The sequence below is a fragment of the Melospiza melodia genome, chromosome 9 (assembly GCF_035770615.1).
Source record: "Melospiza melodia melodia isolate bMelMel2 chromosome 9, bMelMel2.pri, whole genome shotgun sequence".
NCBI lineage: Eukaryota > Metazoa > Chordata > Aves > Passeriformes > Passerellidae > Melospiza > Melospiza melodia.
This window is the reverse complement of record NC_086202.1, coordinates 20,652,623-20,795,723: the sequence shown is the minus strand read 5'-3', so window position 1 is coordinate 20,795,723 and position 143,101 is coordinate 20,652,623. Positions and strand designations below refer to the sequence as shown.

Here is a 143,101-nt window from a genome sequence, read left to right as displayed (position 1 = left end):
TCCAACAGGATGGTCTTACTTTCCTTCATTGTATTTATTAATAATTACAGACATCCTTTATAGGATGGCTTATCTCCTTCCTCCCTTGAATAATGTTTAACCTTCAAGGAGCTGGTTTCTTGGAAATTGGGAAGTACGCTCCTTTTCAGGACATCATGAATGTAGAGTAGCAGTATATCATAATGTTCTGAATACCTTGGGGTTCCCATTCTGTTCTGTGGATGGAAAACAACCAGAAGAGCAGTACTACTCCCACCTGCTGGAAAGAATGTTGGTGGGGCATATAATTGATTCTATTCCTGCAAATTGTTGATGGAGAAATTCAAGCACATCACCACTCTGTTCTTTAGCATGTGTGAAACTGAAATTTGAGCCAGAATGTTATAAAGGACAGATATCTCTGGTGAGAAAAGCAATGAATGATTTCTTTTCTTCTGCGGAGACTAAGAAGCTCTGGCTGCAGGCTGGCACCTTTGTGCACCAGTGTCAGTGTAAAGGTGAGCACGTTTGAAGGTGCTGATTCACATGCTATGTGATATTGCATTACGGTTTTGTTCCTGACAATGGCTTGGGTAAGTGATTCCAGAGAAACCACAATCCCCTGTGCTCAATGGATCAGCTACTTAAAGCTTTATTTGCTTAATTAATTTATCCTTACACTCGTTTTCAGGCCTTGTGTTTGTGGTGAGGGTTAGTGCATTCCTATAGAACTAATGAAAGGCTATGGGTTGCTGAAAAAAAGTTGCATTTAGAAGCCACTTTGGTGTGATCAAGTAATTTTTCATACCATAACAGCCTTTGAGAAAGAATCCCTACTTATTTGACCCACCACATGTGGATCATATTCTTAAAACAAGTGAATAATTGAAATTCTTTCATTTGTAGTGAATTGTGTGTGGGGTTTTTCAGTTATATTTTCTTTTCCTAAGGCAGAAGTGCCTTACAGCATAGGTATGTGAAGAATATGTTCACTGCATTCAATCACGTTGAATTTGTGGTGCTTCACTTTATTGCAGGGTATCTGTATTGGAGAAGGTTGGTAACCAGAGAGGTACAATTAGCTTACCTTAATGATGAACCCATTGAATAAAGCTGCTCCAGATGCAAGTGTAAATGGATTAAGCTACTTTAAATCTGACTTATACAAAGTTAGCTTACAAGTAGCAGTTTAGCCTATAGTTAGACAAAACACAGGGACATGAATCCTATTGGAAACCTCAGAGTGGACATTAAAAATTATCCTTCAAGCTTCCTACTTGATGTATTCCTTGCTTACTTGGTACATGGTGATTGGAAAAGCAAGCCAAGTGCACACTCCCTACGTGATGTTGGGGGAAGGACCTTGTATGCAAAAAGCTACAAGACAAATATTCTCATTCCTTTCCCAATTCATTAAGCAATGCTGTGCTTTTTGTTGTGTCTGCTTTCTTGCTTTCTCATGCATCAGTGAGGGGTTTTCTTTCTCTTCAAGCTAAGACAAGACTGAGAGAATGTGGAGGAGCTCAAATAAGTATTGCTTTTCATCAACTGAGAAATTCACCGATACGTAATTATAAATGATCACCTACTCAAGTTGCCTGGGTAACAAGAGGTCTAGTCCACAACAGAATCTGTTAATGCAGTTCTATATTTCACATGCTTTTAGCAATGTCAGCATAGATAGATATTTGATCTATCTAATTTGGCCTCCTGCCTTTTGACCTGGCTGCTAACTGCTAACCTAACTGAGAGTTAGGTGAGCAGCACAGTTTCCAGTCTCTTATCTCACCCTGAAAATACACATAAGCTGCTTTACTGTAGTAGCTGTAGTACTGTAGTGCCTTAGAAGGACCCCGGATTCATGAGTTGCAAAGCTAAGTTTTAGAACCAGTTCTGTCCCTGACTCACACATTGGATCTAAGAATCTTCATTCCTGTTGGATTATTTAAAATGTCCAGCCCACTTATTTAAAGCTTGTCTTTTCTTAGGATTCTTAGGATCTTTTGTAGAGTTATTTCTTTTCAGTTCCAATCAAATCTGTTCAAATACGTTCAGATTAATTCCCTGAACCAACATCTTAAAATATGTTCTTTAACTGCAAGTGCCTAAAATTCTGTTGATAGTCAGAAAAGTTAGCTGTCTGTCAGGCTCGGCAAGTATCAGTCTGTTGGGTTGAAGGTCTGCCCCCTGGCTGACCTCTGCATGTGCCATGTCATCTGCAGCTTCACCTCTAGGAGATGAGGATGAAGGCCTAGTGCACTGGGGAAGGCTGGAAGGAGGCTTTTCTCCTTCCCTTGCACATGGCTGATGAATCTGCTAACACTGTATGTTACACAGACAAAAAGCTAAAAAATACAGACACAAGAGCAGAGAGTCCAAGGAAACAAAAAGCAGTAAGCAATAGGTACCTGTAGGTGAGTCTGTAGGAAGCTGGACACCCAGGGAGTGTAGGGTACAATATCTGAAGAGATTTGGAGAATTACTGTGGGCACAAAGATGTCTGGAAGAAAGAGATGTATGTTTCCATTGGCCTTTACATGACAGAAATTACTTATGAAAAAAGTGTCACTTAGGGGAATCCCTGGAACAGACTGTTCGGATTGTGTCCACTGGTTGTAAGTATGTTTAGACTGGAAATTGAAATTTTCTGACCATCACTGCTATTGGTCTGAGGCATCTTCCTAAATGAGGCATGTTGCTGTTTCACAGATAAGATCAGTAATTTTAAGAAACAGGATGTTTTGAAGTGGCTTCCTTCAAAATTCAAGGCTCAGCATTCCCCTAATCCGATATTCTTAATATTTGTTCTCTAGCAAATTAAAGCATTAGTTTTCTAAGGATCCTTGTACTGGGGTTCTTATATGTTTGCTTTTGAGCATCTGTGTTTGGATAATTTAATCTTTGTTTTCATCTCTGTCACTGGACTTCTTCAAGGAAACCAAAATATTTTGTGGAAAGAAAAACAGTGCTATTAGGCACAGGCTGAAGACATAATGGAAATACACCATGCAGTGTAATCTGCTTTTAATTGGTCATATCATTCTACTATTGCTAGTTACAGAAGACACTGGAAACAAAATGTTGGCCTTAGAAAAACTAAAATATGTTACAAAAAAATAAATATAGAAAATTGATAAACCAGAGTGAAACTAATCAAATGAAAAATCTCAGCAAACAATCATCATGCAATGGCTGGGATAATTTCAAGTATATTAGAGGCACAAATGGTCTTGAAATAATATGGGCTTTTTGCTTTGAGTTACAGCATTAATATGATAAAATTTTGATTCTTTACTGCTACATTTACCCAAAAGAAAGACTAGCTTTTTTTAAAGTTAAACTACTTGGAAAAAGTAATTCTGGATTCCATCATTCTCCCTTTACCTTAATGTAGTAATTAATATCTGTACAACTTTCTTTTTTCATTCAGATTATCTAGTGTGTAGCCACAGCGCAAAACTATCCTACCATTTTATTTCTACTTTTCTTTTGAAGTTGTTTTCTTTGTCCTGGCCTTAGTTTGTCCTGTGACAACCAGCTAGGCTACCTGCCAGTTGTACTGGGCAGTTTTCTGATATCCCTTAAATGCCTCAACTATTGAATAGCTGTAGGAATATCAGTTACAGACCAAAGCCCCATTATGCTAAGGAACTGTACAAACACAAGGAGAGGACCTAATGCTTTGCCTTAAAAAGCACAGGCTAACTGGAGTAACATTCTAAGTGCCTGTGTCTAATTGGTCAGCTGGTAGCACATTTGTTTTGAATCTTACCTGTGTACAGGATGGTGACAATGTGTATCTCTTTAATGAGCCAGTGAAGAGGCTTTTCTGCCTTTTTTTCTTTAGATAATACATAATGCATTGCTACAACATTGAGCTACACTTTTGCTTTCTCCCCCAAGCATGTTTACTGGGGTTGTATGACACATGGTGAATTTTGTTGGTGTTTGCTACCGTGCCCCTCAGCAAAGGCAGGCCAGTGTGGCTGACATGCCAAGGTGGTGTGTTCATCAACCTGAGCCCTGCCAGTGTCACAGGCAAGGCAGGTTTGTTTCAGACTGAGTTGGGCTCTCTGGGTGAGTCAGGGTTGTTCACACTGCACCTCCATAGGCCTCTGCAGAATGGCAGCCACCTGTGTGTATGGTGAGGACTGGTGATGTGTGCATGTGCTGAAAGCATTCAGCAGTTTCCATTTTAGATTATAGGAAGTTTTGGCGTGAATTTTCCAGGTATAGTTCGTTCATTTGTGAGTCCCAGCTGGGCACTTGTCCTGTAAGAGCAGAGTTTCCAGGAAAGCTTTCCATCCAAACAGATTTTTTTTATCAATTCACAATGAAGACTAAAGCTAAGTCACCATAGGCACAGAAGTATGAAGGGGCCTCTATGAGCTTTGAAGCCTTGTGAGGTCTCCCTGCTTTGGCTTTGCTGGGAAGAGCTGGCCAATAAAGACAAGCACAGCCAGGTATTGGACACAGGCCCAATCAGAAAAGTGAACTTAGAACATGACCTTATAAGAAAAATGTCTTGACCAACAGTGAAGGAAGACTGGAAACTTGACCAAATATAGGAAGGTTCTATTAGCATACTGGCTCCCAAGAACCTATGGTTCCTACTGTGTCCTGGTCAGGTGTCCCCTCCCCTCAGTGCCCTGCCTGCCATGGGTTATGGTCAAATTCCACTGTAAAAGCATCTGAGGTAAAAACCTCAGTAGGGCAAGATTCCACAGGCCTCTGGTTACCCAAAGCAATCAAAGAAATCATAATTTTTCATCCAGAATAAAGGAATATAATAAGGAGACCTTTTTTTTTCCACCTTTGATCCCTTTGTGAGAAGGGGGAAGGGGTGTCAGCGAGCAGCAGGGGCAGGTGCTCGGGCCAGGAGGGCAGTGGGGCAGGGAGGGAGAGACCAGGCATGGGCACACCCTGGACACAGCCTGGGCAAGGTTGGGGCTGAGGGGCTTCGCTTCAGCACCACTCCTCCTCCTCCTTTTATTCCTGTTGCCTGGAATAAAAGGGCAGGTCCCAGTTTCCTAATCTGAATCCACATTACAGTCAAACGCTATCAGGACAGACCTGGAGTGCAGACACAGAAACCCTGGGGCAGGGGAGGTGCAGGCAGGGCTCTGGCAGGTACAACTTGCTCAGTCCCGTGTTGCCCTGGCTCCAGGGACTGGGTGGTGAAGGTATGGACTTGCCTCCATTTGCTCAGACCTGTTTCCAGTTGTTTATGCAAGAAAATCTGAAGTGCCTGTTTATTTGCAGGCATTGTTCAAATCAGTAAGGTATGGCTTTGGCTTTGATTTTAACAAGGTATGTAAGTGCAAGTGTTTGGGGTTTTCACTTACTTGTCAAATTAACAGTTCAAAAGCCAAAATCTTTAGAAAAGGTTAAATTACCAATTTGCCTATTCCTTATGTGTGAGGTGGACAGTAATTAATCAAATCTATTATTTGCATAGCATTATTCAGACAAATTATAGGGAGAGATATCATTATTATGTATATAATCCAGAGGAGGAAAACAGGTCTCAGTGAGGTCAAACAAGAAGTGAGCCAGCATGTGTGTGGTCAGTCTTCCAAGAATTAATATTTAGCACAAGAAAACAACTGAGGGTCTCTTAATTTTATTTTTTCCCAGAGATACTGAACATCTACAGCTTTCTTTGAAATTACCAGGACCTCAAGCATTTCTAAAAATCAGTTCATATTTGTTACCCACTTCTAAATAGACATGGTAACTTCTGGTGCTGCAGTTTGAGCCAAGCAACTTGCATACAGAGAATTTACACCTAGCTCTTCTGAAGGATTAGAAACTGAGATCCATGATTGAAAATCATGTTTACAACCAGGTTTATTTTGAAGTTTCTGGGTATCTGGGTGTGACAGGATGAGAGCAATAGCTTTGCTCTATTACTGTGTTTTAATCTGCCAGTTTATACTAGTTGCCTGGCTGATGTTTTTTTCCTCATTTTCTGATTTTTCCAGTTCACAGCTGAAAAAAAAAAAAAGCTGTCTGTGGAGTCTATACAATACAGCTTTGCTGAAGTAAGTCTTAACTGTCTGACATGTCATTCTCATTTGGCTCATGTCTTGCTAGTGAAAAACACTCTGCATTTGGGGTTGAGACCACACAAGCCCCAGGAAGAAGCCACACTCTTGGACTAGAAGGGGCTGGATGAAGCAAACTGCACCATTTCCCATCACAAGAGCACCCACCTGTAACCAGCACCCACACTGCACCTCCAACACACTTCTAGGTGAGTCAATGTCACAGAATACCAATTGCCTAGTGGAGTGAAGCAAAGAATTTCCTTTATACATCACCAGCTGAGACCAAGGGCTGAAACCTTTTGGAAACAGCCTCCAGATGGTCATTAGCCTGGAGCTGGAGTGTGCCCAAATCTTTGAGGAACCCCTCTGAGCCCTCAACCAAGGTGCCTTGCTGGCTACCCATTTCTAACCCAAGGACTATGTTACTAATTTCCAAGACAGTTCTTGCTGGACCAAATAACTTGTGTAAATCTGATGGCCAGTGTTGCTTTTACAATAAGAATTAATTACTAGTATCACCATAGCTATAGCTGGCTGCTTTCTGTAGGGTCTTCTAAGGAAGGGCTTAGTTTTCTGTGGATACAGACCCAGGAGAAGCAGTGAATCAGGCTCACTTCTTTGCCTGGGTAGGGCATGTCTAAGATCCTTCCTTTCCTTCCTCACTCCCCAGGATACTGTCAAGATTTTGCAGAGAAGCCTGCAGAGCACATAGTGAACTAGATCTGCTGCACAACAGAGCTTATTAGTGCAGCTTGCCAGTCTCTTCCAAATATCACAGTTGTCTTCACATTTTGAAAAGCAATTAAAATCAACAGCACATAACAGATTACAGCTGTAGTAAACATTTCTCTTGGCCACGGCAAACAGCCCTGGGAACCTAAACTGCAAACAACAGCCCCTCCTCCTGTTTGCAATGGGGATGCACATTTAGGTTCAACTGCAAAACCTGTTTCTCTCCTGAATTTTTGTTTGTCCTTTGTAAGTCACCTGGGGAGCCATAGCCTCCAGAGTATTACATTTAGAAAAATTAAGTTCCCCAAGCAAACTGGGGCTCATTATTCTGGAATTTATGAAGAGCATAGACTCTAGTAGAATCTATTAATCATGGATTGCTGAGAGGGATGCACACCCTATTCATTTCTCACTGGCTACAGGTTTATCTGGTTAATCCCACACACTGATATTCATTAGCTAAATGAATACACCCACGGTCAAACAGCGTGAACTTGCGGGGTTGTTAGTTGGCATAACTTCAGTGACTGTTAATAAGGCTTCATTCTTTATATACTAGTTGTCAGCCAGAGCCCTGTTTGTGATTTATGGGAGAGATAACTGCTATCACATCTTGCAAATAAAAAGATAAAAGGAAAAAGCATAGGGCTTGCTGAGGCTACTGTGGAGCCAGTACTTAAAATATGACAGCTCCAGGTCTATATTTACAAATGTAAAGTGTCTGGTGGCATTGACCTTTTCCTACTGGTCTCAACTCCTATGAAGTGCCTTAGGCCACAGAGCCTATATTTGAAAATAATTTTTCAACAATAATGAGCTCTCAGAGCCTGTTAATTTTAAGCTACATGTTGCCATAGAAATGTTTCATGGTGTATTATCCTTTTGCTCTTTGATCAATTCCTTCTTCTTGTTGTGTTTACAATTAAGTGTCTTGCAGGAGAGTCCCAATTTTGACTGGGTTTGCTGATTACTTGTCGGGGCATTGCAGGAATTAGACTGCAGGAGGGTGATTTGTTCAGGGAGGGCGAGCACCACACCCAGCCATTCCCTCCCAAACCTCAGAGCCACAGCAGCCCTTACAGTGGGTAAGTGCTGAATTTCATCACCTGCACTACAGCCTGTGCTTGGGGCTGAGCTGGGCACAGCTTCAATTGTACATTTTCAGCAATCTTGAGTTGCTGTTCAGATAGCCAAAAATCCAGACAAGGCACTTCCTACAGCCTGCATAAACCCATTGATTTATTTGAAATTTTTCTGTCAGTGTAAATTTTTGAAGAATTTTGAACAAGTCCTGTCTTTAAAATCTTTAAGTCAAATTTAAGAGACTACTAAGGACACAAAGTACGACTCAAAAAAAAAAAAAAAAAAATCTCATCCGAGTCACACTTTGAACCCCTCACGGGTAAAACTAAAACTAAGTGCTGCTGTGTCTCGGGCCGCAGCCGAGCAGCAGGCAGTGAGTCTGCAGCCAGTGCAGGCCAGTGCCTGCACCCGGCCACGCGGCCCGGTGGCGGCTTCCCGGCCGTGCCCCTCCGGGACCAGGCTATACCGGGATGCCTCGGGATACTCTGGGACATCTCGGGATGTCCCGGGATACTCTGGCACACCCCGGGATGTCCCGGGACAGCCCGGGCCCAGGGAGGGGCCGCGGCGCTGTCCGGGGGCGCCCCCTGGCGTCCGCAGCCGCCCGTCCCCGCAGGCCCCGCCGCGTTGTCCTCCCCGGTGTCAGGCGGGCTCCGCATTCGCAAGCGAGGGTTTCCATCACTCTGTCCAGGTACGTGGAATGTTCTCGCTGTCGTAAGTTGCAATATCCTCCGATTGCTTTAGTCTTCATCTCACCCGGCTGGCCTGGGCCAGGCCTCCCTCTGGATCGCTCCCCTCTGCAGTTCCAGGAGTGCTGCTTGTGCTGTCACTGAACAGTTGACTTATGAAAGCATAAATTTCACTTTGTTTACAGCAAAGTATCTTGTGGGGTCAGAATTTAATATTTTAACCCTGTTAGGAAATGATAAAGGGAATTCTATTACTGTAGTTGTGCGTGTGTGTTGTTCTGCAAAGTGGAAGTTTGGAAAACGCTTTAAAGCTCTTCCAGGCATTGGAGGAAAAGAGTATCTCAATAAATATAAACAAAGTGAGAAGACCATGCAAAAAATTTCTCTGAAGGTGGCAGCCACTTAAATATCCGTGACTTTCTCAAGGTCTGCATACCTCTGCTCAGGGTTGTGATCTATTTGTGCAGGCCCAGATGACAGCTGGAGGGAGCATTCAGAACCTTGCTTGAGATTGAGAGATCTTACCCGATTCCTTCAGAAAGTACCAGCTCAGTTCTGTCCAGTCCATTCAAGGCTCAAGCTGTGTGGTTGGAGGGTGTTTCTGTCTGCTCTGATGTACTTTTGGGGAGCCCAGGGTGGCAGCAGCAATGTGAGGAACTCTGGAGGACCATGTCACCCCATTGTTCTGAGGCCTGCTAGCCTGATACTCACCTAGCAAGCCTGAGGCGTGCTGATTTCCAGGGGACAATACCAGAACCAGCTACTTAAAGAACAGGATATGTTTATGGCACTTATCTGCTTCTTTCTCTTTTTTCTCTCTTTCTCTGAATCCCCTTGTTATTTTATATGCAAGTTTCACATCACTTTAATTTGTTATCTATCTAATTTGAAGAGTCCTAGTTTACTTAATGTTCTCTGTAAGAGTGGTGTTCCATGTATTTAACTATCCTTGTTGCAGGCAAGCGAGAGGGAGCAGAAAAAGGCAGCATAAGTGGGAAAGTGTGGGATGCTGCCTTCTGGGGGCAGTGTGCGCTTGTGTAATTACAGGAACTGTGATGATTTCTCAAGCGCAAACTCACGGTGGTTGTTTCAAGAATTCCTCTTATGCTGGAACTACCTCCCCATAGGGTCTAGTCTCACTCTTTACACCTCCTCTACTCATTAATGGTGGGGCCATTACTTGAGTAGTTGAGTAAATCCTTCCCCTTCCTGCAACCTCCTCTTCCCAAAGTTTTATCTCTTTTTACTTCAACTATCTTTGGAGTAATTTTTTTCTCAATAGCTAGGCATGTTGATTTTTCCCGTATTACCTACTCCTAGTAGAGGGCTATTTAAGGGGTTCTGCTGGGATACCCTGTGTAGAGGCCAGACTTTCAGTAAAGATTGTCTCAGCAAGCTGCCAAATCCAGTGATCAGAGGTTCTCCTGCCTGTTGTGTGGCAGAAGCAAGTGGCATCTTCAGCCTGAAAAACTTTATTCACATTAAACTGGGTGCTGAAATGTAGCCTTTGGGGTCTTTCATATCTCCTGCTGCTGTATATATACAATATATTGCATCATTAATTTCTGAAAAGCACAAGAAATTGCTAATTGACATTGGTTTGATTGTTGTAGTGCAATGCTTAGAAATGTCTTTCAGTAGGTGCTCTCTGAGGTAAATACAAAAGGAAGAAGTACCTCATAGCTGGCCCAGACTGATGTTAAATTTGCAGTAATTTTCAGGGAAAATTACTTAAGTGAATTGTGATGGCATCATGGGGTATGCTTCTGCATTTGTTCTTGTGCTTTTTCCACTCCTTTTTATATGTAGTATTAAGACTGTTTAAAATAGGTTCTTAGAAATTAAATTTGAATATGCATGCTTGGCTATCTTGTATAAATCAGGTATTCTCCTCAAATATATTAGTGAATATTTGTAATTTCTCCTCTAAATAGTTAAAAATACCAAGTGATAAAGATAATTTCCTAAGCGCCAAAAATCTTTTTAACCTGGTAAACGGAATCTAAATAATGGTTTCTGCTTTCACCATTGATGTAAATGAGACAGGAAAGGAAGAGAGAATTTTCTTCTGAGTCCCTTCTCTAAACACTTTTTTGCCTTGATTAGGAGTTCTGCCTCTGTAATGATGTCGTCATGACTTATTAATGTAACTCACTAATTATCTCATTGCATCGTTGTACATCTCTGTGTAAATACTTGCTGACCTGTGCAAATAAGAAGCCCATCTCCAAAGAGCTCTGTTTGCTACCAAGAAGGCACAAAATCTGTTTAGTAGAGGAAATTGTTTATGCTAAGAAGGCAGGATCATCTGTTTCAAGATCCTATTGGTAAGGTTTGATTTTAACAAGGGAACACTGGCAAATGAGCACAAAGAGTTTTAGAGGAGCAGAGGACAGCAAAAGCAGAAGTTGTGTAGAAAGCTGGACACACAGAGCTGAAGCTGATTGAAAGGAATGTAGTTTTGCCATGTGGGTAATTCATAGTTCTTAAACTGGAAGTATTTTCTTAGCGCATGAAAGCGCAGGATTGAAGTGGCTGTTGTAGGCGGGTTCAGTGCCGGGCAGGCTGGGGGCATTGCCAGCTGGGGGCTTTGCCCCGGGCGGGGCCGTGTGTCGGGAGCCGCAGGCCGGGTCCCTCTGCCGCGCCCGGGCCGGGCTCCGCTCCGCGCGGCGCCTCCCGGCGCTGTTCCCTGAGGGCGCCCGAGCATCTCGGGCTCTGCCCAGCATCAGAGAGAGCCCTTCCAGCGCGGCACGCAGCTCTGCCGCCGCGCTCCTTTTCTACTGATCTTTTTCACTGCTAAGGAAGAAATGTGAAGCTATTTGGTTTGGACTGTCTTTCATGGTATTATGTACTGTGATCTCCTGATGACCTTCATTGTCTGTAGGTCTTGAGATCTTGCCATGCTTAAGCACGTTCTATAAATGCTAAATTGCATTGGCAATAGATTGCAGTTTTTCCCACAGTGGCCTCTTTTTGCTTATGACGCAGTAGTAGCAGGACTGTTCCAGTAGTCACTGATACTTTTCTTCTTCCTCACCCTTCACTCAGATGTCCTACATCTGTTTTGGCTGTATGCAGCTTGCATCTTTTCCCCTGCTGCTTCTTAAATATTTACTGCTAGGAAATGTCCCTATACAACACATATGGAGTAAGTACTCAGCAGTGCTTCCCTTCCCTCTCCCTTGTGCTGGTGGACTTAGGTGAGGATGGGTCCCCAAAAGCACCATTCCCAAAGGGCATGCCTGCTTCCAAGGTGGAGCTGAAAGCTGCAGATTAGTCCTGAATGTCACTTGTCCTGTGCTCCTGTTCCTAAAACAGTTTCAGAAGCAAAAATAGTCCCAGAAGTAACACACATTGACAGGGTGGCACACAAGCCCAGCATGTGCAGCATGTTATTGACTGAGCCAGTGCTGGCATTTGGAGAAGTTATGCTGCAAACTTGAATTGTGAATGTTGCTGTTGCTGGGCCTTGTCTTTGTACCAGCCTAAGGCCAGAACAACCACATGTTGTGTGTTTGAGCAAATCTTTATGCTGATGTGCTGTGAAGGTAGACTTGAGGCGACCAAAAACCACTCATAATATATATACTTTTCACTTAATACAACAATTGTTGTTCTGGCTGTATACTTTATAACTAACTAAGTCCTAGTTTGAGAAAGGTGTTGGAAATATAGGAGGCTAGATTCTAATCTCCAGCATTGAGATGATTTCTGTAAGGTTCGGTCTGTTAGCAGGTGGACAGAGAGAAATAAATAATAAATTTAATGCTCAAAGTGTGCATGGTGTCCATAAGAAGATCTCATCTCTAAATCAGCTGGGTGGTAATCATAGCTCAAAACTGTCCATCACAATGTTTCACGTACAGAAAAGAACTGCTGATCTAGGCAGTTGTCTTTGTGATATCAGTGTTGGTAAATATGCTTTAGAAAATAATAAAGAAAGTTTTAGTTACCAAGAAATGCATACTATCCCAAGAAAACAAGAGGATTAGACCCTTGAGACAAAAGGATGAAGGTATAGATTTAAATAAATAGGCAATATTTAGCTTTAGAAAGCATTTAAGTTGTTGACAGAAAAATATGAATATGATACGAAGCTCTTCTAAAGCAAGAGAAATTAAATCACATGAGAGTTCCAAACATTTTGTGTGTGCCTGTGAAACTCTTGAATTTCACTCTGAAATGGTATTTCTAGTGACATGCAATACAACTGAGTTTTTAACTCCCCCATTCTCTCTTGCCAGAGGGAAGTGTGGGCTAGGAATAGGAATTTCAAATCCTCAAACGGCATTATTCATTCCTCAAATGAACTACCCCAGCTCCTGGACTTGAGGACCATCCAGTGGAGTCAGGAACAGTCCAGACTGTGCTTTCAGCTACTCCAGTGCATATCAAGGAATAGAGACAGATGCCAAAGCTGAGGCAGATGTTAGTTCTGTGAATTTTAGTTATAGCCAGCAGGTGTGATTTCCACAGGGAGCTTGCTTTTCCCGTAAGAATGACAGCCAAATGTTCCAGCTGCATGGGATCACAGAGTGCACATCCTCTTCCATACTCAATCAGAAGTAAAAGCTAAATGGAGTTTGGCTCTTAATTGTATTGACAGCATTTATTTTCTCATGTAAACATAAAATGCTTTGTCACTCTCTTTCTGACACACCCTGGCCTATTCTTGTTTGCTGCATGGAGCTCACTCTAAGTCAGTTCCTCCCTATTGTTTCTGGGTCCTTGGCTTTTGCACGCATTGTGTGTCTTGGAATATATATTTAAAAACACCTTTCATCTTTCCTTGCAGTTTATGGTGTCTCTGCTTTTGTTCCCATTTGTGGGACTGCAGTGCCTACATCTACCTGGCCTGTGCACCATGCAGTCACACGTGCACATGCACACCTCAGCATGAGTCGCCTTATCCACATCTTCGTGACCAGAAGCACGGTTCTGCTCCATGCACTCGCACACACTTCTGTGATTTGCAAGTATTCAAGAAACAAGGAGCCACGAGCTAGCATCTTATTTTCTTGCTGGGATATATTTTTTCCACTGGTACTTCTCAAATGTAACATAAGGTCATTAAACATGGAAATAACACCCTTCTCTGCAGTATAGAAATTAGATACTTGAGGGCTTCTGAATGTGCAAATATTTGTGTTTCCGCACAGTCAGGTGTGTTTGCCTAGTGCCCTTCAAAGGCAGGAAGTCTGTGTCACTACAGACTCACAGTGGTGGATTCTTAATGGGGATCCCAACCCAAACTGACAGATGTTGGGTGTAATTTTTTTAACCTGTCAAGAATCATCTTTTTTCCTTTGCATTTTATTTTTATTAACAAGATACAAGGAACAAAGAGCACTCAGAAGGAGGCGTAGAATGCAGTGGCAGTCACAGCCATTCCATAAAAAAAAGACGCAGGAACATAAGAAAGGTTTAGTGAGTTTTTGATTGTGGGTGGCACTCCATGCATAATTTTGGGGAGAAAGCTGATGAGAGCTGCAAATTTAATTCAGAGTGGCACTACTGCATTACCTTCACCCAAAATTAAGATCCACAGGAAAGTGTCTGCATCTGTTCATGTTGGAGGAGCAACCTGAATTCTGCCTTCCATGACAGATGCACTCCCATGAAGTCATGAGAGAGTCACTGTCCCACTGTCTGGCTCATTTCTCTCATTGTAAAACATTATTTACTTCACTTATTCCCACAGGTTTTGTGGCCCCATTTGAAATGGGGAGTTTAAATCATTATTTTACTATTGCTCTGGCTGGGAAATCAGGCCTGTCTTTCTCACTGTGTTCCCTGTTTGTTACACACAGGCAGAACTGAAACCTGGAGAAGCCAGAGTCCAGCTGCTGGGTGGAGGTTTTGCTGTGGTTCCCAAATACCCTCTTGCTGCTCTTGTTGGCTCAGGCTGTTTTTGTAAACATTCACAGGCCCTCTCCTTTGGATTGTTCCTTGGAGCCAGATTTTCTTTTGATGTGAAACAGGATGTGTGTGTTAATTAATTTATTTTACTCAAGGTAGAAAATTACAGCCAATGCTCTTTGAGGAGTCCTGTGAGCCGTCTGTCCCGTCGTGTAAACATTCAGGCAATTTTGGTGAAAATGTTTATTTTTTTTAAATGATGCATAAATGTTAAACTGGCTGGTTTACAGTGAGAGGTTTTACAGGCTCTTTTAAAAATATCAAGGTCATCTTTAAACAGTTACTATTTAAACTGAGGAGTTGAAACACTGGACCAAGACAATGCAAAGATGAAAAAATAAAAACCAGTGTTTTCTGCTAACAGGTGTTATTTGAGAGTTTTGTGCTGGTGAAAGTGATGGTGAAATACTCTGGAGATATTGCTTCTGCATCTACTCCTTTGTACTTGTACCGTGGACATTGTTAGTGAAAATACACCCTTCCTGCCTTAGTCCTAAATTTGAAAGGACTTCTGCCTGGTGATGACAGGAAAGCACAGGCTCTGTAAATGTTGATTTCCTGACACTGCCAGGAGGGGCCAGTTCATGCCAATTTTGGCAGTGACGTTTGTGCTGTGGAAGTACACTACTTCATGGCTATAATGGACCAGGAGCTTTGATGATTAAATGTTGCTTGTAATGTCTCCCAGATTCAGAGTAATCTCTCAGGATAAAAAGGTTTGAGAATCCCAGTGCTGGATGATTCTGTCACGTTACTTATTCAGCACTCCCATGAGGGCAAGGAGCACAGGGTGTTCTTTGTGAAAACCAAAAACTTTCAAACTGCAAGCTTAACAAAATTAATAATAAACCCCTGTATTTTTTAAATAGCTTTCTATTATGTTGTGCTAACATTAAATAACTCCACTCATGGTTTGATGTTTAATTGGTAGGGTGCTATGATTTCAGAGTTTAAAACTGATCAGTCAATGACATGCTACCAGATATGCACAGCATTTGACCAAACAAGACAGATGCCTTGTTCTGAACAGCCTGCAGTTTGAGATTGATCCATCAATATATTATATGACAGCAAGTTTCCCAAGGGAATGATTTGGTCTCTTTGTAATCTCAAGAGTCTGCACACACTTTAGGGTTTCTTTGGTGTTAAGCACTTTTATTCTGGGGCAATAATCCACAATCATTTAAATCAAGAACTAACAGAAAACTCAATGGAAGTTTAGTATCTCCCCAAGGACTGTGCCATAAATTCAACTGAGATGACAAGATGACAAAATGGACAGTGTGAGATACATTAGTTTATCTTAATTTGGATTTAATTCAATTAGAACTAGTAATAGCCAAATGTTTTGATGACTTTTGTTGAGAGTTAAACTGGAGGTTTTCTCAGTGATCTGTGCTCCATTTTGAACAGCAAAGAAACAAAATTTGTTGCAGCTGGCATAAATGGAAGTCTTTTCTTTCAGCAGTAGCAATAGATCACATTGACTGATCAGTGGAAACCAAATGCTCATTTCTCATTCCTTTTGGTTATGGGTGAACCCCAGTAATGAGGGAGTTACTTGTTCATATTCTTCTCAACCCTCTGAAAGGCAGCATTCAGCTCTTTTAGCCTATTCATCCATCATCTTTTTTGCAATATTAGCCTTTCCTTTGACAGGGACCTTAACTTAAAAAGAGGGAGTCTCCATTCCAGGATGTGGCATTAATTTTTAGTATTCATTCAGTAATCAATACCATTCAGCATGGAATATATATAATTCCATACAATATTTTAAGTTGGTAGAGATATTTGGGATATAGGGAGAAATCTGTGTTCATCCTTTACGTAACAGTCATTGAGTCATGCCATCTTGTTTAAACAAACAGTGTGAATCTTAAAATAGCCCTGAACATTCCACTGCGATGGCCATATTCAAATGAATGTTCAAGATGTTTCCCCACTATCGTATACCCACAGAGTAACCCTTCAGTGACAGCAGAGCTGCCTGGAGTCACTATTCAGCTAAACTGGGCACTGATCATATGGATCTGTCCACTTCCTCTGGTGAAGCTGGAAAATCTGTTTCTCTGTCATCCATCCACCAAAGGACGCAACAGAAATTAAATGTTTTGAGGCTAAGCTCATCTGATAGTGATTTTAGCGTTCCAGTTACTGTTACTGGAAGTTATTAAAGGAGTTTGTGGAACATGACCTTGTTGCCATAAAACTGGTGGGAAACCCTGCTCTTCACCCGGTTAACAGTTGACACTGGCCAGTTTCAAGAAGACAGAAGTGAAAACTTGGGGTTTTTTTAATGCAACATTATTAATATTCTTACAGATACAAAACTAGAGGAAGTTCTTACTGCTCACATTATTTGTCCGGCTTTTATAATCCTTACTGTTTTCTATAGGGTCCTATGGATAAATTTCAAAGGGTAATTTAGATGTGTTAAAAGCATAATATGTTGTAAAACTGATCAGTTAAGAGAGCAGCCAGCAGACACTGTAGCTCAGCATTCAAAAAATGCTTAGTGATGTCTCTCTAGCAAAAAAAGTTCCCAAGAAGAATCTGTAAAGGTGAGTGTTCTGGAGCTCACTCAGTTTCTAACCTGGAGCTCATGCTATTATTGAAGGGACTTGGATTTTCATGAGATGAAAAACATAAAATCAGGCTGTTGCAGCCCATTCTGTATTGCTCTGTGGGTGAAGTACTTGGGTCTTCCAGACTATCCACATGTTGTCTTCCACTAGGCTTTGCCTATATTATATGTAGTTGTGCAGGAATCCATAACAGCTTGTGAAATCAGTCAATAAACCTGATACTGATCTCTTATTAAGGTAAGATAGGGTTCTAGAGAAAAGATAGTGCGGAGTGAGCTTTTGCCAGTTAAATATGCAAAATGTAGACCAAATGCTTCCCCTTCCTAGCTGAGGACCTAGCCCGTGCTTCTGAAATCCAAAGCTGCAAGCTCTTCAAGCTGAGAGGAAAATACCTTGTGTCTAGGTGACTTGGAAAGATCCCAGGGAAAGGCATGTGCCCCCTTGGCTCACTAGGGGGGCTGGGGAAGCAGGCAGGCTGCCAGCAGGTACACAGAGCCTGATCAGAGGCACCCAGGCACTGAGACCCTGCCAGACACAGCTGCCCCCTCCTTGGTCTGGGTTCCTGGGGCAGTGACCCACAGCACTGCAGAGTTGAGATGTACAGAACAGGGCTGGCCACTTGGTCACACTACCTATACTGACCCTGTCTCGTAACAGTAGAAAGCACTCAGAGACATTAAAATAGAACAAATTTGCAATGAGATCAGGTTATATGTTTTATGAGCCATATAATTAACATGCGACACTCAGAGCCGTGGGATATTATTGACTTAAATAGCTTAGGAACTATCAAAAAGGATTAGGCGTTGACATGAAACAGAATAGCATGTGCACTGACACAAGCTAGGATCAAAATTACAGGGACTACCAATCCTGGTGCTTCAGGGCATATTTTGATCATCAGCTTGGGGTCAGGAGGAAAGCCAGCCTCTAATCAAGAAGGCTGCAATATGCACATGGGTCATAGTTACATGGATTTCTTTATTGGCCTGCTTTGATTCCTTTCCCTTTTTCTTCTGTCTTCCTTTCATACCCTTCTCTTCCCCCTCTCTTACATTTATCATCTGGAATAGGTCACTACTGAAGACAAGACACTAAACTAGATGGATGGCTGAATAGTCCCTACTAATAGGGTAATTTAATATTTGCTTCTCTCCAGAACTCTATCGTTTATTTCAAATATAAATTTTATATTCATTCACTAAAAAGTTCCTCTCTTTCCAATCTTCTTTCTATGCATGCTACTTTTTATTTTTATCAGCCTCACTTATAAATCCTCAGAGGTAGCAAATGAATGTCAGTTTGGGAGAAGGAAGAAAACAACCAGACATATTAAAGAAAATTGATTTTCTTGGTAGATACTCCACAATGGCGTAAATAAAAAAAAAAGAGATTTTTTAATAGCCAACATGAATGATCACCTTTGAAAATAAGGGGGCTTTCTTCTGTGAGCATGAATGTGAGTCCATGAACAGTATGATAAAATGGTGCTTCATTTAGGTAACTCTGTTTTTTTTTTTTTTTTTTGTGGATTCAGAAGCAAGATAATAGTTAAGAATTTCAAAGCCTTTCTCCTCACCTGCTAAAAAATCTCTCATTTTAAGATTATGGAATATTTCACACAATTTTAGATGTTTGGATGTTTTCTTTTGCATTTTCATTTGTTATTATACTGAAGTAGTGTCAGGAAGCCCCACACAATAGCAGGGCAGGTTGAATTTTATGCCCTGTACTGTGTGAGAGATAAGAGCTACCTGGACCTACTCACTTTAAAGAGACAAGCTGGAGAGCAGAGACAGAGAGAGAAAAATTGGCTGATTCTTTGTGGGACCCCAGGTTAATAGCAGAAATCCAGAAAATATCTGTTTAAAAATATGCCTACTCATTTTCTTTATTACATGTTTCTTTTTTGGTACTTGCTTTCAACCTCCCCAACTGATTTCTAACTCCACCCATTCTTACCCTTCCCAAGTCCTTTACTTTTGCTAACACTCTTTTCTTCCTATCTGGTACTAGCCAGCACTGCTGCACTGAGCACATGGATACATGCTGCCCATGGGCTTGTTCAACCTTGCTGGAAAGATGCTATCATGCATCTTCTCCAGCATCCTTCCCATTTTCCACAGTGGTCTGAATTCCAGTTAGTTTCTGTGAAATATTTTTTTTAGTCCTTCACTCTGCTTCCCTAAAGACCAACGCTTTTGTGTAATTGCCTTCCCACAGACATTCTTCAACATACCAAAGCTGACCTTAGGCTCCATGGACAGATGGGGCCTGATCCGAAGTCCATTAACATCAGAGGAAATGTCCATTTACGCCCATAGGCTTTGCATTAAATCCTTTGCATTTTACTTACTTTCTTTAGTGCCTCTTACTCAGCTCCAGTTATTAAAATCAGATTATTACCTCACAGATCCCTGACAGTTTAGAGCACTGTATAAGCCAAACTGTGCTACTTCAAAGGTAGAGACCAAAACTGCCACTCTGCTAATGTGAAATCTGCAGCTGACTAGTACTAAAGCAAAGCTTTACTTCGATTTCAATCCTGCATATAACTCAGGTCAAGGAGCTCACTGTTCATTAGCTCAATTTCCCATTACTAGTGCACAGGCTCTCAAAACCACTTCTTACTGTTCAGATGTTTTCTGGTCCCTGCAACACTATTCTGACCAGGCACCATCCAGATTCACCTCTGTTTGCAGTTTTGCTCTCAGTACAAGTAGACTGGAATGTCAGCCAGAACATCAATATTTCTTTCTGTTGACACAATACTCTCTTATCCATATTGCCACCCCTCCTCCTGCTTCATTTTGTCTACATTCCTTTTAAAAACTCTACTCCCATAATTTAGTCTCCCACTCAGTACTTGGTTTAATCAAGTCTGTCACTCAATTTATATCCCACTTCTCACTTAACACAAGTTTCTCAGTTAGCAATCTGTTTCTGTAGCACTTGCTATGCAGAACACATGGTTAGCTTTTCTTTACGCGCTTGCTCCTCTGCTCCCTTTCCGATTTCCAGACCTCACTTTTCCTTGTAGCACTTGAAGATGAGAAATGTCCTCTTCTGTCTCCCTCTTTTTACGTTCCTTGCGTATTTTCATAAGACCATTGCTATCAGAGCTTTTTAAATACCATGGGGTGCTTTGTGTAGAGCATAGAACACTCTGTGAGTCCAGTTAAAACTTCAGAATAGCTCTCAGTTTAATACATAGCTTTAGATAAACCTCTCCTGTTGCTATACTTTTTGGTCATGGCTCAGCTGCTTTCCTCTGCATAAAAGTAAGATTCACTCCCTCTGGCTGCTTATTCACTACAGCATGCTAAAATTTAGTCCTAATCCTCCACTCTCAATTTTGTATTGTTGGAACAGAGCCCTGTTCCAGTTGCTCTGTGCATCTTAACGTTGGGGAATGAGTTGCATGTTTACTGATGACATCGCCTAGCTCAACCACAGCACAAACTTAACAGCTCACTTTTCCTGCACAAAGGACATCTAATGTCATTTTGGGTGGTGGAAATGCAGTGCTGGTTGTGTATCAGCAACATTGCCCACCTCTGTATATATAATCTCCCACTTGAATTTCATGTTATCAGCCAATTCCCCTGGTAAGGACCATGGGTTGTCAAACTGCTTTCCTCCTTGGCTGCAACTGTTCTGTTAAAGAAACTGGTGGACCACCAAATGAGGTTGTTGGAACAGTTGTATCTTGGCAGGAGCCTGATCAACTGATACCTGTTGGATGGATCATTTGTTGGTTCTCTGAATTATACAGCTGTGTCAGCAGGTTTCCAGGTTTAAATGCTGGCATGGTGTAAGACGCAGAATGCTGTTGTTTCATAATCACCTTCTAGAGGTATTGCTTTGTTGTAATGCTACTGTTATGTTGTCCTACTTTTGCTATCTACTTTCTGCATAGGAGGAGGGAATTTTTGCCCACTGCATCACTTCAGTGTAGTCTTTGCAGCACTGGGCTGGCTGCATTTAACTTGGAGATAGGGAGCAGGGGGGTTTTTGCAGGTGGCTGCTGTCACTGCTTTTCATATGATTGAATAACATGATGATTTAATAGTCCAGACATGGCGCAGAAATATATGGTACTTATACAGTACTCTTAATTTTCAGATCAGTTTAATGCTACTCCTGGCTTATGGTACACTCATCTGTCTCTCTGAATGTTCTTAACACAGCTTGCACTCCCAGTCACGCAGGAGAGGCCAGTGCAGCCCTTCCCTCTCTGGCTGGATCAGTGACTGCCCTATATAAATCTGCATATTAAGCAGATTTGGCAATTGTTCAGACAGAGACAGGCTCACTTAAGTAAAAGGAGAAAACAAACTTGCTTATGAAGGCACTGCAGCAGCATTCTCAGATGCTGTGCTAGTAGAGACAGCACACAGGCTGGTTTGTTTTCTTTTGTAGTTGGGAGACTGATGATTTCTGTTTGTCTTCTGCGTCCAAGTCCCATCACCATAAACCACGCGTGTGTGCGAATGCCGGTTCACACTCTCTTTAACAGTTTCAAGCCATTTCGCGTGTTACCGCTTTACCTCTGCACCAGATGGTTCATTTCCTCGGGGACTTCCACACGCGTCCCCAAGGTCGGGCAGCCTGACAGCGCTCGGGAGCACAGGGCCCAACTTTGAGGGGGATCCGCAGAAAGGCTTGAGGCCCCGCTTCCCCGGGTCGCGGGCGGCAGCGCAGCGTGCCGGGCTCCGTGCGCCGGGCTCTGACTGCGGTCGGGACGGGCGGCGGCGGCCGGGAGCTGCCGCTTCTCCCTCCCCGCGCGCGGAGCGGCCGGAGCGAGCCGGGCGGCTGCTGCCGGCGGGCCGCGACACGCAGGGGCCGGGTGGCCCGGTGTTAGCCCCGCTGACGTGCGCCCGGGGGAGGGCGGCGGCGGCTCCCTCTTCCCTCCCCTCCCGCCGCACGCAGGAAGCTTATCCGGCCGCGGCTGGCCCGGCGCCCCTCGCGCGGGGAATTAAGAGAAATACCCGCGGTGCCCCCGGCCGGGGTCTGCTCCCGGCCGCCTGCGGAGCGCGTGGGGAGGGGGCGCGCCCGCCCGCCGCAGTCCGCCCGCCCTTGGCGCGGGGCGGGGGCGCTCACTGCAGTGCCCGCTCCGCGCCCGCGGGCGGGGGGAGCGGCCGCGCCCCGGCTGCAGCCCCCGGCGGGCGACGGCGCTGCGGGCGCCCCGGGAGCGCCCCCGGCGGCCACACCCCGCGGCGGGCCGGGGCCGGCGGAGGGAGGGGGCCGGCGCGGGGTGTCTCCGAGCCAGTTCTCGCGGTGCTGGCCAGGCTCAGCCTCCTTCCCCTCCCCGGCGAGCGGTGACTGTGCACGGCGGAGCGGGGAGCGCCGAGCCGGGCGCCGCGGGAGCCCGCGCCGCCCCGCCGAGCCAGGAGGAAGGCCGCCGAGCAGCGCGCCGCCCGGCCCGTCCCCGCCGCCCTGCCTCATGCCCCAGCGACGCTGAGCCTCCCGCAGCCCGAACATGGCCACCACGGCAACGTGCACCCGCTTCACCGACGAGTACCAGCTCTACGAGGAGCTTGGCAAGTACGGAGCCTGCTGTGCGCCCCGCGCCGCGCCCCGCCGCCCGCCCCGGCCCCGGGACCCACCGGCGCTGCTGGGAGCACTGTGCCGGCGACCCGGCTCTCCCGGGAGCCGGAGAAGGATTAGCTGTCGCGCTGTAATCCTGTTCTCCAGCCCCCCGTCTACCCCAGCGGCGTAGCCGCCGGAGGGGAAGGTGTTCCTGCCCTGCTGGGTCGCCCCGCCGCAGCGGGTGTCCCTGCAGCCTGTCTCGGGCTGCGCGCTCCTGTTGCACCCCGAGATTTTCTCTCTTCCCTCCTTTCCTTCCTCAGGACCCGGCTGCCCCGTTCTCCTTCCCGCACCGTCTCCCAGCTGCACGTTGCCGTTCCCTGCAACTGTTTCTGCGCTGGGACGCGGCACTGTTACAGCCACTCCGCGATGCTTCAGTCCTCACTTCCTTGTCCCTGTGAAAGGACCAGGTGCTGCTGCACCGCGCTTCTCTTCCCTCCCCGCTTCCTCACTTCTTCCCTCCCTCTCTCCGCACTTGTCTCCGCATTGGCAGACTTGCTGCTGCACCCTAGGACAGGGCTTTGCAGGGGAGCGCAGTTGGGCAGGAAAGCAGTGCAGAAAGGGCTAGAGTAGGATTATGGGGACAGTGCTTTCGTGGGTGCTACTGCTCGCTCCCTCCCTTCCTGCACCAACTGCTGGGCTCTGCTGCATCTCTTCTCTCCAGCCCGGTGTCCCTGTCCCTCCCAAGGCTGCTGCAGCTGTGTGTCACCAAGCCTGGGCCCCAGTGCTGGTGCTCACCTTGATGCTCATTGGTTTGTATGTAGAGGTTGAGGAAGGGGATAAAAAGGCAGGACTCCGCAGTATTGGAAGGATTCAAGCTATTTTAGGACTGACTGTCTGTGGGGCCCTTGTGCAGCTTCTGTTCCCCTCTCATAGTTGAAATGTGGACATTTGTCCCTAGACATGGGTTTGCATTCCTGATCTGAAGGACTTGGAATTTTCTGCTAGTTTTCTCATATTTGTCCTTTCCTCTTTTCAGATCTTTCCTGTAAAGCTAGTAGTTCTTTACCTGCCATGGTGGTTTTTGTTTTGTTTTGTTTTTAAAAAATAAGGGGCTGTTTCCAAGTGCTAATTGTGTAGTCGTGTAGATTTTCAGTCTCTGTCTTTTCACCTTGGTCTCTTGTATTCACTCTTTTTCCTCACAGAAATCCTTTTCCCCCCTCTCTCACACCTCTTCTCCAAGAGTAATTATCTTTGGAATAGTTATAATAATGTCAGTAGTTCCAGCTTGAGGAAATGTAGAAAGCCTTGTAGTTTTCTCCTCACTTCATTAATAGGTACATGTGTATCCCCATTTTGCAAGTGGGTTGAGGAATATAAGAGAACTAGTAACTTCTGCAAAGTGTTGTGATGATTTTGTGACTGAGCTTGCGCTTGAGCATGGGAGACACGAGTCCTGGGTTTGTGCTGTGGTTGCTGGGGTTGCTGTCTCTGGGAGATGGCCTTACCCCAGCTAGTGTTTGCAGCACTGTTCAGGGCTGTTGGTCTCTTGTTCATCAATCCCTTCATGTCCTGTTTCTGTGCCCATAAGGTCTCTCTCTCCCCACACAATGTGCTCTTCCTACTGCACTGTCTGTGAGGAGTGGAGCCCTGGATTGAGGAGTCTTCAGGAGACTTGAGTACCATATAAACTTAAGTTTTATGTTGATCAGACAGCATACATTGTTCATCAGATTCTCAAGTGTTGTGTCCCTCCTCAGTATGTCTTCTGCCCTCTCCTTAATCTGGTCCACTCTGAGAACAGGAATTGTTGCTATTATAGTTTCATTTTCAGTTTCATAGCACCTATCCTCTTTATTTTTTTCCAGGGGAGCCTTCTCTGTGGTCCGCAGATGTGTAAAGAAAAACTCTTCCCAGGAATATGCTGCAAAAATCATCAACACCAAAAAACTGTCAGCCAGAGGTTAGTGTCTCTATCTACCTTTCTTCCCTGTATTTGTAGGAAAATACTTCACTGGAGTTGAGGCTGTAATAAATTTAAGGGATCTGGAGTTGCTTGTTTCTGTCATTATTTTTAGGCATTTCAAAATAATTGAGTTGTGTGGCAAAGAGGAGCCTGAAAGAAGGTAGTGTGGGATGATAGAAAAATCCCTGTGTCTGGAAATGGATACTCTGTAAAGTGATGTTGTCTTTTTTCTTCTTGAGATCTTTCTTCTTCAACCTGAGCTAGAGGTAGATTCATCTATGTGTGTATCTGTACCAATCACTCATAATAAAGAGAAGTGTTGCAGACTTATTTTGCTGAATGTCTTTTTTACCTAGGAGATCTGTCTTACCAGAACAGATGTGATTGTTTTTTTGAAAGATAAATGTTATATGCCTTGCTCCTTTTGTGCTGTAGTTAAAGGTGGTGTGTTTGGAAGCTAAAAAGTCTGCATTCAAAGGCAGAAATAGGATGGAGAAATCTTGCCAATTTGACTTCTCAGCATATTAGAACAAGGGGCTTGTGCTTTCATTACTCGTGGAGAGTTACAAAACCTGAAGCTAGACTGTAGTGTTATGTAAAGAGAAAAAAATCTAACTCTTCCAAGCTGAGAGTCTTTTGCTTTCCAGGGACACAGGTATGCATAAAGGGTAGTAGGCCATACAGAATGAGGAGAATGTGCATCCTCCAGTGTGTAGGGAATCACTACAGGGATTGCGTGGGTGGGGTGGAGGGGTGAGGGGGAGAATGAGGGAAATTGACCTGCAATGAAAGATGCTGAAAACAGGGAGTGCGACAAGTTGAGATGCCAGAGGCAACTCTTTCTAGAAAAGGTGAGCAAGGAGAGTTGTAAGTCTTTAGAGGCCTTTCAGATTTCACAAAATTAATGTATGAAGCCCTTGACTATCTTGCTAGTTGAGTGGAGGCCTTAGTAGGGGGGTTGACTGAGAAATGGAAGGGAAAAGCATGAGGAGAAAGCAAATGATTTTGAGAAATGGTTTAGAAGTGAATAATGTTTTACCTAATCCTTACAAAAAAGAAAAATAGAATATGTATTCTCCTTTTTGCCAGAATATGAAATGTGATGATAAGAGCAGGAGACAGCTTGAAGAATAGTGAAAAATTTCCATTTACTGTCGTTTGTGTGGTTTGTATGAAGAAGTAGTGTCAGTGGTAGTGTGCTGTGAAGCAGTGATTTTTTTCTTTAGTTTTTTTGTTGTTGTTGGTTTTGTTGGTTTTTTGTGGAGTTTTTTTTGGTTTTTTTTTTTTTGTTTTGTTTTTTTTACTTCTGGAAGCAAGCATATCTGCTAAGGTGTTTATTATTTAGCCTGAGTGAGGTGGTTTTGGAGGCCAACCAGTGGAGCCCTGGATTGTTAATGAAGTGGCTGCAGATCTTCTGAGAATCAGTGTCCTCTCAATGGTCATGTGACAGTGCCTGCTGATGTAGGTGGGATATTCAATCTCTGGAGTTCAAAATTAGTTCAACTTAATATGGGAGAGGTCTGAGGTCTGAAGAGTGGCTTTGCTTTGCTGACGACCATTAATGCCTTGTGTGCTCCCCAGACTTCCCTGTCCATCCTGTGGTGAGGACTAAAGCTCAGGACACTAGTGGACACCAGGCTGCTTGGAGAAGGGTAGGGCAGTTTGATAAACTGATCATGAAGGTTAAACCTTTATCGTACAAGGGACAGGGTATTGAAGTTAGCTGTGGAGATAAGAAAAATGGGAAAAAAATGCATGCTGAACATAGTTGAAAATTCAAAAATATGTTAGCTGAAGGCCAAAACTCTCGGAAAACCTGACTGAGTCAGTTTTTAAGTGTTTGGTCATTTAATGAGTTACAGAGGGAGAAATGCATAGATTCTAATTGTTTTTTGTAGTAAGGTGATGACAGTTTAATGACCCAACAAGTAGGAAAAGTAAGTATGGGTGAATATCGGCTATGTTTTGATCTATACTTACTATTTAGATTTCATACCCTCCTATAAATAAAATACATTGAGGCTGCTAGCCTGGTCCTTAGCTGCTCAACTTGAGGCAGCTGACAATGATATACTTTAAAAGGTACTGGTTAGGTAAGGGTAAATGTGAGGAGAACCGAGAATGAAAATGTGTTTCTGCTACTACAGAGGAGTATCAGAAACAAGGTACTGGTCAGGTTATGTTGAAGTTTTAACTGAGAACTGAAGAATCTGTGAAAAGTGGATGGTGACTTTAGCTGAGTATGTGGGTTCCTCAGTTATTTCAGCTGTGTTTGCTGAGAGCTCAAGGGGTAAGAACAAAAAGTACTTATAGTAAAAGACTTTAGTATTTTGATAGGAAGTTAGTGAATTCACCTTGGAATAGGTCTTTAAAACATCGAAGGAGAAATGTGTGCTATTTAGACATTGCAGCTGTAGATCAGTGATTAGGGAGATTCAATTCAGCAACCTGAAAAGAAAAGTCTTGGGAAAAGGTGTTTTAGAAAGCTGTCTCCCTGAGGAGCAGAATTATGGTGTTAATTCTGCAGCATCTTGGATATGTGTTGTCTGATGTGTCCTTTCCCAAGCTGGCACTTCTCCTGGGCTGTCCATGTCTCTGCCCATCAGTACCTCTGTCCAGGGCTCTCCTGTGCACCCAGCTGCACACTGTCCATTGTGCAGGGTAACCCACCCTTCTGACCTTCCTCCCACACTGCTGGTTTTCTTCTGGCTTCTCTAGAGAGCCAGAATATTGCCTTATTGTGGGGATAGCCAGCCCCTGTCCAATTTAAGCATAGGTATATTTAACATTTTATACTATCTGTAGCAGAATTTGAACCAGTATGGACACCTGATGCAGTAACTGCTACTTGAAGTGTCAGCATCTTGCTGCTGCTGCAAGGTATAGCCCATTGCTGCTTCACAGAAGTTTTGCCTGCTGTAGTGCTTTCCTTGAATCTGTTCAAGGCAATGGTAACAGAGCCTTGCTCTCCTCCTGCAGTACTTCTTGTTACCTTTGTTTTTCAAGACTTGTGATGAAGAAATACTAGATAACTAACTGGGAGGTGCTGAAAAGCTTACTGTATGTGGCTGAAAAGGAGGAAGAGAAATGCTTCAGGGGGAATTATATGCAATGAAAGACTTGAAGAGGCATGGTGTTTCTCTGTGAAAGCAAGGAGGATGGACAGAGTGCTGGTCTTAGCAGCTTCAGTCTAGTAAATGTCACTCACCAAAAAATGCCAAGTCAGCAGTTGAGAGGAGTCTCTTTTATATTGTCTGTGATTTTTGGATGCCTATTCTCTCTTTTAATAAGTTTTGTCAGTAAGAGCTGGTCTAAATTAAAATTCATATTTTGGCTTTAGTGACGTATTTGCTATTATTCATGTTGTGTTGATGCTAAAGTCTGCCCAGGGAAGACCATGCCAAGAAGTGTAATGTTAAATAGGGTCCAAATGCTTGTGGAAAGGGAGAGGAACTTCACCTTAGTCAGCATTCAGCTGATACATAAGAGCAGTTGTTACTACACACGGAGGAAATACAATGCTTCAGTCATCTGAAATTCCTGTGGGATTGAATGCACAGACTTTTACCGGCACTACGGGTTGAGAGAAGTAATAACTGTAATTTTTTGAAAGTTGTCTTGTGGCTTTCACCAGAATACTTTCTGAACATGAAATTCATAGCAAGTAGTGCTACAGTGAAGTTCAAATAAAGTAAAATTACTTGCAGTCATCAAAAGATCAAGAGAGAAGCAGCAGCTTCAGTAGCAGTAGGGAGATATCCCCAATTTAACTTGCTAGCATATACTTCAAGAGAGAGTCTGGCTTTTGAAAGGGGTAGGCAGAGCTTTAGGATTTGATAATTTTTAGGATGTATTTTATACCAAATAGTATTTAGTGATCTTGCCACCACCTGTAGTATTTCTGCCCTTTTTTTTAGGTGCGGAAGGAAAATCTCTGTGTATTACCTCTATTGCTAAATTTAATTTACTGTTGAAAATCTCTATCTTTTAACTCTGGCAAGTGACATCTCTTGATGAATGAATTAAAAACAGCTGTCTTGTAAGTTAGTCCACTTCACTGTCCTTACTGTGGCTTTGCTTTTGACTGTGAAATAGAGGTGTTTTCTCTCCCTGTTTTTCATCTTTCCAAATTTGTAAACCAGATAAAAATTTGCAGTCTACCGAGTTATTTTGTTATTGTTCCTGTAGGAGATTATATGGATTGTGGGAGGAGCAGGGAATTACTTCTGTGTATCAAACCCCAACAGGAAAAAACCACTCTTTATACTTCCAACTCTGCTATTTTCCTACACCACTATTGTCAGGGCTTTTGGTTCTGTAGTGGTTGCAGATTTGGGCTTTACAATATGTTTTGTTGAAATTGTCAGCAGTAGATCCCCTGGACGCTAAAACCTTGAGCTTGAATGCTGCAGAGGAAGTCTAGCAGCATCAGTCCCTAACATCTCTCTTGATCTGGCCTGCATGTGTTCCTAGCTGCTGCTTGCATTAAAACTCCCTTGGGCTGCTCTTGGGGCTGCCAGGTTTCCAGTGTCCGTGGGGCAGGCAGGCTGCTGGAATTGCTGTGTGCAGGTGTGCAGGCTGCTGCACTGCAGCGGGGCCGCCGGCTCTGCCGGGGCAGCCGAGCCCAGCGCCCGCTCACCGGGGGCTCAAGCGCAAAGCCAGACCGCAGAGAAATGTCCTGTCATGGGTGTCCTCTATGTGCTCCTGCGTTTGCAGGCTGAGGACAAATGTCCTGTCTTGCAGAGGATGGCAAATCAAACTGTCTGCTCAGCCGTCCTTGCTGAGCAGCCAAATCAGGTCCAGTCATTTGGTTTGGGAGAGAAGCTTTCCTTCCTGCAGCATGGGCTGAGTGAAGAGCTTCCCTGCGCCCCAGCTCCACCCCGTGCCTCCCCTTTGCTGTGTGCAGAAGTCTCAGAGATGCTGGGAGCATATATAGCAGACCAGCTGCAATGGGTTGGAAATTTTTAGGAGGTCTTTGCACGCATGGAGAGAAGCAGAGAGCAGAGTGCTGCACACCCCCAGAGCAGTGTATGAGGCAGGGAGCTGCCTGGTGAAGCAACTGTAAGAGTCTGGGTGCTTGGGATGGGGGCGGCAGGGGAGGAACCAGTTGGTGGAGTGGGCTTGCAGGTAACAAGCAGCTGAACTCTTCACTCTGCACCACTGCACACAAGTGTGGCAGGGGCTGGTGGTGAGGCTGCTCAGCTGATGTTAGAAGCAGCAGCCCTCTACCTCCCACCAGCTGCCTGCCTCCCCCAGCAGACTGCCTCTGCTTGCAGTCCCCTGCACAGGGGAATAGGAGTTCAAATGGCATATATACACCAGTATGGGAAATTTCATTGGAAGAGGTGTTTGGAGAAGAGGAGGGCTTGTGCCAAAGAGGAGGCCCTGACCTTGGAGGAGAGGCTGGACCTGGGAAATTAGTGGGGGCTGCTGAGGGTCGGCTTGGCTTTTTGCCTGCCCTAACATATCAGTACAGGCAGGAAAATGCCCTGGTGTGAGAGCCAGCAGAGATTGTCGGGGTGGTGAGTGGTGGAAGCCTTGCTTTACTGTGGCTCACTATGGCTAGAAGCTGGCTTCCTCCCACTGTGGATGTTAGTGATGGTTGGGGTTACCCCAGGTTGCCTCTCAGTTTACGCTGTATATTTTATAAAGGAGCTGGAACAGAGCAGACAGGATTTCAGCTTGTGTCTGTCTTCTCAGTGGTCACATTGAGTATTAAATTTCCGGCATTAACAATGAGGGGGGGGGAAGTGGGCACACAGATTGGGCAGGAATTCCTACTGCCTCTGCACGAGGTTAGAGAAAGGAGCTTGGTGAGAGAGTCAGGTTTCTTGTTTTCCCAATATAAACTGGATTTGTGTATGGCAGAAATGTGATTAGACTAACTCCTGCACGTGTCCCAAAGCCCTTGGCTCTAGAGCATTTACTCTGATCAGCCAGCCGTGGTTGAAATATTTGTAGGTGTCCCTACGGTGAAGAGCAGGGTATTGAGCAGCCTGTAGATATTTTGCGTAAGGAGAGCTACTTTGGGTTCTTGTAAGAAGGGTCCAGTGAAAAAACTATTTGCTTTGTTTGCAGTGTATCACAGAGATTTCACTGTCTCCAACTTTAATCCTCTCTGGACAGTAGCAAAATCATCATTAGCAGAGGGGGATTCATCTGTGGATCAGAAAGAAATTTTTAGAGTGCCCTCCTTCCTAACAGTGGGTTAGCACCACTGTTCCACTGCTTTAAGGGAGGACTATAACAATATTTTTGTTCCTTTCCACGCCCTGCAAGTATTCTAGTTGTTCTTGCCCTCCAGATTGGGTGAAGACAGTTTTTAAAAGGGAAGCATGCTAATGCAAAAATTTCTCTCCACTGTGCTGTTTGTGAGCACAACCCTGACAATGAAGGCGTCACCTCCCACTTTTTCTGACCTGTCACCTGTTTTGGTATTTCGGATGTTTCTTTTTGTGTCCTTTGTTCTTGAAATCCCCTGATTTTTACTAACATAACAGATGTAAAAAAACCTCACATTCACTTGCCGGTGTTTGACTATAAAGTGAACTATTGCTGTTGGCTTGGTTGGGCGAAGAGGGCAATATTGCCTGGCACCAGGGTCACCAGCACAGGAAAGAAGCCTTGAATGCTGTAAAAAGGAAATGTGAAGTATCTCACATCATTGTGTGTTTGCCTGCAACTGAAGTGATGTCAGTGCTCAGAATAGTTATCTTCGAGACAACAGAGGTGCAGTGATTTCTGATGGGCAAATGCATCCTTAAAATTTTGAGTTGCTTACTAGATGTTTTGGGGTTTGTTTTAGTGTGTGGAGGAAATGTGACCCTGTAACTTCAACCGCAGTAGCTGCCGCTGATCCTTATGACAATAAGCTTAAAAAATTGAGGCCCTATGAATTAGGCTGACATAATGTTCCTTTTTATACCTTATTAAATTTAAATACCACTTTATACTTTGGTAACATCTCCCCAAACATTCTGGTATTGCTGCCTGCATGATTTTTGGGGAACAGTTGCAGAATACCTCTGAACAAATGGGCTGGCAGTATCTTAGAAGTAAGCTTTCTGAACACTAAGGGTAGCCAAAGATAGGTGGAGCATGGATTTAACTTTCTGCTGAAACTAAGTCTATAGTTGTTAGATTTTATTTCCTTGTAGCTTTTTTCACTTTTTACACTTCATCTGCCTTTCTTTCCTTTTTAATTTTGAGTTCAGTTTGAATGTTCATTTGTTTCTCATGGATCAGTTACTTTAACCTATAATTATATTAATTTATAATGCTTTGATTGAAAATAGCCCTTTAGTAATGCTGCTTTCTTCTCTTTCCCTCCCAGAGAATATTGTACAATTTCTTTTGCTCCCACAATTTAGATGACCAGACTGGGAAGTGTGGATGTTGGTGCAAACGGCTGATTACTCATGTCTGCGACTAATACAGAGATGCCAGGAGAGCTAGTCAATGTTGTACCTTGCCTTTTTCTGATGGAATCAGGAGAGGAGGAGATGACCATGTGGCTTTACTTCTGGTGTCAGGATCTGTCTCTGCTCCTGGCAGAGCCAGAGAGAGAATTCCCCATCTCTGAGATGTGAGTTGAGTAAATGCGATGACATTTCAGAGAATGTGTGCACGTATAACTTTCGCGTTCTGTTCCTGAGAGCACGAGTTACACGTCTTTCTGGTGACCCCCTGTCCTGCTGCTCCGTCCAAAGTTCCTGGCCTGACTTTGCTGTTGTCCAGGCCTCCACAGCCATGAGCCCTTGTCCTCCCTGTGCCTGGAGTGTGCTTACCGGTGATGCTGGGACAAGTCCAGGTTAGTGTGGTGCTTCAGAGAAGGTTGCTAGCTAATCTTGTCTTTTTGCTAGAAGCCACAGGTGATTTCACTGTTAAACACAAAACTTTTCTTTCTGGGACAGTAAAGGGAGCATCTCTTTTAGCAAAGCTATTATTTGTGTGATTCTGTCAGAGTCCCAAAAATTGAGCAGAGAATTGTCTCAGGCATTGTGGGAATGAAGACACAGTTAATTTTAAAGAAAAACAAAGGCCGTGTAAACTTATCTCTAAAGGAAGGATTGTGCTTGCGAGGATGAGCCTGGGAGCGGCCACAGCTCTTTGAAGGCCTAGGAGCCAAAGGCTAAATGGCAGATCAGGCAGGGAGTGGCAGCCTGCCTGCAGTGGCAGGGCTGCTGGGTTATCTCTGGGGGCTGTTGCCATGATGACAGTGGCAAACAGGGACTGAAAAATTTACCAGATGCATGTGAGCCAAAGGATTAAACTTTCTCATAGGAGAGAAGGAAGGGGAGGAGGGTGAGTGATGAATTAACGTACAGTATCCTAGTGAGAAATACCAGGCTCACTTTCCTATACTACTGGGATGGCAGGGGGGAATGCAGACTGGCATTCCTCCTCCAGTCTAAACTCTGAGCAACACTGCCCTGATAGATTTCCTCTTTGAAGAGAGGGTGAATGCACCCTCCTTTCACTGCATAAGTCATTGGGTTTTGCATTGCTTTGGCAGGTGGAAAGTAAGAAGTGGAAAAAGATGGTCTCTCTTTTTTAGTCTTTTTTCGTCCTATTCCCTATACTTACAAGTAAGTCTAGTTCTTTACTTTGTGCTTAGAGATTTTCTGCACTAGAGTTCATGGAAATCAAGTTTCAGTGTTGCCTGCAGGTTGCAGACTATCAAACATGGTTCTAAGCAGCCTGCACTATTGTTATCAATGGCACAAGACTGTTGTCATTGAAAATGTCTGATGCAAAACCATACCAGCCAGTAGTGGTCTTGACCCTGCATATGCTTTTGTTCCTTTCCCAGAGCTGGGGCAGTGTCCCTGCATAGCAGAGTTGATAGCATGGTGGGCAGGCAGTGCATGAGAGAGGCTAAGCTTGGCAGTTTTCCCTCCTGGAGTCTGAGGAAGTCCTGCTACAACCCTGTGCCGCAGCCTCCTTTGTGGAGGCTGACAGCAATAAGGACTGGTTCTAGAAGAATTAGTGATTTGCAGCTGGCTGGGGAGCACAGAGCTGGTGAGGGGGTCTCTGCACTCAGTGGCCAAAATCTCAATGCTCTTATTTTGCTTAGCAAAATGTGGTATCACTTCGTTGTTTGCAGTACTGCAAATTATTATGATACCTACTTGCAGGCAGCTTCAGGCTACTTGGCTGTGCCTGGAAAACTTCTGAACAGCAATATACTAGTATAAAATGTTTGTCTGAAGGCTTAGTAAGATAGAATTGTGGTAATAAAAACTAGTTTCATTCTAGAAGAGCTTCTTCAACTTCAAACATTTATTTATGGAATGAAACACTAATATCTATGGAAATTATTGATATAGGTCTTTCCCACCCAGCCAAATCCCAGTGGACTTTTTAAGCTCCTGTGAATACAGGCCATATGTGAGGACAAGGATTTTAAGCCTCCAAAGCCAGTTCCTGAAAGCCTATGGAAAGGATTCTTTTCTTTCCTTCACTTCTACTCCTCTTCTAGGCACTTGAGTTAGCTGGTGTAGGCTGCAGCTTGTCTTATGAAGCAACTCAGTGTTTGGATGTGCTTTGTCTTCTGCAGTTACTGTGTCATCCTCGGTAAGTCAGTTGGTGTAGACTGTGGTAAGTGATAGCTGTGAAGACAGAGATGTCATTTCTTGATGTCAAAGACTACTCTTTTTTGAAAGAGGTTTTCTCAATCCCAGGGGACCAGTGAGAAAGGGAGAAGCAGTCTGACATAGCCTCACGTTTGAGGTGAAAAAAAGGAGACTGAAGAGCTAAATCCTTAAACTTTAGTGTACTTCCTCTGTTCCCTGTTCTTTTACAGGCACCTCTCTTTCACAAGGGGTCTCCTTGCCTGTGCAACAGAATTTAGTCTGTAAAGTTTCCTGCAGCTCTGGAGATGGGTGAGATATGTGTGTTTATCCAGCTCTGTTTGCTGCTAGAGACCTGATCTCATACACCTGACTTGAAATGTGACTTCATAGGGGACAGTCCAGTGCTCTCTCTGCAATGCAATTTCTATATGCACATTTCAAATTACATGGGTACCCTGGAATCTTTTTCAGGGAAAACAGCTGGTTAAAACTCATCCTATATTGGTCTCCAGTGCCAAATAAACTTTGTGTTTCTACTGTATTAGGACAGCTGCCATTGTGAAAATGTCCATGTGTATCTTGGTTCGTTTTTTCATTTTTTAAAAAACTTTATTATTTCCTCATATTCCTTTATGTCAAAGCATATAACATTTCATGAGTAATGGGCCAAGAAATTGCCCATTGACTGGAGGGAAAAAATAGATGTAAAAGGAGGAAGTTGTCTTTACTGGCCCCTGGAACGTTTTTCTTGAAGGCTGCTAGAGAGAATGGCCTGGTGATGCCAAGCAGGACTTTTCTGTTGTTTGCCAAAAGAATTGGTGTGCTGTTAAGTTTAATTTTGTCTGCCTCAGGGCCTGTCCATGTAAGCTTTGGGTATCAAATGTCCTCTGTTGAGATTGTGTCAGAGAGATTAGGAGCACTGAAGTTGCACAGCTTTATGTTATAACTGGTGCCTGTGCAGAGACAAAGCTTGTGATTATGTGTTTCTTCACTACAAGTTAAAGTAGTGATTCATAGCTCCTGTGTTACTTTAAATATTCCTGATTTTTGGATTGCAGATTGAAAAGTGGCTTTCAGCTCTGCCCATTTTTGTTTGACTTGTGTGTCATCTGGCCTAGAATCTGCCAGCTCTGCAGATTAGGATATTGTGTTGTGTCTGCCGCTTGTTATGAAGTTGCCTGGATTAAAATTTTCAATGCAGAGCAATGATCCACAGCCTTCTCTGTCTGTCTGAATTGCTCTTGCACTTAAGGATGATGTAGAGGACTTAAGTGTTGGTCAGCTTGTTCTTTGTGTGGATGCACTTCTGCAGTAGTAGGCTGGGAGTTGAGCTCTCATTTGTCTTCTCCAGACAGCCAAGTTCAGCAAGAAGATATGAAAAAAGAGATGCAAGGCAGTTGGCTATTTTGATAATCTTTATCAAATATTGCTAACAAGTTCAGGTGACTCTGGTTGCTGCTTGCAGTTTATGTTGCTGCAGACCTGGTTACAGTTTTAAGGAAGTACATTACGCCTTCTTAACTCTTTGTGGCTATGTACATTTAGTTTCTTCAGTAGTCCTGAAGCTGAGCTTAAAAAGCTTTCCCTCCCACCACTTCACAAATAGTCAAGAAATTTCTTATCTCCCTGATGAATTATGAAATGTTAATTGCTGAAGTTTTTTCTCAGCTAAATGAAAGCACAGCTAAAATTTCTTCCCTGTCTGGAAAACAAAACTTGGGTCTCACGGTTGCAGTTACCTTATCTTAAAGGGTGGCAGGGGTTGGCTCAGGAACAAGGCAACATGCAGCTCGATTGAGCCAGAGGAACTTAAATTCTTCCTTCTGCATCTTTGAATTCCTGGATCCTGCATTGCAGTGACTTGACACTGCTGAGATCAGCCTCCCTGTCGCGCTGTTACCTTGTCTGCTCACCAGCTGTAGTCTGATACTTACTGAGCTGCTTCATCCAAAACCACAACACCTGATGTGGTCAGCTGATGGGGAGAAGAAGGGAACTTATGTCCAGAAATAAGCTCACTTGGTGTGGTTTCCCTTTGTTAGGCTGTGTTGTTCAGGACCCTCTGTGCCTAGTAAGGCAGAGCTGCTGGAGCTCTTGCACACGCACAGTTGCTGTGAATGCAGCAGAGAAGGTGCTGATATGGCTGTGTTGCCTTTGGAGCAGCTCTGTGTCCTACTGTCTCACTGCGTGTCCACTTTAAGAGAGTTCATCTGCAATGCAGCTGTTAGCAGGGAACTTCTGTAAATCAAGAGGGAGTGAGTGCAACTGAGCCCAGTGTCTGCAGTTGTGGCTGGGTCCTCCCCAAAGCACAGGGAAACTTGTTCAGAAAGGACTTTTTGCAGGAGGAGAAAGGGATGGCAGCACAGTGCTGATGGTAGGAGCCCCTCCCTTCTGTGCCTGTGTCTGCATCAGCTGCTCAGGAGCAGGAAAACATGCCAAAGCACAACGGGAAGCAATCCTAGAACTGGAAAAGCCTGTCATGCTTTTCCCCTCCTCACTCTGCCACAGTCTAACCAGGTGTTTGCTTAGGGCCAGTCCTGTCAGGATGTCTTTACAGCACACTCCCTTCTTACACAGGATGTCCTGTTAGAATTTGGAGCTGGTTGTGAGCTTCTGCATGCCAGTCAGAAGTGCACAGAGGCCCCATGGGTTGCAGGTTTACAACTGTGTTGTGTTTTATTGCGTGGCTGTCAGAGAGACCGTGTGCTGGTGCAAAGGGACCATGGCAGGGAGAGAGCCCACAGGGGCAGTCAGCTGGAGCGCCCTGGCTGTTCAGGTGCTGCACCTGGCAGGCTGGCTCTGCTGCTGAGTGACTTGCTGTGAGGGGAAGGAGGAGGAGAGCCATGTGTGCAGTAGCCCTGCTACAAGGGGGGTAGATGAGCTGTCTGAGGGGAACTCTGAGAGGATTGCAGCCCCTCCAGCACATGTCAGGAAGGCTGGCTGGGGAGCTTGTGGCTTTAAGCGTGTGGCTGAGGAGTGGACCACTTGTTGTTCTGCTCTTCCCCTGCCTCTCCTCTGCTTCCCCAGGAAGTAGAAGCTCCTCAAAAGACTGCCTGGCTATCAGCTATGATAGGAGCACTTGTACAATTGCTTCCTGGTTCCCCATCCACAAGTTTCTGAGGATTTTCTGGTGAAGAAATTCCCCTGTAGCTCACAGGGATTCCTAGGGCCCCTTAGGCCATTGCTGGAGAGGGCTCTAAAGGACCTTCCTCCAAGGTGGCTGCAGCTTATGGGGAGTGCATAATGCTTTTCATTCTGGTGCATTCTGGCAAGGCTTCCTCCTTCACTGTATTTAAAAGTATTCTGGGAAGACTTTGTTCTATATTTCTATTTCAATTTCTTTATTTCCACTTGGGAAAGCATTTCCAATTGACAGTCATTGATGATGCAGAAAAAAATTGATGTATAATTCAACACCCACTTTCCCTCCTCTGCTTCCTCTCTGCCTCTCCTGTTTTCTGGACATTTGTTGTCCCTCTCGTAATAACCAAATTGCTAACTGTGTGCAAGCAATGTTCCCTCCCCTTTTGCTGAGGGACTGTCTGACTTGTTGTAAGAAGTTATTTTTAGGGTTTGCTTCCTGGGATATTCTACCCGTGGCCAGTTATGGTGATGAAAATGTCACTGAGATGCAGAAAGGACTCCCAATTCATTGATAGCATGCCTGATCTTTCTTTTGTAAGGGTGCCCATGGAGATCATGAGTTCCTTACAAATACATTGCCAGCACTCAGGGACACAGCCCCAGTGACTGTACAGCATAACTCCCTGTTAAAAGTATAATGGGCTTCTGAATTAGCCCAGGGGGGAAGAAGAAAACAAGAAAAAAGAAATTAAAAATAAGTAAAGCCTTTCTTTGGTTGCAGTGGAGTTTGTTTCTGTCCTTTTTATTTTTTCTATATAGGGATGTCAGTGCTGCAGAGCTGTGTGTCAGTGTACAGGCCAGTCCCTCACAGGCAATTTGCTCCTTGTACTGGATGTATTATGTTGCACTGAGTTGCTGCCAAATGGCTGGTCTAGGCTAGAGGAGAAGGTGTGTGCTTATTCTTTTGAAACACCTCTCCCACCCCTCAGGTCTGTGGCTTGCAACGCCCAAAAAAGTTGATCTTTATGGCAGCTATAACTAACAAAGCATGAATGTAATAGAGGCAGATTATAAAGCTCAACTGACCAAGGCTGTGTGCTGACAAATACTTGGCTCAAGGAGCACCTGTGTCTTCCTCTGAAGATGTCTGTTCCCTCTGTATTGCAGCACATTTCTTCTCCTTTTCAGTCTTATGCCTTGAATCGGGAAAACACGTTCATAAGAACCATTCAGTAAGGAATTATTGAAGTGGTGGGGATGGGCAGTTATTTGGTCCCTGGGTAGACTGGAGATCTGTTTAGATCTTCATATTTCTTGGAGCAACCGTAGAAGGGGCTGCTTTAGTGTAGCTCTGGAAACCAGGATCTTCTGCAGCTGGGTCTGAGAAAAATGCATGTGGAGTGTTATGTTGGTGATGTTGAGATGTGGAAATACCTTTTGTGTGCCTGTATTGTGCTCCTGGAAGAGAGCATAGGAAGCAGAGCCCCTTGAGTGGCTTGGGATCGAGGTAACAGAGAAGTTAAACTTGGTTTTCAGGCCTGATGCTGTTGGGATCAGGCAGCTGTGTGTCTGCAGCACAGGGATGGTGGCAGCAGTCTCAAGTGGGTGGGTGCTGTGCCTGTGCAACACAGACACTTGTGAGCTGCCTGCAAGAAAAACCAGTTACAGAAAGATTGGGGGAGACTCCTCCCTGATTAGATAGCATCTTCAAAGTTATCAGTGCTTAGAAACTCCTCTTTATGCTTTTACATACAAAGAGTTTCTTTCTATGTGTGTAACATACATGCATTACCCTGTGTATGTTTTTAAGTAACCCTGACATTTGAAGTTGTTTTAGTGAGTGGTAGCTTTTATTATGGCGTCTTGCTTCCATACAATACCTTGAAGAGCCTGAGCACTTTAAATGAACAGGATGAAGTTCTTGGACTCTTCAGGAGTCAGAGGCAACCACGCTGTCTCTTTCCCTGCTGCCACACGGATTTACTGAGACATGGTGAGCTTTGCTCTTTGGTACAGAAGTATTTGGTGGCTCTGCTACTACAGGTGGTATCTGCTGTGGCACATGTGTGCATTTTAAGTCTTCTCTCATTGAAATGTCTGGTTAGCTGCTCTGTATTTACTGCTTGCTCTGCTTAATTTAAAGTTCTCCTAGCATTGCTAGGGGAACTTAGCCTTAAAATAGAAGGTTTGACCTTTTTTTTTTTTAATTATTCTAATCCCCTGAGGCTTGATGTTCCTTCTTGTCGGAAGAGCGTATTTTAGCAGAGGTATTATCTCTTTTGGAGAGAAGTCATTCAGCACTGGGGTGCAGTGCCATTCATCTGTGCCTTTAAGAAGATTTTCTTTTTAGTTTACTTCTCTCATTCATGTCTCTCAAATATCAAATCAAGGCAGCATTTCCAGCATCCTTCCTTCTCCCAGCTGGCTGAAATAGCTAAAAAGAAGCAAAGGATGTAAACGTGGTGTTGCATGGACACAGGCCCCCCAGCATCTCCTGCAGTGAAGGATGGCATTATGCATTGAGCAATGATGCTCTGCTGAATACCAGTACTAGGAGTATGCAGAAATTCTGAGGTTTTGTTTCCCTCCTGAGTGTCTGTCATTTTCATCCAAGCATAAATTTCCTTGGTTCATTCAAAATAAATCCAGCTGTTTGGTGACCAGTGGCTGCATTATCATGTAGCATTTTATTCAAGAGCCACATTGTACAGCTGTGTCATGGGAAAACTGGGACTGGATGCAGCAGTCTAGGATAGCTGTGACAGTGATGGCAGAATTGGAGCACATTGGGTTTGAGAAGGAGCTTTTGTAGCCCCTTGTGCACAGGGGGAGCATTATGGTTTCTGTTCATATGTTGGTAAAGGTGGAGTCAGTGACAGAACTTCCTCCTCCAAGTAGGGTTTCTCTCAGGGCGCTTTCACCTGTGGGTGTTTAGTCTTGTTTTCCAGGAGCTTGGTTCTCTTTGCCCCCACTGTTTTGTCCTTCTAAAATTTGTATTCCCCTACCTTTAGGAATGTCATCATTCCACTGCAATGTGCTCCTCTGCACCACCAGGAAAGAGTTCCCTCAACTTTTCTTAACCATGTACCCTCAGTCTTATTTTGTTGTTCTCCCTGTCAACTATGTAATACATCAACAGGTTTCATTAAGTATCCTTGATCCTCCTGGTACTACTACTGGGCAGGGAAGTATTAGCCCTGCTTTACACTTGGGAATACTGAGAAAGATGCACATTTTCAAGTGCTTTCCAGAACACTTGGCAATGAGCCATGATGAGTTAGGAAAAGAGTCCAAGTCATATTCTTTGCTGTAACAGTGACAGGAAGAGTGTAGGTAGAAAAAAATTTGTGGGCATTTGGCAGAAAATAACGTGGGCTAAAGCATGTAGTAGTATGAGGAGTTGTGGTATAGTTTGCTGGTTACAGGAATAATATTTTGATGTATTTTCTGTACTACTTTTCACTCTGATTTGCTTACTGTTTGTGTAATACAGCTTCAAAATATATTTGGTATGCCTTTGGACTCTCTCCCTTTCTGTAATTTTTCCAGGTGAAGAGGATTGAAAACTCAATCAGAACTAACTACTGTTGGTACAGAAGGCTCTTACATGACAATAAACACACAATGGTTTTGTGTATCCATGTGTGTGTGTGTGAGTTTGAAGACCAATCAGAAAAATTAAAGGAAGTCACTTAGATGTAAAATTATTACCTGGTATTAGTCATAACTACAGGGACAGTGCCATCTGCAATAGTTTATTTTCTGAAGTGTGTTAAAGTAAGGTGGCAGAAATGAAAACTTAAAGCTCTAAGATAAGCAACTGTACCTAAGAGTTAAGAAAACCCCAATTTCATGACAAGAATTCAGGTAAACTCTAAAATTGTCTGCGTTTTGAGATCTAAGTAATTGATTTAGTTGTGAAAATTTGGATTATGGGGTGCTGTCAGGAAACTCTTCCTGCCCTGCTCTTGCTGTGTCTTTTGCTAATAATCTGTCTGTTAGTGCAGAGGTTTCTGCCTTCCTGGGGAATTTAGAAGCCTCCATATTAATGCATGGTTTAGGCATTTGAAGTCTTTCCCCAGGAAACAGCTGTAGCTGCACAAGGTATACTACTGCAAGCCCTCTTGACCATATGATAATGTCAAACTAATATGAAGTCTTCAAGAGCAGAACATGCTTTACCACCCAGGGAGGAGTAAAATCTTGTGTGTGTTTAAGAAGATTACTGTTAGCTCATTGGAAGGAATAATGAGAAGTTGTGGGACAGAGCTGAAGACCTGTCATTAACTGAAAGCTAGGCCAGGGGAAGAAATAAAAACCATGAGGGAATGACCAGAAAGCAATTCTACACTTAATAATGTGTGTGCTGGGGATACTGCTTACTTTTCAAATAGGGTGATTCACGTTTTGTTTAGAAGACAGTTAGAAACCATACCGGGGCAGTGCTGCAAGGAATAGCCATATAAGAGTAGAGGGAAAAGGAAAATAGTAGGGAGAGGTGGAATGTGATTAAGGTTAATTAAAGTGTAGTGTGAAAACTAGTTAGAGGCTCTGGTCTGCCCTTTCTGTAATAAAAACAAACGTAGTTATGCAATGCATGGAAAATTTATCTTTTCAATAATTGATTTCAAACTTGTTGCCTTTAGACAAATATTGTAGATTAGAAAAAAAGAATGAAAAACTTGTGTGTAATTTAAGTCAGCATATTAGAAGAGGAATGCTTTTAAAAAAGGAAAGGGTTTACAGACTTATTTCTTCAGGTTGTGTTTTGCACTGTGAGATTCATCCGTTCTTTCCATTGTACAGGATGACTACCATCATCCTGAAACATGGATACTTGTCTTTTTTTTTCTTTTAATTGACAGTTGTTTTCATCATAACTTCAGCAAAGAATACAGGCTTCCCTTTGGAGAGAAAGGTGCTCTCCTAACACAAGAGCAGGAGAGTGAAAGATAGAGGAAGGGGTGGATGTTTGACTCCAGTGCTGGGAATGATTCATCCTATGTCTTTATACAAAAAAGCCCAAACAAACAAGCAAGAAAAACTGTGAAAACAAAACAAAACAACAACAGCAGAAAAAAAGCAGCAATGTACATCCAGACACTATCCCTTTTCAGTATGTCCTTTCTGCCATCTGGCTGTCCTAATGTTCCGGCATGTTGCAAGTTGTATTGTTGCTATTGTACCTGAATTAGCAGGTTTCAGACACCATTGGTTACTGAACACAAGGGAAAATGAATTAGAGGTCTGGCAATGAGTGTATATTAAATTTAGGTACTGCCTGTCATGACTTGACTTTCTCCACTTTTGGAAATTGTATTTGTCTTTTTGTGCTTGAGCTTTGTTTTCATCTTTAGCAGGTTTGCATGGTGTGTTATGCTGCTGAGGACTAATGCTCATGCATGGACCTGTGTTAGCACTATTGCACATAATGTTTTGGCCTACAGGTTGCAAAGAATTTTTCTGCTAGTTTGTTGGGTTTTTTGATGGAGGACAGAGGAGAAAAGAAAAGCCTCAAGAAAATGTAGCATTCCATGATGCTGTTTTTAGAAATTCTGTGTGGTGCAGGTTTATATAAAAGACGCTTAAGAAGCATTTCCCTGCCACCCCCAGTTTTTTACCTCCTATGAATAAAAGAATGTTAATACTGTGAAGGAGGATGTGAAGCACTATTCTTCCAGGCTCAATCCTGTGAACAACCTCGATGTGGTGCATGGTTGGAATTAACTTTTTACACTGGAGCTATAAAATTGTTTGTTCTGCTTCTCTATGTGGATGATGTGTTGATCACCTCCAAACAGGGTGTCTGTTCATGATTAGAAATTCACTTTGAGTTAAGCATTATTTGAATTTAAAGTGTGAAGAGCATGATGTCAAGCAGTCTCCGTGGAAAATGATATTAAAAGTTGCTAGCTGTTTCAATGCACGAGTTGTAGTGGTGTCAGTTATATTACTAACTGAAAGTCCTGGTGATTCTAAAGTTTTGTGAAGCTCTGAAACACTACAACAAGTAGGGAAGGTACTTCTCTGACTCTTGAGTGGGTTTCAACTTTCATGCAATCACAGAGTCATAGAATGGCCTGGATTGGAAAGGACCCTAAAGATCATCTAGTTCTAGTCCTCCCCTGCCATGAACAGACACATCCATCAGAAGTCCAGGCTGTTCAGAATCCCATCACACCTGGCCTCAAGCGCTCCCAGGGATGGGGCAGGCACAGCTTCTCTGGGCAACCTGTGCCAATGCCTCACCACCCTTACAGGGAAGAATTTCTTCTTAATATCTTTCAGTTTGAAGACATTCCCCCTTGTCCTGTCACTACATGCCCTTGTAAATAGTCCCTCTCCATCTTTCTTGTATGAGCTCCCTTCAGATGCTGGAGGGCTGCAGTTAGGTCACCCTGAAGCCTTCCCTTTTCCAGACTGAACAATCTCAGTTCTCTCAGCCTTTCCTCATAGGAGAAGTTGATTAGATCCCTCTAATCAACTTGCTGGCCCTCCTATGGACTGGTTCCAACCAATCAATGTCGTCCTTGTGCTGGGCGCTCCAGAGCTGAAGGCGGCACTCCAGGTGCGTGCTGTTGGCTCATGTCCAGTGTCTCATCCACCAGCACCCCCAAGCTCTCGCCAGGGCTGCTCTGGATTGGTTCATACCCCAGCCTGGATTGATGCCTGGGTTGCCTCTGCCAGTGCAGCACCTTGCACTTGGTCTTGTTAAACATAATGAGATTCCCATGGGCACACTTCTTGAACTTGTCCACGTCCCTCTGAAGGCCAGCCTAGGCTGACTCTTCTAGGAAGAAGCCAACTTTCCCTGTCCTCAGTAGTTCTGTAGCTTCATAAAAGGGAAATTCTTATTCAGGCCTCTCTTTGGGCTTCCAAATACACATATTATTCCAGACTTTCAGCAGAAGTGAGAGTTCACTGTTCTGTCTGTATGTGAGATGGGGGCAGTGGGGAAATGTGTATTTCTTTCTTTAGGTTGCTTATATGCCTGAAATTTAAGGGTGTGGTTGCATATCTTTATAATCCTTGATGTGATCATTAACCCCAGAAAGGTGTGAAAGTTTGGCTTGAGTAAAGCTTCTGTTTTAAAATGAAGTATTGTTCATCTTTAAGTCATGAGGTATAGCTTAAAAAAAAATCGCAAACTGGAGATCCTTAAAACCATCCTCTTAACTGTCTACTAATTTGAAGTAACTGTGAACTTAAATGAAGAAAAAATAGTGCTTGGGTTTGAATTATTGGTATTTATGGAAAGGCAAACTGTTTCCTTCCCTCCTGCCCTTGCTACAATAAGGGCATTGCTTTTGTGCAGTGTAAACTGCATTTAGTAATGGTCTTGTGCTTAAGAGCTTCTAGTTAATGAGACCTATTAACAATAATGAAAAATGGCATCCTTAAAGTGCAGAGCTAGTCAGAAAAATAATTCTTCAAGAATGACTGGATGGCTGTGTACTCTTTCTTGGCTTATTTAATTTAAGGGGTGGGGGAGGAGCACAGTCTTGGCTCTGAAACTAATTATTCTTCTACATATGTGCCCATGATCTGCGGTTCCTGCTGGGGATTTGCCGAGCTGGGGCTTCTAGAGCTGAAGAGCTTCCCAGACTGAGCCTAGCTGAGACTGGGGCATGTAGGCTTGGCTTTGCTTTCCCAAAAGCTCCCAGTGTGAGCAGCAGTAGTAAAACGCTTTTTTTTGTCTGCTCAAATGAACACATCTGAGTCAACAACACAGAGCAGTTGCATGGAGTAGAAAAGTGATTTTTTTACATAATTATTCATCTGGCTATATTTGTATTGTAGTGTGTTGCCACCTCCTCATCATGTGCTGTTTTAGTTAGACAGGATACACACTGCTTTTCAATATGTGAATAATCCTGCTTAAGGAAAGGGAAGGATTGGCAATGATTTTATTGGATTTGAGATACAAAAAGCCCTACATTCCTGCTTAGGAAAGGACACAAGGAGACTGCCTGCATGATGGCTGTTCGTATGAATAAATAGTAAGGCATTACAGGGAAAGTCTAGAGAAGTGAAAGCTACCTGTATCTCTGCCCTGGTGTCCTCCCACTCAGTATTGCACTCCCATGTGCATTTCAGTAATTCCCTTTTCAGCCAGGACAGCCTGTCATGCCAGCCAGCAGACTTGGAATAGCTTCATTTAGTGTTGGACCACCTTGTCCATCTTTGCTGAAGAGGATTTCTCTGGTTCTGTTACTGCTTTGTTTGGGCTAAGAATTACAGCTTTTTGTGGTTATAGCTTCTGTATATTGGGAGAACTTCCATGCTGTGGTACAAAGTGGGCACATTTTAGGACAAAGGAGAGATTTTCATGTAAAAGGGATGTTTCTTCTCCGCTTTGGGGTAGCGCTGATTAGTTTAGACAGACTTAATTTCTTGGTTCTGTACCCTGGCTGCCAACTAAAGCTAATGGTACCACACCCCTCAGGGTTTTAATTGAACATCTTCTAAGAAGGCACCATCCTATTAACTGCCATCTGTGGCAGGATCGGATGCTCAAAACAGTCCTAGATGGATAGACAGTGTCCAGCTCAGTGGCATTTCTTCTGTCTCTTTATCCTCTGGTACTAAGCAGAAAGGTGTCAGTGTCTGCTTACAGAGGAGCTGTTTCTGTGCTATAAAGAAAGCATTTCAAACCATTTTGTCCTTGCTTCTAGCAGGTTTTGAGAGGTTCATGTAATTTTCCGGGAAATTTTATATGCTAATGTATGTGTCCTTTGTGGAAGAGAGGAGTTGGAGTGTTTGCCATAGAGCACTCAACCCCTACTGTAGAGACTGTTGAGCCATCTGGGGGAGACAATCACCTTCTTGAAAACAGGCTTCTGAAGCTGTTTCTGTGTGGAAATTGGAATCCAGTGGATACCTAGGGCATGTAGGAGCATTGGCTAGGAGCTTCCTTTAAAATGGAGCCAACAAATATGCTGTATGGTGAGCTGCTGCTTCCCCAGTGAAGCTGCAAGATTGTTAGACAGGAAGCAGGCCAGTGCATGGAGAAGGAGGTGGCTGGCAGTGAAGTGGGGAGCAGAGCACTGATGGAGGTGTGCAGAGTGCTGCTCTGTAGGTGAGAGGAGAAATTAGTTCTTGGTGAAAAGTGTTCTGTGGCCTGATGGCCAAGGCCACTCACCAGTGCCAGCTTTGCATGCACATTTGGCCAGATTTTCTTTTCCAGATCTTGCTCTCTCCTGCTGTACACTGCCACAAGTCCAAGATTTGTGAGTTTGACCCAGAATTGCAAGGATAAGTCTCTGCTCTGTTTTCTTAGACTGGTGTGTTTTAAAAGATTGAGATTTCCTTACAGAAAAATCAAAACAAAGATGATTTCCCCTGAAATTTCATATCTTCTAATAAGGTGTTAACAGAAGGAAGGGAAAAAGTAATTCAGCAAACTTGAATACCCTTATTTAAACTTGTGCTAAAACTTGGACTTTATTAATTGCCTCTTGCTCTCCTCAGCTTGTCTGTTTTTGAGGTGGAAGCACTGAGCACCCATGCTTCTACTGGGCATAATTTATCTTGACATTCCCATTGTCAAGCATTCCTTGGGATCAAACATCTATTCATGCATTCTCTAATCACATCTATGATGTGGCATCGCGACCAATTTGCATAGACAATGTTAATTCTGCTATTTTTTTAATTTCTATGTATTTTGGAATAGAACTTAGGTATTCCATTTTTAAAAATGTGTGTTTTGCCTACTGGATCTATGTAAATATTCTTCCTCTTTCTCTTAGTTGACTTGGTCATTCAGTGCTGCAATCCAGTGTTTTATTATTCCCACTCCTGGGTTAACTGTTGGCTGGTAGGGAAAGAAGACTTTTACATCTATGAATCCTTTGCTGGGAGATCATGTCTTCTGCAGTAGCTGCCACTTCTCCTTCTATCTCCCTTTCTATAGAGAGCAAAAGAGCATGGTGAACAAAGATGCAGTTTAACACAATCTGCCATCATTTCCAAGATGTCAGGAATGTCTTTTGACTACAGTGAATTGGGATAAATGGTTGGGTGCCACTTCAAAGTGCATTTAATGTTTGGATGTTAGAGCATAGTTTCTGTGTAGCTGGTATGAAAGAGGAGACACCAAGAAGTGCCCTTTATTAGAAGCACCTATAGCAAATGGGTATCTCTGGGGCAATATTGTCCTTTTCCTTAGAAACCTTACTCATAGCTTGTGTAATAAAGTGATAAGGCAGTCATTGCATTTTGGTGTCTGCTGAGGTTTGGTATTCAATTCAGACAGAAAGCCCAATACCTCCTCTTTTTTTTCATCCTTTTCTCTCCTGTCTCCATTCTTTCAGAAGTAGCTAATGTCTGGTCAAAGCAAGTCAGATTGTTGGGCAGGCATCATCTGTGGAAAAGCCGAGAGTCATACTGGGCCTCAACCTTTTAGAATGCAGACAGTTTTGAGTCTTGGATTATGTTTCTGTAAAATGGTGTAGTCTGTTATGGCTGGAGCTATTAGGTTAAGTTAATTGCTGTTCAAAGCATCTGAAAAACTAGTGCTAGAAGTTGTCATAGGAAATGCTGAGTGTTCTTTGTGCAGCCAGTATGAAATGCTAGATCTGTATTTTGTTTGAAGGGTGTTTCAAATTCTTCTTGATGCTTTATCATCACCTGTCTATATGTTAACATCCATTTCCTACATAGTAAATACAGACTTAAACAGTTTACGTGCTGAGCAGAAGGATCTTTCCTATAACATGAAATATTTGCTAATAAGCTGTCATGTTTTGGGTCACTCTGGTCTACTGAGGTAGATGATTAGAGCTCTTCTAGTGATGCCCTTAGAGCTTTGCTAATCAGAATCTTATGAACTGAACCAGGAGCAAATATTTTGTTGTTGTAATAAAATTTCATAAGCTGAGGGATCTCAAAGTTGACAGTGGTAGTGGGACCACTGAATTGCTCATAGGCTGGGGAATCACAGAACAAAGCTGTATCTTAAATGGGTGCTGAATCTGAATTCTCCTATTGCATAATTCAGATGTGGTGAAGACAGTTAACATGTTGGAAATATGATGGTTCAGCATAAAATCAGAATAAATAATAAAGCTTTTTTCTTGGATGGGGGGCAGTGGTGATAGATATTGCTCTTTTAAAAGTACGAGGAGCAGAGGGAAGCAGCCTTGCACTGACGAACACAGGAAGATGCAAAATAGAGATCTGGTGTATTTTTGCCAAAATATGACTCATTGTTTCTCTTCTGTGACTTATATTCCTGGGAGCATCTGATCACAGAGTTGCAAACTGATTTTGCCCGGTGGTTAAGACTAAAGGATGCATTTTGTTATTATGAAGGCAATCAAAAGTTCCTAAGGACTGTCTTTTGTCGGAATAGCTGGATGTGCCAAAATATATTTACTCAGCAGGAGGCAGAGAAGACTGGAAAAGCACCTTAGAAGAGCAGACATCTGGTTTTCTGAGATATGTTGCTCTTTTCACCTCTGGTGGCAGGAAGCAAACTGCCCCAAGTTCTCCTATATGAGGACCTGCTTATTTGATAAACAAAGCAAACTCTTCAAAATCCCCTCTTTTCCTGGTAAAATGGGTGTTTTCCCTCTCTGGACTCTGCTTATCTTGTTTTCTGTGTGCTGCAGATCAGAGAGGCCAAGACAGGTTTATCTTAGCCCACAGCAGTGCAGCCTGCCATCAGTGAGTCTGGCACAGCACTTCCTGCCAGCCACGGCTCTTGGTGGTGTCACCTGGCTCTTCCTTCTGAAATGCCTTTCTCCCACATCTGCCTGGGCTGTTTGGTACCTGCTTTCCCCAGACATGCCTTCCTTTGTTCCTGTGGAGCCATCTTAATGATTTTTCTCTTAGTGTGCAGATTTATGTATAGGCTGTAGTAAAGAAGAGCTTCTCACAAAAGCAGTCACTGATGTGCTTTTCTGGATAAGTTGCTGTTTCCTTGAAGCTTCCATTTCTTTTAGTTATGGAGTCAAGTGTCCTATTTCTCTAATATTTGAATAATTCTTGATGTGTGCCTCTGTTGTTGTCAGGCAAACTGGGAAGATTTAGCTGTCTCCAGTTTTAACTTTGGGTGCTGTAAATGCCTCAGTGCTCTGACCTGGTGGTTTCCTGACCATCTAGAGCTAGAGAGAGAATTGCTTTTTATGCTTATGGGCATAGGAGGAGATGCTGCTCCTTGCAAGCCTTCCAGTATATTTAATGAATGAGAGGGGGCTAAATGCAGATTCAGGAGTTGGTACACTGTAGTTTTGGCTGCTCTTGTTAAAGAGCAGTAGGCAATCTGAGAGATATCATGCAGTGTCTGTTCTCATGGGAGAGGTCCTTGGTTCTGACAGTAAGTACCCAACTGCATAATTACTTCTTAGGAAATCACTGTGTTTCACTGACTGCTGAACAGCCCATCTCTAAGCACTGCTGTCTCAATAGCAATGTCCTATTTGCCTTGACACAATCCAGATTGCTTGTGATATCCTGGTATTCTATGGGGTTTTATTTCTTTCTTTTAGGCACAGGATCTGACTCCTTGCAAATTTCAAATAAATTGCTATATTCTCACTCTACTTTTTTGATCTCCAGAACTGAGTATGTTTCTTCACTACATGAAGTAGGGATGGTAAACATAGATATTCCCTTTGTACTTATAAAAATGATGGCCTCTTTATGAGTGGCAGAAGTTATGAAGGGTGAATATTAGGGGAGGTCTGAACAATTTTCTGTTATGATGGGTCAGAAACTAGGGGTAATTCAGTCAGGAGACTAGAACATCTCATGGTCTGATGTGAACTGTATGTGAGCAGTATCTTGGAGTATCACAGCAAAGGGTAGTTGAACTGTCCCTCAGCAAAATGAGCAGTCTCAGCCAGCATATCTATTGCTGCTGAAAGAGGCAGCCTTTCTTCTGGCTGTTCCCTCCTTGCACTAGCACAAATTCTTTATATAGGTGTGTGGTGAACCAGGTTAATGATAGATCAGTTCAGTTATCCAGTTCAGTGCACTGCTGCACAAGTGCTTGCGTCAGCATCAAAAGTAAAGAGGATACAGGGCCATTAGCAAGAGGCAGGGGAAGGATGTGACTGCTGTGAGTGCCAGCTTTGCAACAAGGGGATCTCCTTTACCTGCTCTTGGACAAATCTGCACCACAGACAGTGCCAGAAGAGTGATCTCTTTTTTTTCCTAGAGAGATTAAAAAAAGTCTGGCTTTATCTTAGCTGTGGCCTTTCAGGGGAGGAAGTTGGGGTACTGCATCAGTGCTGTAGTGGGATGTTAACTACTACAGCTGTACCATTGAAACACTTCATTCCAGTAGCTTACATAAAGAATCTGAAATAGCTGAATTACTAAAATACTATCTAATGGGCTTTTTTGGAGGAAGTTTGAGGTTCTTTAGGGTAAGCACTGTCTTGCTGTGGTGCTAGCTTTGCTGATATGCACTAGCCTTTGCTGAAGGAACTCTTCTAATGCAACATCCTGGAATTGCTTATGCCTATGAAATTTATTTACTGGTAGACATGATCCAGACAGAAAGGAAGACCAGCAGTGGTTAGTATCACCTCTAGCAGGGAATTTTAATGTTCTGGAAGCATAGTCTTGATGGTGCTTTCTATCCCCTCAAGCCTTTGTGTCAGGTGCCGAACCCAACATTTGGGTCTGAGATTGGTCTGATTATCTACTTAAAGCTACTGGTGGTTGAAGAGAATGTCATACAGTCTAAAGATCACTTGAATGAAGAGATCTCTGTGCAGCGTGTCCTTTGTCCCTGTGGCGAGCCATTTCACACGGCAGAGGAGCTGGGCTGCGGGAGGGTTATCTGCGTGATCCCTCGCGGTGTCATTGCCCACACGGTGAGTCACTGGTAATGCCCGAGTTCTTATTTTTAGTCCTGTTGCTGCCATCGTGCTGAAACCATTGGCCGGTAAGAGACTTAAGCGAGGAGATAAACATGTTAATCTCCCTAGACCTTCCCCCTCAGCTGCTGCCTCTCTGCCTTTGTGCATCTCAAGATGTAGCCTTTCCTGGACTATTGGGCAGAACGATGTCCCCTGTCCCCTGGTGGGATGCCACTCAAATATTTTCACAATTAAGTGCTGGAGCTGGGAGGAATGCTTTCCATGCGCGTGGGTTTGCATGTGCAGGCAGGCCACTGTGCTGTGTCAGCAAGCAAAGCAAGCTGGGCAGGCTATCACTGTTCACCCAAGCACCTTTGCCATCAGGGCTTTACAGGGAGCATCCACTTTTTCCTTGGATTCTGTCACCCAAGTGCCTTTCCCTCAGTTCCTTCAGAAGAATTCTGAAACAAACTTAACAGGATTCTTTTGTATAAGCTTGCTGTAACAATTAAGCAAGTCTGTACCTTTTGGTGAGTTTTTAAAGTATCCTGTTGAATTCTTGGGCAAGGCCACTGGTCTCTCTGATATATTATTTTACTCTAATAACTGTTTTTGTGTTTATTCTTAGGCTTCCTATTTTACTTGCTTTCTTGACATGACAAGATAGAGGATATGGGAGTACGAGTGACTGCTTCTTTGCCCAGCAGTTCGCTGGTAGTGATGCAGACTGAATAGAATGTTTTCTTCTGTCCTGTCCTTCTTGTGCTCCCTTTCCTAGATAGGTCTGATCCTGCAAAATTAACTAGTTTGCAGATCCCTAGGGGTCCAGCTAGTTGTTTTTTGTGGTTAATTTTGTTAGCATGTGTGTCTCCAATTCGAGGACTCTTAAACAGATTTACACCATGTGAATTTTAAGGGAAGAAAGGAGTGTGTTCAGCCATTCTACAGTTTTGTTAGCAGGGTTGATTATTTCTTGAAATTATGTATTTTGAGAGTTTTGCTTGGTGAAGAGAAGTGGAGGAAATACAATCAACTGGTGGGAGCTTGCTCTTGTTCCAGCAATAACCTGAGCCCTTGTGGACCTCATTGTTCCAGAAGTCCCCAAACACACATCCATAGTTAGTAGCACTGTGTGGTTTTGGATGATCTGCTTCTCAGTTTCTTTAACTCAGTGGCCTTGGGTAGCCAGCTGCAGCTCGTAATTTGAGTATGGCTCAGACTCCTGAGCTCCTGGCAGCATGTTGGTGGTACAACAAGCACATGCTTAACTGGGATGGAGTTCAGTCCTGTTGATGATGGCTCTGTTGGTGTCATTCTTCTGACCTTCCTGGTCCAAAGCCTCTTTGAGTTCTGTACTCTCATTTTTGTTCCTGTCCGTGTGCCTTTGAGGGTGGCCCGATCTTTTTAAAATTCAGAATGATAATTTTGAAAACCTTTTTCTTTCTGATGCCTGCCTTTTGGAAGGAAAATAATGCAGTGCTGGGTGATTGAGGCCTGGCCTCTTTTATGTTTGTTTGTTTGTTTGCAATTTTTTCTGTCAAACCTGGGAGAACATTAACTCAACCTAGGAAAAGCGCACTCAAGTATAGAGTTGAACCATAAATTGAACACAGTAACTACCAGTGCTGTCCCATCCTGCTGGGTGATGTGATGTAGAAAGGCAAGTGAAGGGAGCGATCACAGTGAATGAGGAAGTAGTGCTGCCAGCATGCTGAGAGGGGGAACCAGTCCTGTGTGTGACTGAACTCACCTGCAGCTCCTCTGGAGGCTGCTCATTGCACTGAAAATGAAATTGACCATGGACAGTGGAGTTGAGAGACAGGAAGTGTAATCACTTCACCCACATGTGCCGTGAGTTCCTGGAGCTGCTCTTCATGTGTCTCTCCCTTTTGGTGTGTTTTTATGTTATTGTTATTATTTATTTATTTATACAATCACTATTCTTGTATAATTTTGTTTCTGGATGTGCTCAGTGTTTTGAGAGTGAAAATGCACCGGACTGGACAAGCAAAGCACAATTATTAATACCTCGGTGTCTGTATTTTCTCTCTGTCTCTTCCTCTGTCCATTTCTTTTACTGTGCTACTCCTAGTCTAAACACAAGAACTAAACATCTGAAGCTGATGAAGAGAGAGCTGAGTTTCTGCTGGTAGTGTAGCAGAAGGTGTGACTGCAGCATGAAGGACGTAGTTCACTAACTTTATTCCCAGTGTTGTAGAGATAACAGCATTGCAGCCCCAGTGATATAGGTTTCAGTGGAGGCTAGCAGCTTAGGCACATATGTAAGTCCCCAGCAGGCCTTACAATTTGTGTTCAAGTTTATGAATTCCACTATTACTAGTCCTGCTAGTGAGGTGTAGTGCTAACATGGATATGTATGCTCATGCTGTGATTAAACCTTTGATTGTGGAGTAGACATCTCCATAAAGATTGGAGCTCTTTTGCAAGGACAGAAGGTGCCCAGCAGGAACAATATCAGAAGCTGGGTGTCTGTCTCTTGCTCATGAGTGCCAGTTCCAGAGGAAATTGTTATGCAATTTGCTTATCACTTCAGTTTTACACCATCTCTCTCTCTGCTGCTGCTGTACTTTTAAAGTGAAGGCCTTGGCTTCTCAGAGGACAGCTGCTCATGATATCCCCTTGCACAGGGTCTCGTTCACTGAAGCCCAGCCTCCTGGAACTTCTCTTCTCTCTAACCCTATGGAGAAAAATCTGCATGATCACTGGAGTCCTTATAGGCAACAGCTTGTCCACGATGCTGGATTAATCATCATCATGGGATCCACGGGACGGCTGATTTCTGTCCCCTTAGTTGAGGTGAGGGAGCAGATGGATGGAAGACACTTCAAGAGCCATCCATCTGTCCTTTCATGGCACAGTAGCAGAGAGGGTTCTAGAAAGCCAAAGGATTTTGATAGCCTGTGTCTGTGCTAGCTGTGGTGTGGTAGGGATGCTGGAGACCATGAAAGTTAGTACTAAGGCTGTAGTGTGTATGGAGAATTACCATGACTCTCATGGCTTATGAAATGTGAAAAAGGGATCTAAAAACTAGGAAAGTGACCACAATGCCTAGTAACCCATGTGTGCTGCAGTATACCTTACTTTGCCTCTCCACTCACCTTTCCTGCCAAAGGAATGAAAATGCAACCATGGGAATTATTAGCTATGTTGGTGTCTAAGTTTCAGCAGTGGGATTGTTGGGTTGTGGTTTGAAGAGGTCTTAGTTTTTGTTGTTTGTTTGGGAGTTTTTCTCCCTCCTCCCAAAGCTCCAGAGAAAACTGTGTTCTTGGAAAGGTGACTCAACTCCGCCCTGTGGAGTGGCCGTGTCAGCCCTAGAGCTCCCCAGGGCAGATGCCTCGAGCGCTGCAGTAAATAGGGGAGAACTGTGGGGACGGCAAGGCTGAAACCAAGATTACCTGATTCTTGAAATCAAAATAAGAGATACCTGCTGCTTCCTTGCATGCTCTGGGTGATCTGTCAGATCTGGTGACAGGTTCTGTGAATTTCATTTTTCTGGTGCTTGGCTCTTGACAGAAAGTTCAGCAGCAGTATTGACTGTGATCATTGCAGTCATGTCCATGCAGAAGTTACCCTCTTGTCCCTGCCAGAGACCTTTCCCTGCCACCTGGTCCTGTGTCTGTTATATGCTTCCTCCAGTTTGCCAAGCAATTTTCAGAATCTTTCCTCCTGTTCACTTGGAATCTCCCCAGCTGTAGATATATCAAGATGCTCTTCTGAATCAAGGTTGTTTCCCCACTCTAGATATCACCATGGATTCATGGAAATATTCAAGGCTGCTGTTAGCATCTCAGGCTCTGTGGAGCAGGAAATGGACAGTGACGGTCATTTATCATTGCTGGATGGGATGCAAATTTCCTGTGTCCCTAAGTGTGGTCAAGTAATCGCTGTGAAAATCCTTGCTGACCTGTTCTTCAAGACTTGTGCAGCCTCTTTTTCTGGATTAGACAGAGACTCACCCAGCTTGCATGCAAACTGATGGCTCAGTCACCTACTCCTTTGCAGTAGCCTTACCTCCGTTTGAGCGGCTGCTTCTGCTGGGCACTAGAGTGAAATCCTGTCCCTCATGGTGCAGTTTCCTGCCCCACTTACTGTTCCCCAGGCAGACATCCACAGATGCTCTATGCTGGCCATGCCATGCACTGCCTCTCTGAGCATTCACTTTTTCAGTGTTCCTGCTGCTCCTCAGCTGGACACAACTCTGGATACACTGCCTGTGTTGTCCTTCTTTGTTGTGCTTTACAACTAGTTCTGTGCTCCAAACCTCAGTTGTACTGATGCAGGGAGTTCCTGTCTCTGTTCCTGTGAAGCTTTGTGGCAGGAGATGAGAATTATCATCCAGCTTCTGAATGAGGATTCAGGGTACAGCCAGAAGGGAATTAGCCTCTGACGTATGGTTGAAGGGACAGTGAACGCACAACATCACTGATGCCATGTGGGCATAGGTTAAGAAGGTCAGGGTAGCAAAGCAACATCTGCATAATCCCTTTGCTGTTTTGTGTGAAGATGAATGAGTGGCTGGGCAGGGGAAGGAGGCAGCAAAATCACTGTTGGCAGGGCAGACTAGAGTCTGGTTACAGGTTTGATTTTTGTGTTTGTTGGTTTTGGTGGTTTTTTTTGAGCAGGAATGAACAGGTTTTTGGTATAGTAGCAGTAAAACATGCACTGAGCTGGCAGCCCTCATCTCAGGAATTTGAGAACTTCCTAGAATTGCTCATGTGAACTGGAGGCAGATTCCCCACAGCTCAGAAACTCTTGAAGAGTTGATAACAGCTCAACATTTGAAGGGACAGCATACCTACTCTGTGACTATTCTTGCATTCCTCAGCCTGCCTGACCCTCCAGCCCTCTGGAATGGGAACCTCTCTGCAGGTGCTGGTGAAGCACAGCAGCAGCATTTCCTTGGTGCTCCCTTCACGCTGAGAGGCATGTCCTTCTTGCTGCAGCCCTCCTTGCTGGCTGCAGCCAACACAGAACAAGAAGGTGTGCAGGAAGAGATGATTCCTGTCTGGCTGCTGGGGAAAAGGTGTGCTCCAAAAGCTGGAGCAGGCACAGAAGCCATGCACAAGTACAGTGTAGTTCAGACAACTCAAACTGCCCTGGCTAGGGGAGAGTCTCTGTGTATTTTGGGCTTTCTGCAGCATGCTGCAACTTTCGGCAGGAAAAGAGGAGTGGCTGTCTTTTCAAAACATGTGAATTGCTTGCCTTGCACTCTTCCTTTGTGGATGAGCTTTCATGAGAACAGTGACAGCTACTAGAGAAGCTGCAGCCTCAGGATTTTCCTGCGTCTTCCTCCCACCAGAGCTGGCAGTGTTGTTTTGATGTGTGTTTAACAGACCAAGCCTTGAGACAGTGTGGGCCAATGCCAATTGGAAGGATCCATTTTCCAGCTGCATCTTCCTCGTCTGTGTCTGAGAGAGAGCAGAAGGCAGTGCCTAGATGAAGGGATATGGAGACCTTGTGGCATTATGAGCACTTTCTGGAAGGAAATGTGCAGCAGCTGCACTTTGGGGCATGGAGGCCTTGTCTCCCATGGAAGCTGAGAAGATAGAGCCCTCCTCAGCTTCCTCTGGAAAAAAAAAAACAGTGGATAACTAATGCACTCTTTGTAAATACAACTTATCCTATCAGTCCTATCAGTGACTAATGAAGGCTTTTTTCTCCCTTCCCCTCCTATCTCACTAATATAAATGCAGTTGCTCAGAGCTCTCTTTCCTCTTGTTTTGTTTTATTCTTATCAGTGGTGTAGCAGGTGATGCAGGTCTTTTACAAAAGGTAGTTTATTGCTCCTTTTTCTCATGTGATACTTAATTCTAGAAGGTACTTTCTGTATTCATTTTTAATGAGGGTCATGGTGCACTCCTGAAGTGAGTTTTTTGTTCCATATGCTGATCTTTGTTTCTCATATTGGAACCTGTGACATGTCTACAAAGCAGGAGAATCAACCCTTTCTTGAATTTTTTTGGTTGGACGTGTGACAGCATGCCGTTAGTCCTGTACATTTGGACTGTGCTCAGACGCTTGCTCCTGATTGCACACCTAATCCTTGTGAAGGGGCAGCCTGTTTTTTTCCTGGCATTCTACCAACAGACAGCTGCCAGCCTGCAGGTTAGGAAGCCTGTGGGCTTGCTAAAAGCTCTTGGAGAAAGCTCACTGTGCTAGTGCCATGCTGTCTGGCCCTCGCAGATACACACAGTATGCTAACAAGCTACCCTAAAGAACCAGAAACAGTATTCACCAACATGTCTAGGGAGATACAACTCATGTGGTAAATGCATTATGAAGAAGAAGGACTTGTAATTCAATAGAAAGCTTAGTTTTAGGTGGAGATGGTATATCAAATAGAAAAATTGCACACAGAAGTTTTCTGAACCCTGCTCTGAATTTTCCGTGGTCTCAAAGGTTATTCATCATTGGAGACAGATCTGTAAGGGACTTGGAACAATAATGTTCTTGAGTGCTGTCTTGGATTTGGCAAGCAGATTCCATAAAAGCCTATCTGACTTTGTCACATTGACCTTTTCTGAAAAGGAGTCTAGAAAACTGCTTGCAAGTTGGGTCAGGTTGTTTTGCACCTCAGATATATTTCTATTTTCAAGGCAGCAAGGACAGGAAAAGATATCGTAATGCTGTCAAATACCATCCTTCTAGCTCTGCCTTGTGAACCTTCTGGGAAGAGCAAAGAGGAGCAGCACTTGGAAGGACCATGTGTTTTCTTTTGAGGAGGCCATGGAGAGTGTATCTTTTTCCTTCCCACTGTGCAAACCAGCCTGTGTAACAGTCCTCTGGCAGTTTTATATTGCTAGAGTAGTGGTTAAACTGTCACTGCAGTGTTACAAAGAAGAATTTTTCAGATTTTTTTCTTTTGTCCTTTGTCAGGCAGGATCATGCCTCATTTTCCTCTCTATTTTGCTCTGCACCTCCCATCCTGCCCTTCCCTCCACCAAATCATGACTTGTTCTCTTTGGTTGCTCTCTCTGCCTGTCCTGGTATGACACCAAGTCTTCACTGCAGCCTTTCCCCACCCTCTCTTTATATCCAGCTTATAACTGACCTCACTTGCTCCTCCTGTGGCAGGCTAGCTGCTTGCTCTTGCCTGCACTTGTACTCACAGGTCTCTGGGGTGCTTGTAGAAGTGAATCATAGAATCACTGAATATCCTGAGCTGGAAGGCGCCCACAAGGATCACTGAAGCCCAGCTGCTGGCACTCAACAGGACCATCCCCAAGAGTCTCACCAGGTGCCTGACAGCATTATCCAAAGACTCCTTTGACTCTGTCAGGCTGGTGTTGTGACCACTGCCCTGGGAAACCTGCTCCAGGGTCCAGCCACCTGCTAGGTGCAGAACCTTTTCCTATCCAACATAAACCTCCCCTCAGCTTCAGATCATTTCCTCAGGTCCTGTCACTGGTCACCAGAGAGGAAAGATCAGTACCTGTCCCTTTGCTTCCCATCACAAAGAAGTTTGAGTTGAAATGGGGTCTCTCCTCAGTCTCCTCCAGGCTGAACAGGCCAAGTGACCTCAGCCATTCTAAATAAGCCTTCCCCTCAAGGCCCTTTGCCATGTTCATAGTGCTTCTTTGGATGTTCTTTATATGTTTCCTTAAGTGTGCCCAGAACTGCCCCCAGCACTCGAGGTGAGGAGGCCCCAGAGCAGAGCAGAGCAGGACAGTCCCCTCCCTTGCCTGCTGGCCATGCTGTGCCTGATGCCCCCCAGGATGTACTTGGCTCTCCTGGCTGCCAGGGCACTGCTGACTCATGTTCAGCTTGCCACTGCCCAGGACCCTCAGATTTCTTTCTCTAGAGCTGCTCTCATTACCCAGTCTGTACTTACAAGTGGAGATAGCCAAGTCTGATGCTCCTGTCTGACTTTCAGAGGTCACCACAGTGGCCCTCAGCTGTCTTTTGGGTACCTTCTAAATTAAGATTTATATGAAGTTACTTGCTACTTTACTATAAAGAGCCAAAGTATGGATTTTCTTCTATAAGCCTTTTGAGTTTGTTGTTTATATTTCAAAAGGAAAAATAGTTTTATTTATAAGCACAAGTCTGTTGGTTAAAATGTGAAGTAAGGAAAGAGTCCACAATTACGGTGAGATGGAAGGAATATAAGAGGGGAAACTTGGACTTCAAAAGCAAGAAATCTGTGCTGGAGTCAATCACACGTTTATCCAAACTCCAGTCAAAATGGAAACACATTTGCCATATAAAAGCTAGCATAGTTGCTGGTAGCAGCAAGCTGTTTCTCCTAAAAATGTTTCTTTCTCCAAAGAACATAGACCCCTGCTTTATCCCACACAGGTTCAACAATCCTAGTGACTTCCTCCTCTCACAGACCTTTTATCTCTGAGTTCTTGGTCTCCTTGACAGCTCAGTGAGCAGTCTCTTGCCTTAGGCTTCACAGTTAGGCTAAAGAAATGCCACTCTTCAATATGACAAAGTGTGATTAATTGCACAAGCAGGACCTGAGCCAGTTGATATGAATCTGCTTAGGGAAGTTAAGCAGGGATTACTTTAGAATGGTATTGGGTGGACCAAGCGGACAGACAGAAGGAAATAAAGAAGTCTTCCCAGGTCTCCAAGTCCACTGGTTGATTTGTCCATTGCTGTACTTTTACATGAGCTCAGTATAATGGGAAGATGCTTTCCTCTGCCTCTCCATAGTTCATTGAGTCCCTGGACCATTTTATTCTAAAGCAAGGATTTGCTGTTTGAGGATACCTTTGCTAGGGCTGGGTGGAAGACAGAACTTTTTAAGGCAGGACATCTTGGCATTTTCAGGAGATTTTAGAATCCTCATGAATACATCAATATCTTGGGCTAGCCTGTTTTTTGGCACATTGGCATTGCTAGCCGGGTGTTTTCTTGGAACAGGCAGCAGCATTGGGTGCTTCAGAAGAACCAGTGTGCTGGAGTACCCATCTGGAGACTGGACAGAGTGCTTGTGACTAGTGTAAGTCAGTTTGCTTTGCCTGTCTTGGGGTACAATAGGCAGTACTTTGTGTCTTGACCACTCGTTTAATCCATTCTCTTGCTGTTTCTCACTGTGTGCTGTGTTGGTCTGAAGGCTGTAGAAATGAGCATCTCTTTCTTCTTCACTTCCAGTAGTGCAGTAAAGGAGCTCAGATATGCTTGTCTTGGCTGTTTCATTAGAGAAACCTGGCATCAAAGCTTTCAAACAATTCCACCTGCACAGGGAGCAGATATAAAGAGTGCACAAGTAGTTTAATCCATTGACCTTTTGTCAGTATTTAGTCATATTAGTGACCCTTTATGAAGCTATTGCAGGTATGGGTACTTAGTAGGGTTTGTTGTTAACGTGCGCTGGGTTGAGGTGGGTGCCCTGTGCAGCACCTTACTTGTTGCCTTGTGCTGCTCTCTCCTCTTCCTATATTCCTTGCTTTTAACCATGTGTGGCAGCACTGTAGTCCCCCCATCCATGTGTCAAAAGTTGCAGGCAGGAAGTTTTACAGGTGCATCTAAAATGACTGGGTTTTTTTTTGTGATAGGGAGTGGGAAAATCGCTGTAACATTATCTTCAGGCCAGAGGGAAAGATGGATTAGATGAAGAATAAGCTGTTCTTTTATTTCTTTGGATTCTATGAAATACTTATGATAATGATTTGGAGGAGACACCAGTGCAGTCTTGGTCAGTTTTAACTGTGGGTACAACTGTGTTTTTCCCAGGGTTCCATTTGTCTTGTAATTTCACAACCAAGAGTCATGAGGGAAGTTTTCAGAACTGTGTGACACAGAAAGTAGAATTTAGAAAATTGCAAAATGTAGCATCATTAGCCTGAAACTTGTAGTTTGTGGCCTGACCTTTTTTTCTTGGTATGAGTATCAGCTAGCCAGCTTCTGTTTCTGAAATCCTTAGCATCCGGTATGTACATCTGTAGATGCAGCTAATTGAGACTCTGCTCCTTCAAGGTTCTTTTCCTTTTCTTTCCGTGTTCCTTCTGGTATATTTGTACACTTGGGAAACCAGGGTAAAAAAATTTGTCACATTCTCAGGGCATGAGGACAGTTAAAACTTCAATAGCTGTGCCACAGGGGTTGCACTGGGCACAGGACTTACTTAAACTCCTTCATTCTTAAAACAATGAATGACATACTGCAGAATTTGCAGCTGTGGTGCCTCAGTATTACAGCATTTAGGGCTTTGTCTTACACAGATCTAACTAGCTGGAGTGTTTTAGACCAGTTCCCTGACCTTGGTGCATCTGTAGTGGAGATGTTACATGTGGTATAGACTTGATATGATTTGCTCTTAATTCTGATGCATTTTGTGCTTTGGGTAATTCTGCCTTCGTCCTAAACTTCTGCATCAGGGTAAGGCAGTTCTGATATGATCCACTAGGACTTGTTGCACAGATGGTACAAGTGAGCATCCTGCACTGTAAACAAACTAATGCCAGTGCAGAGACTCAGAGCAACATCCTACACAGTGTCTTTATTACTATTTTTATTATCTATTTGCTTTCACATTTCTTTCAGTATTTTCCTTGTCTGAATGGGCAAACTTTATAATGCATCCTCATCTGCCTGAGATCTCAGTCCTTGAGGGACAATTCCTGAAATCAGGAGCAAGGGCAAGAAGAGACATAAAGGTCAATCCTAGCCAAATGGGAACACCTGAGCCCTAATGGTGATTGCGACTACCTGTCTTGCTTGCCCACTTGCACAAAGATGGTGCTGTTCAGTGCAGGCTTTGTGCCCACCAGGAGATGAGCAGCAGGGATGCTGTGGGCTTAAGAGTCGGTTTGCAGCACCCATCACCGACTGGCAGCAGCGTTTATCTAGGCCAGCAGGGATGCAGGGAGCGAGTGACTCACTCGAGGATTCATGCGCGCTTTCCCCTCTCCTCCCCCACCCGGCGCAGCTGTGCCTTGGTCATCAGCCATTTGGGAACTAGCAGCTTTATTTGGTTGCTGTTTGCAGTGGGCAGTTTCTGTTAGGGTTGTTAATTTTATCAACTGCTTTCAAAGCTAACTGACTTCAGAGAAGACTTAAAATTGCCTTTGCTGCTCTCTTCTCCTTCCCTGCTCGTAGGGCTGTCACCCAAACAGCTGATCTGGCACTGAACTTGGCAGAGGAGGTGAGAACAAGCAAATGGGCTGGAGGCAGAAACTTCCTGAGCTGATCTGCCAGCAGCATGGTCACTGTTTTGGATGGTGGCTCTTGTGGTTAGGCTGAGTGCCCTCTCCAGGCACCTCCGTGGCTGTGAGGACTGGAGGGTCTTATGGCTTTGCTCCAGCACAGAGAAATGTGTTTCAGTGTGTGGTGGAGGACTGAATATGGGTACAGTGTGAAGAACAGGAAGTTGTTTAAATAATTGTAAAATGAAAAACAGATTAATTTATGATTATACCAGTTGCTAATCAGAAGTTGCCAAACTTAATTTCTGTTGAACTGTGGGTGACATGGTCAGTAAGTCTGCTGAGGGTTATGGCCCATGAAGGAGAGCAGCCTGGCCTGGGCATCCACTGTGCTGCCTTTTGCTCCCATTCACCAAGGCCAACAAATCACATCTCTGAGTTGGGCCTTCTCAGTTCACATGATCCCATTTTCCTTATGCTGCCCCTTTTGGTGGGTTCTCTGTCTTTCCCATGCTCCATACATGTGGCTTTGTCTTCCCTCTGGACACTTCTTTAGTTGTCTTTGTCTCCTGTCTCTCTTCCTGTCTACAAGTGCCATTAATGTTTTTCTTTTAGAAGCACATTTTATGCTTGCATTTCCCAGGGCCTGGAGGACATGCTTCCTAGGCCCTCCTGCCCACTGGCTGCTGTCACTCCAGATCCTGGCTGTGTTAGATATAAGCAGCTTGGGAGACTTGCTGTCCCTAAGTCCTGAACACTGCTGCTTGCTCTGCCACTGCTCCCCTACTCTGCTGGGTCACAGAACCCAGGAAACTCTTTTTCTGCAGAGACCAGTCCTACAGCACAGGTGACTATTTAGTTATTTATTTTAGGTAATGGGCCATACTGCTTTTTTCCGTGTTCCCTCTGTCTGTGAGCTTGTGAGCTACGTATTTCTGTGCTGAGGCTGCAGCAGTATCTTCACAGTATTTACCTGTAGTTGTCCTCTGCCTGCTGTGCTGGAGGACTGCACTATTTGGATAAACTTCTTGACAGAAGAACTGAAGAAAAGGAAAGAGGCTTAGGAAGGGGCAGGGATCACCTTTGCTAGCATTGCCCTTGAAACAAAGATGGCAGCTTCAGTGATAGGATGAGCAAGATCCCAAATCTTATTTTGCTAGACCAGCTGTCCAGGTAGAGATGGCAAAAAAGTGAGCAGAAGGACACATTTTTTACTGTGCTGTCTGCTGCCAATGGTGCCTGTTCAGAAGCTGCTTCTACCAGGGAGTGCTGCAGTCTACAGCCCACCTTTGTGCTCCACAGATCTCATACTGGACTGTGAAGACTCCTCAGACACTGGCCATAGACAAGACCATGATCTACTGTCTTTATTGGATTTGAAATTCAAGCTCTTTGTGGAAATAACATTTGTAGGGCAGAAGTGTTCCTTTCAGGTCAAAGCTGAGGCTGCCTGGTGGGTAATGTGGAGAAGATTTTTCTGCCACTCTTCTCATTTATGTGTTCTGTAGACAAAGGAGGGTTTAGTCTTCAGACGTGTTGGCTTGACATCTTAACCACCACCTCGTTAAAACTGAATCTCAACAGAGAAAGTTCCTTTGTAGCCATCAGTGTTAGTGCTTTAATAACTGTTTCACTGCATCTTTCTCCATATGATGCACCCCCCTTTTCCCTCTCATTTTTTACCTCAGATAGGCAGCAATTTACACAACTGTGTGCTCTGAGATAACATGAAGGCTACGGTTTCAATCCCTCATGTTCAGTCTTTCTTTGGGACGGGGTGGACTTCATCATTGAGAATGTTCTGGGTGTGTTGCCTGTAATCAGCAAATCTGACCATCTCTTGAGATTCAGTAAGTGTCTGTTGACTTGATATGGTGCTGTGCAATTCAATGCCAAAATGTACCACATAATTTAGATCCAAATCACAGCAAAAGGCTTGGTGTGGGGGAGCTGTAGATGACCTTAAAATTGGTATTACAGTAATGGAGCAGCATTAAATGCCTCCAGGCAAACAAGATCTAAACTGATCTAGCCAGGAGCATTAAACATTGATCAAAACAAGAAATTAACTTAGCTGGAGAATAAATCAAAACTGTAGCATAGCAGCTGCTTTTTTGGAAAAAGGTGCAAGTCAGGTGCCTCATTCCCTGAGAATCTGAAAGCAAGCATGGTAATGGAACAGGGTGACCACTTTAAAGCTGTTGTGCACACCAGATTGTCCAAATCTGGAGCTTTCATGTGAAGGAAGCTATTTTCAGGCTGTGCTCTTGTCAAGTGCAATGCAGTCTTTGTTGGGTGGCTGTTCCCAAAGAGACTAAACGTGTATTTTTTTAAAAGAAAAATATTTTTTTCCAGTTCTGAACAGACCTCATAATAAAAATTCCTTAGGTCCTAGCAGGCCATTGAAGTCAGATTTCAGGCTTCCCAGAGTGAGACATGATGAGGTATCACAGCAGTACTAATGCTCCCCCTATCAATTTTTGCTTTGAGTGTTCAAAATCCATTAGATCTGAACTGCATTGTTTCTATCTTCATTTCTCTTTCTGCAGAGGGATGAAAAACAACATAGTGAAAGGCTCAGGTTCCAAAGATCTGAGTTTGTTCACAGACTTGTCACTGACATTCTCTGGTTTCAGTATCTCTGCTTTTCTCCTCCAGCTCTTTAAGGTAGAGAAAGAAACCTCATGCTTCAAGGGTTTTCTGGCCTTAGAGTAAATATTTGTTACATACCTAGAGATTCTCCAAAAAAAGATACTATGGAAGTAGTTGTTAATTTATGAGCATATTTTGTTTATTTTCTAACTTTTTTCCTCCCCATCATTTCATTCTCTGGTTTTTAGAAATTTGCCAGAATTTCTATTTTCCCAAATCTCTGCTTGTGCTGTGTAGGTTTAGGGGCAATTCAAGAGAGGTGTCTAAAGGGCACCTAAGGAAATACATTATTGTACAGCTCTATGTGAGCTAAGAGATGCTGCCATGCATATTATCCTGTCCATGTCATTGCAGAAAGCATATGGAACCCATGTAAAGCTTAGACTGTGGATTTTTTTTAAAAATCAGTTATCCCCTTCCCATGTCTCTGTGAGAGCATGTTGGGATGCTCTTTATTTAAGCATGCATCCTTCAGCCAGCCTCTTGGATCTAAAACATTCCCTCTCAACTTTCTAGCCAAGTATTGTGGTGTGTTTGTGCAAGTTAGCATTGGTGCTGCAGCCTCCTGCCTCAGCGTCTCCTAAGCCACAACTTCTCCCTTTCTCTGTGTGGGGTCCCCTGGGATGCAAAGCTGGTGTCCCACCTCTTTTAGGACTTGATGGTTGGCTGTAGGCATGTGAGCTGCCAGATCCCCCTGTTGTGCCTTTGCTCTGCAGCTGTGCTGTGAGAGTGCCAGGGAGAAGGGGCTGTGGTAAAGGAGGGGTGTGGGTGGAGGATCTGCTCTTGGTCTTAGTGAAGTTTCTGGTAAGCTGGTCACATGAAACAAAAAACACATCAGCTCCCTTCCCCCATGCACCAGTGTTTCTTGGCTCTGCACCCAAACTAGCAGCTGATCACGTGATTTACTTGTAAAATGCAGGTTTTTTTAAAAAAGGTGCCCTTGCAGATGGGGAGCTAGGGATGGCAGAGCTGGGCTTGGGGCTGCCTGTGTGCAGCTGGGGCTGCCATCAAAGGGAACGGGGACGTCTCCCTGCTGAGTTGCTGAAACTGGGGGATGTGGGGCTGCAGGGGAAAGTGCAAGCTGCAGGAGGCAAAATGGAGCAGAATGTGCTGAACCACAGCCTTACTGGGGAAGGAGGAGGGCGTGCTGCATGTGGGGCAGGCACCAGGAAAGGGAGGGATCTGTTGCACGTGGTGTGAGGGGCTGTGCTTTGGGAGTTGGGCTGCACAAGTACTCTGAACTGAAGGTCTTCTTGCCAGAAACAGTCTGAAATGATTGTGACAGAGAGTTGTAGTCATTTTTGTTCTGGTTTGGTGCAAGAAAGGGAAATTTGTTTGACTATTCACAGCTGGGGAGCTCAGTGTTTTCTGTTTTGAAAACTTCATTCATTTTGCTAGTTGTGTTTGTACCCTACAGTTCTTCTTTTCTCTGGGATATAGGCTTTTGAAAGCTTTTTAAATTACACTAGGCTAATATACCCAAGAAGAGCTAAAATATACTATCTCACACTTAGTGGGGACCTTCAAGCAAATGCCCCCAATATGCCAGGCTGGCCAGCAGGGCAATCACACCATTCTTAGGGGGTGTGCAATTGCACCACATTTCTTCCTGTGTCAGGGCTGTGATGGGTGCACTAATGTCCCCTGGCCACAGCAGATAATACTTGTGCCCTTTGCTATGCTTCTGTCAGCCTGACAGAATTTGTGGTTGGTGATCTTCATTGCTTCAGATTAGGAGGAAGGTGGCTGCATTTTTGTTCTTGTCAGCTGGAGGATGTATTCCTTCAGAGGGGAGCTACAATCTGCTGCTGTGGGAATGGTTGCCAGGACCTCCCACTGCAGCACTGATTTTCCTTGTGTTCCATCCCACCCTGAGCAAGGAAGAAGTTCGTAAAGCAAGAAATGGCATTCTTTGCAGTAGCCAATGGAACAGGTAGAGTTAGTGAATGATGAGTAATTTTAATGGTCAGTTTGTAGAATTCTTAATTATTGCAGCATACTGTAGGTCCCAACTTGGTGGCTGTAGGTGCTAATCTGGCACACAGCTTTGCAGGCAACCTCTGAGCTGAAACATTTTGTTCCTACTCATTCACCACCAACCCTGGAAGGGTACTTCCTTCTATGACCCGCCTCCATCGTGTTGACATGAAATAAACATGATGGTTAGCAGGAAAAAAGAGGAAGAATGAAATTCAAGTCAGAGGCTCTTGGAAATTCTTCATTGGTTGTTAACAACTAAAGTAAATATTTGATGGGAAAGGCAGATAATAAAGCAGAATAAAGCAGAGTTAGCACAGGCCTTGTATATCCCACTGGTGGCATGGGAAAGGTGACTGGGGAGATGGAGAGATGTTTATCTTGCCAGCAAGAGAGACTGATATGCCCTGAGAAATGTGGACCACAAACAGGGCTCGTGCATGAGATGGCATGTATGTCATGTCAGATTTTATTGAAGACTGGGGTCTCAGTGGTGCTTTGGCTTCTGTCAGTTGTTCTGCAGGCAGGTATCCTGCACTCTCCTAATGCAGTCGTGCTGCTGGCTCATTTGTCAGTGGCCGCATTGACACCAGGGCTTCAGCTGAATCCACTGGGCTCTGCTTGGCTCGTTGCACTTTGCTGAGTAAGACTGGGAACAGTAAAGCTTTTAAAACAGCCTGAAGAGCAGGGCTGCAGGAGCCTGTGGCTAGTGGGGAGGGGGCAGCGTGTGGTGTAGAGGGATTTCTCATGAAGGGGTTTACAAAATGCTTCCCTGAGTGCTGTAGAAAGGTCAGAAGGAGTTCCCTTGCCCAGATTCTGAGTTTGTCTCAAGTTTGAAGCCAAGACTATGTCTGCAGTGGATGGCTGGGGTGCTTGCTCCCTCCCCTTCCTGAACAGCATGCCCATGCTGTTGTATTTCGTGTTGCTTTGCAGTGCTGGCTTTGGTCAAACTGTGGGATCTTCTGGAGGTGAGGACCTGCAGAATCTGGTTATCATACTCTCTGATGTAGTGAAAGACACATATGGCTTTATCTCTGCCTTTGTAGGCAAAGAATGGTATGTTAGGCTTGAGCACACTTAATCTGCTCGCATCATTAATTGTGACAGAGATCACTCTCACCTGTAGCAGTGAGCCTGTGCTGATTCACTAATTTGACCTCCTTTGATTCTTGAAGTTCCTGGAAAGTTGCTGGTGGCTGTGAGAGCCCAAGCTCCCCACTTCCTCTTCATGTGCACATTGGTGTGCTGCTGGTTTGCTTTGTAAGGTGTGCAGTAGGTAATACTCAGGGTATGTGTTCCTGTTGAAAACAAGTGGATAGGAATTCTCTTTCTTTTACCAGGTCCACCTGCTGGATAATTCAAAGAAAAATTTTCGACAACTTGTTAGCTGATAAACTGAGAAATATACATGTGAATAGAAAAGGCAGCTTTGAGTGACACCAGGTGTAGAAATTGCAATGTCAAAGGTGCACACTGATTTTTTTAAAAAGGTTCCTCTCTTCTAGGTATTTTTAATAGCTTTTTTGCTTTGGCCACTGTTGTACACATATTAATATCTGCCTTCAGTCGGATTATCTTTGCAAGGTAAGTACAAGGTAATGAAATGCAGGAAAAGAGAATACATTGCCGTGGCCCACTCTTCAGGGTGCTCATTTGAGATACAAATAGAATTACTTAAACCATCTTGATTGTGAACACACACTCTGTGGTGTTCAAAGTCTAATTTCTGTGTTACTTGAAGAGAAAAGTAGAGACTGTGCTAAGTTTATGTAGGGTGTTTATTTTAATTTGTTTGTTTTAGTTTCTCTGTACAGTAATACTGAAGGGTTGACAGATACTGGTGTGTGTAAACAGAGCTTGTGACCAATGGTGTGGACTTAAGGTTGTCTTTAAGATCTGTGTGTATATGTACTGTTAGGGGTCATATTACACTTTTACACATGGAGTTGTTTGTTTCTGGGAAGTAGTGAGAGCATGGGAAAAGGCTGTTACAAGGTGTTGATGTTAGTGGTTTTACTGAAGGAAAGGCTTTCAGAAAATATGTTTGCCGGCATTTCTTGAAAGAAATCTTATATTTCTTTATTGTGTCATGTTGGCACTTGAACCTCCTCCTTCTGTCTGTAGCTGATGGCAAGAGATGAGGATTTTGCCGCTGTCTTGTTTCTCTAGCTTTGGCTGGCTGAGAAAAGTGGAGCTTGGCTCTTTCGTCCTCACATGTGGCTCCAGACATGTGTTGCCCTTGGTGACTTTGTGACTCTTGCACAGTTGCTACCACAGAGGTGCTGGAGGTGCTGTTTGGCTGTGGGAGCCCCTCTGCACTTGCACTTGGGACATGGTGGCACTGGGATCATTCTGCACTGAGAGGCTGGAAAACAGACTCTGGCTTTCAGAAATGTTGCCTACAATGCCTAGTATGCTGCTACAGATGTATTAATTTGAGCTGGTCTTTGAAATGGCAGTGTGGAAACACTGAAATTTAAAGGAGAGAGGAAGGGGTCCTTATATGCTTATTTTCTTTGCATTTCTTTTTCGGCATCTGCTCTTAGCTCTTGTCAGAAAGGATATACTGAATTGATGGGAGCCTCTAGTCATTCTTAAGGCCTAGGATGATTTTTATGTTTGTTTCTACTAATTCTGCAGATGGGGAAGTGGTGTCAGTCTAAGACTTGCTGGTATCCCTGTTTAAGGTGGTGGTTTGGTATGGCATAGTGTCCTCTGCTACCCTGTTGCAAATGCTGAGACATGTCAGTCATTCTGTAGTACAGTCTTGCTGGAAAAAATGAGAGAATATGGGGTGAAGTCTGTGTCTCAAAGTGCAGGGTGAGGGAGCTAATGCTTTTTTTGCTGGGAATGTCTCAGAGAGGCAGTTTAAATTTAAACAAGCATGAAGGAACCTGAAGGTTCAGACTAGTCTCACACTACAAAATTTATTTGATGTAAATTCGATTTCTGTCTTGAAGCAACTCAAATGGTATCTTAGCAGCTGGCACCAATTGACTGTCTCCCGGAATTGGCATGATGACAGCAATCAAACTGAATTTATTGCTTTGAGTTTGATTCTTCTTCCGGACTCTTCCCATTCTCAGAAATGTAATCTAGAATGTGTTCCCACAGGAATGATAGTTGTAAGCCTCCTTTAACAGCAAGGACAGAGCATGGTCCTAATGCAGGATGAAGACAGTTGGAGTGCAGTATTGAGCACCCAGATTGTATATTCCAGTTGAGAATAGAAATATTACGCATTTGTAAAGGGAGGAACACTTTTTTTTGTCTTCATGACATAGATTCTTATCACAGAGCTGATTCACATCTAAGTGTTAGTTTTCTTGATGCTTCTTTTTACTGCTTTAGGAAAGAATCTGCCTTTCCACTAAAGTGGCTGAAATTTAGGCTACTAAAAGTTATCCCCTGCTCCTTTATCTTTTTCCTTTCTTAAGGCAGGTGTACTAAATAAAGAGTGAGCTTTAGCCACAAGACCTGCTCAAGTTTGATGCATTGTAGAAAATCAAGACAAACTATGATGGTTTTGGTCTTCTGTACTCAGGCAGGGTTGTTGTTTTAACCTTCCCAGTTAGAGTTTCTTACAGCAGTGACTTTACTGGTTGTGCTGATTTACACCCGTTTGTGTCCACCCATTGTGCATTAAAAGTCCTGCCTCAGTGAGTGGACTGCATATTGTGTTGTGTGCTAACACAGCCATTCTTATTTTCTATTTAAGTTAATTTAAAATCAAAAGCCATCCCAAAGAAATCCCAGTGCTTTTAAAAAGCATTTTCTCGTCAGGTATGTTCTAAAGAAACCCAGGAGTAATGTCACTGAAGTGACAGTGCTATGTTTGCAGAGCAATGATGTTAAAGGTACTTGAGTTAAATGTAAGTTTACATACTGAACAGAGATAGAAAAATCATATTGTATAAAGGACTGATAAAGATGAATAGATATTCACACTTCAGTTTGTGTATCAAACACAAGTAAGTTTTGTCCTTTTTTTAATCACCATCTTAAGCATTTACACTTCAAGTTTTGCTACAAAAGAGATACATAGACTGCACTTTCCTGTCTGTATAGATACTCATTGCTTCAGACTGCAGATAGAATAATTTTCCAAATAGCAAGATTATTTTTTTTTGGCTGGAAAACAGTAAATGAATATTAGATGAGTGTTTGTAATATCCTGTACTTAAGTTTTAAGCATCAGCTATTGTTCAGGGCTAGACAGCTCTGTAACGTAGCGGGAAAAGAGCTTAATGAAATCCAATATTTGGAAGCAGGAGGTAGATGAATTCAGACTTGGAACAGTAGTGCCGAATTTTAACAGGAAGGAGAGCTAACATTTGCAGTAATTTCTGTGGGTGTATGACTTTATTTATCACTTGTATTCTTGAATGTGAACCCTTATGCTTTCTAAAGGATATACTTTGTTTTAAGCAGATTATGGAAATTACTGGTTGAATGTCACAGTTTTGTGAAAGGTGAGAAATAGGCCCAACCAGGAATCCCAGGCCTAGAATCCTGCAAGGTAGGTCAGATGTGTTGTTGTGCTCCTGTTAGCTATGAGGTATAGTTCCACTGTGCATTAGGAATAAGCACCTCCACTCCACAAATGACCTGCAGAAATAAGTTTTATCTTTAGGGCAGAGGGAGGAGAAATTATTTCTTTGCAAGCTCTTGGTAAGGAAGGGTTTTTTTAATTGTTATTTTAATACAGTTAGGACTAGTTTGCGTTTTCAAGTTCAGACAGATCCTGTATGAGAAAAGTGTTAAAGCCAACCCATTCACTGCTCTGCTGGACTCAAAAAATACTGGATATTTTGTCTCCTACTGGGAATAAACCTTTGTTAGAGCAGAGTAAGGTAGAAAATTGAGGTTCTGTGTTTATTCCTTATGCATTTGGGTACCAGGTTGTTCCCCATAAGTACTGAATTGACTCTGGTGCTGATTTGGTAAGAGTCAAATGTTTACACCGTGCCAAAGGCCACCAAGTGCTGAAGACCTTTGGGGATGGAGTGTTTACCCAGTCACTGGCTGGGCCGTGTGCTGGAGCTGCTGCAGGAGCGGGAGCTGTGATCCTGCAGGGCGGGCGGCAGGAAACCCGCCCAGCCTGACCTTTCGCTGCTCCCAGTTGTGGCGGCTGACTGCTGCGGGCTGGTGCTCCCAGGGCTGGAGTGTGCTTTTTCTCTGTGAGTTGTGCTTGAGTTGGCCTGTTTTGTTGCCCTGGAGACAGAAGAGTGTGGTATGCTTTCCCCTCGACCAGAAATAGTTTCCTGTACCTTGTGACCGGAGTGCTGTACTCCTCCTCTGGTCTCCGGCCAGGCTGTGTGGTGCTGGAGGGATGGAGTGTGGGGTGGTGACCTCTTGTCACAAGTTCTGGTGTGGCTGCTGCCCATGAATACTAGCTGCCCTGCCAGCTCCCCTCCCTCTGCACGACGGTGTAGGATTTCAGGGGAGCAATTGCTCTTGATTTACATCTCCCATGGCATTTTGATGGTTATGTCATTTTGTTTGAGCCTTGCTCCTGTCAGCTGTCTGTCCTGACTGTCAGGACTTGGGATCTGAATAGCACGTGGTGAGCTCTTGCCTCTTCTTCCCCCTTTGCTCAGCTGTTTTTCTGCCTGCTTCTCTGTGTCCTTGTACTTGGGAACAGATTCTCAGCAAGTATAGCTGTGCACGAGGGCAACGTGATCTGAGCAGATGAAGGATCCCCTTCGGTAGGAGTTCCAAGTAGAGCTGAGAGGGAAAGCGGGGAATTTGTGAGGCCAAAGCACGCAAGCAGGCTGTGGATAGTTTATCTTAAACTGTTGTCCTGCTGTGAGAATCTATCCTGAGTGCAGAGTGTGCAGCACTTCTGTTACTTTGCTACTGTGTTTTGCAAAACTTCATTTGTGAGAGATGCTGCTAAAAGGGAAGCAAAGACACCCCCACCCCTCCCAACTAATGCAGGTGAGAAAGTGCTTGCACTGCACCAAGGCCTCAGAAGCATGGAAGCTCTCCAGGCTTTCTTGCTGCCTTGTGTTTTATTGGAGAGTGGTTCTGGCACAGAACTCTAAAATATATGCAACAACAACAATAATTTCCAGGACTGAGAAAGAAGGAGAGATGAAAGGAGTAATTTACCATCCCCCATCCCTGAACAATAGCAGATGAGGATGTAAGCACATCTCAGCTCTATAATGTATTAATTGGGACATTTTCTATAGTTCAGCAGTGGAAAAGAAGACAGGAATCGTGCAATGCCCTGAGCTTCTATTCCCAGCCTGGGAGACAAAATTGTTCTGTGCTGAGATTTGGCTCAGTCTCAGTCTTCTGCTCATGGGGAAGAGAACAATTGCCCCAAGCCTCCTTTACAGAGAGAAGGGAAGATGATGCAGAGACCAAGTCAATTTTCAGTCAATTTTCAGGCTGAGTAGTGCAGTGCAGCTTTGTTGAAGTGGGTCTCCAGTGGGGTTCCTATAAATCAAAGGGTGCTGCATTCCTATCACTATTCCATTCCTATCACTACCAGTGATCTGCTGAGTAGTCCAACCAGACAAGGATCCTGCTTACTCCTGTGAAGGTCTGTTTGTTACAGGGATAGAGAGTCTCACCTGTGCTGAAGATCTGCTAGAGGGGAATTGTCAGGAGTGGGCAGGTTCTGCTACTTCCCTTTGCTATGTTCTTTAGATGGCTGGAATGGGAAGTCCAAGGACTGGACATTCTTACTTGTCTTGTTCTAGGCATCTGCATCCACAAACATCTAGATTTTAGCAGCTGCCAGGGCTGCCTAAAATATTTTGTCTCTCTCAGTTCCTTTCAGTCAATCTGTGCTTGTCCAGTGTGAGCATTTCAAAGGAGAAGAAAGGGTTGTTGTAGTGTAAATTCAGGAGTCAACCATTGCTGTAGTGAAAAGTCTCAGTGGCTACAAAGCCTTCTGCTTCTTGGCTGAGGTAGGCAGTGTTGTTCTAAGTCCTTCTCCTTTCCTTGAACTCACACATGGGAAGAGAAACCATTTTTTACTCTCCTTGATATTTTTCTTTAATCCAGATGAATGTCGTGCTTGAACTGATGTTGCCTTTGGGCTGGAATAAGCATACTTAGCATTTGAGCAGAATTTCTTGCCTGGAGATTCCTAAGTGCGTGATCAGCGTTTCACCAGCGAGTCTGTCCATGGGTACTGAAGTATGGTTACCTTTACAGTTCACTGAAGCTGGCAGAGTTCTCTACTTCATGTGATGGCTGTGCACTAGCAGGGGCTGTATTTCTCTCTCCTACTCTGCCCTTCTTTCGCAGTGTTTCTTTGGAGTGGAAGCAGTTCCTTTTCCCATTTCATGTGTGTTGTTTCTTCTGAGACTTTTTCTCCGACTCTCCAGCCTTGGAGAAAGAATACCTCCCAGAAAGGGTCTCACTGGAACTGGCCTTGCATATTTGAGAAGCTGATGGAAGAGCAGGGCCTTTCATTCTGCAGCTACTCACTTTGAATCAAAGGGTGCAATACCAGTTTAGTGCTGGCTCTGTAGTGTGAGCAGCAGTCCTAGTGCAGCCTCAGCTGCGTAGCCCTCTCCTGAAATGCCTGTGAAGTTTTGGGAGACAGACATGTTCCAGCAGTTCTCAGCCTTCAGGATGTCTGCTGGTTCACTGTGTTCCTCTCTGTTGAGTATGAGCAAGAGCTTAATTCAGAGTTGTGGTACCTAACACCTTGTTTCTTATTCTCTTTCAGATCACCAGAAACTGGAACGTGAAGCTCGAATTTGCCGACTTCTAAAGCATCCAAATATTGGTAAATTTATTTGGTCTCAGAGGGGTAGGGGTGAGACAAGAGTAGCAGTGTGTCTCAGCTAGCATGCTGTAAGAGAACAGATGTATTCTGAATGTTCACAACAGCTTGTCAAAGTTGAAATCACCTCAATAGTTTATCTCTCTGTCAAATTTTGCATCCAACCCTGTCCCATGCCTTAGCATCCTGCCCCAGGCGTTCACCAGAGAGTGCAGTGTTCCTCCCTGCTCCCCCTGCAGAGCTGTCCCTGCTCTTTGGGTGGGGCATGACTCTTGTCTGCTCATCTGACATTCTGCAATGGAAGTGAGGTGTTGTGTTTGTTTTCTCCACATCCATACTCTGTTTGTTCTCCTTGGCCCTTACTGACATGTCAGTTTAAATGCTGTACTCAGAGACAAGCATGGGCTAATACTTCAGCTCCTCTCATTGTAGTGGCCACTTACTCTGAAAACAAGGGACCAAGACTGAATTGCCTATGTTGAAGGGGGGAAAACAAAAGAGTACTGGAGCAAAGGGAACAGTTTGTCTAAATATAAAAAGGGAGGCAAAATAAGGCACAACATTAAAAAACCTAACTTATTTACTGAAATGTAAAGAGAGGGCACGGATTTTTATCTAGTTCCAAAGCACCATGGAAGCTTGGACCATTAATAATCCTCTTTTTAGCTTTTTAAAATAAATAAAGCCTCTAGGATCCTAGCTACAATTTGATTTGAGCTAATTTATTTAAGAAAACATTAGGAAATACCAAACTGCCACTTTTAACAAAACCACAGTTAAATATCAATTCCTGGGAAGACTGTGATGTATTACTTTGTATTACTTTTGCATAAATCAGTCAGTGGAGATAATACTTTAAGGGCATCTCTCTGGTCTTCTGACTTTCAGCTTTGTAATCATTTGCTCCTGCTCTGAAGCGCTGGGAGAGGAAAGGTGCCTTAGAGCATCCCCCATGGACTGGCATCTCTACTCTATTCCATGTGTGATCAACAAGCAATTTCCACAAGCTCAGGACCTGACTTAATGCAAAGTTCCTTAGCAGCAGCTTTTAATCAGAAAGAGTTTTCTTGCATCTGAGTGTAGCTGTGATGTAGGTATGGCTTGAGAGGACCAGGGGCCCCCTTCTGCAGTAATTTGCACTGATGAATATATTAGCCACTAAGTTTATTGCTTGGCAGTACTCACACTGACTAAAACTCTAGTTATTGCATTTCATTTGCTCTGTAAGACTTGCTATACTTAGTTTAGTAGGTGATGTCACTTTATATTTTGACCTTAACTTCACTTCCATAATCTCTCCTTTTTATAATTTCTTACATCTTTTCTTTCCAAACCTCTCACAGAGTAAATTTTATACACAACAGGAAAGCCACTCTTATAAGTAAACAGCAGGGAGAGAGAAATATATCACATTCCTGTTTCAGTTCTGCAGTTGTAATGAGTGGCAGTGCTTGTCTTCTGTTCTGTTGTGGTTTGGAAAAGGCAGTTTGGGGGAATGTCAGTGGGCCCTTGCATTTTCTACAGAGAATTTCCCACCTTCCTAGAAAGAAGAGATTTTCTTTTAAGAAAAGGAACTAGTCATTGTAAACTCAATGAGTGCTTACAAATAAAAATAAGGGAATCCATTTTTATGCCTACAACACAGAATCAAAGTGCATTGAATAAGACCTCAAGAAGGCATATGGTTCATTCAGCAATCCTGTGAAAATCTTTTATACCTGGCTGGTTCCAGGCATGTTTGTACTTAAAAACCTTTAATCCTTTCACAGCCCCTGGTGGCAGTCTTTCAAATGTTTCATTTTTCTGTCAGTTAAACATTAAAAACATAATTTGCCTTTCTCTTAGCTTGTTGTTTCTAGTTGTATCTGGAGTATCTGGGGAAAGTAGTTTTTCTTTCTTGTAACAATCTTTTACATATTTGAAGACTGTTATCATGTCTCTTTTTAGTCTATTTCTTCAGACTAAACAAACCCAGTTCTTTCAATTTTTTCTCGTATGTCATATTTTCTAGACCTCCAGTCCTTTTTTTTCCTTTTCCCCCTCCTCCTTCTCTGGACTCTCTCCAGTTGCTTCATATCTTTCTAGAAATGTGATGTCCAAAATTGGGCATGACTGAGGTCATGTCAGTGTTGTCCAGAGGGGAAGGAATTGCTTCACCTGTCCCACCAAAGATGTTTGTTTTGTACATCAACCTTTGAAGCTTTCATTTAAATATATTGTTGATGCACATTTGTTTTTTGACACATTATTGGTCCAGATTAGTTTCTGCAAAACTTCTGGCAAGCACATATTTATATTTTTTTTTCTTGTATAAATGAGAATCCCTATTGAACTGACTGTATATTACCCTTATCTTTATTTAAAAAGAGAGGAAAAAGAAGAAATCTGGTCTGGGGTTTCACCTCTCCCCATTTGTCAAAACCATTTTGATTTTTCTTCTGATAGTGTAAAAGGGTTTCAGGTCCCACAGGAATATGGTCTTTGATAACAGTGCCATGTATTGAATCATGTAGCTAGGTAATAACACTGTTGAGTACTGTTGGACTCCAGTCAAAATCTTGAAGATATCACTAGATTCATTGTTCCAGTTTGACAATGATAAAATGTGAGTATTTTTTTCAATGAGTTGTAAACACTGTTGTCAGCTAGTTCTGAATACACATTTTTTCTTAATTGCTTGTGGAAAGAGCGTGTAAGATGCTGTCAGAAGCCTTGCTGAAGTCCAGATGCTACATGCATTGCTGCTTCCATGTTCCTTGGACTTGTTAGTTTGTCATGGAAGGGAAACGTTGCTCTGATGAAGTGTTTTTTTTTTCCTCGAAATGTGTATTAGCAGTTAGTAATCACCAAGTTTCTGGCATTCCATGTTGTAAACTCTTCTGAGTGAGTACTTGGTGTGTTGCCTCAGTGTCAGCTATGTCAGTAACACTTCACAACCCAAAAAGAATTCTGCAGCTTTTGCACTTGCTTTCAATTTCAACTTCTGTTGTTACTGTTTTTGTTGCAAACTGTGTTGCAGCAAATGAACAGGGAGCTGAGCCTGTAGCAAGTCTGGGCAGAAGACTGAAAGTTAGAACTCTGAGGCAGGCTGCTTTTCCCTCTTGCCTGTACACAGGATATAAAGCAAGCCTGCTGTTGAGTTTGTGGTCTTAAGCATTTACTGCAGGACAGTTGATTCTGAACTGCAATGCACTGACCATACCACTGCTACTCTGATAAAATAAAGATTTCTCTAGAGACAAAGTAGAAGTGATATTCCCATTTGCTGTTGGGTTTGTTTTTTAATGACTGCTTTCTGAGTTATCCTAACATGCCTTCATCAAATATCAGCTCTAATTAGAGGCTTTGGCTCTGTAGCTGGGTGTTTGGCTTGTCTTTAGATGCACATTATGGCCAAGGTAATCACAGTAGAGTAATCCTTCTAAAAGCTTGGTGTTGCAATAGGGGTTTTTTGTCTGGACAAAAGAAAGTTGACTTAAGGCAATTTTCTTCTGATTTCCATCTTATGGTATGCATTATATGGAATGTGTCATTATAGCTGGTCAGACTTCACTAGAGTAAGGATTTCTTTCCCTAAATTTCAGTTTGTTCTTTCTCCTTCTGACAACTACTAGAGAACTTTGCATTCTGGCCCAGAGAGACATTTGCCAGCCATGGTCATCAAATACAGCAGAACTGGACAGAGATCAGTCAGTGATCTGTTCTTTTCAAAAAAGGCACCCATTACTGAGGATATGGATGTGTAGAAAAGGCAGAAGACAACATCATTAAAACTCCACTGTCCATAAAGAGATAAAGTGCCTGTGGAAGTTGGTGAGAGTTATGGCTCTGTGGGAAATTCCACTTCTAGAACAACTTAGTGTTCAGTGATTCACTTAGGTATAGATCTTGTGACATTAGACATGGGTGTATTTGTGAATGTGTACAAGAGAATGATACAGCTGCTTCCTCCTTAATCCCTGTTTTGCTGGAAAGAGGTAGATTTCTGTAAGAACAATCATAGCCCTGACTCTTCATTTGCAGATGCTTTGCTGGTTGTGCCATTGAAAATTGTGCAATTACTAAGATCAGAGCTAAACTTACAATGTCTTGAATATCAACTCCTGCTTAAAGGAAGAGCTGTTTGGTCTTCTGCTTAGTTGAAAACTTTAGTCAGTCTGAAAATCTGAATTTGATTTTTAAGTCCTGTAGTTCATCCACTACAGACACTATCTTTGTGAAACATTCATTTTTCCCTCATACTTCCTGCTACCTATCAAAGGTTTAAAGCAGTAACAGAGCTGGGAACCCTAGAATATTCCTGCAGGTTTGTTCAATGCAGATATGAAGTTCAGAAACATGACCTTTCCTGTCTTATTTCCCAAAGCAATAATGATGCACAATTGAAAGTCATCATTCATAGTTTTGAAAAGTCTTTTCTAGCATTCTCCTACAAAGGTAAGGTTGTGACTTGTTCAGTGTATAGAGCAGAAGTCTACTCTATGTGTGGGTTTTGTCCACTGTGTTGTTAGGTGTTGCTCTTCTCCTAAATTTTCTTTGTTATGGCAGTGTAAATATGGGTCTCTTTTCTGGATTTGTCACCACTTGATCTGTATTTTTTCTTAGGTGTTTTTAATCTAACTGTATAAAAGAAGTTCTTGAAGATCTTTTGTTCACAGTTGGAACTGAGCACTTCTGGTTGGTCATTGTGCCCCAGCTCATGGCAGCCCATTGCTGTGAAGAACTGCATGCACTTAGGTCTAGAATAATAAAACCATATGTTTTAAGAGAAGTTGGTAGTAGCCCAAGAGCCAGAGCCAAAATATTTTCCTGATTTCTGCCTTTGTATCCTCTGCAGAATGCTTCAGACTTAATTTCTTTGAGGGAATTTATAGCAGTGGTGAAATGCTGTCCTCAGCATCTATCAGAATTATTGCTTTTTCAGGTTTTTCCTACTTCAGACTTCTCCAAAATATGCTTGCACCTGAATTCTTCCTATTTTAACTGCTATCTGTTGGCTTTTCTCAGCACAAATCCACAATTTTGGGCATGTCCTTATTTAAAATGGGGAGAAAATGGTATAGAAATCTCCTGTGAATTAGAAGAATTTCTTTTGACCCAGTTGAATTTCATTTCCTTTGACAAGTGGTCTGTCCTCCTCCTACCTCTGAGTTGTGGGAGTGATTTTTATGGATGTGTATAAGAAAAGGGCTCCAGTTTGTGTGTCCTTAAATGATGGTTACAGATGAGGTGTGAAGTGGGGCAAAGACAGAAAGAAGGATGCTGTGCTTCTGTGTCCAGCCCAGCTGGATTATCCCACAATAGCAAACCTTTGTGGGAAACAGGGTGTGTGGGTCACATCTGCAGACTTAATACTGGACTTGTTGTCTTGGTGGTATCAGCCACAATTTCAGGTTCACTCATTCCTCATTTTAACATACTAGTCTTGATTAGAAAGCCTTCAGTATTTCTCCCCTGCTGCCATTTGAAATGTTTTCCTATCACCTTTTCCTTAACAAGAGATTTGAATTGCTTCCTTAGTGAACAAGAAAAAAAGTGTAGGCTGTGTTTTCCCGTAAACAGCAGATTTCCTTGTTTTCATTTGGCTGCAGGCATCCAGACTGCCTTTGCATTTGGGACAGAAAGGATGTAATGTGCAAAAATAGTTAAAATGCAGGGGATTCTCCAGTGTTTTGGCCATGATTGCTCCCTATGGATACTCAGGGGTGTTCAAGTGGGATGCTCCCATGCATGGCTGGCTGTTTAAATCTGCTGCCCTGCAATTTATTGTTGAGGGACTGTTTCTGGTGCAGAGGGGATGGTATGGGGAAGGTAGAGTAGGGGGAAAAGAGACCTTGTAGTAAGAGTTATGCTTTGAGACTTTCTCAGTTACTGAGCAGCTTTTCCTTGGAAGTGTTATGGAGCTCTCTGAGAGGACAGCAACCTGCTGAGCTTCCTAAGAGGTCAAACAATAATATTCTTGGACTTAAACCTTTAACCTGCTCTCCTCCTACCCTGCCGAAACAAACAAAAAAACCAAAAAAACCCCGCCAACAAACACTCAAAAATCCCTCAAACAGACTATCAGCTGAAGTGTGTTCCTGCTACAAAGTTTGGGCCCTTGAGCTGCAAGTTACCATTTGTTATTTCTAGTCTCTGTACTGTTAGAGATTCAGGTGAGTGCTCATGCATGTTTGCCTGATGGAATGCTCTCCAAAACCCCAGGCAGTCCACCTTTTCATTTCTCATTCTGATTTTCACAGTTAATTATTTCACTATTATTTATATCTGTGTATTTTCTTCTTTTACTGCTGTCTCTTCTTATAGCTTTTCCTCTGATTTTAAGAAAACCGTTTCTACATAATCCATCTCAGTTTGGGAATAGAGTAATAATTGCATTTTTTTCCTTGCCAGGGGACATATTTATTCTTTATGTCTCTTTGGTCTATGCTAGAGACATATTTGGATTCCATTATTCATCTATTTAACTGTGAGATTTATCTGTGTGCAAGCAATCCCTTAAAAAAATAAATAGTGGGATGAGGGCCAGATTCTGTGCACTCAGAGGTACTGCGAAACTCAGAGGAGGATTCCCCTACGTTCTGCCTTCCCCCCACACTGAGGAATGGAGAGAGCCTCCTTTGGGTCCCTCTGCCCAAGGCCTGATGGCAGCAGGGGGTGGCTGCACTCTGGTCAGATCCTGCAGGCGACAGGCGGCCGTGCCAGGGGCTCCTGGCTGCGCTGGGCAGTGCCAGGCAGAGCCGAGAACATCAGGCTCACACAGCAAGGTTTGGGGATGGCAGGCACAACACCTGCCTGCAGGGATTCAGCCCTCATGGCAGAAATGCCAGGATGCAGAGCATTGCGTGAGAGAGCTAAAATTTGTCGTGGCCACTATCTGTATTTTATTAATTTTAATAAAGTGGGTGTTCTCTGCTTATTTTCTTTGAGACACCAGTGAAGTTGGCTTGTTATTATTTTGGGGGATTTTTAGAAAAAGCTCTCATATAATACTAGTGGTTATCAGAAGTACTTTGCTTATCTGCTATGTGGCTAATAGGAAATTATTAATAACAATTCTGGATGGTCATGATTGCACTGTTATCAGGAGAGCAGGAAATATTCCTGTGAAATATTCTTTTGGCTCATCTAATGTTTAACTAGGGCATTCTAGATGATATGTATTGTGTGCTGAACTTCAGCATTTCAATACAGACATTTAAAATCAAAGGGAGAATAGCATTTAGTTGGCACTGAAATATTTTTTAAAAATACTTTGTGTTTTTGGTTTTTTTTTCTTTTTTACTTTTGCTTTTTACTTCTGCAGAAAGACAGGTTTCTTACCAGGAAAGGTACTGTTCTCCCTGCAGCTCCTTTCTAGGCTGTGAATTTCTGTGCATAAGGGAATTTCCCAACTGGGCACTACCTTAGTCTCATTTTTAGGGCTGGAGAGTTAAAAAGGTTACAGTAAGAACAATGGTGAGGGGGACAGGAAATCCACCTCTGTGCTCGTGGGCCTTTTCATGCTTCCTTAGCACTGTTCCTTGCCTTTCTTTGCAGAGCCTGCAGCAGCTTGGTTCTGCCTGAACCTGAGCAGAGTGTTAACAAATCCTCCTTCTCTTCCATTTTCCAAAGCTTTGGAAGTGCATTTGGTGTAAAATGCTGTGTGCTTGGGGACTTTACAGCAAGCTGGTGTATGTCCAGCATACCCTGACCTCGCTGTGTCGGGTTTGGGAGAGGAGGGAAGGAGAGCACGTTTCAGAGGGGCTGGGGAACAGCAGCCTGCTGTGTCCTGTTAGCTAACTGTCCTGCTGCTGCTGGTCACTGCTCTGACAAAGCTGGGCATTAGCTGCTGGGACAGATGATTTCTAGAGGATTATTTGCATTACACAATTTAATGCTTTTTAATAGCAAATTTTTAATTAAAAGGAGAGTCCTTTTGGAAGCAGCCTAAGCAGCTGCAACTGAATTTTGCGTGTTTAATGTAATTAGAGAAACAGCTGGGGTGGGAGCTGAGCACCCAGCTCACTGGCAGGCACAGGTTGGTGGTGGCTCCTCGTGGGACAGACATCCTGAGTGATGTGAAGTGTGCAGGAAGTGTCCTGGCACACAGCCAGGCTCGGAGATGGTGGGACAGTTCCCGTCTTGGCTGCCCAGGCTGCTGAGCAGCTGGGGAAGCAGGGAGTGTGGGTGGTAGCCATCTGCCTCAGTTCACTTGTCACTTGTGCTGCCATGGACAATAGTGCTCAGTTTGCAGGCTGTCGGGCCATGTGTGTTTGTAACAGTTTCAGTACCTCCTGCACGTTGCAGAGTATCCATGGAAGAGAAATCAGGTAGACTTCACCCTCCAGTTTTATTCTGCTGCTTCTGGTATGCAGTGTGTCTTGAAATAAACCCTTGCAGCATCTTTAACCTCCTCCATTTCTCCATGATACAGGCAGATGTCTGATGTCTGGTTGAAAGTTGCTGAAAAGTGAAGCTGTGGTTTTTCCTAATGAGTGGCTGATGTTTAAATAACATGACTCAGTCCAGAAGATCCCAGAGCACTTTTGAGTTTGCACTACTGAGGCTGCATGGAAGAGTTCCTGGGTTGCAATTACCATGACCCAGGAGACAACCATAAACCTCTGCATTGTCTTTTATTGGCTCTGCAACACCAGCAACTTAATTTGAGAGCCCTAAATACTGCATTATGCACTTGATGTGTGTTGGTGCAGAGGCTGATACTGTCCTTTATGTGCCCATAGTATCAAAAATTAAAGCTTTACACTTTGGAGCACCAGTGAACCTAGATTTAGCAGACAAGATTACCTGTAGCTTGAACACTTTCCCTAAGGACAGGCAAAGACTACTGATACGTAGGAGCAAGCAGATTTCATCCTATGTTACCTTCTCCTGAGCAGAGATGAGTGATTGCTGCATGAAGATAATGGGAATTGTCCTGTGAAATTCTGCTTCTGTACTTACATTTGTTGCAACTTTGGAAGCTTCTTTGCTTTAAGATATTTACTTGCAGCAGGTTGCCAGAAATCACTCTGTGTTAACAAGAGCCTGCCTGCCCCAGGCATGGGCTGAGCCCCTGTACAGCCCTGCTCTGCTGTTTCCTGTGGATATGGGATACAGGGAATGTTCATCCTGGGGCTTACGTGGCAGGCACAAATCCTCCTGGCCTGTTGTGCTTGACGTAAGAGTAAAAAGATAATAATATTCAGCACACTGGACAGAGTGAAAGGGAGATGTGGGTCAGAACTGGGCTAGGCATATTCTGTGCTTGTGACCCCAATACCAATTAGCATTATAGATGTGACCTTTTAAAGACGAGATACCTGTTGCTTTTCAATGTCTTATGTTCTTGTAGTTGGGGTGGATTTTTACAAAATTTGATAGCTATTTTCTGATTTCTTCATTATTCACTTCAACTTTTGCATTCACAGAGCCTTGCTTTGCGTGACAGCAGCAATTTGCATTTGTTGTTAGGCTGGTGCAGTTTGTTATGAGGGAGATTTTCCTCTTATGTTCAGTTGGTTTGTATCACACTCAGGCATCAGAGAGCTGAGGCTGTCTGTACTGGATCACTTTATTCAGGCATGGAATGCAAACCATATGGCACAACTGTTACTGCATTACTGCTGTTTTTTACAAAAATGCCTAATTTTCTCTCATTAATATAATAGCTTATCAGTATTATTTCTTTCTAAAATAAAAAAGGTAAGTGCACAAGGATTTTGGAACACTTTGAAGTAGCAGCTTGAAGTTCTGTTCTTGAGGCAAGATTTCCAGTGAGACTCTGAAGACAGCAGGCAGGGAAAAGTAATATTCACAGCAGATGTTCTTAGAAAGTGCCTGAACTCCAGTCCACAGCTGCTGTGAGGTTCAGTGACCGCAGCACGTCCCCTTGAGCCACTCAGTGTGGTTTCAGGCTCTGTGCAAATACCCTGGATTGCATTAGGGCCTTGGACCTTGCACACACACCCACACAAGACAGAAAAAACTTGCCCTAACTTGCAGAGTGTGCTGAAGATCTGAGTTTTTGGGGAAAGGGAGCCATTTGGTATCTTTATTTTTCTGTTGTTAGTTACTTTTCCAAAAGACCAGTCTTGTGGGAGGTGCTTCCTGTACAGGTAAAATCAGTTTACATAGGATAAGGCTGAAGGGAAGACTGAGCAAAGAAAAGTGTGCTTAGAGCAGTTAGCTAGGTTGTGTCTTGTGTGTGTCTCACAGCTCTTTAACAGTGCAGTTACGTGTGTGCATTTAAAATTGGAGGGACAGCTTTGAGTAGCAGACCCTTGGTGTGGAGTACCACTGCAGTACCACATTCAGGAGATACTTTAAAAACCCATTAGGCTTTCTTTGTGGCTTGCTGAAAACATTGTTTCATCAAGATGCTGTATTGAAACCACTGCTTATTCCTCCCAGAATCTATGTGCTTCTTGGCAATATCATCCAAGTGGTGATGCACACTTTCTCCTGACTGAGCAGCTGGTTTTGTTGGAAAGCTTTCTACCTACCAGTCTGTAATTGATGCTGCTCCTTTGGACAGCATTTGTTCTGGCAGTGCTTACTAGTGCTCTGTGTTTTTTTAGGTATTATTTCAAAAGTTATCTGTAAGACTTGTCAGTCTTACAAAATTAGATGTGCTCGTGAACTCTACAAAACCTCTTTGGGTTTTTTTTTTGTGTGGATGGGACCTTTTTTTTTTCCCCTGAATAAAACTTTTGGTGAAGTCTTTCACCATATCCTGTAATTGATTTAGTGCCTTGTTGTCTGTCTTGCTTCTTTTTTCTTTTGTACTCCCCTCTCTCTCTGTTCCTGTGAACCTAACCATTGTAGTACATCCATCAGGGATCTTTGAATGGGAAGAGTCATCAGGTGACTCCAGCTGTGAGTGGTATTGGCAGGGTCTAATTTCCTACATCTAAAAGAATCCCTGTGTTAAAAGGGTTTGACTAGGAAGGAAATACAGTTTGAATTGCTGCTTCTTGGTAACAGAATCAGCTGATAGAAATAATCTACCTCATCTTCTGGTGAATAGAGTGAGATGAGCAAATACTGATCTCTTTTTTAGTTTGGTTGGATTTTGAAAGACACTGTTACTGTTGTGCAACTTCCCTCTATAGCAGCTTGAGACTCCTTTTGTGATGTGTGCATTTGTCTAGCCTACCCTGCTAGACACATGCTTCACTGGTCCCCTGATGACAGAATAAAACACAGTACTGCAATATTTTTGAAGAAAGGTTTAACTGGATGAATACTTTTGTTTTTATTTCTCTGCTTTTCTTGTTATGGATAATCACATTTCAGGAGTACTTTGCACTCCAGTGTCTCCATATAATTATATTTTTCACTCTCTTGTAACCTCTGTCAACAAGTTATACAGATATGAGCGGCTTTTGTGGGCTCTGTTCAACCACTGTGTTAAAGCTGAATTTATGGTAGTAAAGGAGCTGATAGACAGCGTGTCAGGACCAGCACCCTGTGGAAGAAATGGGATCCTCTTTTCATGGGAAGATGTTTGAAACAGAGGACAGCCCAGTACTTGAGTTTTGTTCTTGGAACTGGGACATTTGGGAATCTGTGTTTTGCCTTCAGGTGGAGGACATTTGCACAGGTTATCTTTAAGCAGAGAGGGCTCTATACTGTCTGGATGGTGCAGGTATCAGATGTTTGTGTTTCTTCACAGTGAAGATTCACACAATGTGGATCATATTTGTGAACCACCAAAGTGGAGAGAAGGCACAGAAACTTATAAATGTTTTTTATCATTCAGATATTTCTAAATATATGCCATTTTGTGGACTAGCTGAACAATTTTGGAAAAGACAGGTCATGTTTTTAAGCTAATTATCCCTTAGTTAGGGACGTTAGCACTGTAGTAGAAAGCAGGGCATTTTAACTTTACATGTCAGCAGAGTGAACCATGGCTCAGAGCTGTCCATTGCAGACTCCTCGCTAGTCAGGAAAGCTCTTGAGGTTCTGCAGGAGGATAGGTAAGCAAAACTTCAGGATGAAAAGGACACTAGGTTTTATTTCTGTTCTGCTACTGTGTATTGCTTTTATTTCTTTGCATCAGTGTGAAGGGCTGGAATTGAGAGTCATGAGAGTTTTGGTATTTTCAGACTTTTATTTTGATCCTTTCTGACTCCCCTTGTTGCTGTCCCGCTCCACACTTAAAGCCTATTCTGAGCTGTCACTCATTATTCCTGTGCAAGGTGGTGGTGCCCAGTGTAGTTTTTCTGGATTTTGCTTTCCTACCATTACTCCCTGAGCTTCATTACCTCAGCAGATGAAGTCCCAGGCAGATTTTATTCCGGCATCATTGTGGGCTGTTGTGAGGAGGCAGCTCCCTTGTTAAGTTAATGACCTGTGTCCTCCTTCAAGGCCTTCTTTTGCTTGCAGCCCTGGGGTGGTGCACAACGTCAGTATTTATGAACTGTCTCTGCTGTCTTGTCATGGTTCCTCACCTAAGGACACAAGTAGTGTTTTACTGTCCTTGAAGGCTCTTTTTGCTGCCTCTGCCAGTCTCTGCCAGCTGAATTGCTACTTCCTTCCCTTTTCATAATGTAGCTGACAAAATTGCTTTCCTTGGGACAAAGGAATAGCACCAATCAGCTCATTTGTGTTTTATTTTCTGATATAATTTGCTGTCCAAATCTTTGGATCAAAGTTTATCCTTCACTATTCCCCACTACTACCTGCCAAGATGTTTACATGTCTTTTTCAAGGCTGCTGTTCTCAGCATGCTGGTGGCTGTACTCCTCCATTGTGATATCACTCATGCCACTCTCCTCTGTGCTTGGTGGTTCTTGCACTGCTTTGGTGACCATTCAGGTGCCAGAGGAAGGAGAATGCTTCTTCATGCCCACTGTGCATCACCAAACACGCCCTTGTTAGTACCTTCAGCTTTCCTTGAAGAATCTCCATCTGTTCATAACATCTCTCGGCAGACTTTTTCCTGTGTTCTGGGTTTCAGCTCTTGTTGATGTGCTTTGTCCTGGTTTCACCTCAAGCAGTTTTCACTGGAGTGCAAACTGCCCTGCGCTGGAAATCCAAGTGTCTCTTTCAGCTGCTTTCCATCCTGTTTCCAATCTTCAATGGAAATCTTCTCTCCTAGGAAATACCTTTCTTCTCACTTGTGTTTTTCTAATTCCGCCTCTGCTGCTTTCTGCCAAGTGGTCGGGAGGCAAGTTTTCTTGTAAACACAAATTTGCGTTACAATAAAGTTATTACAAACCCAACTAAAACTGCGTTTGTTTTGTTTGCAGCAAGTGATTTACAGGACATAGTTGGTCAGGGTGATGTGTCTGTTTCACACATTAGGAGCAGCATGTTGCACCTGAATGCTGCCCTGGCTTGTTCACAGCATTTTGGTGGATGGAGTGCTCTTCCCAAACCCCTGCAGTTAGGTATGCAGTAGAAATGCTAAGGAGAGGAAACTGGCCAAGGGACTAGGTCAGAGATAAAGGGAGAAAAAATATGGGAATCAGCAGGCAAAAAGAACAAGGAAAGAATTAAATCCTCTGAGGAAGGGTACTGGTCTCTGCACGTCAGGGCTACTCTCTCTTCTGGGTTTGAGTGTGTTTGCATGCACATGGAAGGGTGCCTGAACAAAGGAGAGTTGCAAGGAATAAAGAAGAGCACTGACAACATGTGCAAAAGCTGTTCCAATGTGCCCAGTGCTAGTTTGAAATCTTCCCAAGACAGTGATGATGGTAGCTGATGTCATGCACTGATAAGAGGTGCAAACTGACTTCTTGATACTGACAGAGAGAAAATCATGATGCTGGAAAAATCAAGGAAGGTCACCTGCGATGTATGTGGAAGAGAATGGCAGATAGGGAAGAGAGGCAAAGGTACCATTGACAGAGCAGGATAATGAGATTTTTCTTGTAATGATGAGAACAGTCAACTCTGCTTTGGTCAATACTCAATTACAAGGTGTTAAAGTGACTGAGACCCAGTCTTGTCTCAGCTAGTTGCTTTACTTGGGTGAATCAATAGACAAAGATTATAGATGGTCATATGAAGAAGACATCTTGTTCTAGTCAGGATGTGAAGGCTTAGGAATCGAGTGAAAGAGAATTGCTAACGTGCGGCTGATTGGCAGGGAAAGAGTGATGCTCTGCAGCAGAGGAAAAAAGCAAAAAGTATGGTTTCTGTAGCCATATGAAGTTTCTCCTCTTGGGTTACAATAGTGCCTAGGTATCCAAGAATGGTCAAAGAAATGGAGATTTTGAATCAGGCAAGAGGAAATGGCACTGTGCTGAATGCATAGATACTGCCTATGTGTAACATGGGGAAAGGAGAACAGAACCTCAGAGATCAGAACCTCAGAGATCCCAAAATATTAGGGGATAGTGGCCCATCATGAGCCTGGGACATGGAACAGTAAAAGATGAAAGTTAATTTAGGTAATAGGAGCAGAATTAAGGAGGGATAGCTGAAGGCGGATGAAATTTTGAGAAGCGGAATGTGATCAGAGATGTCTGTGGAAACAAGCGGGTCAGAAAAATGAGACAAGAAACTGGTTCTGAATTTTGGGTAAGGATTTGCAGTGTAAATCAGAATGGAGTGAGGAAAAAGAAATAACAGAAGAGAACATAGTTAAGCCTTACAGATAAATGGCAGAAAGGAGACCATTGTTACTGACATTCCAGTACAGTCAGAGTTAATTTACGGATTGAGGGCTTGTTTCAGGACTTGGGAAAAAGGTTTGTTTTACGAAATAATGGATTGGGAGAAATGCCAAAATATGAGCATGTAGGATAAAGTTGGCAGATGTGAAAGGAGGGTACTGAAACATTAGAGAAGAAGAATGAACAGGAGATCAAAAATACTGAGAGCTTGTTTTGATGCTGGAGAGGGGTGAATGTGTGTACAGGACACCCATCTGTTCCTTTGAGATAACAGAAGAAAATAGGTCACTAAGGGAGCACACAGAGTAAAGGGCATGGGGAATTAATAGACTGAGTGGGCTGAGGGAGGACTTGGTTGTGTGCATGAGTTTGATTTGTGAAGTGTCATATTTGCTACATGCTCTGTAAATCTCCAATTCTTGATTGTTTTTGCAGTGCGACTCCATGACAGTATTTCAGAAGAAGGTTTCCATTACCTCGTCTTTGATCTGTAAGTGTCTGTCTCTGATGCTTCACCAGTGATGCAGTCACATTGGCGGTTGACTAAGAGTGGAATAAATAGCACCTGCATTAGTAGCATTCTCCCCTTCTCTTTTGAGACCTGTAAATACCTCTAATAGACCTCTGGCCTATTTGACAAAAATCCATTGACTGTGTGGTGGGGACAGACCAGGAAAGCTCCTGGCTTCTGTCACCAGGTGTAAGTGTGGGATGGCAAAGAATGTCTATCCTGTGTATGGAGACTGATTTTTGTCTCTGAGGCAGCCCGACAGGGGTCCTTCCCAAGCTCAGCATACACCTCTGCTCAGCAGGGGTGTGTGGGCAATTCGTGCACAGTGTGTCCACAGTGTCCTGTGCACTGCTGGTGCAAAGGCAGTCCAAGGGCTCAGTCATGTGGATGTAGCAGTGCTGGTGCCATGGTGGTGGAGCTCTGCCCTGGTTCCCCTGGAAGGCAGTAACCCATGCAGGCTCTGGCCAAGGGCCCAGGTGGGTGGCCATATACATCCTTTAACTGTACAAGCATGGGCTCTGTAACATCCTTTGTTCTTTTGCACTCCAGGGTTACTGGAGGGGAGCTCTTTGAAGATATTGTTGCTAGAGAATACTACAGTGAAGCAGATGCCAGGTAAGACTGTTTCCGGACCCTTGCATGCATGTTCCATGTACATGTACAAGTGGAATGAGTTTCCTGACTGCTGATCTGTGTGTGACTGTGTTCTAACACTCTTGCCCCTTGTCTGGATAAAACAAATCCTCTTTCTGCTATTAGCATGAACTTAATTGTCACCAGACAGCCTGACTCAGTACAGCTCTAGCCCTTGCCCACTTGGAGACATTGCAGTCTCTGCCACTTGCAGATGTTGTGCTCTTTGCTGGGAGATCCACTGTTAGCAGTTTTGTCTACATGGCATTTTTGGTGACAGAATGTCCTTACAGAGCAAACGTAAGGGAGAGCTGTGAGGGTGCTGCCTGCTTGGCCCTTTTCTTCTTCTAGCAGGGTTTCCAGTGAAGTGCCACTGCTGTTGGGCAGATCCATTCAATTTGCCTGTGTCTAGGTAATGTTTACAGGACAGTGAGGAGAGGGGGCTTTGAAGGCTGTGTTTCTGTGGAAGCCCTCTCTGACTGTCAGCTGGTCAGTGCAGTGACAGAAGGCACAACATGAGAGAGCAGCCTTCATATTTTGATGTTAAAAAGATTCAGTTATGCCCTTCTGTTCCTGAATGTGTCCCCTCTCTCCCACTTGTGAGTTTCCTGAAGTGGCACGTGCATGTCCCTGTTTATACAGGGTGGATGTTATGTGCAGCAGTAGCTGAGGGTGTTGTCTGACCCATCCATCTGCTGGACATGCAGCATCTGGAATCAAAGCTGGGATTAGGCTACTCCTGCTCTGCTTTTGCATGGCCTCAGAGTGGCCCAATGGTGACATTTCACCCTGCAGACTGAACAGCCAGTCATGTTCTTATCCCATAGTAACCCTTGCTGAAGCAGAAATCAGGGGAGCCATGAGAAGAGAGGACTAAGAAGGAAGTAGTGGGTACCATGGCAGGTTGAGCTTGGTAGGCAGTACTTTAAGGACAAAGATACTGAGTACAGGGAGGGAAAGAGAGCGTGGCCTGGGGTGTTGGTGTAGGTACTGCTAATGGAGTCTGCAGGCACTTAAGTGCTTTCCCTGTGGTTCATTTACAGTGTGTGTCTTCTGGTCATTGCAGGCTTTCAAATGAGGCACTGCCCTGTGTGCTCTGCCAGGAGCCATCTGGTGATTGGGAAGGCCAGTGAACTCATCAGCTCTGCTGGAGCTCCTGGCAGAGAGGTCTGAGAGCCCCATAGGTGTTTTCAGTGGGGTGTACAGATCCTGTAGGCACAGAATCTCAGATGGATACACAGTCAGTCATGCCTCTCTGCCTTGAAGTTGGGAAGTTTTGAGGTTATCAATCACAATCCTTCCCCTGTTCCTCTTGCCAGTGCCTGCTCCCTGAAGTGCTCAAAAGCTGTCAGTGACTGACACTGCTCAGGAAAATTATGGCAGGGTTAGGGGAAAAGGAGGACTGTCTGTGAGCCTTCCTTAGGGTGCTCAGCCCTCTGACTGTCAGCTGGTCAGGTCTCCAAGTGCCCACAAGATGACAGAGTGAAACTCCTCCCTTTCTCTCCCCATGCTGTGCTGAATTCCAGAGCAGTCTGAGAGAGCGAGGGAGCGAGGTCTGTGCCAATGTGCCGTGTTTGGCTCGCCTGGGACACCTCACACTTTTGCCATTTTTGGCCAGAAAATCTCTCTCGCTCAGACTCAGCTCTGTTCTAATTATACATTTTTGTTTTGGGAGCAGGGAGATTTTCATGGATTCCGACCCTGAGGATCATACTGCCAGCTCCAGAGGGCGGGGGATAGCAAACACACAGTCCTGTACCTCCTCTCCTCACCCTCTTTCCATCTTTTCCTGTAGCCTTTTTTTCTTTCCTCAAATATTTCACTTATTTCAAATTTCTTCCTCTGAGATTTGTAGAAGTCAGTGAAGCATCTGAAAGATCCTACAGTGAGGACATAGACTTCTCTGAGTTGTCCACATCTGCGTGCTTACTGCCCAGCCATGGTTGTCAAAATCCCTATTCTGTTCCACATGCACCCTTGGGAGCCAGTAAATGTTTAATGGGTGGGATGGTTCTGACCTGGAATCTCACTCATGGGTGGATTGTGCTGTTGTTATGCGACAGGTGTAAATAACATCTTGTTTTTGTCCTTGTGGTTTACAGCGGTGGGAATGGCAGAGCCAGGGTTTTCTGTGAGCTGGGGGAGTGCAGCACGCTGCACTTAACGGACTGAGTCTGCTTTTCAGATTACTAACCCCTTAAGTGGGATCTGTACTTAAAAGGCACCCAGCAAGCGGGTGTGTGTGCACATTGTGTATATAAAGTGCTTGAGATGCTGCTCTGAAAGCTTTGCAAACTGGCAGGCACCCAGGTGTCGTCATCCTGAATTTTCTGGGGGAGGCTGCTGCTCTCCCAAAGTTTATTCTTTGCTCAGGACTAGCCCGGTGGAATGTTTCCTGAAGTGATTTGGTCTTGCTTGCACAATTTTGGCTGCTGTTTGAAGATACTCAGATACCTTGGTTGTTCTGTGTGGGGTGGGCACTGTTGGCTGAAGGAGCAAGTGAGAGGCTTAGTATGATGGGAAGGGAAGGAAGGACAGGATGGGAGGTAGGAGAGAGACTTTGTGGTCCTGCTACAGAAAGGATGTTTGGCATACTGTTGCTGGGCGGGCTGGGGTCGTTCAGCTGTGATGGTGCGGAGCTGTGGCATCCACTGCTCACGAGGAAGACATTCAGCATGAGATCTTGAATGCCCTGTAGTACAAATATAAAAGTTAGGGAGGTAGTTCTGGGACGAAATGAGATGTTAAATGTGTGTGCGTAACTTTGTGTGTCTCTCCCTTTTATCTTGCAGCCACTGTATTCATCAGATACTGGAGAGTGTGAATCACATTCACCAGCATGATATTGTGCACAGGGACTTGAAGGTAATGTTTCCTCTGTGCTGTAGTCTGAGGAGAGCAGCCAGGGGATCATTGGAAGAGGCAAGACAGGAATATTGTGTTGCCAGCTGGCAGAGATTTTTGCGTGGGGTTTTTTTGAGTTTGGTTTTGTTGGTTTTGGTTTTTTTTTTCTTTACTTGAACTGGGTTCAGGGGTTCCTGAAGCACGAATTTGCTTCTTCAGAGTTTTCTAGAGGGCTAGAGGGTGTGATGACCTCCCAAGGAGGCTTTCAGTCTTTGTGAAACTTGCCAGCTCTCAGCTTCTCTGAGGCAGCTCCAGGATAGTTGTGAATCTTGGAGAGAAGTATGCTTCCAGAGAAACTTGGGTAGGATTCATTATAATGAAGGACACTTTCTAGTTTGTGATTGAAGAGATCTCTAGAGACCTGGAGCAATCTTTGTTCAATCTGCCAGGATGAGTTTGTCTGCACAGAGCATGTATATTTTTATTCTGCAGTGTTGCCAAATACATGCCACTGCGCTAGGGCAGAGATGTTCAACAAGAATTTTTTGTGTTATTTCTTTCTTCTCTCATCAGTAGAAGCACTTCTAATCTAAAACCAAAACTGCTGGCCAGTTAAAGACTGGATGAATCAATCATTTGACACATTATAACACATTTATAGCCCCCAAGCCTCCACAGTAGAGTCTCCTAAACTCCTAAACTGGGCAGCTGTGCTGGGAGCTGGGCAGGCTCCAGAATGAAGAGATTTGTGCAGCAAAGTCTGCGTGCCCTGGAGCCTTCTCTGTCTAAAGTGGCAATGGTGATGGTCACCAACAGTCCAGTTAAATTAATGCAGGATGACACCTGCTGCTAGTGTTGGTTTGGGCTTGTTAAACAATGTGTGAGGGGGAAGGTAGAAAAGTATTTTGCAGAGAGCAAGGTAAAAGCACGCTGCAAGCTTGGTAGCAGTGTTCTTCTGGTGTTTTGATCTAGTGGAGAACCCTTTGTGTTTCTGACAAACTCCCATGCAACACTTTTGACCTTCTGCTTCACTACACTGTGAAAAAAAGCAAATGATCTACTGTGGACTGTGGCTGCTCCTGATTAGACCCAACACCAGCTCCTGAGAAAGCAGCATCCAAGAGGCACTAGTGCCCAAAATTAGGGAGTCTATGAAAATCAATAATGTTTCCAGTACAGAAGAAGCTTTCATTGTGTTCAAATATAATCTGGTTTTCTTCCATAAGTTTTGTTTGTAGGAAAGCTAGCAACGTGTTCAGAATTTATCAGCTTCTAGACACTCCCTGTTGTAATTAATATGTTTCTTCTGTTGCTTGCTCTGATTGTCTGAGACTATCCAGGCGTGAGGAGTAACCATTCCTTTTAGCAATGAAAGTTCCTATGCTTTTTATTTAACATTTAGCTCCTCTTCAAAAGCTTGGCCTTCAGGGTCAGTGTGTAATAACTGCAGAGCCAGCTTCAAGTAAGGTTTTGTCTTTTGCACCTCACTCTCATAAGTCTGTCTTTTGGCTGACATGCCATTAAAGAATGTCAAATGTTGAGCTGCCTATAGGGACTGTAAGAAATTAGGGGGTGCATTCACATCCTCACCAAAACGTATGTGAAACCTGAGACAGCCCATATGTTGGCAAACATGCACATGGATAAGCACCATTAGCCTTACGGTGTTGGCTTCTAAAATAGAGGTACAAAGTGCTTAACTAGCACAAGTCTTTTTAAATATTGCTCTTAGTCAAGCTAAGCCTAGGTGCAATCTGGAGGTGAGAGGGATGTTCAGAATATTTAATTGATCTTTTGCTTTAGGGTCTTGTTTATAGGGTGAATTTTCATTAGTGTAGCCTAATTACTACAATCTTTTCTTCTTGCCATATAGTGAAAAGCCAGTGGCATCCAAATGTACTCAGACCCAGCTGTCCTTCCTTACCTGCTGCTTATGGCAAGGACTGTGTTGAGGAAGGCTTTTCTCCTTTCATTCAAGGTGGAAATAGGCACATGCCCAGTACTTCAGAGCGGATGAGTGAGCAAAGCATCTTGTGCCTGTCAGGCAGAACAGGGCTAAAGAGTTGCTATGGGGTGGAAATAGTGAACAGGCTACAAAAAAAACCCTTTTCAGATTTTTGAAACTGAGACAAGCTCTTGTTTCTGGATTTCCAAGTATTCATCCTGCTCTGTTAAAAAATCAACTTGATAACAAATTGCATAAAAGATGAGAAGAAGTTAGGATGAGAAACCACTGTTTCACCTGCCTATCTTCAAGTTGATTTTCCTGCAAAGCCGTAATAGCCATTAGCTTAAAGGCTTTGGTGTTTCAAGGGGTCCCAAGTAGCTAGCTGCTCTGGTACTTCAGAGGAAGCTGCCAATTCTCAGTCCACTTTTTGGAGCTGTGTAAAGCCTTCTGCTGAAGTCCTCTGCTGGAACACAAGAGAATTATGGTTTGAGTGAGATTCATTCAGGGTGGAAATATGAGGGTCAAAAGTCTGTCTCCCTTTCCTAGCACATGGAAAAAGTGACATAGTTGCTTCTTGGATAGGTGATGGCAGCAGTAGCAAGACAGAATATTTTATGCTGCTGTAAATGTGTAGCATGAAAAAATTGCTTACAAGAATACTCACTGCTGTGCTGCTTATGCCAGTTTGAGGCTGAGGCTTTTTCTATAAGGGATGAAAACTACTGCCTAGCCAGATGATGCCTTCCCACATTACAGCAGTGTGTTTGGCAGCCCTTATTAGCATCATATTTACTTTTTCAGTGCCTTGGGGACTGTCTAATGTTCAAGGGGAGAAACATCACTGCAGATTGTATCTCCTGCATTGTCCCTCCCTTCTTCCCCCGCTTCCCTTTCCCCTCCTCCCAGTTTTCCTCTCTGAGGAGGGCAGAAGAGAATTTTGGCTTAAGTGCTGCAGGAGCTGTACTGCCAGTGCCCTCTGGTGTCAGCATGTAATGTATGGGCTGGGTTGGAAGAGGCTCTGTCTCCCACGGAGGAGCCAGAGGATTTGTGTTAGACTTGACAATTTTCTGCCACTCTAGGTCAAGGCTATTCTTTGCTGTTGCTGTGTCTTCTGACCAGGTTTAGTACTGCATGCTAAATTCAGTCAGCAGGTGCAATTTAGTGATGTGAATCCTAGGTAAAAGGTTTTAACAAGGATGTCAGTCTTTCATTCTTACTCTCTTTTTTCTTTCTTCTCCTCAGCCTGAGAATTTACTACTAGCGAGTAAATGTAAGGGTGCTGCTGTCAAACTGGCTGACTTCGGACTGGCTATAGAAGTCCAGGGAGAGCAGCAGGCCTGGTTTGGTAAGACTGTTTGAGCTTCCCCAGCTTTGCTCCCCTGTTTTCTGGTGGCTGATTGAGTTGCATCCTGAGTACTTTGTCTCAGCTCTTCAGCACACTTCTCTGTATTTGGCTGTTTCTTTGCCAAGCACGACAGCCTCTGGGTCTTAGGCTCAAGCCTAGGTGAAATAGAGGAAAAACTAATAAAGAAAGAGAGAAAAAATGGCTATGTGTTTCTCTATTTTTCTTCTTAGTTTACAGTAGATGCTAGTGTCAGAGATGAATGCAGCTGCTAAGTTTAGACCCTGATCTGAACTTTCCTACTACTCAGAAGTGTAGACATCTGGAATTTTGTTTGGTCACTTTACAGAAATGCATTTGACCCAGCCTTCCTCAGGCACATTTGGATCTGACTTTATCTTTGCTTAGCTAAAGCACATTTAGAAATGAGACTTTTTCAGGTTAAAAATCAGCTCTGATACTCTGCAATGCTGCAGATTCTGGAAAAACTACTTCTTTTTCTGGTCTCCCCATACCGCTCAGCAATCAGATGTGTCCCATTTGTGTCTTGTGTTTTCAAACTCCAAGCCATTATATGTAACAATTATATAAGGCCTGGCATACAAGTTTGTGCCCAGGTGGTTGACATGGTCCCTCTTATTTGTCTGGTTTTTTTGCAGTACACAGGCACTGGATCCCATCTGATTTTCTGTTTTATTTTAGGGTTTCTTGCCTCCTTTTGCTGGTTTACCAAGAGACAGCTCTAGCAAATAAGAGATGAAGGGTGTGAGAGACAGGTTTTGGAATTTGTTAGTTACCACTAGTGGATTTTGTGATATGGCAGTCTCTCTTCTGCTTGGGTACTGTAAGTACTTCATGTCATCCATTTTCTGGCAGGGTTTGCTGGTACTCCAGGCTACCTCTCCCCTGAAGTCTTGAGAAAAGATCCTTATGGAAAACCAGTGGATATATGGGCATGTGGTAAGATTTGACAAATGTTTTACACTTAAACAACATCATTCCATGTAAAAGAATGATTTCTTGTAGCCTTTTGCTGGGAGGGTGCACAGTGCTCCTTCTTACTGGGTGGAGACATGAAGGCACAATTGAGGATAAGCACTTTGTGTAGATGGAATGAATACTGGAGCCTGAACTCACTTGATTCTGGCTCCTAATCTTTTCCTTGGGCCATCTATCAGATGTTTGAGACTCAAGAGATAGGACCTGTCTATGCTTTGCAGAGTCAGTTGTTTAGATAACTGTAGCAATTTCCTATTACACTAACTATGTAAAAGATTAAATACTGAGGAGGGATGATTTTTTTAAAAGAAACTAAGTAAGTGTTAATATATCTGGGACAGATAAGTTTAAAGATTTGTGATATCAGTGTTGCCTGACATGGACTAAGTAGTTCTCTGCAGGCCAGGAGTGTCAGCTTTGTCAGTGTCATTTTGTGTCCCAACACCATGCACAGTAAGCATCTAAAAACAGAGTCCTTCCTAAAACATCCCTTGCTGCCCAGGAACCCTAGGAGATGTGACTTCATCTTACTCTGAGAGCAGCTGGGGGTTGTGGCTCACCAGGCATGGTAGCCAGAGGAGGGTAGAAGGACATTATGCAGCTCGTTCTAGCTCCTGACACTGGCGTTAAGAGCTGAACATGAAGTGCCAGGGTGAGGTCCAGCAGGTGACAGATTTTGTACTGTGCTTTGCTATCTCAGAAGGCTAAAAATGATGGCAAATGAATCTATGGAGCAGTCATTGCCTTGGGGACTGTCAGGAGGGAAGGAAGAGGGGCTGAAGGAATAAATGGCATATTAGCCTAACCATAGTGTATCTGTGTCTCTCCCTCCCAGGAGTGATTCTGTACATATTACTAGTGGGGTACCCTCCCTTTTGGGATGAAGATCAGCACAAACTCTATCAGCAGATCAAGGCCGGAGCCTATGACGTAAGGGCACTTTCTTGCTGAGTACTGCATGGGTGTAGAAGCCATCCAAACATGGCACTGTTGTACCTGGTGTCCTGCAGCAGGCCAAGCTTCTGTGCCAAGTGATGTTTGACGTGCTCATACACCTCGCTGTCTTCACTGCCTGGGATACAGCCCTGGCTGGGGCTGCTGGAGGGATATGAAGGGAAAGCATCACAGCGGGCACTAGAACATTGGCACTTGTTAGGGAAATGCAGAGGTGGGAAATGGTGTCTTCTAGTAATGCTGATATTTTTGGTGGAGTAGAGGGAAGATAGAATAATGAAGGAGCTTGTCTTTGTCAAGGCCTAATAAAAAGTATGGGGATGTATTCTGTAGAATATTAGCTTCAGTTATGGTCTTGTACTTCTCTGTGCTGTAGTCCATGGAAAGCAAGGAGCCCAGTGAGAAGACTGAATGGTGGGGGACCATTGGAGGGGTGGCTTTGTGGTGGGGATCAGCATGGTGGATTGGGTTGGAGGCTCTTGTAAAAAACCAAGCAGATCATGGAACACTTCTTAGAGCACAGCAAAACTGAGGTGTAAAAAGTGCCTGGAAGAGGAATAGCAAGGAGGTTAGTACTGAAGAAAGCAAAGGTGGAATAAAATATAATTTGAGTACCACAACTTTAATGTTTGACATAAATTCTTCCATGTAAGGAGAGGCTTGAGAGGGAAAAAGGAACTCCTGGAAATCCTAGCTCAAAGCCTGTGGGTATGAATATCAAGAGAAAGTTGGGGAGTTCTTTTTGTAGGCTGTCTTGTGGTTTGAATTAAACAAAAATAAAACCCCCAAAGGTGAGGGTTCTGCTGGACTCCTTCTGCCAGTTACCTCCCAGCTTCTGTGCTTGAGACCATGAGAGCAGCTGTACTGGTGAGCACAAAAGTCTGCCTATGTCCTGGCTCTGTGGCTCTCCTGAGTGAAAGCAAAGTGTTGTCTTTGTACTTGATATCTTTAAATGGACTTGTGTTCCTCTCTTGCCTTGCTGCTCCTCCAGTTTTTGTGTTGGTTCTTCTTATTTGAAGCATTTTTCCAATAATTATATCAATGGGGATTTTCAAAGTCCTTCAGGGATTAAATACTTCTTTCTATAAATCATGAAGACTCAAGTGCCTGATTCCTCCTTACCCATCTATTGTTTTTGAATTCTTATCTATAGTGAACAAATTCTTATCTATAGTAAACAAAAACTAGATCCTTCCCTCATTTGGCCTGATAGAAAATTGCTGCATTTTACTGATGTACCTGTCCCTGGTGTCCTTACCCAGCACCAAGGGGCTTGTTGGCACATGACCAGTCTGTTGTTCTCCCTTGACAAGACAGGAAGTGGCAACAGTGAAAACAATGATTTTTTTTTTCTAATTATTTTTTTTTGTGCTGTTGGGCAGATGTTTTGCAAGACATTACCATGAATACTTCAGAGTTCAGGTGTGGGAAAATTGTCCTTGCTTGAAACTTCAGTATCATGATTTTTGAGTATCCTCATGCAGTGTTTGCAGAACAAATTGTATAATGCCTTAGTGATGCCTGCAAATGCAGAAATGAGATTATATGCAAATCAAATACAGCAGGTGTATTGTTATGACCCAACATAAAATAAAGAATAAAGCAATAAAAAAAGATAAATCCATTTTTTTCTCCCACTTAAAGACAGGGAGCTTTACCCCAACAGCATATTTGTGTTCTGAAGTTCACCTGTATTTGTACAGTGGATTCATAGGATTTAATCTCAGCATGCTGTCATCCATACCACATGCAAGCCTGTACCGGATGGTGTAAATATCTCATCTTTATCATTGCTGGAATTATAACAGAGAACAGTTACCCTCATGGATGATCAGGAGCTGAAATACTTAAAATTATTTTCTTTGTTTAATGCTTCTGTATTCCCATCCACTGTTACATCTTTCTTGCCCCCCAAGTAAAGATATTGGTATGTTAGGTGGTTGCTAACAACTTGCTGGTGGGTTGCTACACCCAAGTGACTGGTTTTGTTCCAGGATATTGTGTTTTATGGTGGGAAAAGTGTACCTGTGAGATGTTCCCTGTTAGTGGGTTTTGCTTTCATGCAGTTTTGCTGTAGTTAACTGCTTGTGATTTTTCATAAGCTGTTAGAGCTTTTAGTATGCTGTAGAAAGAGACGGGTGGGGTAAAAAAAGATAGCACCCGTGTTTTTCATGTAAGAACTTGGTTAAAAAGGTCTGTGACTTTACTTTTTTGACTGAAAGAAATTCAAAGGTCTGAGTGATTCCTAAAAGGTTTTTAGACTCTTAATCTTCTTGCTTATGCCTGGTGAATGGTACAGGTGTGTTCTGCTGTCTGGTGCCATTCATTTGTTGGATTCTGGATGATTTTTGTTCAGTATGAGTTTTCACAAAAACTAGTGGGTTTTGCAAATGTGTTAGCCCTGGCATCAAAAGGGCAAAGGCTGGAATTTAGCTGTGTAGCAGGGAAGTATCTCTTCTGCTAGTAGAAGATATTTCTGTTCAGTTCATCATCTGTTCCTTCTTCCTCTTTTAGTTCCCATCACCTGAGTGGGACACTGTGACTCCCGAAGCCAAGAATTTGATCAACCAGATGCTGACGATAAACCCAGCGAAGCGCATCACAGCTGACCAGGCTCTCAAACACCCATGGGTTTGTGTAAGTGTTCTCCTTATTACAGCTTAATTTGTGCTTTGCCTTCAATGGACATGCTAGGAAGACTTGAAGGACCCAGTATATTTCTGTGGTGGCAAAACCACCACATTCCACCCCTTACTACAATTTCAAATATTTCAGATTATATTTTCTGGAGGGGATACTGACCTTCAACAAGCCAACTTTGTCATGCTGTAGTGCTTTTATTGCCACAGTAGTAAAAAAAAAATCCCTTGTTCTTTTAGAATTTTGTTAGTGTCCACAGTTTCTGGTTTTTTCCCCACATCTTTTCCAATCCATAGCATCCTAAATTATCAAATAGAGTTTGGCATCAGACAAAAACTTTAGGACCAGTTTGTTCTTCATCTCTGCTTCAGTTTATGGTATAGCATCTTGGCAATATTTGGGAAATTTCTGCTATGCTGCAGCTTAATTGGCTGTAAACTTGAAATCAGCAAAAAATCTTTTGCTGCTCTGTGTATGTAGCTTCTACCTTGCCAGACCTCACACATAAGTATTTTTCATCTTTTTCAAAGTTGGCAAGGAAATCCCAGAACACAGCTGGGTGTAGGTGTAGGGGAGGGAGGCAGTGATGCACTTTTATCTCTGCACGATGAAATAGTTTGACCTAAGTCTTACCAGATGCTCTGGTAATATCAGAATATACTTCTGGGATGGATCTAGTGTGCTCCTTTGCCCATTTTCTCTTGAAAAACTGTGGTGGTGGTGTCCTTATACCACAAATCAACAGATAGCAATTTAAAGCTAATTATGTGAACATCTGTCTAACAGGATTGTCTGCTGTAAGATGTTGCAGTTCCTTGGAAGTCAAAACTTCACACTAGCTGAGACTGCATATATTTTTTTTCGTCCTTGCATGCTTATAATCAAGTTCCTGTGTATTAAACTTTCCTCCCAGTGCCTGTAGCCAAAGTTGTATTATGATAGCCCACTCCCTGTGGCAACTTTCCTTCTCTGAGCTAGGGAGAGGCTGATTTCACTTCCCAGCCATGTCAGCCTCTCACTGAAGCTGCCTCCTCTTGAGTCTGTTGTTTCCCTTTGCTTTGCAGTCCCTGTGTGCACAACGTTTTTTTTTCTGGATACGTATGGCTCCTCTAAAGTAAATGTTGTAGGAAATCTTAAAAAGTTTAAAAGTTTATCTGAGACACTGAGTGTCTTAGTACCACTGAACTTCTGAAATATGTGTCCTGATTCTTGTAAGTGCACATTGAACAACTGGACATCACTGGCTGGAGGAACCAGCCAGAGTTGTTTGAGGACACTTTGGCTACATTCTCCCCACACGCTGCCATGTGTACTGCAATAGATGACCAGCTTTGACAACAGGATCAAAGCAGAGACTTCCCATGAAACTAGCTGAATATGCACACAGTTTACAGTTCTTTTGGGTATTGCAGAATTTTTTCCAAGCAAGAGAAAGTTAGTGGAGATTTTATTCACACTTACCTGCCAGGTTAGAAATTCATCCACTGTCCTCGTAAGGGGAATTCAGGCTTGGGGTTCTATGCAAGAGCAACAGCTCCTTTGGCATTAGTCAGTGGCTTCCTCATGTGCTCTAAATGCTTGGCAGTAACAGTCTCTGGTTTCCTTTTGTGGTCTTAATGGCTGCAACACTTCTGGGAACTTGTCTTTTAGCAGCTGATGGCATCCCAGTCTGCTGTGGATGACAGATGTGCATCACTGCATAGAGATTATGCTAATTTTTTTCCATTGGTACAATAGCAATACATGATCTTTTCTCTTACATGCTGAGAATCTGTTTCTGCAATACTGATATAAAGGTGCCAAGGCCTCTGCCAGTCAACCTCTTACATTCAAGGGGTTGCCATGTCCAAGAAGGCTGCTGCTCACAAGTATTCCCTTAGTGCTTGAAATTTCCCTTTCAAACTGTAGCTAATGTAGCCCAGGTCCTTTCTGTAGTGCCTCTAAGTCAGTTCCCCATGGGTATGCTTGTTCATCTGGCTTTGTCTTCATACTGTCTTAAATCCTATGTGTGCCTGAAAGGCAGGGAGCACTGATTCTCACCTTTACTTCACTCATAAATTTCTTGGGTGCAGTCCTGTCATAGCCCACACATTTAATCTTGATTAAATGTGTCTTGCTGGAAGTTCTCAGGTTATGAACCAGTTGCAGTACTTTGCGTCCATGCATTGGTGAGAGGCTTGGCCATGTCAGCCTGAATGTGTTGATTGTGTGCAAGTGGAATGAACTTCCCTGGCTGATTTGGTGTGGGTATGTTCTTGACCTTCTGCTGTTCTGTTTTTCAGCAACGATCCACTGTTGCATCAATGATGCACAGGCAGGAGACTGTGGAATGCTTGAGAAAGTTCAATGCTAGAAGGAAGCTAAAGGTAAGTACATCTTAATTCACTTTAGGTTTGATTTTAGTTCTCTGAATTTGAGGTTAGTGCCTTCCTAGCAGCAATACTTCATTTCATGACTAGCACAGTGTTAGAGAAGTACCTTATGTGATCCTCCAGTACAGGGCACTGAAGTAGTGTACCGAAGAGCTGGATAGTTTCTTTCTCCAAGCTCTAAGCTTCCCGTGCCTCCTCTGCTACATATTCACCCCTTCTTGTTTCTGCCAGTGAGTTGAAATAGAGCAGGTAGTTCTGGGACTTTTAGTTCTGAACACTCTGCACCTTCCAGTACTAGTGTTACCAGTTGCCTGCAGCTGGGGCAAAGCCTCTGGTCTATGCACAAAGCAGCTCTCTGCTGTGTGAAATCTAGGAAGCAGCTATGTGTTTAATTCTTAGTGCCATTTCAGATTTCCTAGGCTATCCTGCCTGGCATCTAGCTGCTGCTCTAGAAAGGCAGGACCGTGAGAGGTCCTGTGTGGAGCCTAAGAGCCACATATGGGAATCCTGGATACACTGGGGTTCTTCAGTGGGTACCTCTGCATTGGTAACTGATGCATTGTGTCCTCCATGGGTCAGCCCAGCCTCTTTCTCAAGTGACACTTTCTGTAATCCCTGCTTTGTCTTCCCCACAGGGTGCAATCCTCACGACGATGCTTGTGTCTCGGAATTTTTCAGGTAAGTCCTCAGTGTTCCCATCCTTTTCTTGGTTTTGTTTTGTGTGAGTGAGCTGGTGAATATTTAAACCATTTTGGGGTCAAGTAGGAGGGGAGGAAACATGATTTCAGTTCATCATGGTGTAATGGTGGTCACTTTGCCTGAGCTGGTGACCAGTGTGAAATAGGAAATGATTTGTTTGGAGAGGAGCACATGGTATTGTGGTCTGGCACAAAACAGAAGTAAAGTCAGCTTCCTAATTGTCTCATGATATTTTATTAGCAAATTACTGGTGAGAAATTCTAGCTGGTATGGTTAGCTTTCCCATCATAAACCAGGAGTGAAGATCTCTTATTAGGTAGGAGTGTTTCCTTAAGACTTGAGGCAGGGACAGGGAAGTAATATTGGTGAGAATAGGGACAGGAGCTATTTGGATATTGTATTACTTGGACGCATCAAAAATTGGTCTGAAGTGTCTGGCTATTAGTTTTCCTTCTTGGAGTCTCAGAAGTGGTTTTCATCCTTTTAAATTTAATAGCTGGTAGTCTGGCTCCCACCCAAGTGCATTACGTAGTGCATTTACTGAAAATGCAAATCTCAACATGTAAATAAATCCATGCTTTTTGGAAGATTACTGTCTTGGCTCGGCACACCTAGGTGACGCGGTCTTATCTGGGCTCATTTTCATTTGGGTGGAAAACCTCTATTTGTAAGTGCTTTTGGTTTATGGGATCTTTGATTTCTTTACCCTCTTTGTAATGTTCTTTCTCTTTTAAAAGAGCAGCCATTGAATGCATGAGTCAGATTTTTATTACACCTGACTACAGCTGCTTTCAAGTGGAAGTCTGCTGTGTGGATTATGTGATGATGGAAGTGTATTGATTTCATCTGGCCATTTACTAATGGTGGATACCAATACTTATATTCTGGATGTTGTTACAATAAACTTGTAATTGGAATGAAAACCTCTGTGAAATGATCATCCCAGCACACAAAGTGCACATTCATGCATACATTCTTCTGTGAACTCAAGGCAGCGTTTTTCACCTTCTGTATGGTGATGTTAAAAAAAAAAAAACAATTATGTGAAACTATGCTACAATTAAGGGCCATCCCTCACCATCATCCAAACTTTTTTTCCTTGGTTCTTGCTTTCAGGTAGACCTGTGCCAATATGTCAGCATTACTTGTGACTACAACAATTTCTTTTTTCTGCTTTTCTCATAGTTTGGCCTTAAAGAGACAGAGTAATTTTATCCATTCATCTGTCCCACAATTGTGCTGTTACAGAACTTTAAAATGTTATACAGTTTTCTGAGATCGATTCTGAAATAACTGTTTGAGGAGCTATGGCACAATGTCAGGACTTCCACAGGCCTGTACAGAGCTAAACATTTTCTTGGGCCTTCTGCTGATGTGAACTGTTTTTGTTCTATTTACGCTGCTCATCTTTATTTCACTTAATTGATGATTCTGAAATAGCCAGGGGTTTTATTCCTTTTTTTATAAATAGAAGTTTTAGATAATTTTTAGTCTGCAAATGTTGTCACTTCTAATGAAGCTGCAGAAGTGCTTGGGTGAGAAAATCTCTTATGGGTAAGATTTTGAGTACATGAAATGCCAGAGAGAAGGGTTCCCTTAATGGTGTGTGACCTATACATCCACTTAATCCCTGAGCTAGTACTGAGGAGGAAAGAGCTTGCTCTGCTCATTCTTCTCTATGTCAAGAGCTGAAGCTGCTGGATCCACTTCAGTTAACAGCTGAAGAAAAGGAAATCCTAGGTGGCCCATAGCAAGTGCAGGGTTTGCAGTGTCACTGAGTTCTGCTTTGAATATAAACTACGATTCCAAGTATGAGACACTCAGAAAAACTGCCCAGAGGGAGATGTTGTGAATTTAGTTGCAAAGCCTCTGTTGAGAGTAGCAATTCCTTACCTTTTTATGTGTTTTTAGAGGGATGAGATCATCTACTCCTGTTTCCTTTGCAGGACTGTGTGTAATATGAGCTTGACTTCTTAAAATTGTAATTATTTTTAATTTACTTTGGTTTTCTAGTTGGCTGCAGTTGAAGTAGATACATCTGCTGAAATTAAAGAATAAGTGCATGCTAACTAAAAGTAATAAGTTTAAAAGTTTGTGTGGGAACTTCAGGTAGGCCTCAGACTTGAAGGGTTCTGCAGTAATATTTCTTTCTTTCTTTCCCTAAAGCCCTTAAGAGGTTTTTATTTTTCTCTAATTGAGTGACACTGTTTTGTGAATTTTTAAAAGTCCCATTTGCAGCAAACAGGGGACTAGATTTATGAAGAGAGAAGCTTCTTCCTGCCTGGGGATGAGATCTCCTAAAAGCTTCTTCCATAGATGTTTTGAACAAAGAGGAAAATAAAGGCTCATGTGACCCCAGTATCAATTAATTAGGCATGATTGTACTATCTGCAGGAAATATGAGAAGACTCCTTTAATCTCATTGCCATTACTATCTCCTGTGTCACATTTTGTAGTATGGAGCTCCTTCTCTCTATAGGCCTGTGACAAATTGTATTCCTAAAGAATCTGTAGCAGTACTTTCTCGCTCCTTAGCCCATCAAAACATCTTGCTTTTTGCAAAGAAAACAAAAAGTTTCTGTTCTTTTGTGAGTAATTTGTTGCTTGCTGTGTGTCTTTTGCCCTAGGCCAGTTAAGTTAAAAATCTGGTTCCTTTCCCCAGTTATGATGTATTCAGCCATTTAATATGGGCTGTTTGTGGTTTTTTTAGAAGATTGCATCTCAGGCCAGCTGTAGGCTGTTTGGTTAAAGCAGGTACAGTTGCACTCCTTTCAGCATAAGTCAGGAAGAAGAAACCTGGTGACCATAAGGGATTTGTAGCTTCTCTTCACAGTCTGTAAGGTGTTAATTGAGCTGCAAGAGAGAACAATGAAATCTAAGTTTTGTTGTAGGATTGTTAGGGTCACACCAAGGTACATACAGGATTACTTGGGTGTTCACTTGGGGCTTCAGATGTTCAGATGATCCAAGCAAGCCCTGATCTGATCTGCATTCCTTTACAGAATACAGAAGTGCAGTCTGTAAATCAACTGATTAGATCATGTGCAAGAAACTCCTAAATCATCTTCTGAGAAGTAAACGTAAATTTATTACTAGAAGAGAGTTGGCAAGGTTTTTAGAAACTCCTGCTATATTTAAGGATGCCTGGACTCATTTATGTAGATAAAACTCTGTAAATAGTCTTGCTATAAACTGAGTAAAAGGATGAAAAAAAGCTGGTTTTCATCTTAGGAGCAGCCATGGTGCCAGGAGGAGCATCACAAAATGCTGAGAAGTGGCTTTTCTCTGTAAGCCGATTTTTGTGCACAACTTACAAGTGGCCTCTGTGAAATTCTTAGTACTGTTTTCCTAAGTGGATTGCAACTGTTAATTTGGGGAGCTGTCCAACAAGCTTTCACACTGTGAAATTAATTTCTATCACGTGGTTCAGCACAAGTCCTCTGTTCAAAATAGATCCTAAAGCAGACATTGCAGGTAATTATGCCTTCTGCCTGAAACCTCTATTTTTAACTGATGTTGAGCTTTCTTCTGGGTTGTCACTGCTTGCTCAAGTCAGTTTTGTGAGGGAACTATTGTGGCAGAGTGTGACAATAACTGGAATTCATTACATGTCTCTTACAGATCCTTATTAACACGCCATTGTGCAGGTTTGAGGTTTTGGCTAGATAGGTGAGGTTGAGAGAGGCTGGAGGCAGATTTGAGGAGCAGAGTTCTTTCTAACTAAGTAAAGAAGGCCTGAATATGCCTGTGTACATTTAGTGTAACCTATACAGAGACGTTTTTTTAGCTGACTAAAGAGCAAGGAGGAAATAATACAAATACTGAAATGGTACTGAAATATTTTGCTGTCTTGTTATACCTCCCTTCCAGAAGTGTGAAATTGAATTTTTGTTATTTTGTGCATGTGTGTGTATGTGTATACATATACTTCTATACTCAGGTTGAAATTTGAGTTCCTTTCTTTAACTGAAAGGAGTAATTAATGTGAAGTTTGTACTGTGTTGTGTTAGGTAGATATTGATTCAGGACCAGAAATTTGTACCTCCTGGTAGGAATCCAAAGGTATGAAAATGTGGAGGGGGAAAAAATTATTAAGGTATTTGTAGGGCTTTGACTAAATAAGTATATCATCACTGGAAACTACATTTCCCAAGCAGAAGATGAAGTCACATTTAATGTAAGATTAAGTTGTTTTTAAGTGTTTTCTCTGTATCTACTAAATCTCTTAAGAAACAGTAAGGGTTTCAGTGAATGGTGCTCAGCTACTGCAGTGTGGACCTGCCAAAGCAGTGGATTGCAGTTAGTAACTTCCATTTGCAACTTCCTAGAATGATACAGATTTCATTACTGCATTTAACTGTTTATCACTATAGCCAGAGAGTCTAATTTATCATCAAAAGTGGAAAAGTGGATGCAAATTATTAGAGTAATTTCTTCTACTTCTACATTCCTCTCTCTAAAGTTCAGGAAAGCTCTGGGAATACTTTTTATTGTGGTGCTTGTCCTTAATAAATAGATATTCTTGAAGTTACACTGCATTCATGGTTATTGTGTGTGATGGTAGCCAAAAGTGCCTCTTGTGACTGCACACTGACTGTTGGCTCCTTTGTGGTGACCCCGGAAGTGTCATCAAGTTGAGAAATAGTTAATATTGTTTTCTTTTAACTGAGAATATGAGAATGACAAGCTGCAACTCTGTGTCATTGGGAAGTCTGTGTTGGTATGATACAATTTTTATTTTATGAAGTCTTAGTAAAGTCCAGAATTCTTCAGGTGTAAATGCTTGTGTTTAGAAGCCAGAACTTGGCTTGTTTGTTAGACTAGCATCATAAGTTAGTCAGACTTAATAAAAGCAATCTCTGTGTTCTTCCTGCATCCCAAAAAAGAATTCTCTGGAAGCTTAACTGAAGTGAGAAATGTACCTGAGTTTTGGCAGTTGAGGACAGGGCAAACCCAGGGACAGGCTGGATGAAGGGTTGCTGTCTCTGGAAGAGGAGGAGTGGGGCTGGCAGTGGGGAAGGCACTATCCATGGCTGTGTTTGCAGTGAGTATTTCCTCATCAGTCCCCCCTTGGCTCTGGTACATCCAGAGTGCCTGGTGTTTATTGCTGATGAGTTCAGCATTAAGGATTTGTGTTTCTGCCAGGAGCACAGTCCAGAGCCCAGGCTGTTTACTATGGATGCCAGAACTGAAAAATGTGGGAAGAGGGAGGAGTATGTGCAGGAGAGGCTTTTGTGTTTCTCTTCAGAGTTTAACTGAAGAGTGTCTTGTTAAGCCAGGAACAGAACTGTGTTTTTAAGTTACTGAGTTAGCAGCATGTGTTTTCATGTTTCTTTATTCTAGAAGAACTCTGAACTTCTAGAAGTTAAGAGAAGAGGGAATTTAATCCCTTTAACATGTAGAGGAAATGGGAAAGATAGAAAAAATTAGTCCTAGCATCTCACACCTGGAAAACCATAGAGCATTGGTACAAGACTGTTTCAGGAACAGTAAAGAATCTGCCTGGATGTGTCTTTGGATATTTCCCCTCCTGTTGTCTCTTTGCTACTCTGCCTGTCTTCTAAAAGGATTATTGTTATATGAAGTCTTGTCTGTTGCTTGTGTAGAAAATCCTCTTGCATCTCCTTTTATTTGTGTCTCGTAATTTGTACGGGTTGATCCGTGGGTAGACCTGCATGTTTCCCTGTTGTCTGAGGTGTCTGAGTCATCTTTGTGTGTAAATGCATTTCACAGGCTCTCCAGCTCTTTATAAACACAGTGTGGTGCATGAACCAAGTACACCACAGAGCAAGTTTCTTTCTACAGTCCTGGGATGCTGTCAGGGCTGTGGGAGAGCAGAGTGTGCCCTGCAGAGGTACAGTCAGGGAAGGAGGCTGGATGGGCAGGCTGCACCAGGGAACACAGATCAGCATTACATAGTGCTGGGCTGCAGGGAGGGACTCTCAGCTGAATTTGTTCTAATGTTGTAGAGCGTGATTTTAGCTGCCTTCTGTCCACAAAGATGAATGTGAGGTTGTGGGGAAACTGTAGAAAGTGTGAAAAATGTTGCTTCCCTGCTTGTTTCTGGGATATTCCCAGAACATATGGTGGTACTATTTTGCTTCTCTGATGGCGGCTTTTTTTTTCCCACTTCAAGGATGTCCCATTTGGTGTATTTGTTAAGTTGCAGAATCCTTTACTCCTTCCAAAGTGTTGTAAGGCCATAACAGTTTCTTATTTTCAGCAGTTGTTGTGTGAGATGCCTTCATGCATGGATGGCATGAATGCTGGATCCCTTTTGACCCCATAGTCACATTGTTCTCCTTCTCACTTGCATGTAGAATCAAGCTAGCCTTTGTCATGCCTTGAAGGTGGCAAGAACTTACTTGTCTTGCAGTCTTGCAATGCTTTAATATGTGTACACTCTGAAAAGAGACTGTTGCAGGGCAGATGAGTTGCTTTGCCCACCTTTATGTGTGCACATTGGAACACTTTGTTTTGACACATCACATTTAGAAAACCTCTGCATGAGATTCTTCCAATGTTCTTGGCTTCTGAGAGCTGGAATGAAAACAAAATTGTAATCTAGCTTTATACTTGCATTAGAGAGTAGAATTAGGAAACCAATTCAAAGATTCTAGTAAGCTTATATGGGGTATCACCTCTTTGTTGGAGGAGATCCTGTAGTCATTTGCACCAGCTCAGTTAATATTGTGTAGTTAATCCATGTCTGTGGGGTCTTGTACAGAAAGCAGAATGGAAAATATGGTAGACATAAAATTTGAGCAGTTGCTTAGGTATTGCAAAAATCTTTTTTGCCTAATGTTGCTGCTTCTAGGGAGACTAATCACTCTGTGCAAGTTGGTCAGTATGTCTTTGAGAATTTCAACAGTATTGTCCGCATTGCCATAGGACTTGCCATTTCTCTAGGCCTCATCTTTGCTGCACCTAAGACCCCTGTGCCCAGACCCAGAAGGTAGCTGCTTAGGAGAGCCATAGCATGTGTTGGTACAGTAGTTGTCTTGCGTGCTGTTTACAGAAGTTGATACAACTGGATACATTCTTCATAAGTAGACAAGAAATGGTTTGTATCTGTTGAAGCTGTAGATGGGGTCTTGCTGTTGACAGTCATGGTTAATGCACCACTTTGCTGTAATAGATGAAGCAGCTCCTTCATCACTCCCAAGTGGGCCTTTGTTGTGGGCTCTCTGTGTGTGCTTATCATTCTCAGTTTCATTGGTAGTGCCAGTTGTTCAAGTTGAGCGCAGCAGAGCATCTTTATCTTTCAATTAAGAAATTCAGCCTGGTTCTGTCTCTTTTGCCATTCTTCCTTTTTTTACCAGTTTTCAGATGCTGCCTTTTGCACTTTTAGCTATCCAGCTATGCCCAGAGAAACTGTGAATAACAGTAATTAAAAGGCTTCTGTATTATCAGCACCCCCTTTATAAACCACATCTGTTATGTGAATGGCTGTACTTACAGGTGCAGCCTTTATCCTGTTGCAAAAATCAGACAGGTTTCTTCTCCCCCTGTAACTGCTGACACTTCTGGATGGGGTCCCAGTGTGTGAGTGGGGGATTGACAGAGAAGCTCTAAATTACCATTTCAGACTTGGTCTTCTTGAGGTGCTGAAAGTGGTAAGTATTTTGCCTGAATAGGTGAACAGTAGATAGGATGGATGACCCTCTGTTATCAGGATGAATTTGATGAGTGACTTGTCCTGTTTTCCAGGTCTCTTGCTGCTAGAGAGGAATTAGCAGGATGGTTGTCCTTCTGAAGTTTTGTGCATTTTTGAGGGAATTGGGGGAGGGGGGGAGAGAGAGAGAGAAGGTAGTCTTGAAACCAAAATGTGATCTACTTCTGCTTTTCTCCACAGCTGCCAAAAGCCTGCTGAACAAGAAGTCAGATGGAGTGAAGGTAAGTTCTTGCTTTGCCATTTCACTGTCTCTCACACCATCTGAACAGAAGGCAGCCAGTCTCTCTGGTGCCTGTCCCTTTCCAGGGAAAAACCATAGCCCTGTGTCTTGTTATGGAACCCTGGCTGGGATCTTAGTGTTCCTTACATGCATAACTGGCTAAGTGCACTGTTGCAGCAGCAGGAGTTCCTTTTCCCCTTTCTGTGATGTATGGAGAACTGGTCAGCACTGGATTAGAAAGACCAAGGACTTGCTCAGTTGTTACACATGCCTCTGACAAGTCTGTTCTGTCCAATGCTTCTGACTGTGAAAATTGCACAGAGTAATTGTGAGTGCCTGATGATACAGCCAGAAGACCCCATGGAAGTTTCTTGGTCTACTCACTTGGACAGATGCTGAAGGCTGAGCTGGGAAGAAGGGTGGGGAAGGAGGAGCCTCCAAATGTTCATGTTTGGACAGAACGGAAACTGAGGATTGTGTTAAAAGTTCCATTCATGTGCCTGAAGTTGAGGCACTCTCCTGTTCCCTTCTGAAGGAATTATTTTTTCCCCACTTCAATGTCACTCTTTGTGTTGCATGGTCATCATTTATTTCTGGAGGTCACACAGGCCCTTGCCAAGGCTCTGTTATTGCAGGCAGCAGCCCTTAATTGTCTGGTACTGGAGGAGAGACAATTATAGGCTAGAGCTTGGTCCTCCCCTAATTGTTCTGAAGGATAATTGTCCTCCACATGGAAAAGAAGAGTTGGGTTCATTTGCCTGCATTTTCCTTTGAAGTCCAAACCTTTCTCCACAGCTGCTAGGTGGAACAGATCATCTCCTGGTCTAGCACTGTGGCATTCTTCATTCTCCCTGTGCTGGGGGGCCGGCCTTCACACTGTAGGACCAGCACACTTGTTCTCTCCTGCTCTCTGAGCCCTTTTCCATTTATATGAGGCTTTGTTCCCAGAGGGCTCACAGTACAAGCAGGCTGCTGGAAAAAGAGGTGTTTTCAGAAGAGTTGTGTTGTTTTTGGGACTGCTCTAACAAAACATGCATTCTTACAGTTCTGCAGTATTCTGCCCTACTGACATCCAGGTTTTGGGGTTTGTTTATTTTTGGATCAAAATGCTCTCTGAAAATGCTGTTCCTGCCCTAGGATTCTTGTCTTTGATATGTGCCTGCAAGAGTGAGCTTTTGGCCATTGCACCAGCCTGCCTCTCGTACAGACATGCATTGAACACATGCACACTAATACAGCAAGTGTGGTAGAGTTGTTGCATCTGTTGATATTTAAAACATTACAGTAGAATTCCAGTGGAATAAGAATGGATTATCCCTGATGTTGTGAAATGAGAACCAACAGGTGCTTGCTTCAAAATCCCAGTGAGGCAGGGGAGAAGTAATTGGAAAACCAGTAGGTATCAACATATCATTATTACCTATCTAGATGAAAAATGGCTTTCTTCTTAGGATTCTTGATTTGTAACAAGCTTTCAGGGAGTGTCACATCTTGGGTTAAAATATTCAAAAAATGAACAAAGGATGTACACATAAATCTTGAGGCACAACTTCCTGGTAATGTAGTTACAAGGAGAGCCTGTATGTTAGAACTTTCCAGCTCCATAGAAAGCTTGTGATGTTTGGTTCTTGGAGTACACAATGTCTTCCTCTGTGAAAAGGATAATTCTAGATTTACTTTTCTTCATCCCTTTGCAGTGTATGTTGCTCCTTGAATGTGTAATTGAATACTTTGATAAAGTGGAAGGTATATTAGAGAGCATAGCATTCTCTGATATGGTAAATGAGGTTGTCCTCAGGAAACTGCTGCTTCTGCAGGACACTGGAGACCTGCAGTCAAGAGTCCATGCAGCTTCCTCCCTCCAAAGGGTTACAGCAGTCTGGCTTTGCAGAGTGAGCCTCGGTGTTGTCCATGAGGTGCATTGCTCGTGTTCACCCTGGGCTGAGGGCCCCCAGGAGAGGTTTTTCAGCTTCCCATTTTCCCTAAGTGCTGTCTATCTTAAGGTATGGATTTTGAGTCCTCATTTCTGTAAGTGTTAAAACTCAGAAATAAATAATGTGTTTCTTATTAAAGCTCCTGTTTGAGTTACTCTTCTGCTCAGTAATATAGACTTTTAAAAGTACAAGTTTTTTTCCCCCAAGCTAAGCCTGGACAAGACAGAGAATACATAATGCTCTGTGTGTGTTAGTAGGACATCCTTAACACTTCTGTTTTAGGATTTCTGTGTCTACCTGCTTATCTTTTTCTTTGCCCTACTGCAATGGGCACTGCATCCCATTTGAAGTGTAGTCTTCTACCATGTCTGTTTGCTTGTTGGAGCAGTACTGGCCCATGGACTGCTGAGGACAATCTTTGTGCTGGTCACTGTCTGGTTGGTGGCCTCACCATTGTGACCAGCATACTTGTCACATGTTGCTCCTTATGCAGGGAACGTGTAATTTTAGCTCCCCACACTTTCTCATCCTGTACAGTTCTGACAAATGACTTGTGCCAGTGTCTGGTTGAGGTAACAGCATCTGGTGTTACTTGTGCCAAACAATGATTTTCTGCCCATTGCAGTAGTGCAGAGCACAAATACCATGGCTTGAACACCAACCAGATTTTCAGGTTTTGTGGTATCCTTTTCACTCCCACTTCCTATATAAATTATTCTACATCCGGTGTAGGTTTAGAACAAGCACTACATGCTGTACTTCTAACTGGAGTCTGCTGCTGACCACATGCCATCTGGTTAGGCTGTTTCTCATGTTTCCTCCAGATAAGAAGACTGGTTTGATTGTAGAGTTTTCTGTTTGTCTCTTACAACCTTCTCAGAAATCAACTCTTTATGAAGATTTGAGAGGAAATATGTTTCAGTTTCTTCATTGGTTTTATCTGATCCAGGGTGACTGTGCACTATAAGACTGTTGTCACAGATATCCACAAAGTAGATAAGAATTGAAAGGGTATTTCTTCCACAAATAGATTATTACACTAGTGAAAAACTTAATGGCTTTAAAGACATTGAGGAAAAAGCACCACCAGTTTGTGTTTATTTATTTTCTGTTCAAGGTAGCTTTCCCTTTTTTTGGCTGGCATTCAGAGCTGACTGTGCTAGAATTCCACATTGTTTGACAGGGATAGTAGAAATTTCTATTACATAGTATTACACAAGCTTGAGTGAGACATACACATCTTTCTCAAGTTTTATTCCAAATAACTCCATGAAAATGTGTGTTGGTGAATTTCTGATGCAAGGTACAGCATGTACTTGCTGACTTAGCATAAATGAGAGAGGAATGATTTGATAGTCATACATGGTGATAGGAGCATCTACTGTGAGTTGTGTTGAGCTGATACTAAAACAAAACGATTATTGTTTCTCTAGCAATAGGCTCAAATCCTTTGCTGAAGACAGTTTAGCACTAGAGCAATGAGGATGCATGCATTTTACTTGGATCAGACCATTTTGGAAGGCAGTGGGAGAAGTTTAAATCAGGAGGGGAAGACAGGAAAGAAGCTCTTTTTTAAAATTCCAATACTCGTGTGTCCACACGGGTTGTTTTGATAAATTTCCATAGATATGACTGCCTCCTCTAGCAAATTCCTTTCCAAATTTTATTTGAAGCATTCCTGGTTTTTATTTTGCACTGTTATTTTGCTTCTATTTCAAGTACTAATTCTGCTAATTGGTAGATATTTCATCAGCTTGGCACTTGAGAACTTTTCCATTATCTTAAATAATAAATGATTTAAACTGCCTTGAATCTTAAATTCTGCCTGCTCACCAAACCTTTGTAGTGCTGCACTCACTTTCTTCAAGCAGAATTTGGATCCAAGCTGTTGGAATTGCAGCACGAAGGGCCAAGTTTTCTCCCCAAGGAATATGGTTTTCTGCTTTCAAATCCAGAAAGTGAGCCTAGAAGATACTGAGTGACGAGTTGCAGAGCCCCTGTAAGATACCACCTATCTTGTGGTCATCTCTGTAGGTCCCAGGTATTTTTTTAAGATTCTAAATTTATGAGCAACATTATGCATCTACCATTAAAAAATTTACTTTAGATATTTCAAACCAGATTTATTTGCTTTCTTGCTCCCCTTTATGACTGTTATGTGGAGTTGCCATCTGCTGCAAGGTGAGAGGGGTTAAGGAGTGGGCTGTGGTAAACACCTGGATGAAGATTAAGGACACTTTATTCTGAGTGTCCTTCCTCTAAGCTTGTCAGGGTCTGGGCTCCCTGTAGTGAGTGTTACAGTCCTACTGCTGATTTTTTTTTGTCTCTGGGTAGCACTTCAAAGAATCATGTTCCCTTTTTTCCAAAGGGGTATTTCACTTCCTCCTGGTGTGAGAGGTTGTGTGTATTACCAGTTCTAGCAGGGCTTGTAAGACCCATTTCTATAGTCGGAATTTTTTAATGCACAAAGTCTTATTTTCAGTTAAGCATGTAATGGTAATTATTTTTTAATTGATCCTTCTCTAAGCTCTTTGTCAGTTTGTTTTTTTCTTTCTTTTGACCACTTGGGTTTGTGACTACAATTTACAAAATTATATCAATAATGTTCTTCAGGCCCACTGTAACACTATGTAGATAGTAAATTGTGGAGCATGCTGTGGGATGCGGGAGATTTTAACAGCATTCACTTGCAATGCTCTGCCAAGGCAGTTGATTTTCTGCCTTGTCTTTCTGCCACATGCACTCTGTTTTCTTTCCCAGTAAAAGCTGAATAGCACAGCTGAAAAGAGAACTTGACTGAAAGAGGAAAAATCCATTCATTTGGTTTAACAAGGTTAATGTTCTAAAATCTGCCCTATATGTTACATAACTGCAAAGAGATATCAAATACCATTTGTTCTGCTGTTTGTAAGAAATATTGCAGTAAGTGTACATTTTATGCCTGATGTGTACCACTTTCCCTGCCCTTTGCCCAGTAAAGAGTATGTGGGGAAGGAAGGATGCTCTGTAAATTGGCATGGCTACTGGGAAGCAGTTGGTGAAAGCATGCCTTAAAAGAGAAGGCACAGTAGCAAGGTAAAGCAACCTATGAAATCTGCAAGGGTCAAGTAACATTCACACAGTGACCAACAGGAGTTAATGCTCCTATCTCTGTATCTGGACTGGTTATAATCTTAAAGCCATACTGTTTAAAGTATAACTGATTGTTTATGGTGAAGCTAAACAGGGAGAGCCCAAGTTCATCTGAGCAGCAGAGTTTTGTGCTGAACTGTGTTATGCAAGACACCTGGGGAGTGCTTTAGATCTGTTTAAGTGCTGACATCCAGTAGCACATTATACCCATCTTTGAGGCAGTCATTTTTTTCACTGCATTGTTGTAATGCCTGGAAACACCAACTGAGATCAAGGGTCCAGTGTGCTTAGCTAGTGGTGGCTAAGCAGAAAATCCCTGCCTCTTAGCTTACAATTTAAATAGACAAGCTGACAAAAGGGCAAGAGAGAAGATGGATTGACAAAGATTAAATGATTTGCTCAGCATCACACAAAAGGGCTGAAGCAGAAGTAGAAAATAGGACCTCAAATTTGCTGGTTCAAGATGACTCTCACTATGATGATCTGCCTTTAGTTCAGCATTTTTTTCCTACCTTAAGTTCTAAAATGACTGTGTTCTCCATAGGAATGTGAGTTGCTGCAAGCATGATATTTTAACATAAATACTGCCAGTATTAGACTGGGGGACAACTGCATGTAGAAGATGGAAACACAGAAAGCTGTCATAAAAATAACATAGCCATGTTAAGTTCCTGGGACTGTGAATGGGACCTTGCTTGGAATCACTCTGCTTATTTTAGTATGTTTTAGTATGTGAGTATGAGCTATGGAATGATTTACACTCACCATTTCTAGTATTGCTGCCATGCTGAAGAGAAAGTGATTCTTCAGATTATCTTCTGTCACCTGCTGACTTCTGTTGATTACTACCTAAAGCAAGACTGTTTCTTATATTTCACTGTAGAGAATCTGCTCCTCTTTGAGAGATGAACACCTAAAATTCACACACTTAGTAAAAATAGAACTGTAACAAACATTCATCCCTAGGTTTGTTGTCTGTAGTGCTTAGGGAGAATGTTTTGTCACTCAGGTGTAGGGAAACCCTTAAAGTGATCAGTGAGGTGCTTTACCATAGGCTGTGTCTGCCTTTAACAAGTTTTTCATTCCCTGGGACATCTCTGCCCTGCCTAATAGTTCTTAGAGGGTTTTGTGTTATAGAAGGGAAAGAGAACTCTATAACTAAACCTCTGTTATCTTATTTACTTTGCTAAGTTGCAGTCACATGAGAAGAAGAACAAAAAGCTTTGCTCACTCAGCTAGTCACCTTGGGAAAGTAACAATAGATGGTTCTGATGCAGCTGTTAAGATGTACTGGGAGATTGATATGGTTTAGTACTTCCTTGTGTATGATTTGACTAAATAAATTTTGATGCTTTAGCACTTCCTGCCACTGTCTCATGTTGGCATTATCTAACCTGTCTTGTGTTTTAGTAGTACTTTGATGCTCTAGTCATAACACAGACCTCACTCCCTGCCCTTCTCATACTGCCAACCTAGCTTTTCTTCCCTGTGTTATTATAGTACCCAGGAATAATGTCCTTTCTGGGATTTCTGCACTACACCATGCCTTGTAATAGACTAACACTGTGTTAAATTTAACTTGTACTCTGATTAAATTCTGATCTGCAGAGGGTTCTGTTTCCTCCTGTGTCAGTGTTTGCTTGTGCCTCTGTGTAGGAGGGTGTTTGTTTTCCACGTGGTTTAGTTGATTCTTTTCCTATTGAACCTTATGCTTGTATCTTAACATTTTCTGTCCCTTTTTTCTTTTGTAACTTACTGGAAGTCTGTATGAATTTCAAATGAGATTGTCTTTCTTAGGGACAGGTTTACCTCAGTATCCATATAGTTCCTTTTTGTCTGCTGCAACTTACAGGATGCATTAAAAGTAAAACCAGTAGTTTTCCATTGTTGTGAATTTCCACAAATTCCCTGTTGAGATGGGGTACAAGGATTTCTCTGCATTGATGGCAGACTAAGAATTATATTCATGCACTGGTAGTAGATGCTATTTTAGTTCTAGCTTGAGGAAAAGCCTGTGGAGAAGCTAAATTGTCCTGAAAGAAATGAGAGGAAACACAAATTTGTACACCATGTAATGGCAAGCCCTGTGTTGTGCCTCCATGAAATGGAAGATCTGTGAGCCAAATGGTGAACAGATCAGAGTCTGTTCTGGAATTAAAGATCAGATGAGGCAGAAGCTTTGCCAGTTTGAGCCTGTTCATGCAGTGCCTATGTGACTGTGTATGGTGTGATTAGGAATGGGGTTCTGGGTATGAGGTGAACATGGGCACTTCTGCTTTCAAACACATGCCAGTGTGTGTGTGTGCTTGAGCTCTGATGTGAGGACAGCAGGGATGAAGGCAATATTCAAGGTAAGAGCTGGGAAGGCTCAGTAAGTGTATGAAGTGGGGAGCCACAGCTCCATGGCCTGTTCTGTGCTCGCAGGCTGCTCCAGGGGGTGCTGTGGTAGTGTGCAGGAGTCCAGAGCTACAGAACTGAGCCCACACCATCGTGGGTTTTGTCTGGCATGAGGTGTGCTCTGCTATACCACTCTGTGGGCTAGACTGTAGTAAGCAGCAGAGAAATAGCCTAGATAGTACCAAAGGAGGAGGGCAGATGCAGAATGTACATGGAGACAGCAAGGGGAAGGAATAACATTGTAATGCTGAATGACCTGCCAGGCTCAGCTTGAACTGGATGACTCCAAGAGTTTAGTGAAAAAGGAAGGAACTGCATGCTGAGCCTCATTTACTGGAGAGTGCAATTTGGTGTGAGGGTGTTTTTGAAGATGACTGAAAATGCCATTAAACAAGAGTAGAGTCCAAGAAGGTTGAGTAGTGTTTGAACCTGTTTGTTCTTCTCCCAATATCTGAAAGTGCAAAGTGCTCTGGCTGTTGAGTGCTTCTGTCTTACTTGTTTGAGCATTACCTCTCCAATCAAGCCCAAATTTGATATGAGGGAGCCTTTCTCCTCCCCATGCTATACACACAAGTTCCCTCTTCTTTCTTTAGTCCCTGTGTGTGCCTTTCTGTTGTGGCCTCCTCTCTGCTCTCTAATTTGAGTTGCAAACACACTCTGCATTCTCCAAATGTGAACACACAGGGGGTTTCTGTTTACCTCTTAAGTTTGGCTGGGGGAGCTGCCCCGTTTTCAGAGGTGGGAGCACACAGAGAGACACCCCCTTGTATCCCATATCTTGTGCACATATATTGCTCTCTCTTCTTCTCCCCTTATATCAGTGTGTGGGGCACCTATATTCTGACCTCAGTGTTTGAGGAGATGGGGGTCTTCAGCCCTGCCCTTTCCTCTGGTGTGTAGTTGTGTGCTTTAATGGTGACTTTTCTCTCTGTTCCTTTTTTCCGTGTCTGTGCATTTCTGCTGCTGCTTATACCTGCCTCAGGGGAGCATTATTGGCAGGGGGGCCCTTGCTGGCACACTAATGTGTGAATACTTTCTGTGCTTTTCTTCTCATCTCCTCTCTTCCCTTCTCTTTCCCTCTCTCAATGATGTGTCCAGAAAAGGAAGTCGAGCTCCAGTGTGCATTTGATGGTGAGCACCTCCCGTAAGCTGCCTGCGATTCGTGCCTCCGCCATTCTCCATGCCATGCACGCTCGGCTTGTGCTCATCACCCTACATAGCATGTCCGTGCCAGGGGGTGGCCAGGGGGGTCAGTGTGCACCCAGGGGTCCATGTCCTCACAAAAAGGGCTCTGTGATCCTCTGGCCACATTCAGCTCCCATTTTGTGCAGAAAATCCAGCTGCTGGCAACTCAGTTTGACTTTGCCTGCTCTGAGTGTGAAATGAAAAAAGACAGTGGTCTCCTGGGCTCAGCAGAGCAGGTGTGTGCCTTCCTGGACAGGAGGCTTTGTCATTCTGTTGCAGAGGTGCCAAAAAGAGGAACAGGTGCTTTGCCTGGTGTTGGTGGTGCCATCCTTGATAGGAGTCTTGCAGTGTAGAACAAACTGGGAGTCACTCCAAATGTGGCAGAGACTGATGGGGCTCCACTGTTCAGATGAAATGTGTGGGCACAGCACCACTGCGCAGCTCAGAGCTGCCTGGTCACTTCTTTTTTTAGCATACTTACTGAAAAGGTTTGTTCAGAGCCTTTATAATCCAAAACTTCCTTTTGTCCTGATCTTGTTTATGTATCCCAGCATGACCAAATACCCAGTAACTGCCCCCCTGTCCTGTTCATTTCCTTTTTCATCCATCAAGGTGTTTGACATTTATAGAATTTGTTAAAAAAATAGTCAAATCCACTCTCAAGGGTTCAAAGAGGAAATTGGCCAGTGTCATATTGTCAGAAGTCATACACAGCCCAATGACACACTTTGACACCAAGATATGAACAGCAACCAAAGGACAAGAATTAGTTATTTTATTATCTCCTATGCACAGAAAAATAACAGAAAGAATTTCTCCCATTTCAGATAGAGATGGGCATGTTACAGTACTAAGACAGCAGAATAATTGTTTTTGCATTACTACCTGGAAGATATTTCTCCTCTTCCTCCTTCAATGACACCTTAAAACTGTGTTTTAAAAACCCACAAAAAAAGTAATCCCAAAGTACTGCTTTGAAAATCTGAAGTGAGTGACTAACTTTTCACCAGCCCTGCCTTTATGCGGGACAGAAGTTCACTTTGCCTTTCTTGCCCTTCTGCCAGCAATACTTAAATTTTCCTACTGCCAGCAATACTTAAATTTGCCTACTGCCAGCAATGCTTAAATTTCCTTTGCATATTGTTTTAAAGCAGTTGGGATATGTAAACCATGTAAGCATCAGCCTCTGAAAACATGGAAGCAGTGAAAGTGGCTGAATAACCAGACACAGCCCATGTATTGGTAGTTTCTTTTAGTTGGCTATGTGTGTGTGTCCCTACGATATGAGCACTGGTCTGTTTTCTTTCTCTTGCACCCTCTGTGTTGCTCGTGCCTGTCTGTCTGTCTGTCTCTTGTTGAGCTCAGGAAATGTTGCCAACTGCTGTGCCAAAACAAATTGTGTTACAGATCTTCAGAAGGACCTAGCACCTTTTTTAGGTGAATGGGCCTCTTTTAGCTTGAGTTGTACAGAATTACCAAGGATTGTACCCTGGCCAGTGACTGATGTTGGCTGGCAGCAGGGGGGAAGGAGGGGTAAGAGTTGGCTGTGCTGCCTGCACCCCTGGGAAGGAAAGGCTGGCTTGTTCCAGGGAAGAGCACATGGTGAGATGGCCACAGGATGTCAGTGTGTGCAGGAGGCTCAATATGTCAGATACCTTCCTTCACCTCAGAAAGAGCTGTGAAAAACATGCAGGCTAAGCTGCCTCCAATTTCATTGGGACACTATCCTGCAGTAAAATGCTGTCCAATTCTGGACTGGCAAACTTGCTTGTCTTCAGCCCACTGGATGGGGAAGAATATTGTGGGTGAGCTGGGTGCTCAGTGCAGACTGGAGGGTAGGCTGTGTGCTTTGAGTATGTGGGGCTTTGCACTTTATAAGGCAACATAACACTCCTAGCAGGCTGTTGTCAACTTTTTATTTGGAACAGTGGCTTCGTGGATGTTTGTTTAGGTTTTGGTTGTTTCGTTGGCTTTTTTTCTCATTTGGCCTTTTAGTTATAAAGCCTTCCAAAACAGTGGAGTTATTTTTGTATAGCTCTTCCGTGCTAATTTTGTCTTCTTATCCCAGTGGGCTAAGAAAAATGGGTTACCTTCCTCTCACTGGAAGAGGTTTGGAAGATAGATCTCTGCATTAGGTTGACTGTTGCTGAAGAAGTACAAGAGCCTCAGTGCTGTGTGGAGAGGTGGACCATTGTCAGAAGTTTGTGCCATAAAATAGCTTGGGATTAACTTTTTCAGGTTGATCTGTCTCTTTGACATCTACACTGAGCTGTCATCTCTTCTGCCATCAGGCTGGAAAGACATGCATGAAACAAAACTCTTGGAAGGCCAGAGTCTTAGAACAATGCAGGGATGTATAGAAAGAGGCAACAAACCATAATTTCTGTGGTATTTCTCCTTTCTTAGGTTGGAGTTTGAGTGTAAATGTTTGGGGTTTTTTCCCAGAGACTTCTAAAGAGTTAATTTCTGCCTCTCTTTCTTGTACTTCCTCCCCCCTCCATGTGCCCCATATTCCTCTTTTGTTTCTCCTCTCTCCCTCTCCAAAATGGATGGTTAAGCCAAGACCTGTTGCTTGTGAAGAAAAGCTGAATTAGTAGGTGTTTGTTAAGTCTCAGTCTTATAAGATCTGTCACTGGTTGACATAATTATACCTTTGGCAGATGTTTTCCAGCTTAGCATTTCACTTTTCGATTCTTTGTGGTGTTTGTGGTGTGGTGATGAGGGCCTGATGTTTTGCAGTATGAGTTTGCACTCCCTGAGTGGGATGGAGACCCACTGCAATGGGGGCACACTGCTGTGAGCTCCCATCAGGTGCCCTGATCTGTAAACTGAGGAGTGTGAGTGAGGCTCCTGCAGAGACAAATTTGACCTTGCTGCTGGCGTTCAGAGGCAAAAGAGACGTAGCCTGGTGTGGGGGTCACACGTGGGCTGGATTTGTGGGCCAGGAACCCTGTACTTATGCATAGGTTTGGCTTCCTACAAACATAGACTTGCTTCATTCCTGACATACGTGACCCAATGGGATGATTCTTTTCAGCAAGCTGGTGATGGCCTCACTGTTGTGCTGTATGAATGCAGAAAATGCAGATTTTATTCTTCTGCCACAGCTACAAGAGAGTCTGAAGAGGGGAAAGATGAAAAGCTGCTGGGCATCATCCAGAGAACTTCCTACTTGTGGAACCTATATGGCCTTTTCCTTATGTCCCAGTCCCATTCCTTTCAATATTTTGGTCCTGAAGTCTCTTTGTTCAGGTTACAACAGGGATACAACATATCATACATTACTTTTTCTCTACCTTTTCTAGGCTCACCACACTTTTACTTGGCTCAATAGATTCTCTGGAACTCTCACCTAGAACTGTTTCTGTACACTTTGGGACACCTCAGACTTGACTCCCAGTTGTGCCCTGTTTGAGACCATGACTACTGTGTGTTTCTCACTTTTGTAGTCTCTTTCTCTCAGGACAGCTGCCATGTCTCATTTTCCTTCACCAGATTTTTTTTGTTAGCGCTCATTGCAGGATTCTCCCCACCCCTTTGGGCTGCTGCCTTTTTGCCTTCTGTTTTCCTTCCTTATAGTTCTAGCAGTCCATTAGCATTTGAATTTTGGTACACCCCTTACAACTTCTATTGCCTCTGAGGGAAGGATGATGTCCAGCAACTGGGGCAGCACTCCTCCTTCCTCCCTCTTCTTGGTGACTGAGATTGTGGGGAGGGTCGGGTCTGAGGAGAGATGGTGGGGGTTGAAGCAATACTGTCATTTTCTTGCTGCCTCTGCTGCCCAGCATGGAAACTAAAACCATGTTTTTCTGTCTCAGCCACAGAGCAACAACAAAACCAGTATAGTAAGCACTGCAAAAGAAACACCCCCAGTGCAGACGTCCATGGTATCTTCCCCAACCACTATTTTTTTCCCTGTTTGGTTTAATTTTGATTCTATCCTCTCCCCTTCTCCTCCCAAATCCCTTCCCGAGTGCTGCTTGTGCCACTCTGTTTCAGCTTATGTTTTGGCTTCGGTCTGTCTGTGTCCCTGTGCTGCTGTGGGGGCTGATCACAGCCTCACAGGCTTTGGGATGGGGGTGCTGAGCAGAGCTGTGGTTGGATGTGGGGATCGCAGCTTGCCTGGACTTCCCCGTGTGCCACCCCTGTATAGTTCTGTGTGTCCCGTTCAACTGTTCCTGCTGGCTTTGGGGAGGATGGTTTTGAAGAAGAGAGTGTCAAGCTCCATCCACTCTCCAACACTTAGGAAATGGAGGATGGACTTCAGGACACAGAGAGGAAAGGGCAGACAAAGGGTTTTTAGAAGAATCCTTTGCTGGCCTATTTGGCCTGCTCAGTTGAGTGGCTGATCTCCTGCAGCTCACTGACTTGCTGGGCTGGCACTTTCTGTTTGGCCTGTGTGCAAGCTCTGCAGTGCCAGCACAGTGCCAGTGCCAAGTCCATTGAATGGCACAGCTTGGGTGTGTGGCCTGCCTCAGTACCCATGGAACCAGGCAGCAGGGCAGCGGGTGGCAGAGGCAGATGGGAGAGTGTGCAGCACTGCCCAGCACTGTCCCTGATGCCCTTGCTGAGCCACCCAGCAACAACAGCAGTGGGAGGAGATGGTGCAAGATCCTGAAGTCTTGTCCTGGTAATGAAGGGATGAGTGCAGGAGCTAGTTAGCACCCATAGGCCTGGTAGCTGCTCTTTGTTGTCTGTCTCTGGAGAGCTGGATTTGGCATTTTTGGGGCATGGGAGGGTGGGATTTGGTGTGGGGTTTTTTTTGTTGTAGAATGAAGGATTCTTGGGACACTTCATAATTTTCTGCTTTCCTTTCACTAGCTTTTTTATTATGTTTTTGATATGGAGAGATCCTTTCTAAATTATTAAATATGGTTATTATTGAAATTGGAGCTCATTTCAGAGGCTTTTAGAAAAATGTGCCTTTTTTCACAGTTCCTTAGCAACTCCTCTCTAAGAGGCATTGAGGTGGTCTTGGCTCATCCTATTTTTATTATGAAAATTATGAATGTCCTTTTTTTAGGGTAAAATACCCAGCAACCTTTCCAAAAAACTGGGAGACAAAGGCCCCAGCCCAGTATTATCCTTTCCTTCCCCTTTCCTCTTCTGAAGCATTTTCGAGTGAGGATGCTGCGGAGGGGTTATTACCTCATGAATGGCTGCAGACGGTGCAGACTGGCTGCTTGGTTGCCTCCTGGTGTCTGTGGCAGCCTGGTTGACTGGCAGGGAATTGGGAATTAGGGGCAGTTGCAGGGAAGCTGGGGGCTTTGTCTCCTTGTGACTGTAGCTTTAGTGCAGCCTCTCTCTTAATGAAACCTGTGCAGGAAGTGTGTGCGCACGCACGCAGGCACATGTGTGCTGTTTGGAGTTTGTGGTTTGATTTGACTTTTTTTAATGTCAGTCTCCTTTTCTCCACTTGCTGGGGAGTGAAAGTAAATTAGAGAATGCTTTGGAACTAGAGTTTAATGATTCTTCCATCCTTTCCTAGGAGCCTCAAACAACTGTTGTCCATAATGCTACAGATGGCATAAAGGTAAGGGATGGGAGTGTTGTTAGAAAAACCTCTGCTTCTCTCTTGTTCCTGTCTTCATGTGTCTTAATTCAGTTTCTACTTTTCCTATATCTGGTTTGTAGCATGCTCCTGAATACTGCTGACAATAGACTAGGAGGGTTGTGTTATATGGCTGTGGATCTCTGGAAGAGGCTGAGTAAAATCAACTGTTCAGATAGTAACACGTCTTTCCTATTATGGTGTATAACCACCACTCTTTCATATGTGGGATGGAAGAGGAGATATAGGCACTTAGGCAATTTTTTTTTTTAATTCTACAAATGGACACTTCCTCTGAGAAAGTCTAGGAGCCCTTCTTTAGCTTCTTGTGGCTATTCTTCCAAACAGAAGCAACTATCATTAGATTTAATTGGACAGAGTTTGGTAACTTCCACACTAGTAAAAGTTCTGGGTTAAGAGCTCAAACATGCAAAAGCTGAGCAGAGATGCTGTTATGTTATGCTTTGTATTTGGCCTGCTAACATTCAAATCTTCCTTGTATCATACTCTCCCTTCCATCCCTGCAAACGTTTTTGTGCTTTTCCCCATCTTTCTTCACAAAGAAATCAAACTATTTGCTCATTCTCCCAACTGCTGATGCCTGGTAATGCTCTCTTCTGCCGTGCAGGGTTCCACAGAGAGCTGTAACACCACAACTGAAGATGAGGATCTGAAAGGTAGGTATTTTGCCTGTAATTTCTAATACAGCTAAGTGTAGGCAAGGGATTCTAGAGATTCAGTCATTGCCTTGAACTAGCTTCCCAGATTTCTGTGTCTGACTCAGTTCATAAATGCGCCATGACGCTGTCATTCCTGTCACAGTGGGACCATGCATTGGGGAACCGTCTGACTTGGCCTCTGTGGTATATAAACACTGAGCTAATTTGTTTTTGTCTCAGAGTTGGAATTCTTTTCTTGCATATATCATAATCTGTTCATCTCCAGTCCATTTCTAGGTGTGGAAAATCCCTACCAGTCCCTTGAGGTTTGAACTCTGCTTGTGTTTTTCTGCTTCCCTGTAGATTGCAGAGAGTTGAAATCTCTCTGTTACTACTCAGACTCCCTTTTCACCCCTTTCTGGGAATATCTTCCGTGACGTGTAATGACTTTCCTTGTTATTTTTTCTCTTTGGGTCTGTTTTTTTTTAAGATGAAGATCATTCTCAGCCTGTTGTCCTTGACTGAGATATCAGTAGAGGGAGAGGCCTCTACTGTAGAGAGAAGAGATTTCATATCTTTCAGTGACCATATCATAAATATCCTGTGCTTGTAAACCTCTGAAATGAAGGAGCTCCAAGTTCCATATCTGCTCATGTTGTTTGAGCAGCTATCTTTTGCCTAACCTGCCTAATGAAGGATGAGCAGACATCTTCCTGAATAAACAAGTTTGAGATGGGTGAAGGTAGTTTGCATTCTGAGACAAATGTGTTAACAACTTGCATTTTGAGGCAGAGGTATTCTCATTCTCTGTGTAGTTTATCTGAGTTACATATCCAGGGAAAAATCAGTGCTGACCCTGTGATGTAGCAGCAATGTCACCTCTGTCAGTGGGCTAATTCCTGATGCTTTTCCTGTGGCTTGTCACAAGCTGCTGGCTGCTCTTTTGCGGAACCACAGGGAGCAGAAACACATGCCAGTGAGTGAATGAGCTCTGCAATAGAGATTGTTTGAGATAAGACCTGGCCTCATTAGAGGACAGTGTTCTAGCTCCCACCTTTTTGCCAAAGAGTAAGCTGTGGGTTAGGAATCTAGCTTTGAGTGACGGGAACTGGATGGGTTTTATAGTGCAGTTATAAATTTGATTTATCAGCTCTTCTGGATAGCCATCCAGAACGGGTATTTGTCCAGAACCTTGTCTCCTGTGGCACTTTTTATTCTGGAGAGGTTCCATGGTTGAGCTGACTGAGCCAATGGGTGTTGTAAGTCAGGAATACAAATGCTGCAAGGAAAGGAAGTCTAGGACTGCAACAGAAGGTGGGTAGGAAGGAAGGCAGCTGGTCAGTGTACAGAGTTGTATATGGCTACATTGCTACAGATCAAAACTGTGTTTTGGTTTTTTTTGGCAGAGGTTAGAAAATTTTGTTATTATTTAATAGAAGGGAGCATTTGAATGGTGATTGGGAGGGAAAGAGTTTGCACACTAGTGGTTTGTACTGTGGCCAGCTCTGGTAATTTTAGTCCTCCAGTTTTAAGTGTAGCTGTGTTCGCCAGTGTTCTTTTTCCATTCCTGCCCCTCCACATTTTAAGATAAGCAAGTACTTGGGCAAAACTAAGTAGACCAAAAGGTTTGGGAGTGTTGAAGTTCTCAGTGTTCTGCATAGCCATGACTCTCAGAAAAGGGAAGTGTTTGTGCAGTTCCTCTGCTAGCTTCTTGTTTTAAATAGCCACCAGGATACACAGATCAGCTCTGCTGTGCTGTAGGGGACTTTATCTTTATCCATCAGCGGCAGTTGCCTCAGGGATATGTTGTTTCCAGTGTGGTGAGGCTAAAGGCAGTGCGTGTCTTGTTCTTCCTCCGCCCCCCTGCCCTTGTGTCATTCTAAATTGCACAGCAGGTTCATGTTGTCGAGCTGTCTACTTGGCTTTGCCCTGGAGGATACTCCTGCATGTTTTGTGCCCAGCATTGTGGTTTCTTTAATGTTCTCCTATTTACTTTCTCTTTTTTTATTTACTGAACTTGCGTGTTTTGTTTGTGTTTGTGTTTTAATTCCCTGCCATGCTAGCTCCCCCTCTCTCCACCGGGGACGGCAGCTCAGTGCTTGAAGGACGGAGGCACAGTGAGAGCAAAACACAGACTGAGTCCATGCAGTCCCAGCTTTCTCTCTGTTTCTCAGCCAGTAAGTCCAGGGGTGCAGTGCTTCACAGCATCTTTTTCTCACCCCTTCCTCCACCCTTCCCATTTCTCCTTACCTAAGATTTTTCCTTTCCTCAACTTCCTTCCAATGTGTTGATTTTCCATTTCCAGTGTTCCAGAATACAAAGAAATCATCTCCCTTCCTGCAAAATACCCTCCTTTGCACACTGAAATTTTCCAAACATTTCCTTCCCTTTCTGAAAAAAAAAAACAAAACCAAAAAACAGCCAAAAACCAGAACCTCATCCTAGCTAATTTCATTCCCTTGCTTTCATCTGGGTGAGATGTGGAGTTCCGTGCAGAGACACTGCCTTTTGGGGTTTCCTTGGGGAAGTCACTGCGTCTCTTAGTTTTCCTTGTGGTAAACGGGGTCAGTGGTGCAGGTCTGCTTATGTGCTTATGGAGGGGATGCATGAGACTGAATTCAGTCACACTGCTCAGAACTTCTGAGCACTTCTGACATGGATGATGCTCAGAAGTACCAAAGGAACAAATACAATTTTTTTTCAGACTAAGGTGCTTTGAAAGGGAGGCTGTGGTCCTAAAAGACCCCAAAGCATTTTTTAATCCATTATCAGGTGCTTTGAGTGAAAATTCTGAGATAATGTTGGCTGTGAAGAGCATTTGTCTGTCATGAGCTTTACTTTGTGTGCTTGTCTTTAGCTCAGTTAGCTGGTACTATGGTTAGTCTGTGAGTTATGGTAAGTTCTGCCTGATAGCTCCTGAACTTGCTAGCTCTGTAGAGGAGCCTGTGGCTGAAAAACTCCAAAAAATGCATATGAAAAAGGCTATTAGGTTGGAGAAAATCTAGGTGGAATTCAAAGCCTTTCTCCTACACACATACTGTACTAGCTGCCTGACTTTAAAGCAATAGTAGAAGGATCTTTAGTGTGAGCTGGGAGCATCTGGAATATTTGATTCTGTTCAGGTCAGTCTAGGAAGGAAGAACCAGGTGTGTCCTCTTCTGTCTCTTCCCATGGTATTTCCCTGGTTTTCTATATACAGCCCCAGTATCTCATATACTGCAGCAGCTGGAGTGTCTCTGTTAGTAGCTCAAAGTATGAAGTAGCTCAAAGGATGTCAGACCGCTGGTTTGTAAGGTGCAATAGGAAAGGTGTTTTGCCTAGCCAGAATAGAAGGGAAATTATCTCTTCTGAAGTCCTTTTTGCTGTGAGCTGTCCATCACTGCTCTCTTATTAATTCCTTCCTCTTGCTCATAGCAAGGCCCTGCTTGGTACACTGAGGAGTGCTGAATCACCTCTCTGCCAAGTGGGTCAGTGTTCTCCCACTTCACTTCCCTCCAAGTTGAGATGTGCAGTGGTTTGGATATCCCTGCTTTCTTTAACCCCATCTTGTACTTGCCCTTGTGCTGCTGTCACTACACCGACCACTGATTTAGGTCGCCCTCAAACTTCCTCCAGGCGCAATTCCTGCTGTGCTTTTTGCACCAGTGCCCGGGTGGGCCCTGCCAAGCAGTGTGTGGCCCAAGTGATGTGACAGAGGCAGGAGAGCAGGTAGAAGTTATTGGGATGTGGATGTGTCTGTGTGCTGACCGGGGCTGGGGCTGTGTGTGTCTGTACTTCTTTGTTGGTTTTTATTTTACTTTCTAATTTTTGTCTGTTTATTATTTTAACGCTTACATTTGTTTTGCAGCTACACAGTCTTGTGAAGAGAAGCTCCATGCCTGGGACAGCCCAGGGCAGACATTGGAGTTAGAGCGTGCTCGGTCGGAGCCTTTGCTAACTCCAGTAGTTCCCTTTGTACTTAACCGAGCACCGTGTAAGTTAGCAGCTGGGTAGCAGTAGTGGAGTAGTGCAACTCATGCTAGTTACCCTAGATGTAGAGTTCCCTCCTCTCTCCCCCGTCCCTCACCCCGCCCGTCCGACCCGGGCCGGGGCCGGGCGCTCGGAGCTGGCGCCATGGGGCCCGGCGGGGGCGCGGCCTCAGGAGCGGGTGCGGGGAGCGGCGGCGGCCGCCGGGGGGCGCCACGCGCGGGGAGCGGGGCCACCCTCAGCCCGGCCCGGCCCGGCCCCAGCCCTGCCCCGGCCGTGAACGGGGCTCGCTGAACGCGCCCGCAGCGCTCCCCGGCCGGCGGTGTAGCTGCTGCGGCGGGGCTGCCTCCTGGTCTCGCACAAAGCAGGGTGGAGCAGCCGCGGGCCACGCTCCACCCTGATGGCCGTGCTGGTGCGTGTCGCCTCCCGCTTGTGCCTCTGCCGTGCCAGTTTGGAGGAGCCGCGGATTCATCGGGAGCGGCAGGCGCCAGTGCCGCCCCCTGTACATCCCGAGGCTCTCTGTCCTTCCGACAGAGCAGTCACCTCCCGTGTGCCGGTTCTAGCTCGGGACATGTAGTGAGAGCCAGGAGACGAGCACAGTCGGATGGGATGGACTAGTGTTGAAGGACAGGCCTGATGGCACTGCATCAAGGCGCCTCGGAAGGGAATGCAGATTTCCTTAAGATGAGCCAGCACACCGTGACTGTGGATTGCAGACTCCCTCACTCATCCCAAATGCAGCCTTTGCCATGCACTCCATCTTCTGGACATGAGTAGTGCATGGTTTGGAGGTCCAAAAAGCAGCCCTTTTTCATGTGAAAGTTATCCCAGACAACTTGCTTGTAAGGACATTTTTAACAACAGATATAGCCCACTGTATCGTTTTGACCCATTCCCTGTGTATATCTTTTCACATGTGGAAGTGTATACAGCCTGCATAGTAAAACCAGCCAACTTATTGTTATGAGCCAGATGTCCCCTGTCTGAGGGGTTTCTGAGGCTGGCTCAGTAGTAAAATTCTCTTAAGTGATTTCCAGAGTGGGTATGGACATCTTTCATGGCCAGTGAGATTATCATCTTGTTGCTCTTTGGGTGCACTTACCAGTGGTGGGATGAGGTGCATGGGCAAGGGGGGAGCAGTTCAGAGTAGCATCTTCTGGCATTTAGGATGGAATTCAGTTCCCCTGACTTGAACATCTAAGGGTAGTAGGTCAGTAGGTCCTGATTTAAACACCATCCCTCTAATGATAGGCATCTAAGATGCTTATATGAGACTTCCCAGAAGTCCCAGCACAATTTGATTCAGGGCCCAAAGGGAGAACAGTCATGGGACTGGTTCCATTTCAGACATGTATATTTTAGGTGCTGAAGGGCACAAGAATGGCACTTCTAGTGGTAGGAATTGTATATTATCTGATAACATGGAAAAGAATGCTAGGGAACCTCTTAAATGCCTTTATAATGTGCAGAAGAGTCTACCTACAGGTGTGGGGAAGGCTGAAGAGATATGTGCATATAGGCTCAGGCATAGGTATGGTGCACGCAGTAGTCATATAATTGTGTTGTTTAACAGACCTAATAGAAACTTTGTAAATGTTATTAATTCAGGACATCAGCATGGATGATGGAGCACTGCAGAGGGAATGGGGCCTGGGCAAGAGAAGAGAGTGCAGAGGTGTTGGCCACATGGGGCCCAAACAACAATAGACAGACAGCCCTTGTCTTCATTCATCTTGAAGTCCAGTGTGCTGGGTTGGCTTAATGGCAGTGCTGTCAGAGTGCTGTAAAGAATTGTGCCATAGGGATTGGCAGAAGGTAACTGCCTGAGGAACAGTGTGCACTCTCAGACATAGCTAGGACCTGCTCATCCCACCCATCCATCCTGCTGCTGTCATCCTTCTAGCTTGCACAAGCCATCCCTACATGTCCCAGTTGCTTGTTTGCAGCATTCACAATAGCTGAGGTGTTGATGATGGTGATAGGCAAGTTGTTGGGAGACTCTTTCCAATTGACTTGATCTATGTGGTGGCCATTTGTATATGGCTACTGTGGTGAGGGTTTTCCACGTCTTAAGCTGCCAAACTACTTCACATGGGCGGGGCCACTGGCATTCATTGGTCAGACTCCCCAGAAGCAGCTCTGGCTGTCATTTAGGAGACACCTCTGGTGCCTTAGACCTTTCTAGAAGAAAAAAAAAAAAAAAAAGAAAATTAATATGGTCTCTTTATTTCCTTTCTCCCTGCATTATGGGATCACCATTTCCCTTTCATACCACTGCCCCCCTACTCTGATGTGGATGGCTGCCTTAACTGCATATCTCCAGAATGCAGGGAGCAGCATCCTATGAGATCTAGACTAATGGTGCTCTACAGATTGCTTGTAGGAAGCACCCACTAGCCTCATATTTCTACTGAACTCTTCAGCACAGCTAAATTGCTCTTTCTTCTTGTTCACAGTGCGTAAGCAAGAGATCATTAAGATAACAGAGCAGCTGATAGAGGCCATCAACAATGGAGATTTTGAGGCTTATACGTAAGTAGAGATGCTTTCTGACAGGTTGTTTATCAGTTTGTGTGCAAGTGATGCTCTCGCTCCTGGGTATGAGGAGCTGTCACACAGTCAGGGATAGTAAAAGGTTTTATCCTTCTTGGCCTACATCAGTTAGGATGGAGTAGTAGAGCTCTAAATGAATATCAAGTCAGGTAGCAAACAGCAACAGGAGCAACAATAGGAAAATGTCCTAGGTTTGTAAGAAAAGTGCAGGGGAGGGCAACGAGAAGAGCAGAAAGAGAATAAAAGGAAAGTCAGTAACCTAGAAATTTATTTCATGTGAAATGCCATCTAGTTGGCTCCTTGAGTTATGGTAGGGCTGAGTCTTCAGGAACTTACTTCTTGTAGTAGGGAGATGTAATTAGGTGGACACAGGGTGTGAGTCAAATGGCATACCAGCACTTCACTGTGTGAATAGTTCTTGGGCTCAAATGCAAGCTGTAAACCTGTGCTGCTTTTCTTTGCAGAAAGATCTGTGATCCTGGCTTGACCTCATTTGAACCCGAAGCACTGGGGAACCTGGTTGAAGGAATGGATTTCCATAAGTTTTACTTTGAAAATTGTGAGTGGGTAGATTGGTAACTCCAACACCTTTCTCTCCCCTCTTCCTTTATATCACGTTTGGGGAGGAAAAATTTGCCTTGTTGTTACTGATTATCAGAGTAAGCAGGAACTTGATTGTGCTTGGGTTATGATGCATTCATAAAAGCCAGCAGCCTTTCTGTCAAAAAGCCTGTTCAGCAACAATTTCAATTCTAAACCCCACATCCCTTCACTCTAGGCATACAATCTGCCAGGTGGAAATGTTTTGTACCTGGCACAGACTGCAGGAGTTTTAAAAGTTTGACTCACTGGAGTTCTTACTGATATGAAAATGGAAAAAATGGTCAGATTTTGGTGGAAGCAACATGTATGTTTGGGGTAGACATACTGAATGGTCAGGCATAAAGATGCTTTTGCTTTGAACTTTCCCTGGATGGTTTCAGCTCTCTAACACCTAATGAACCTTTTACATAGACAAGAGTCACCTTGTCAGTCTGGGGCAAGAAAGAGTTGGGAGAAATGCTATCATTTATACTATGGGATTTGTCTCCCTTCCTGGATGTCTCCACAGGATGAGATAATTGAAATTTAAATCCTGAGCTGTTCAATCTGTTTTATTTTGGGGATTAGGTCAAGGTCCTTAGTATGGGCAAATGTAGTTCTCTAAGTATGCAGAGACTTTGTCTCTCTCAACAGGCTATTTATGGAGTGATTCTAACACTTCTCTGAGGTTTGTTCATATTTAATGCTGTCCTAGCTTAAAGATCTCCTGATTACTGACTCCTTTGCAATGATATTCTGTCAGTGAAAGTTCTTTCCCCATAACTGAAAACACAGCAGCAGAGGAAGTGGGGGCAAAGGGGCCAGGGGATTCGTGGCAGTAAGTGTACAGTTCGTAGCGAGAACAAGAGCTGATAGGGGTAAGAATTGCTTGGCCTTTTCCTGAAAAATTGCAGGACCAATTTTTGTGGTATTCCAGAATGCAGTGAAAGGTGAGTAGAATATAGAAGAGGTTGGAGAATGTGGGACGCTGTTCCTCCTTAGCTGTAAAAGAACCCGATGGTTTTGCATGTCGTGGCAGTACTGTCGAAGAACAGCAAGCCAATCCACACGACCATCCTGAACCCGCACGTGCACGTCATCGGGGAGGACGCGGCGTGCATCGCCTACATCCGCCTGACGCAGTACATCGACGGGCAGGGCCGGCCCCGCACCACGCAGTCCGAGGAGACGCGCGTCTGGCACCGCCGCGACGGCAAGTGGCTCAACGTGCACTACCACTGCTCTGGAGCTCCTGCAGCACCTCTCCAGTGAGGATCACATACGGGTATGAGTACATCGCACACGGCTGAGGCTGCTCCCTGTGGGAATTCAGCATTCAGGCCCGTTTAGCTGGCTGTCAGAGAACCATCTTTAGCTGTCTGTACGGCTGAACACTTTGGCTTGTCGATGGTGTTCCTTTAAGTCCTGTCCTCTGGACTCAGTACGGTTATCTGCCACTCCTGACAAATGGGAGTCATGTGCCAGACAGCTGTTCCTGGGCATAGGTACCCTTGTAGCAGCTGTGCTTCCTCCCAGGTGCTCAGGTCTGTGCTTGGACAAATGGCTAGTCTGGAGCAGAGAGGAAGAATATCTCATGCTGTGCACAGGTTGGCCCTTTCACATCTACCTTTCGATGCTGGGGGTCATTACAGAGGACTTTTTTGATGATTATGTCATCTTCTAGAAAGGATATTGTAGAGTCCATACAGAACAATTTCTGTGCCATAAGGGGTAAGGGTTTATTCGGATAAATTTTACTACTGATTTTCCGATAAGTAAAAAGTATTTAATGTACCACCTTGAGAAAACTCAGAGGGGAAAAGAATCTAAAGAAACAGTAATATCAGAGGATTTAAAATATCTCCCAATTAACTTGCCACAATTCATAATTGGAAGAAACTTTGGCTCAAAAATATGTCGTGACAAAATGATTGTTGCTTGCTCCTGAAGGACATCAGATCAAATTACTTCTTCAGCATTAAGGCATTCTTGTTTATTGCCTTAATGTAGATGTACAAACTCTTTCTGCATCCTTTTGTTTTATGCTGAAATACATGTTACATCCATTTTATAGTCCAAAGTTTCCTAATCTTAGGACCTTTCTACTAAGTATTTTCTATTTAAGGGCAAACACAACAAACATTTCCAACTGGGAGGCAACCTTTTTTTTATGTGGTCATTTAAGGATGAACCACTCAAGTATAGCTGCTACTTGAGTCCTAGTTCTGTGAACAACTTGGTACTAAGCCAGGAACAGTTTATATTCATGTGTTGTGAGGGATTCAATCCTACTGAAGGCAATGGGAAGGAATGTGAACTATCACAAGCAAGCTGGAGAGGTCACAGATGGAATTTGAAAAGCAGAAGCCAGTTGGGGGCACCAGAAGCAGGGAAGCTTCAAGGGAGCTGGAAAATCAGCTGAATTTCCAGGGAGTAAGGCAGTGAGAAGGAAAAAGCCTTTGCAGGAAAACAAAAAAAAACTTGCGTCAGATTTCATCACAGAAATGTTGAGAGAGATGTCTGTCCAAAAAATGATGCAGAAGAAATTATTAAATTAAAGATCAGTATGGCTCAGTGACTATGCCTATGACTTCTGAGGAAATTTAGGAATGGAAAGTCTGCTGCAGAAGAGGTATGTTTCTTGGCTGTGGAAATGCTGAAGCCCTCCAAAAGTATGTTCTGGAGGGTTTCTGAAAACTGCAGAGCAGAAAATATTTCCAAACCACAAAATGTTGGTTAAAACAATATTTAAAAATACCCTGTAAACTAATAGAAGTTGAAGTATTTGCATGCATTTCTGGGTTCTGGAGGAGGTATACCCACAAGCAATTACAAATGGGGTCAGTGTGGGTAGCCCCCATCTGAATGCACTGAATCATTTTGGAGTAGTGTTATCCCATGTGCAGTGAAAGCTAAGGATGAAGAATGAATGAGGTGAGTAAGAATGCTTAAATAGAAAGTAGTGGTTTCTTCTCACCTGGAAGGCAGAGTTCAGCTCTGGGTAAATCATCTGAAAAGGAAACTGCAGCCAGAAAAAAAGTTTGATATTGATAATCAGAGGACTTCTGTGTAAGGAGAGAGTGGGAACCAAGTGGGGAGAAGACTTACAAGGGAGATTCTGCTAAGATTTGCAAACTAAGAAATGGTAGAAGAAAGAGTTTGGCTACACTTTCATGACAGGATAGTGCTAAACAGACCCCAGACTTAAAACTGATCAAAATAAATCCAGTAATTTGGCACATGAGGGTTAACTAGGAAAGACCTTTGCTAAAAGCAGTCACAAGGACTACAATTTCACAAAACTGTGGAGAAGCTTGTACATTTGTTTAAATATTAAGTAAGTTCAGAGACAAAATCACTGACGATTTGAAAAATGAAAACCCTAACAAAAATATAATTATCTTTCCGTTCAAGGCAAAAGCCAATGGAAAGTGAGGCAGAAAATGTTCCTTAGGACCAGAGCTTTTGAGCGCTCCTTAGGAAACTCCTTCAGCTTCTGGGTCATGGCTATGAGAGGGTGGGCTCAGGGCTGTCCAAAGCAGCATGAAATACATTGTAGCAATTACTTAATTTTTACTGGCACTCTCAGCCTCCTGGAAGGGGAAGTGAGTGCCTCTTAGCTTTAGAAGTCTCCTCGTGAGCCGCAGTTTGTCTTGTGTTAGGGGTTTCTACCTACACCAAATAACCTGTAGAAAATGTGGTTTTTTTTAATTGTGTGCAGCTAATATATGGCTTTATTTCCTTCCATCTTCCATCCTGTTCTCCCCTCTCCTTTCTGGGTGGACACTACCTCTTCCTGACTGCAGCAACTTGTGGAGATACTCAGCTGGAGGGCAATATCTTCTTAGCAAGCAGCTCTGGAGTGCCTGAGTGACAGCAATGGTCATGTCTGTTTTGACATTAAAAAATAAATACAAATTACAAACAGGCAGCAGCCAAATGCACGAAACCCTGCATGCATCTGATGCTCCGGGCACTGCCTTTCTGTTGTTTTCCATGGATCCATCGTGTCTGTTTCTGCTGTACGAAGGTGTTTTTAAATCTAAAAAAAAAAAAAAGACATGTTGTTTGTATAAAAGAATAAAAAAACAGGAATAATGCTAAATAAATGACAGATTATCCAACATGCCCCCTCCCCCAGGGCTAAGAAAGTGGCAGCAGCCGGAACATCTTTCAGAAATGAAGTGAGGGGGAAAGCAAAAGTGAAGGAGAGAAAGAGAGAAGGAGAGCAAGAAAGGAGGCGGCTTGAACAGCGGATGGCTGAACTGTGCTCCGCAGAGCGATGTGGAAGTTGATACCACAGTCGGGCTGTGCTGCAGCTGCAGTCGGTGAGAGGTGGCAAGGAGACCCCAGAGGAGCCAGTGTGAAGACTGGGGTTCAAGAGAGAGGAGGTGCTTCTCTTCCTGTTGCCCAGCAGTCTGACTTCAGCCTGTTTCTTCTTCGATTTCTGCACAACAAGAACGCTATGGAGACCTGGTTGCTTGGCTGCTGGATCCCAAAACAGACTTTTCTTTTCTTTTTTTTTTCCTTTTTTTTTTTTTTTTTTTTTAAGAAATAAAACAAAATGGAATGTTGTTTTAAAACTAAAGATGGAAGTAGGGATTTAAAAATGGGTTTAAATAACCCATTATTAACCCAATTAATTAACTTGAATAGAAGCTCGCTCTTTAGTGATACTGGTTTTAGAAACAGCCACTACCTGGACAAACATGGAGTTTTGAAGCCAGCTTATTTAATTTAAAAAAAAATATTTCATTAAGAGCAGAGATTTTAGAGGAAGAAGGTATTTGTATGGGATTTTCTATTTTTTTTTTCTTTTTAGTAGCGTAGTTGGGATCCACAGTGCTGCAGAACACATGTTCCTTAGGAAGCAGAAAAAAAACTTAGTGTTATGTTCTTCATGAAAACTTGCACATACACTCCTATATGAGGCATAAATAGCGTGTGTTTTTTATACTGAAATATATGCACCCGTAGAATTAAAGGGGTTACCTGGCCTCCTGTATGATTTGTTGGTCTCCAGTAAAATAGCAGTGGGAGCCAGCAGCCCCAGCCAGGTGCTTCTCCCCACCACTAACCCATCTGATGTTTGTAAGTGTCATGTTTCCTAGTGTTTATTTGAATAATTTTTCTATTTTTTACAGTGATGTTGTAACACAGAAAACTGTCAGATCAGAACCTCAAAAGCTGTAGCTGAAGGACTCCAGGCCACCCCCCACCCCATGTTGCCTCTGGTGTTAGAGGATACCTCATGAAGCAGAGGGGAAAGGGAATGAACACGTGATCTGATGTTTGTCCTTTGGGCCAATTCATTTTCCTTTCTTTTCTTTGCTGCAAAAGGAGTTCAGTTCCTTTATTCATTGGGTGGGAGATATGGGAGTGTTATGTTGACCTTACCAAGGAGGGAGCCTAGCCCCAAGAAGAAAATGGCCTTTCTGGCAGACCTGATGGGATTTGTCTTGACCAAGGGAAGGCATCACTTGCAGAAGTTGGAATGGGCTTTTACCTGAATTTATCTACCCCTAATAATTTTTTGGATCTCTAGAGTGAGTTAAAATTATTTCTGTGACAGCGTACTAAGTGTGTGGCAATCTTTTAGCAGACTATAGAAGAGAAGAAAGAGAATTTGCAATGTTAATCCTTATTCAGTAAAAGGCAGACAATTAAAGCTGTTGCACAAAGTGGAGCTGTCACTTTGCAGCAGATAACGCTCTGCTCCCTTTATTGGAGAGGTGCTATCCCACACCAGGATTAGATCAGCTGACCACTGATGAAGGAAAAGGCCATCCACTCTTCCCAGGTTTATTTGAGCAAACACCCTTTTCTTCCTCCTTTTGCTATCCCAGGGGAGGAGTGAGGAGGGGACTGAACCCATGGGGGGGCAAACACTAGATTTTATTATTTCAAAACATTTTTAAGACAGTGACTGAAGTGGAAAAGTAAAAAGCCTTGATATTTCATTCAGAATTTTTTTTAAGCCACAAAGAAAGCAAACAGATTACAGTTATGCCACTTAAAAAAGATAAATACAAAACATTATGCATGCCTTCTTTCGGTCTGATCTTCCTTGTCTCTTTACCTGATAATTATTAATAGTTAAAAAAGAGAACCCTCTGTATTAAGTATATGCATCTTTCAGAAAAAAAAAATTAAAAGAAGAGAACTGTTGGGTTTTTTTGTTTTTGCACAGTCTTGGAGACAAACTCTTTTGGATTTTTTTTTGTTTTGTTTCCTTTTAAGTTAATGAGAACCTTAGCTTGGTATGGCCATTATCAAACACAGCTGTACACCTTTAGCATTCTTAATGTTCTCTTATGGGGCTAATGTAAGCATCTATATAATATATATTATAAATATCACATTTTAAACAGGAAATGGAAGGCATTTGATGCAGAATTTTTGCATGATATAGAAATAATTACAGTTAGCTAGTGTTTGTTTGTTTGGTCTGAATGTTGGTAGAACCTTCATAGCTTTGTTACAATGAAACCTTGAACTGAAGATATTTAATAAAATAACATTTAAACAGTGTAAAGTTTGGAGTGTCACATTATTCTTCTGAGCAACATGAAATTGGTACTTCTGGGATAAAGAATCAATTGACAGAGGAGGTTTTTTTTCCTCTGTCATTTAAAAATGTAATGTTTAAAAAGTTAAGTGGGACCATACCTAAAAGGGGGGAGGGGAGAATACTAGCATTAAAAACAGGATGACAGAACCTGTTAAAATTACCTTTATGGCGTTTCCTTGACAGACCAGGGATAACAGGGAATTTTTGCTTTTGTTCCAAATTGCCTGATCCTTGGCAAATCTATGCTATTACTTCCTTTCCTGGTCTTTGTTTTCCTCACCAATATTTAAGATTCTTCTTGTGGGAGAAGCTATCTTGCTATATGGTTTGCCTGATGTAAACACACTGATCTCAAGTTGTGATTTAGTTATTTGTTAACTAGTGTATTTTGTGTCCTAGCTTCTGCAGATGCACAGAACTTGTCAGGTCTAGCAGTGTAAGCATCATTTCTTAATTTAAAAGTTAGTTGGATTTAACTCGTTTTGTTTTTATACTGCCTCTCGTTGTTAGCATTTCACGTATGCCCCGTTAGGTGGGCTTTGTTCCGCTCGGGCCTGCGCTGCTTTGCCCTTTCTCGGTTATTCCCACCCTGCAGATCTCAGCTGCTCCTGAGGGCGGGCGGCTGAGCCGTGAGGCTGCAGCAGGCGCTGCACGGGCCTCGTGTGCGGCACAGCCACTGCTGTCATGGTGCGGGGACACATCCCCTGTCCATCGCAGCCACTGCTGTCATGGTGCGGGGACACATCCCCTGTCCATCGCAGCCACTGCTGTCATGGTGCGGGGACACATCTCCTTTTGGCACTGGCTGCAGCAAAGGGGCTCTAGCCAGCGTGTGGGCCCCGTTTGGCAGGCCTGGCTGGCCTCCGTTCCCCTGAGCTCTTCCCAGGTGGGTCTGGGAAGTGGCAAAGGGGAGGGGGTGGCTTTGCCTTATCGCTGAAAGCGAGTTCATTGTGCTTAATCCCCTTTAACTGCAGCAATTACCCAGTAAATAGGTGTCAGCTGGTGCTGCTTAGAGAGATGATTACTTTTGCTGCCTGATGAAACAGGAGGAAAAAAATCGTCCTTAGTGTTTAAAGGGAGAAGGTAAGAGTTTTATAGTCCGTTTTACTGGGACTAAAGGCAATCTGCTCCTGCCCAGAAGAAATGGCTCCTGCTATTTCGGGAGCAAAGAGACGTTCTGCTCTCATTTCTGACATAGGAGGCAGGAGCATTCATCAGGTAAGATTTCTCCTGAAGCAGGCAATCCTGTCTTGATGATCTTTGAAGATATGTAGTAATATGAGCCGATAAGCACTAGGAAGGTACTCATAAAATTAGTGGTGATATCCCATGTTTTTAGGAACTCTTTTAACTAGGATAAGAGTAATTTAAACACTTGCTGAAAGCGAAATAGTCAGACTAACAGGTCAAGAATATTTAGTGTAGCATATATATGGGGCCTCTTTTATGTATTATATGTTTTAGCTGACAGCAGGGATTAGGAATGATACTTCCCTGTATTGTAATAGCTCCAGTATTGAGCTAGCAAACAGGGATAGTCCCAGAACCTTACTTCCCACTCTGCTATAGCTGTTTAAAATCTGTTCATCCTATTAGATCAAGTTTTGCTATCTTCCTACCAAAGATGAGTGTCTGAACATGTTTTTTTTTTAGTTCCCTTCCAATTTATGCACATGCATAATTGTATACACAGGTAGATTACTCTGTGGGAGACTTGTAATTGATGATAGCTTTTATTTATGCCCAAGTAGATTTGCTTTTAAACTAGGATTGCTCTGCTCTCACTTGCTGGGCTAGTGGCACAGAGGCCTGGCAAAATGCTCCTGTGCTTATAGTATCTGTGAGATGTGGGGAGAGTATGAGCAGAATTGGACCCTGAATGTCAATATCCTTTCAATTTTACTATGAAAATTGTTACCTCTTATTTATGGGTAATTGATAACGTAGAAAACCAAACAGAGCAGTTCACTAATGATTGGATTTGTGATCTGGTTTTGGGTTTGCTATGGCTTTGCAGGGTGACTGCAGATAAGCCAGGTATGTGCTCTGTGCTTCAGCTTTCCCATTTGTCCATGCAGATAAGCCTGACCTCAGTAGAACTGCTGTAAGAGACTGATGAACAGTGCTGCAGAGAAGCTAAGGTGGTCTTGCTGCTGCACATCACAGGTGATTTTTTTTTTGCCTGAGAATTTGAAAGGTTTGGGACTGCAGATTAATGCACCTGGAATGCTTGTTTATTTGGGTTTGGTATACATTTATTTAAGGGTAGAGAAAGGTGATCCTTTGGGGACACTTAAAGCAGTTTGAGTGGAGGATTATGAATTTTTCCCTTGAGATCCTTGATGCCTGAGAACTCCTCGCCTGCCAGAACTCCTCACCACCTCTTTGCCTGCTGGTAAGGAATTTACTGGTTGGTGTGTAGTGCTCTAAAGAATTTTAAGCCAATTCTTATGTACTTAACAAGTATTAGAAAACAAAAATGCATATGTTTGTGGTTTTTAAGGCAGACTGGCTACAAGGAAAGGATGGATATAATTAAGTTAATAAAATCTCATTCTGAAGGTTTCTTGTGCTATAGGAGGGTCCTCTGAAGCACTGGTGGATGAGGGAGAGGGAAAGGT

General features: G+C 43.5%; 1 protein-coding gene across 26 annotated transcripts; it reads left to right on the top strand.

Annotated features, from left to right (window-relative positions):
- The first annotated feature begins 22,431 nt into the window (after positions 1-22,431).
- Positions 22,432-140,444, top strand: CAMK2G (calcium/calmodulin dependent protein kinase II gamma). 26 transcript variants are annotated; one of them, XM_063163788.1, is made up of 23 exons: positions 22,432-22,584; positions 24,435-24,529; positions 74,445-74,504; positions 89,549-89,603; positions 90,174-90,239; positions 93,050-93,122; positions 96,292-96,394; positions 97,268-97,351; positions 98,226-98,320; positions 100,859-100,981; positions 103,267-103,350; positions 103,992-104,034; positions 111,911-111,951; positions 120,512-120,544; positions 124,417-124,485; positions 126,087-126,131; positions 126,778-126,826; positions 128,872-128,985; positions 130,656-130,781; positions 133,231-133,306; positions 133,792-133,886; positions 134,949-135,177; positions 137,716-140,444. In XM_063163788.1, exons 1-23 carry the CDS (start codon positions 22,520-22,522, stop codon positions 137,777-137,779), a joined length of 1,887 nt encoding a protein of 628 aa, XP_063019858.1. In that variant the 5' UTR covers positions 22,432-22,519; the 3' UTR covers positions 137,780-140,444. The 26 variants fall into 26 exon arrangements, with proteins under 26 accessions (XP_063019858.1, XP_063019860.1, XP_063019859.1 ...); XM_063163790.1 differs by having other exon boundaries at positions 134,949-135,194; XM_063163789.1 differs by lacking the exon at positions 120,512-120,544.
- Positions 140,445-143,101: the final 2,657 nt, after the last annotated feature.

Excerpts from the sequence above, each read along its gene's own strand:
- CAMK2G (XM_063163788.1), top strand. The coding sequence starts at position 22,520 with ATGGCCACCACGGCAACGTGCACCCGCTTCACCGACGAGTACCAGCTC. Across the intron at positions 96,395-97,267 it reads AGAGCAGCAGGCCTGGTTTG|GGTTTGCTGGTACTCCAGGC; the intron begins GTAAGACTGTTT and ends ATTTTCTGGCAG. Across the intron at positions 135,178-137,715 it reads GCTCCTGCAGCACCTCTCCA|CAACTTGTGGAGATACTCAG; the intron begins GTGAGGATCACA and ends TCCTGACTGCAG.